Below are 141,341 nucleotides of genomic sequence, written 5' to 3'. Positions count from 1 at the left end.
CCCTGGAGACCAGACCTGAGACCCCGCCCAGAGCCCCGGAGCCGGGGCCTCTCCCTCCCAGAGACAGAGCTCCTGGGTCTCCTTCCGCACCCCGCTGTCGACTCTGTGTGAACCCGCGCCGCCCCCCCAGTCAGCGCCAGGCGATCGGGGCAGAGGCGGCGGCCGTGGACGGGGAGCCGCTGGGCGTCCGTGCCCGCCCGCAGGACCCAGCGACGAGGGCCTCCGATGGCGGTCCGCGTGCTTCCCAGAGGGGCGCAGAGCTGTGTCCGGGAAAAGAGGCCGGGCTGGTGTTGGAGGAGAGGGCGTGCGCGTTACAGGGGCTGTGCCCTTTTCCTGGCATACGGGACGGCCCCGGGGCCACGCTCTGGCCTGTGGTCCCCGGCTGGCCAAGGCTAGGCCCTCGCCGGGCAGCACGCGCATAGCAGAGCGCACCGCAGGGCCTCGGGAGCGGTGGGGCGGCATCCCCGGACACCCGCGGCCCCGCCAGGCCCTCCAGGCTGGGCTGGCTGCTGAGCACACAGCCCCCGGGTTTTCCCCAGACCCCCGCTCCTCGCGGTTCCCGGAGACGACATTCCGTCACCATCGAGTAGGGTTTGCGCACTGCGCCCTCCCACCGCCCACTTGGGAAACCCAGCCAAGGACTGGGTGGTGCCACGCCCGGCCAGGTCCGGAGCCTCCCGGGGTTGGCGGGGTGGTGCTCAGGGAGCCCCGGCGAGCAGAAGGCACCTCTTGAGGGGCTGCGGCCAGGTGGGGCTGCCCCGGGGCGCGGTTTCACGCCGGGCGTTTTTAATGATGTGGTTGCATCTGGTCCCCCACCCACCCCCTTCTTCCCTCTCCTTGCCTTGTGACCCAGACTGCGGCTGCGACTGAGAATATTTCCAGATAAATACGCGCCTTTGAGGTTAAAAGGATTGCCTAACGGTTAAACGCCAGACGGAGACACCCACCGGCCGGGAGAGGGCTCTGCCCCTTCCTGGCTGCTGTTCCCTTTGGACTCTGAGCAGACCCTCCACGGTGAGAAGCCGCTTCCCCGGTGATCGCCCCGCCCCTGGGCACGGGCACCTGGACCTTCCTCCCCACAGCCCTGGCTGGCATCCTTGCCCCACTTACCGAGCAACCAGCTGAGGCCAGAAGTGCTGACTGACTTGCCTGAGGCCTGTCGCTGGTTGAGGCCAGAGCAGGGGACAGAACTGTGGCCAGGCAGCTCCCAAAGCCATGTGTCCCTGGCCCGTGCCCATGGCCCCAGTGAATGCAGGGGTGTCTGCAGAGCAGGGCTGGATCCATTGCCTGGGGAGCTTTAGCCTCCTGGCCAGGAGGAAACCCCCAGCCTCCTAGATGCTAGAACTTCCTGGGGGCTTTCGGACTCACACCTCTATGGGCAGTGACCCTCGGGCCCTGGTGCACCTCTGGCCCCTTCCCTGGGGAGTGGACATTTACCCTGCGTGCCACCTCCCAGCTGCAAGCTTGGAGGAGGACAGGAGAGCAGGCAGCCAGGGCCTGGCACAGACTTCCGGGCATGGGAGACCTTGACCTAGGGCACAAGGGCGTCTGTCTCGGGGAGGCTGGGCAGGAAGGGCACCAACGAGATAGCCCCCTGGCTCCCTGAAGAGAAAGGCAGGCGTTCCAGCGTCTGTGGGCGCCCCTTCCCCACCTGCATGGCACCACTGGGCTGTATACGGGGCCGTTCGAAGAGCCGGGGTCAGAAGGCCGGCTTCCAGGTCTAGTTTTTGTTCCCGTGTCCCCTCCCCGCCCGGGGTAATCTTGGGGCATTGAAGCTACCACGCCCTGCAAGCAGCTGAGCTCAAGCAGAAGTCAGTAAGGCTCCGCTCTGCCATAAGTTTGTCTTTCTTATGCCAGAGGCCTTTTTTGCATTTAAAAAAATTTTACATGGCAACTTTTGATTCATGAGTTTGGCTGCCCCTTTCAAGTGTGTGCCCGGTCCTGCCCAGCCTCTGCCCAGCCGCAGCCGGCCTCTGCCGGGTGCACGTCTCGTTAACTTTATGGGCCATGTTTGTAGGGAGACCTGGCCCCCAGATGCCACCCCCCATGCCTGTTTCCCAGACTCCATTGTTGGCACGGCTTGCCGAGCAGAAACACTGGCTGCTTTATGGGGAGAAACCTAATCGGGGTGGCGGTTGGGGGGTGGGGGCCGCCATGGGGGGGGGGGGGGTCCCGGCTCCCGGCGGCCCCAAGCCAAGCCCGAGGTGACTGCGGGGTGACACCGTCTGTCTGCCTTGCTCGCTCCAGACATCCGCCCGGCCCTGAAAGGGCCACCTGCCCACCGAGGCCTCCCACACACCTGTCCCCGGTTGGCCTGTCTGCTCCCTGCCCGGCGCCCTGCCCACGGGCGGACGCTGGGGCCTGGGGCTGGGCCGGCGGTGGCAGATGGCAGGGCAACTGCTGACCACTCGCTCCCGCAGCCCTGCCCAGGGAGCCCCTTTCATGGCACAGTGCCTGCTCCTGCCGCCACCCCCGCTCCAGGCTGACCAGGAAGGGTCCCTTAGGAGGTCTCAGACCCCTGCCACCCCACTGGAAGAGGGGAGGTGTCTGCTGACTCTCCCTGGGCCGGACCCACGGTTACTTTTAGGGCTGTGGGGCAGTGGGCCGAGCAAAGTGTGCCTCCTGACACCCAGAATTGGCGCCTCCCCCCCAGCTCTGAAATGTCTCCACAATTGGGTCTCAGACCTGGGTCAGCCCTCCTCCTTCCCGCCAATCCTGGGTCGTTGGCTAAAGAAAGAGCCAGGTTGTGTGGCAGCGGTTCCCTGGTGGGCAGGCAGAGCCCGAGTTGGGGAACCCTGCTGGGGGTACACCTGCCTCCTGCCCACCTGGAAAGCCGTTAGCTGGGCTGACCTGCGGGAGCCCAACCGGTGCTCGTGGAAAGAGGAAGTCCCCCTGTCTGCGGGCATCTTCACGGGCACCGCTTGAGTCAGCTGCACGCCTACTGCATGTCTGGGTGTCCAGACGTGAGACCTGGGGCCCAGGAGGGCAAGGCCAGGTTCCAGAGCCAGGACAGAATGAAAATTCACTGGGGAGCACCCCCCCCCCAGCCTTCCGACGAGGGAGGGGAACGTGTGTGGGGAGCACAGAGTCTTTACGGGCAACGGGGCAATCACTCCTGGCTCAGGAGAGGCCCGGGCAAAGGCCAGGAGGCCCGTGGCAGGGTGGGGAGAGCTGCCCAGGGCACTCTGCTGCTCTGGAGGCTGGAGGGGGAAGTGACGGGAGCCGGGCCGGGCGGGGCACAGAGATGTGCGCCCAGGTGACTGATGGGCGTCGGGCCTCTGGGAGCACGGAGGGACAGGGGGCAGGACAGCACCCCCGCGGCCCGGTGGGCCGCCCTCCGTCCCTGTTAGTGGCCGGGGACACCGAGGCTCCGTGGTTGGCACATGCCAGGGCTGGACACACCCCAGTGGGTCTGGCTCCAGGTCCAGTGGCCCAGGCTGAGACTCAGAGGCCCTCCAGCTGGCTGAGCGGGCTGGAGCCAGGTGGGGCCGCGAGTCGCTGAGTGGGCCACGGCTGCGGCCTCAGACTGGGTCCCGGGTGCCCCTTCCCGGTGTTTCCACTCTCGGGACGGTCTGAGGCTTCAGGTCTGAGGCTTCACTTTGCAACTTCGTTGTCGGGAGCCTCCTCTGTGAATTGCGGAGTTTGGCTCCTCCTCCTGACTCCCACAAACGGCCTGACACATGGGAGCAGCACCCATCCCTTCTCCCCTGGCCGGCCCCCCACAAATGTCCAGGCCCTAGAGTGGGCGTGGAAGGTCTGGCCACCCAGCATGGGGACGCCAGCAGCCCTGGCCACTCAGGGATGAAGCCTGGGTCTTGTTCATTCCCCACAAGGGGTCGTCGGGCAGCCAGAGCAGCCGCACTCTCCAGGCCTTCCCACGGGGCGTGTCCCCAGGCGAGGGACTGTAGTGAGACAGGCTGGGCTGAGATGCAGGATGCAAAGGAGGTGGATGGGTGAGTCCAGGGAGGAGGCGGGGAGCAGCGGCCAGAGCTCAGGCTTGGCTGCACCTCTTGCGCAACGTCTGATGCTTGTGACTTTTTTTCTAAACCCCAACAGGCCAAGAAGTAACGCTGAGATGGGAGTGTTTGCGTGAGGCCAGCGTTCCTCGTGGTGAGCCCAGCCAGGACCCCCAGGAGGCCCCTGTGCTGCGGGACACCGGTCCACCCTGGCCTCGGTGCGGTGACTGTCCCCCACAGCTGATTGTGCATGCCCCTCCGGCCATCCTGGTGCTGGGAAGTAAGGAGCCACAGCGGGAGGATTGTAACGGGGAGGGATGTGGACAGAGCTGTGTCTGTGATGCCCTGTGACCTCAGCCGTCAGGGAGGACCCTTGGTCACCCTCTCCTCAACTCCTGTCCTCAGAGGCGGGCTGGCTCTGTCCTCGGGGACTCCCTGGTCCTGACTGCTGGCGGGGAGTTCAGGCAGAGACAGTGGGACGGGACCCTGAGGCCCTCTCACACAGAGTCCCTTCTGGGGCTTCGAGGAGAGACAGGACAGCCACGTGTTGGGGTTTTCCCGGCTTCATGCCCCAGTGGCTGCACCTCAGTCTCATCCTCTGGGTGGACAGCCCGGAGTGGGCGCTGGAGTCCTCATCCCTGGCTGAGGGCCCTGGCACTGACTTCATACCCCTCGGGGTTGTTTGGGGAGCAGCCGCTGTGCTGTTTATTGGGCCTGGGCATGAGACCCCCGCTGCTGTAGTGAGCGAGGCCAAGCCGGGGTGAGCCAGGGGGCGGGCCCTTCCCCTGCCCGGGGCCCACTGGCGTCAGTGATCCTGGCTTCACCATGGCACAGAGCAGCCCGGTGCCTGCCTGGAGGAGGCAGCCTGCTCGGAAGGGGCATGGGGGGAGGTGAGGGGCGTCTGACGGCTCGGCGCCCTTGTACAGCAGTACCAGTTACGAGGTGGAGGTGTCACCAGGCAGGAAGCAGAATGACCTGTCCTCTGCCCTGTCACCTCGGTGGTGTGACCTCGAGACGGTCACATGACCTGTGTGGGCCTCAGGCTCGGGCGCCGGGGCCTGTGTCTGCGGCTCCAGCCCAGACACCCTTCCCTGAGAGCCAGGTTCGCTTCTGGAAGGAGGGAACATTCTAGAGCCTTTCCCCAGGGGGAAAGCCCGGGTTACCCTGATGGCAGGACCAGGCTTCTGGGGAGGGAGTGCCCCCACCCAGGTCCAGTGGGTGGAGGCGGGATCGGGGGTGGCGGTGCTGTGAGATGGGGGCGCGGTGGGCACTGTGGCCGCTTTGGGCACAGGTTGATCTCTAACAGACGCCAGCCTTCCTCCCAGCGTCTCCAGCGCAGGTTGCCTGGGGACACCACGGCCTCTCCTGTCCAGATGGGAGCGGCCCTGCCGCCTGTGAGCCTCTCCTGAGAGCCCCGCGGCCCTCTTGGTTGCACCCGTGTCCCCGCTCCCTCTCCTCCCTCCTTCCCTCCCCGTCCTGGTCAGCGGTCTCGGGCAGGGCAGCTCCCTGGGCGCACAGGCCCCTGCTGACCTGCCTGCCAGGGCCCCGGGCCCTCAGCCTGCAGCGCCACCCCAAGCTCCTGCCCCCACCGCCGCCTCCAGGAAGCACCTCCGGGAGTCACCAGGCACCAAGACTGACTGACGGCCCTTTGGGGTGAGGTAGTAGGTTGTATAGTTTGGGGCTCTGCCCTGCTATGGGATAACTATACAATCTACTGTCTTTCCTGAAGTGGCTGTAATACCGACAGCAGCCAGCACCCAGGACCCTGGCTTGGGGGGTGGGGGGGCAGGGGGGCGGCCTCTGCAGGGTGGGGCGGTGCTGTGTGGCCTGGGGCAGGTCCCGGGGCGGCTTTGATCCACCCGTTTCTCGAGTCGCCAGCCTGTCCAGCTCAGGGCCAGGCCACTGGTCGGAGGAGGGAGGGGGGCTGGGGCTCCGCTGTCGCGGGCAGGAAGCGAGAGGCGCGTTCTCCAGCCCGCGGCGGCCCCGTGGGGCCCGTGCCCACTCCCCGCGCCCGCAGGCGGGCCGGCCGCCGTGGGGGAGCCGTGGTGCAGTCGGCGTGGCCCTCCACGGCTCCGGGGGCCGCGGGCTGGGCAGGCGGCGGACGGCGGACCCTCCCACAGCCGGGTGCCGGCGGGGTGAGGTAGTAGGTTGTGTGGTTTCAGGGTAGTGATGTTGCCCCGTCGGAAGATAACTATACAACCTACTGCCTTCCTTGAGGGGCCCAGTGACGTCCCACGGAGGGTCCGTCCCCGCGCGCAGCAGGCCACTGGGTGGCTGCAGCCCTGGGTGGGCGGGCGGGAGGCTGCGGCGTACACACCTGGAGCTCAATAAAGCTGTTCAACGTGGAGATGGAGTTGGCCCTGTTCCTTCTGGGAGCCTGGGGGCTGGGTGCTGGAGGGAATGCGCATTGGGGTTGGGAGAGTGGCTCTGGCCTGACGGGGGGCCACCTCTGGGCTGCTGGGGGGTCAGCACACCCTCGTCTGCCATCCCGGCCACCTTCAGGCCCTCCTGGCGGGTGCAGTCCTGGACCCCAGCCCCCACCCCTCTCACACCCCGTTTGAGAACAAGCTGTGGGACCCAGGCTCCAGAGGCATCCCTGGGCCCCCACCTTGGTGGAGAGGCCCTCTCAGGCCCCCTTGCAGGTGGTGTGGACCCCCGTCAGCTGCTCAGAGCACAGTCCAGGCCCGGCCCCCGACGTCCCCTCAGACCTGGTGCCTGACTGGAGCCTGGAGGTTCCCAGCGCCCTCAGGACAGTTTCCGGAGTAGCCCTTAACGTCAGGGGTCCATCTCCGGGCTGACTGCCTTCCCAGTGTTCACCCAGCTTCTGCTGGAGGTCTCAGGCTGTCTGCCAGTGGCTGCTGCAGGCCTGTCTCCAAGACCCCAGCCCAGGTGTTGAAGAGACCAATCGCCCTGACCCAGAGTACCCTTGGGGGGTGGGCTGCCATGACCGGGTCCACTCCCCGCCCTACGATCAGAGCTCATGGCCTGATAGGGAGCAGGCCAGACACACAACAGCCACTTGCTGTGGTCAGCGCCAAGATGACGGTAGCCCAGGGGCTTGGAGAGCCCTGAAGAGCCCTGGGCCCAGCACTGCAATCGGAGGTGGCTTCCTGGAGGAGGTGACACCTGGCTCACCCTGCAACTTTCTCTACCTTCCAGTCAACCGACTTCCAGCCTCTCCTCTGACACCAACTGGCTGACCCCAGAGACCAACAGGGCCCCAGATGCGGGCCCGAGGGGCATGAGGGACAGGGGTACCTATCACCTGGTCAGCAGTAATGTGTGGAAGCAGCTGAATCTCAAAACAAACTGGATGAAGTCAGGGTGGGCAAAGCAGCTACTTTGTCTGTGAGACCCTGGGAGGTGGCAGAAAGGGCCCAGCTTCAGGAGCAGAGGCCTGGGCAGCTACTCTGCTCACCAAGCCTGTTTCCTTATTCAATTTCATAGGGGCTGTTGGATGGATGGAAGGAGCTAGCAGTTGAAACTGCTCAGCTGGGGTGGTGGAGCGGGGTGTGGGAGGGAAGGAGCTGGGGGCCAGCCCTGAGCGCTGGTCTGAAGCTGGGCGCCTGCTGCCACCTGCTGCCTAACCAGGGAGTGGCTCCTGGCCCGTCGTGAGCCCTGGGTCTGGCCAGCAGATGAGCAGGGTGGAGAGTAGGCTGGGGGCCCCCAGACCGTCAGCACCCCCTGGATAGGCCAGGACCAGGCTCAGATGTGGGTGAGTGCTGGTGGAGAGTTAGAGACCATGACCCTGGAGGTGATCCCCTGTCCCCAGGCGTGCAGAAGCCAGGCCTCCCTCGGACCTCTGCCGGCTGAGACAGGCCACGGAGTGCAACTGTGTCCCGCCGGGGAGAGGTCTGCGCATTCCTGCCCTTCCTGGGAGGCGCCTCATCAGAGGGACTCGAGGGACTTCTGGGTTGTCCAAGGTGAGGGGCCTTTGAGAGACCAGGGGCCTTAAGGTTCACAGGGACCACTGCTGACCTTGAACCCCCTGGGAGGGATGACGGCAGAGCCAGTCCAGCGTTTAGATCCTACAGACCACGACTGAGCCAGGGCACGCCTGGCCAAGTGGGCACAGAGTGACCAGGCCGCCCTCAAGGCTGAGGTGACTCGGGCGAGACGACAAGGGTCCAATGTCTCAGGGGACACTCAGGGTCACGGGGCACAGCTAACCTGTCCATCGGCAGGGTGGGCACAGCGCCAAGGCCCACATAAACTGTTCGTGAACAACGGAAAGTCTCACTTCAATTCTGTTTAAAACTCGAAGGAAAAATGAATACAATGATACTGACTATATATTACATGTAATATACGATATATGTAGTGACTGTGTATAATAATACATACTATTTAACACATGGCATCCATAGCAATGAAACCAGCTTGGAGTTCCTTGGTCTTTATGCCACCGGGTCCTAAGACATGTTCTGTAATCATGTTTATGGAGGAAGCACCCCTCCCCCGACACCCCCCCGCCCCCCCCCCAGCCAACCTGGGCCCTGCCTGTGAGCACTGCCTCCTTCAGCTCCGTGGCCCGGCCGCCTCCCTGGCCCTGGGCCCAGCCCTGCTCTCATCCCCCTCGGTCCCCCTTTCCCCGGCCAGCTGGAGGGCGGGCTGGGCAGGGCCCCGGGGCGGCCCCTGCCATGGCACTGAGCATCCTCGACAGCGACACCGTGTGGCCCAAGGCTGTGGAAGGGGCTGACCCCACCAGGGGCCAAAAGCCTGGGGTTCAAGGTCAGCCTGGCGGGGAGGGCCCCAGATCTCCCTGCGGACGAATGACTGGGCAGCATTCACTGCCCCCCCCACGCCCTGGTCAGGGTGCACCCCTGCATGGCCCCAGGTGACCCAGCTGGCAGCGCCCTGCCCCCCCATTGGCGCCCTGCCTCATGGCCACACCCGCAGCACCCCTGTGAGGGGCAGGGCTCCCTGCCACATCTGTCACCCTGTCTCCAGGCACCACCTGCAGTCCTGAGGCCACGCTTTCTGCAGGAAGGGAGACAGTCCCCGTGCCTGGGAGGACGGAGACCCTATGATGGGGGCAGCCCCGGCTGAGGGGCCTGACGTGGAAGCCTCAGATGCCAGGCTGAGACGGGAGGGCAGGGTCTGGCTCTTGCCGTAGGACCAGGGCCGCCTGGAGAAACTTCATGCCCATCGGTGTCATTTAGCAGAGATGGGTTTCCACCGTGTTGTCCCTTCTGGATCAGGCAGGGTCTGAGGGTCCAGGGTGGGCTGGGGGGTGGGGCGGGGGTCCTAGGGGCATCCCTGGGTCAGGTGGGTGAAGAGGCTGAGCTCAGCTAGTCTCTCTAGAAGAGGAGGGGGTGGCACCAGCTACAGTTAGGTTTGGCAGAGCCTGGACATCTGGAGGTCTGAGATGGGCCAGGAGGAGAGGGCTTTCAGGCCTGGTCTGCTCAAAGGCTCCAATCCCACCGTGGCCTCAGCTGTTCTTGAACCCAAGGCTGCCGCCTTCCCAGTTTCCTGCTTGGTGGCCCAAGTTCATCATCCGCCCTGGGAGCAGCAAGTGCCTCTGGCCCCAAGGCTCCCATGACCTCTTAGATCGCCTGCTGCAAAAATGGCCCCAGCGCCTGCACATCTCCATGGTGACCAGGTCTCCGTGGCAGGGGTGAGTCTCCCAGGGATGGGAGCGGAAGGCTCCAGCCACTGGCGTAAATACTCCCGAGTCAGCCCCCGCTGGGGATGCCACGTGCCAGGGCCATGTCTCTGGCCCTTAGGCAGGGGGCTGCAGTCCTGAGCCCGTTTCATGGGTGTGGACACTGATGCTCAGAGAAGCTCAGTGACCGTCCCCGGGCCACACAGGGGCCAGGGCAGAGCTGGAACCGCAACCAGGCCTGTGTACCCCAGGCGGTCCTGCAGCTGTCGCTACCCTGGGGTGTCGGTCTGCCCATGGTGAGGGGATGGGGGTGCAGAGAAGGGGCGGGTGGAGTTCTGGACTCCCTTCCCTGTGGCCGGGGAAGCAGACCCAGCCCAGGGCCTGCCCAAGGTCCTCTGCCATCTGCCTCGCACACGAGGGTCCACTTTAACAAGAACAAAGTGGCTGCCCACACTCCAGACACCTGGCCCCTCAGAAGGAAGTGACTCCCTCTCCCTGCGGGCTTGACCAGGGCTTAAAGGTGGTGGGGCCTGGGCCCCAGCGCTCCGCCTTCTTCCCAAATCCTGGGTGTCAATCCCACAGCCAAGCCGCAGGTGGGCAGGGCAGCGCAGCGTGGTGACCGCTGAGGTCTCCAGGGAGCCAACACGAAAGGGCAGCCCATCCTGGAGAGGACCTCGCCCCCTCCTTGAGCCCCCTCCTTCCCCTCCTCCCCTCCCTGCCCCCCACATCATGGGGTCTCCCCCAGCACCCCCCTCCCACACCTCTCCTGGGGCAGTAGAGAAGTCCATGGCCCCTGGCTTGTGGGGATGTTCCATCCCCCATGCACCGCAGGGAGGCCCGAGCAGCTGGCCTGTGGCCTGAAGGCATCGGGGCCCAGGCAGCAGCTGGTGGAGAGAGGTGAAGGCCTAGGGGGATCGGAGAGGCAGGATGAGGGGACAGAGGACAGGGAGGAAGGGGGTGTGTGAAGGCACCTCTATGGGGGGGTTTGGGGTGGGGGGCTGGGAGGGAGGTTTCAGGGTGTGGGGTTGGAGAGGGGCTCTGGGTGTGGGGCTGGAAGGGGGGTGTTAGGGGGTGTTCCAGGGTGGGGGGCTGGGAGGGGGCTTTCGGGGTGTGGGGCTGGGAGGGGGCTTTCGGGGTGTGGGGCTGAGAAGCGGGGTTCAGGGTGTGGGGCTGGGAGGGGGGTTTCAGGGTGTGGGGCTGGGAGGGGGCTTTCGGGGTGTGGGGCTGGGAGGGAGGAGGACAGGCGCCCCCCGAAGGGCAGGTGCGGAAGAGGAAGGGCGGTGGAACCAGTCCAGGGGGTGGGGGTCCTTTCGGGAGAAGGAGGCACCTGTAGGAGGCTGCCACGCAGGTCAGAGTGGGCACAGCCCCCCGGAGCATGGGGGCAGGTGGGGGCAGGACCGTTCCAGGAGGGAGAAAGTCCTCTGGGGGTCGCCAGTGGCCCAGGAACCCAGCACCCGAGGGCCCAGCCAGATGTCCCACCACCCAGTGTTTGGGGCTGAGGCTGGGGCAGAGCCCAGCAGGAGCCCTGGTGGGGCTGGGGATGGGGGAGGCACCCTCCAGGTTGTCTGCGGTCACCCCCAGATGGAGGCACCCCAGGTACAGGCAGAGCATGGCACCAGGGAGTCAGCCAGCCACCTGCCAGCCCTCTGACCCACAGGCATTCAGCCCAGCAGCCCCTGCTGCCAGGGAGGGGGCCCAGGGTGTGGCAGAAGGGACACAGGCTCAGGAGACCACCCCGCAGAGAGGCCTCGCCCTCCGCCTCTCAGCCACACCCCAGCTGTGTGACCCAGGCCCTCTCTGAACCCATCTCCTCATCCAGACTGAGGACAAGCAGAGCGGCACTTGCAGGAACTGCGGGGTCCCTGGACCACAGACACCGGCCAGGTGGGCGGAGAAGGCGGACCCCGCAGGATGAGGCAGTGAGGGTCCAGCGCTGCTCGGGGCACGGGGTGCCCCACTGCCTCCCTCCCCCAGACATCCCAGGCCTTCCCCGACAGCCACCCGGGCCAAGAGCGCCCGCACTCGTTCCCTGTGTCCCCGTTTTCTCTCCCCACTACCCACTCTTGTCTTGCTTGCTGTCAAAGCAAATCGGGGCTCCCCCGTGGTGGGCCAAGATGTTCACTGGTCTCAGCTACAAGGCGACGTCGCGGGGCTTCTCAACACCAGGTGCCTGGGTTGCTGGGCGGGGCCTGAGGAGGCCAGCTCGCTTCCAATTGGCTGCTGTCAGGAAGGGGCGTGACCATGACAGCAGGGGGCGGGACTGTGATTCACCCCCCGGAAGCAGCGGCCACTCCCGCAGCTGGGAGTGGGGAGCCGCAGTGGGGAGGTCCGAACATTTCTGTGGCCTGGACGAGGTCCACGCTGCTCTCTGTGTTCCGTGATCACCCTGGGGGTGTTGGTGTTCCGTGAAACTGTTCGTGTCCATGGGAGGACTGCCAGACCCAGCTGACGTCCGGGGCTGCTCCCTGCAGCTCCAAGCCCCACCTGCCCCTACCCCATGTTCCTTATCGACCTGCGTGTGGCCGCCCCCCGCCCCCCCGAGGCTGAGCTCCAGGGACCTGTGTCATCTTGTCGCTGCCTTATCCCCAGCACCTGGTCTAGTGCCGGGTGCACACGTGTGCTTAGTCTCTGGGTCACGTCCAACTCCTTGCAACCCCTTGGACTGTAGCCCGCCAGGCTCTTCTATCCATGGGATTCTCCAGGCTAGAGTACTGGAGTGGGTTGCCATTTCCTTCTCCAGGGGATCTTCCCAACCCAGGGATCGAACCTGTGTGTCTCCTGTATTGCAGGCGGATTCTTTACCACTGAGCCGCCAGGGAAGCCCGCCTGGTGGTGCACCGTGGGTGTGTAATAAATGCCCACTGAAAGGACAGACAAACTGGAGTGAGCACAGAGTCTGGTGGGGTGGAGCCCAGCGCCATGAGGGAAACTGGCAGGAGAGGCGGTGGGGCAGATGGGCAGGCCCTGGGGGTCCTGAGGACCTAGGCTGAGAGAGGCGGGCTGGCTGTCCCTTGTAAAGAGCTTGAGATGCTCTTGGACTGAGCTGCGGCTCTCTTGGAGTCACACTGAGGTGAGCCCATTAAAGGCTCTGACAAGGCCTACAGAGAGGAGACAGACCTCTTGGATTTGGTTTACCTCACCGTTTCCCAGACAGGCCTGACCGCAGCAGCCTCGCTGGTCAAGTCATACCAGTGGCTATTCCACAGGACAGGAGCGTGGCCAGGCAGCTCTGCATTTGCCAGAGGTCCCTCGCTGAGGGGAGAGGACCCCTTGGAGGCAGAACTCTGAGTGGTGGTGGCCCCTGGGCTCAGGCTGAAGCAGCTGTGCCCGGCCTGTGGTGGTGACCAGGAGAGCACTGAAGTGGCAGGTTTGACTGGGGCAGAGACACGGAGGCGGGGTGGGCGGTGGGCTGCGGGGGAGGACCAGGCTTCTCCAGCTTGATGGGTGAACACCTACTGAAACAGAAAAGCCAGGCCCAACCCGAACCTGAACCCTGTTAGGACCTGGAGCAGGTGAGGTTTTGGATATGCTCCAGGGACTGACCTTGGGGACCCCATGTGGCTGGAGGTCTGCCCTGCAGGAAGACAGGCCTGTGCTGTCAGCCCAGCCCCTGTGCCCCACCCGCCCTACACACCCTGCCCAGGGGCACCCGAGAGAGACTCCTGGGCCCCCTCGGGGTCAGGGAGTGCGCCTCACGCTCTGCTCCTGCGAGAACAGTGCGGGGCGGGGTGTGGGGCAGAGGAGGGTCCCAGAACAGGATTGAGCTGAGCAGTGAGCCCTGAGAAGGCCCCCAAAGCAGAACAGGAACTGATGATCCTGGTGCTCTGTTCTCAGGGAGGGACCCAGTCCTGGTGGAGTCCAGGTGACAGGCAGGCAGGCAACCAGGCCAGGTGGGCCTCAGGACCAGGCCGAGCCAGTCCCATCTATCGGTGGCCACGAGCTAGGGAGTGTGGCCACGAGCTAGGGGTGTGGCCACGAGCTGGGGGTGTGGCCACGAGGTAGGGGATGTTCCCCCAAGATCTCAGCCAGCAATGGGGTCTGAGAAGGGTGAGGAGCACAGCAGGGCAGGTTCTTGCTTGGCCAGGGCAGACAGACCTGACCCCCTGGCAGGGGTTGCACAAGGCCAGCCGTGACTTGAGTCTCTGCCGCCCTGGGCCTAGGTCCCCATGTGTCTAAAGCCACTTTAGCCCTGAGCACAACCGGGGCTTCCCTGGTGGCTCAGCTGTAAAAAATCCGCCTTCAGTGTGGGAGACCTGGGTTCGATCCCTGGGTTGGGAAGATCCCCTGGAGAAGGGAATGGCTACCCACTCCAGTATTCTGGCCTGGAGAATCCCATGGACAGAGGCCTGGTGGGCTACAGTCCATGGGGTCACACAGAGTCAGACACGACTGAGCGACTTTTGTAAACACATAGCCCTGAGCACAACCAGAGAGAAATGACCTCTGGACCCGTGTCCGGAGCTCTGCCTCCCTGAGGGACCCACAGAGCTCCTGGCCCCCTGTGAGCCCCTGTTCCCCCATGTGCATGATATTGTTGTTGTTCAGTCAGTCGTGTCCGACTCTTTGCGACCCCATGGACTGCAGCACACCAGGCTTCCCTGTCCATCACCATTCCCCGGAGTTCACTCAAACCCATGTCCACTGAGTTGATGATGCCATCCAACCATCTAATCCTCTGTCACCCCCTTCTCCTCCTGCCCTCAGTCTTTCCCAGCATCAGGGTCTTTTCCAGCGAGTAGGTTCTTGCATGAGGAGGCATGAACTTGAAGGTCCCAGCTGTTTTTTCAGCTGCATGGGATGGGCTTCCCTCATAGCTCAGTCGGTCAAGAATCCGCCTGGAGTGCAGGAGCCTTGGGTTCGATCCCTGGGTCAGGAAGATCCCCTGGAGGAGGCCATGGTAGCCTACTCCAGTATTCTTGCCTGGAGAATCCCACGGACAGAGGAGCTTGGGGGCTTCCCGAGTGGCCCAGCTGGTAAAGAGTCTGCCTGCAATGCAGGAGACCTGGGTTCGATCCCTGGGTTGGGAAGATCCCCTGGAGAAGGGAATGGCTACCCACTCCAGTATTCTGGCCTGGAGAAACCCATGGACAGAGGAGCCTGGCAGGCCAAAGTCCAGTTCAGTTCAGTCACTCAGTCGTGTCTGACTCTTTGCTACCCCATGAATCGCAGCACGCCAGGCCTCCCTGTCCATCACCAACTCCCGGAGTCTACTCAAACTCATGCCCATCGAGTCGGTGATGCCATCCAGCCATCTTATCCTCTGTCGTCCCCTTCTCCTCCTGCCTCCAATACCTCCCAGCATCAGGGTCTTTTCCAATGAGCCAACTCTTCGCATGAGGTGGCCAAAGTATCGGAGTTTCAGCTTCAACATCAGTCCTTCCAGGGTCACAGAGTCGACACGACTTAGTAACTAGACGACGACGTGGGATGGGCGAGGCCTGAGGTGACCACCAGGTGGCGCCCTGAATCTGGCAAATAGCGCAGTTCTGGCTTGGGAAGGGGGTGGTCCTGCAGACGCTCACCACCCAACCCCCAACACCCCCTTCCTGTTCCCGGCAGCCAGCGGGGTCAAGAGCAAGGGGGAGAAGGGCAGGTGGGTTCCTCGAGCTGGCCGCCCCCACAGGAGGCCAGGCCTCTTCTCCCCTCACGTGCCCGGGGTGAGTGTCTTGCTCCAGAGGCCGTGGGGAGGTGGAAGACAGTCCCCCTTCCTGCCACCGGGAGGACAGCTGCCCTTGCTGTGTCCAAGCCCTGGGCTGGGGTCCGACCTGGCGTCTGTCCGCGCTCGCCCCTAGCTCTGTCACGGGAGCCCACACCTCTGCCTCTCTGAGCCTCAGTTTCCCCATCTGCAAAACAGAAAAGAACCACGGCACCCCTTCCCCTCTGCCCCTGGCCACCCGCTACGGGCCAGCGTCTGCAAGTGGGGGGGTCCCCAGCAGGGCCGCCCTACAAAATGGAGGGTGCTACCTGTGCCAGGCTGCAGAAGGCTGCATGGGTGAGGTCACGAGGTCACACACAGCAGGGGCCTAGGCTACAGAAGACCCAAGACGAAAGCCCTGCTGTCCTCCACTTGCCTGGTGGTGGTGGGGGGTGGTCTCGTCTGATCCCACCACAGGAGTGGAGTCAGGTGTCCCATCCCTGTGCCCTGGGCCCAGAGGTCAGCACCATGTCCGGGGTCACTCAGCGTGTCCCCCGAGGACGGGGGCCTTCCTCAATCCCCTCTGCACCCTGTGAGCCCAGTCAGGGATGGCAGACCGTCAGCGCTGTTTTATCAGCATGGTTCCTGCTCAGTTGGCCCTGCACAGTCACCACCCTCTTAGACCCTCAGGGAGTCCCACCCCCAAGAGAAACCTGGGGGTATCACTCAGCCACAGGGACTTTCCCCGCCTGAAGCTCAGGGCTCACAGGATAGACTCCTGGCCAGGTGGGCAGCGCTGACAAGTAGGCAGGTACCACCCCTGGGCTGTGGGCAGGCGCCACCCCTGGCAGCTGATAGGAGCCGGGCACACGTGGGCATGGGAGCCACGGGCTCTTTAGTCTGGCTGACCCACAGCCCAGTGAGAGGCAGGCAGCCCAGTGGGTGAGATTGCCCCACTGGCAGTGGACGTGGGCAACTGCTGACCTGGCCCCAAGGGAGCAGGCTGGGAGTTGGGCCAGTCCCAGTGGGCTTGGCTGTTCCAGTTGAGACTGGTGCTTAACGGGCAGCCTTGTCTGGGAGGCTATAGGCTGTGCCGTCTCACTGGGTCTGAACAAGCTGGTCTTGAACAGGCGAAGGTCAGGCCACTGTCACACCCAGCACAGGGGCAGCCACCCAGAGACAGCAAACTGCTGGGGCCAGACAGTCCCCAGTCCTCCCGGGCCTGGTTCACAGCCTTGACTTGATCTCCCCCTGCGGTGGAAGGCTCACTCCCGGCGGGAGCAACCCTCCCCCACCAGCCTCCCTCCAGCCGCAGGAGGCCATTGCTCCCCAGAGCGCATGGCACAGCCCTTCTCACGGTAGGCCTCGGCCTGGGACGCCCCTGCTGCTGCCGCTTGTCCCCAGTACCTTCCCTGGGCCTCCATCGTGGCCACCACCCCAGCTTCTGTTAATCACCAACCATGTATACCTGGCACCGTCTTGTCATCTGACCCTCCTGTAGGTGTTATTTTTTTCCATCCGTCTCAGTGAGAAGCCTGCCCGAGACCCCCAGGGTCTGGAGGACACCCATTCAGGAGCACCCCGGGCCCAGGCAGACTTGCACAAACCCCGGCATGCCCAGCCTTGCCTCCACCAGCCAGTCCAGGAGGCAGGAGTCCAGCCTCTTTCCCCTCCAGGGAACCTTCCTGGCAGCCGTCTTTCCCCTATGCTTGAACAAGACATCCCTGAGCAGCTGTGGATGGCTGACGGTGGAGGAGGGAGAGGTTCAGGGGCCAGGGCAGCTTCAGTTGCAGAACAGCCAGGACGGAATGTTCGTCACCTTGAGGGATCCACCTAACGGTGCAGCCCTCCAAACTGTCCTTCATTCAGTCCTTTCCGGCTGGGAGACAGACTCGGAAGAGGGACTCACTGCGCCCAAGGATTAGGGGAACGATGCCGAGGGCCTTGGGGGCCCAGGGGAGGAGGGAGGGCCACAGAGCAGACGTGCGGGGGGAGTTCACTGGGAGCTTCCTGGTTCAGAGAAGTCCTGAGTGGGGTTCTGTGGGGTGAGGAGGAGTTTGCCAGCCACAAAGTAGGGAAAGAAATGAGAAGCCCCCACGTTCGCAGCCTGATTGTGGTCATCCCCGTTCTGAGTCCAGCTGGCTTGAAAGTCCGGCACAGTTAGCTTAGGCACCCGGCTAACACAATAAGGTACACAGGACGGTCCCGCGTGTGTGCCCTCACTCAGTCATGAACGACTCTCTGAGATCCCGTGACCTGTAGCCCGCCAGGCTCCTCTGTCCGTGGGATCATCCCAGCAAGAACGCTGAAGTGAGGTTCCCCTTCCTGCTCCAGAGTACTATACTGCAGCAGGTTTATAATGCTTTTCACACAAATGAGACATAAAAACAAAACAAACCAAAAAACACCTTTAATCTCCTAGGACAGCACCCTGAAAATACAGTAGTTCAGTGCAAGAGCTGGCACACCGAGCCTGGCCTCGAGTGAACAGGCAGAAGGCGTTATTGGCCAGAGCCGCGAGAGGAGGCGGGAGATGGGGGAGCTGAAGGGCCGTCAGCCACAGGAGCCTGAGGGCGAGCTGCTGTCTCCCTCACGCCGGCCGGGACTGGGCACGCAGACACACGTGCACACTTGGAAGGCCCGTAGTCGGGGACTCACTGCGTGTGTGTTGTGGGGGGCTGTGGGAGTTGCCCTGGGATATGCTGCTGGGGTGGAAGGGCCGGGGACTCCCCGTGGGAGCCCGGGCCCCGCATGTGCAAAAGGGCAGGTCCTTCCTAGAGTCGGTCTCAGAATTAATCTGGAAGATTTAGTTGCAGGTGACAGAAACCCACGCCAAACCAGCTTAGGCCCAGAGAGGGACTTACCGCCTTATGTAAGAAAAAAATCTGAGAATTGGACCAGCGTCAGGCAGGGCTGGTTCAAAGGGCACCCCCAGGGCTCGGTCCCCGTTTCTGCAGACTGCTTTCCTCTGTGTACCCCGCTTCTCCAGCCGGCTCCACCGCAAAGGCAGAGAAGGCCAGGCCTTGCCCGCCCCATCCCCGTGCCATGGGAAGCTGTCTCCCCTTCCCCAGCAGTGAGTCACAAAGGCTCAGTGAGTGCCTGGCTGTGTGTGCTCCCTGGCCCAGGTGGAGTGGGGGGCCCCGGGGTGGGGGGCCACAGTGGCTGGGTGGGCAGAGCTGAGCTGCTGCTCCTGGAGCCCAGGCTGAGACCAGTGCCAGGACGCGGGCTTCACGAGGGCCCTTGCAGGGAGTGACCTTGACCTGCGGAGGATGGCGGGGGCCCCGTGGCAGCGTCCACAGCTGTGCCCCTGCGCTGGTCGGAGTACTCAGCCCCGTGCAGTGGCCAGGGGCTGGGGAGCAGTGCCCTGGAGACCGGGCCGGTGTGGCCCTGGCCATAACCTCCAGGAGGTCAGGGGAGGCATGGTGTTGGTCGTCCTGCTTCTTTCTGGCCACTCAGGGCTGCACAGGACCCTCGGGATATTTCCAGCAGCTGCCAGGCGGGCACTGCTCATGTCCGCCCATTCTTCGGCCCAGGAACTGAGAGTCCTGCGGCCCATGGGGGCCTGGCAGCCTGTCTCATCCACAACCTGAGCTGCCCTGCATGACCTGGGCCCTGGGCCCACCGCCCAGCCTGCTCCTGGCCGGGGCGAGCAGTTTGCTGCAGACGGGAACCTTCACCAGTGTCCCCCAGGGACCTAGGGGCAGCGTGGCACAGCCACCCCCCAGGCCACGGCCGAGTGAGTGCCCTGTCTGGGGAGGGGGGCAGGGTGGGCTGCAGAAGGTTCAGCCTTGATGCACAAATCAGGCCGGGCAGAGGCCCAGGGGCGCCCACCTGCTCACCCGCCACGGGGCGCTCACAGCGGCACGGCCTCCATCCTCCTGTGGGGCCGGGTGGGGAAACCAAGGACTGGGAGCGAAGTAACCAGTCCAGGCCCGGCTGCCCCCAGCCACCCACGTGATCCGGCCGTCTTTTCAGCCCGAGCTGGCGCCAGCCCCAAGACTCCTGATCGGGGCTTTCCTGGTGGCTCAGTGGTAACGAATCTGCCAGCCGATGCCAGAGACACGGGTTCGATTTGTGATCTGGGAAGATCCCACATGCTAGAGAGCGACTAAGCCCCTGCCCCACGACTACTGACCCCTGGAGCTGCACCCACTGAAGCCCACGCACCCTAGAGCCTGGAATCCCCAACAGGAGAAGCTCCTGCAACTCGAGAAAGGGCTGCGCATCAACGAAGACCCAGCACAGCCAGAGATGAATGAATAAAATTGAAAAGAAGGAGAACAGACTCCTGAGCAGAGCCTGTCAGAGCTGGAAGGGCTCTTGGCCAGGCTGGGGGCCAGTGGTCAGCAACCGGAGGGGCCCTGGCGGTGGGGAGGTGCCCCCTGGCTCCTCCATCATTGCAGGCAGAGGACAAGGAGGTGCCCGCTCCCCCACCCTGCTTTATACGACTTGGTTCCGGTGCTAAATGCAGAGACACGACTTGGCCAAGCGCCACAGTCAGCCCAGGTCAGCTCCCAAGGCAGTTGGGCGGCCTGGCCATGACCCAGGGCCTGGGAACATAGGCAGGACCCAGGCAAGACGTGGGGCCTCCGAAGGGCGGTCTGCTCGGGAGGCTGGCGACCCTCCCAAGGGCAGACTGCCAGGCGGCGGCCATATCGCCTGACCCCGCATTCCCTCTGTCCCTGGAACCCCTCCTCGGGCCAGGCTTCTGACTGCCCAGCTGAGCTCCTGGGCACTCAGGGCCCCGGACCTTCCTGCAGGTCTGGCTCTAACGTCAGATTCTTCTGTGGTCCCCAGCCTACAGGCAGGAGACAGAGGCTGGGCAAGGTCAACCCAAGGTCACCCGGCTGGGAGTGTCTGCTGGCCCTGCCGACACTCCCATCACTCACACCCCACTGCCCCTACTGGGGGCGCGGGGCCCTGTCTCACAGACCATCCCTGAGGTCATGCCCCCATCGGGAAGGTCAGGTACAGGTCTGCGGGTGCAAAGGCGACATCCCCCACCTACACACCCTCCCACCGGGCTGCAGGGATGTCTCCATAAACCAGTCCACCCCACCTCACAAAGGGGGTTCCTCCATCAAGGGCAGATCAAGAGCAAGGGCTGTGGGAGGCATGCAGTCACCAGCGTTGGGAAGGCTTCTGGGAGGAGGTGATGTGACCGCTAACCCAAGTCTTCAGGGATGAGGAGCCCGTCAAGGGAAGGGGTAGGCGTGGGGCTGGGAAGGGAAGTGTGGTGTTCACAGGGGACGGAGCTGCTAGAGGGAGCAGAACCTGGAGGCAAGAGGTGGGTGGGTGTGCTGTAAAGGGCCTGGGGACCCTTGGGTCCTCGAAGGCCACAGGGAGCGATAGATGGTTTTAGTGGGTGAGTGAGGGAGGTGGGGGAGGTGAGGAAAGTGGGGGAGATGGCGGTGGGGGAGACAGGAGAGAGCTCTCAGGAGCCTTGGCTGGAGCTGGTGATGGGTTGGAGGGGTGGCAGGTCATGTGGTGTGCAGACCAGCCTTGACAGCTGGCTCAGACAGACTGGCTGTCCAGTAGCCCCGTCGGTCAAGACAGGGACCATGGAGGGGGTCAGACTTCAGGGCAATTTGGGGGTTCCTGCGAGGCACCTGGGAGGCAGACCCAGTTGGAGACAGACCAGGAAGCATTGCCTCTTGTGGGGTCCATGGAGCCAGACGGTGGTGGGGGTGGGATGGGGATGGGGTGGAGGGTGATCTACTGGGAGGAGGAGGGGGAGGACTGCATGGGCAGAGCCGGGAGCAGCGGGGGACATGCTTTGGGTGTGAGCAAAGCCAAGGAGGGCTGGAGGGGCCGTGGCATCAGAGAGGGGCAGGAGAGCCCAAGTGTGTCCCCAACACGTTGGTGGGCCATGGGCGGGGCTCCAGGGATGGAACAGACGCCCTGGAGGCACTGGGGGGCCAGTGGGCACCCTGAGTGGCCGGCCACCCACACTGCCTGCCCAGCCTTCTCCCAGAAGCTGCTTCCGAATTCCCAGGCAGCCCGCGGGCCCCCGATAGGGCTCAGATCAGGGAAAGAAAAAATAAATTCTTTGTGCTGCGAAACTGCTGCCCTTTCCCACAGCCGTCACAATTCTGCCTTTGTTCCCCATGAAGCCGATGATCAAGAGACCAACCCTGTTCATACGATGGTGGGGGTCTTAAAAAGCAGCCCCCCAGAGCCCGGGGAGGGGTCCCCAGAGGCTGGCCTGGAGCAGGTGGGCACGTGCCAAAGCAAGGTGATATTCCCTCGGGATGGGCTGCAGCTGGCCCTCGCATTGGGCTTGAAACCAAAATACATGGCAAGATGACTTCAAGTGGGAGTGGTTGAGAAATAAGCAACGCAGCTGGTCGAAGGTGCTGGCAGTTCGGTCCTGGGAGCCTCCTGCCCACACTCTTGGCTTGGCCGAGCCCACGGTGGCTAGGCGTCAGGCAGGGCCGTGCCGGCACCTTCCCCTGGACCTGTCTTGGCGTCCACCTTCACCACTGTGTCGAATTGCCACAGCCATCTGGATTGCCTGAGGTAGAAAATGCAACACTCATGCGTGTGTGCACACAGAGACACGAACACACACAAACGGGCCCCCACACGCCGAAGTGGATGCACACTCGTACACAGATGTGAGCACACATAGAGACATGTATATGTTTGCCCACGCAGGCACACACGCGCATAGGCAAGCATGCACACAGAGACCTGGGTACCCCGATGCACACGTGTACACGCACGAGCGTGTACCCATGTTTGTACACAGGTGTGTGTGCACGCGTGCATTTGTGTACATACGCGTGCATACATGTACATACATGTGCACGTGTACACACACGCAGACATAATTGCAAACCGCTGGTGTGCACACCCATACACAAGCACATACACACATACGCGCACACTTGGTCTTGCACATGTATGTGAGCTCAAGATGGCAGGTGGGTGATTCCACGTCTCCAGTGACTCAGCTGTGCAGAGCCTGGGGATGGGCACACCCTCACCTTTCTCCTCTGCTGGATGATGGGGAGGCGGCGTCCTGGGCTCGGGGAGCTCCCCGGTGTTCCCCTGTGGGCAGAACACGCTCGGCTCAAGGTCGGATTCGCTCTCTCTGTGCAGTTCCCGACTTCCAAGGGTGGCTCCCAGGAGGGGCACAGGGGGCGGACCCTCACCCCAGGCTGGGGGCTGGCTGTGCTCCCCCCAGGCCATGGGGAGGGATTCGCTATCGAGGTCACCATCCCTTTATTGTTCTGAAATAAGTACCCTCTACACTATACGTTCACAGAAAAATGAAGGCTTTGAGCGGGCCAGGGCCGAAATCCTGATTCCATCTCTTCTCTACCCCTCAGCCAATGGGTGACTCATGACCCAACAAGTGTAGGCTCAGCGCCCGTGACTTCCCAGGGGCTTGGGAGGACCTCACACGGAAGGAAGCTCAAGTCCTGTAATCCGGTTAAATGCAGGAAAAAGCTGTGTGTGGCCGTGGCGGCCCCCACCACCACCTCCCTGCCCTCCTGGCCCCTCCCAGGGCATGTCTGGGGGGCTTTCGGGTTGGGGGAGGGGTGCCACCGGAACTGCCCTTCGCAGGGGGCGATGGACAGACAGATGGTGAGATCAGTGAGCAGCACCTCCCCAGCTACCTGGGCCATGGCCAGGGAAGCCTCCGGAAATGTGGCCACTGCCCACAGCCCTCTGCATCTGCCAGAAGGGCTTGTGGAAGTAGCAGTGGGCCTAACGGGGTAGGACTATCACTGTCTTCTCTCTACAGATGTGGAAACTGAGGCATGCAGAGGTGAAATGACTTGTCCGAGGCCCTAGAGCCCCGTGCGGACATAGTAACGCCCCTCTAGGATGGTCACGTCCTGATACCCAGAACCTGTGAACTTCTTCCCTCTGTTTTCTTAAATGTCTTTACTCATGTGTTCGGTTGCTCCGTATCTTAGTTGCGGCGCGAGGGATCTTCAGTCACAGCGTGCGAACTCTCAGTTGAGGCGTGTGGACTCTAGTTCCCTGACCAGGGACTCGAACCTGGGCCCTCTGCACCGGGAGTGCAGAGTCTTAGTCACTGGACCACCAGGGAAGTCCAGATATGCTGCCTTCTTCGGCAAAAGGGACTTTGCAGATGGGATTAGTTAAGAACCTTGAGACGGGGAGATGGTCCTCGATTTTCTCCAAAGGTCCAACATCATCACAAGGGTCATGAGAGGAAGAAGGAGGTCAGCATCACAGAGAGACCAGGAGATGCGGAGCTGCTGGCTTGGATGTGGGGAAAGGGTCCGTGGGCCAAGGCATGTGGACGCCTCTGGAAGCTGGCAAAGGCCAGGAGATGGATTCTCTCTTGGAGCCTCCAGGGGAAGCTGAGCCCTGCCCACACATGTCCTGAGCCCACGTGAGACTCTGACTTCAAGACTTGCCAGATTAAAATCAGGAAGTCAGCACTATCTATGGGAGAGACTTGGGTTGTTTTATTTGTTTATTTAGTTGGATTTATTTGGCTGTATCTGGTCTTCGATGCAGTGTGCAGGCTCTAGTTCCCTAACCAGGGATCGAACCCAGGCCCCCTACATGGGGAGCACAAAGCCCTAATCACTAGGCCTCCTGGAAGTCCCACTGGTGGTTATTCAGCCATTACTCTGGTGGTCACTTGTTTCAGCGGCCTCAGGACACTTGTACGATGGCTGGACTCTTGACCTCCACGGGCTTCTGTTGTCTCACTTAACAGCAGTTCATGAATTCTTCCCCCCTTTCTTAGAGGCTTTGTCTATGCCACTCCTGGTAGACCCAAAATCAGCCCTACCACGCCAGGGGTGGGGAGACTTTCTCTGCCACGGGCAGGGTCAAAGCTGCTGAAACTCCTCGTCCCGTGTGGTCTCCGGCGGGAGACAGGGGAGGACTCAGAGTCCTCTGGACTGCAGTCCGCTGCAGTCTGGAGGGTGCTCCTAGACGCCTCTGTCTTCCTGGCGGCACTCCCCCCCTCCACGCTGTCTTCCTTCAGGTGTGTGCGTGGTGGGGAGGACCCTGATTTTCCCCTGGACTGAGCACACTCCTTCAAATGCCCTCTCGTCCCGGAAGAGCTGGGAGCGAGGAGGCACTAAAGCCGTGAGTGCTGCGCCCCCTAAGGGCGTGGATTTTATGGCGTGTGGATTAGATAGCAGTAAAGCGTGCCTTCGGAAAAGGAGAGAAAGGGAAACATCCGTTTGTTGAATTCTGGGGGCAGTGGCAAAGAATATCCACAGTAACTGTTAAATTACGCTCCTTCTACCTGCTGGATTTTCTTCACGGAGGTCGACAAAAATGACAGATTGCAAGAGACTGGTTGCAGAAGCAGAGTGAGGATAAGCAACAAGGTCATCCCATAGAGCGCAGGGAACTAGATTCAATACTTTGTGATGAACCAAAACGGAAGAGTGATAAGAGGGACATGTGTGTGTATATATATATAGCTGAGTCATCTTGCTGTACAACAGAAATTTATACAACATTATAAATCAACTATACTTAAAGTTAATTTTTTGAAACTAGGGACCATCCAGAAAAACAAAGAAGAAGAAGCAGACGTGAGAATCTAGCTGCTGCCGCCGCTGCTGCTAAGTCACTTCAGTCGGGTCTGACTCTGTGTGATCCCATAGACGGCAGCCCACCAGGCTCCCCCGTCCCGGGTATTCTCCAGGCAAGAACCCTGGAGTGGGTGAGAATCTAGCTACCTTCTATTAAACCAGACATTAAGAAGATTTGAAAAAATGTTTTTCAAAACTGGGGGGTAAGGTTTTGAAACTTAATCATTTCATAATCATTTTGAAACATTTAATCATTTGGGGGTAAGGTTTTGAAACTTTTAATCATTTTCTATATGTTAAGATACAACGGGCTTATTATTGTCATTTTTATATGAATTAATAAATACTTAAAGTTTTTTCAGTTTTATTTTCTAACATCAGAAATATTGACAAATATAGCCCTCAGAGACAAAATGTTTTGGGGCTCTCAATAGCTTTTAAGAAGAAAAAGGAATCATAAAGCCAAAATGTTTAAAAATCACTATCTTACACAACCACCATATAATGATTAAAATCAGGAAGTCAGCACTATCTATGGGACAGACCTCATTCTGATTTCACTAAATGTTCCCCAAATCTCCTTTACAGCAGCTAAAAATCCGGAATGAGAAATGGGGTGTCATAGTTGCACGGGATGAACAAAGTTTCAGTTTTGAAAGATGAAAAAGTTCTGGATGCTGGTCATGGAAGCAAACAGGTGAATGTCCTTTATGCCAGTGAACCATACGCTTAAAAATGGTACATTTTATGTTACGCATGTATTTTTTAATCTTTATTTATTTGGCTGCGCTGGGTGTTAGTCTCGCCATGTGGGATCTAATTTCCTGACCAGGGATTGAACACAGGCCCCCTGCATTGGGAGCTCTGAGTCTTAGCCATTGGACCACCAGGGAATTCCCTGTGTTATGCATTTTATTGTTTAGTTGCTAAGTCATATCTGACTCTTTTGCAACCCCATGGACTGCCAAGCTCCTCTGTCCATGGGATTTCCCAGGTAAGAATATTGGAGTGGGCTGAGCCCCCTGGCAAGCCCATGTAATGTATATTTTATCACAATTAAAAATTACTGTGTTAAAAGGAAGTTGTTTATTTAAGCATAAGGAATATCATATGTGTCATAATAAAAACAAGCAAAATTATAAGACATGTGCCAAACTTCACTATAAAATAACTGCAGTATGAAAAAAAGCATTCACTAGTGAAAATTTTCTGCACAAAGTAGCTGGGTATTGTTAAATCTGAACATGCACGATGTAAAATATTTTTTAAAAGGGACTTTTTAAAAAAGTTTGTCATTTCTGTCTTATTGTTAGTCATAATCTCAGATAAGCTCCTAATCCCCAGGAAGCTTCCAATCCAGTGAGGGAGATGGACTAGTAAAGGGACAAGTACAATAACACAGAGAGCTCAGCAGAGGCGCACAGCCCAGAGACGGGAGACCCGGGAGGTCTTCCTGGAAGAGGTGGTGCCAGGAAAAACAGAAGAGGGAAAAGGAGATGCCCTGCAGGAACAAAAGCGCATGGGATGTGGTGGACTGCAAGCAGAGAGGCTGGAGAAAGAGGTGGGAGTATGACCTTGGCTGACCCTGGGTATCTGTCCCAAGGGCTCTGCCCAGGCCTGTCCAGCTGCCAGCAGGGCAGGAATACGGGCTGGGGAGCGGCGGTGCCGTCAGGGCAGAGCCTGGCGCTGGAGGGTAGGGAAGGTGAGACGTGAGGGCCCTGAGGAAAGGGTGACCTGCAGGATTGGGGGCGGAGTGAGGGGCTGTGAGGCCCTTCGTTAGGCCGACCTTGACAGTGACCTCCAAGGGCAGGCTTAAATCCCCCTACAAGGAAACTGAGGAGCTGAGAGGTGAGGCAACTGGCCAGGTTCACCCAGCAGAGCTGGGATTAGAGCTCAGACTCTCCGCTTGGCTTCGCTCCCTGAATAAAATGGGTGATGGCGACAGGGAGAGCCCCCTCAGGGCTCTCTGAGCCTCCCTTCAGGGCCTGGACCTGGCCCCAGGAGACTCAGCAAGGATTCCATGGGGTCCTGCCCTGAAGGAACCCGCCCCCCAGTCCAGAAACTTCCGAGTGGATCTCTGGTCCTGCCGAGCGGCCCTGCCCCAGCCAGCTTCTGGGGCTCCCTTCCAAAGCGGGGCAGGAGTGATGGGGTGGGGAGGCATGGGTCCCTCTGGGCAGCAGCCTTCTGTTTCCCTAACGTGAGTGGAGGACGCATGGGGCAGCCAGCCCAGGTTCCCGCCGTCCTGGGAATTTACCAAAGTGTGCCCCATCCCATAACTTCTTCCTCTTGTCAACAGGATCTATCACTCCTACTGGGTTGTAACAAGAAGGCAGAGCATATTTTTAGACCGAAGCAGCAGGCAGCAGAGGAGAAGTCCCCGGAAGAGGAAGCAGAAGCCCAGGCCCCGTCCCCTCCCTGATGTGGCCTTGGGACAGGACTTGGCACAGTCTGTCTGCTGGGCATTTGCAGGAGCAGGGGTGCGTGACTTTCAGTGGACCAGCCTTGGTCTGGAAGGTTCCAGCCCAAAGAAGGAGCCGATTTCCCCCAGGCCGCAGACCTGGGAGGCTGGTCCTGATCGCCTTTCCAAAGCACAGAGCACGAGACGCTGATCTTAATTCACGCAAGAGATCAGCTGGAAGAGTCATGTGTCTGCTTTCCCCCCAGTGAGGCAGGAAAAAATGCCTCCCTCGTGGGCCCTGGCAGCTGGCTCCTGGGGTACGTCACAGCCACACCCCCCCGCCCCCCCCCCCCCCCCCGAGCACAACGCAGAGTCTCAAGCTGGCAGGGGACGTCTGAGATCAGCCAGCCCGGCCTCTCAGTTTACGGTTGGGGAACAGACACAGGGCGGTCGTGGCTGCCCAAGGTCACAGAGCCCTGGAGGGGAGGGGTAGGCACAGTGGAAAAAGTGAGCACACGTGAGCCCGACCGACAGGCACCGGGCCCAGGCCTGCAGTTCCCAGGTATGAGGCTCAGAGAGATGGGTGACCTCGCCGACGCCCTCTCCAGGCAGCTGAACCAGGAGGGGACCCTGGGCACCTGACCCTCTGCCCTAGAAGAGGGCAGTTACCCACCAGCTTTCCTTTGGACCAACAGCACCCTTCAGGGACATGTTCAAAAATCCCCGAATGGTTGCCACTTTCCCTGTACCAGGTGGGCTGGGAACACGAGGAGCCCAAGGCCCAGTTTTCAAGCTGCTCAACAGCTGACCCAGAAGATAAGTAAATATCATCGAGGACTGAAACAGTGATTTAAGCCTCTGTGTCTAGTAATGGCAGGCCAGATTCTTTGCACTGACTCTCTCTGGAAGCAAGTAAACATTTTGGATAAAGGAGTTATTTAAAAATTATGTTACAGGCCTGAAAGTGTGGCCGAGGTAGCGGAGAACCACCAGAGGCTAAGTCTGGCGGGGAGGGGGAGTGCAGGGAGCAAGAACAGGGAGATGGCGCTGCAGCCATTTTGTCCTGAGGGCCTTTGCCAATCTGGAAAGGCTGGGCCTTGACCTTGGGGTGGTGGGATGCACATGTAAGGACAGAAGTCAAGATCAGAGGCATCTAACTGAGGGATTCTTCTTTGTTTTAAGCTGGAAGCCGGGGAGTCAGGAACAAGGGGGTCCACCTTGCTTTCCTAGAGGAAGTCAGGGCTGGGGTCCCTGGGTGGTGAAACTGGCATCATTCTTGGAAGGGGCCATCTCGGTCCTTGGCATCTACTTAACGATCACTAGATCTCCCTGCAGGGAGGGACCATTTTGAAATTAAACTCAGCACCAATGCTTGCCTGGAAAGTTGGTTTAATCTAACGTGCTTCAACTTAGAGAAAAGAAATGATGGGTCTACAGTCCCCAGTGTCTCTCCCACCAGCCACCAAAGGACCCCATCTGCCAGGATGCTGGTCCCTCATTCTCTGCTGCATGCCCCCGGCACCTTCTAGAGTGTTCCAGAGTGTAGATTTCAGTTTCCCTCCCGCCTCCCATGAAAGTCCGGCCCTGCACACCTCAGGCTCCCAGGCAGAGTGCTCTTCCCCAGGCCTGGCCCCCACCCGAGGGTAGTGGATGGCATGTGAGCTGGGGCCCCGAGTGGGTGTGATCCCAGCAGACTCCCGAGGCCGCTGCCCACACTGTATCAGAGATCAAAATCAGGCCCTCATGTAGGACTTTATACTCCTAGCTGCAAGTCGCAACACAAGCCGACGTGTTGATGGGAAAATAAATATCAGAAGGTAATCTGGAGGAGAGAGCCGGGGCCAGAAGGCCGGGAGAATCAGGAGGCCTTCGAACGTGCTGTGTGTTTATCGGCAAACAGAGCTCACCGGGGCCAGTGGGGCGCAGACCCTGGGCTCACAGATCCACGTTTGACCCGGTTTGGGGGACGGCCGTGGGTCCGCCGAGTCAGAACACAGCTATTATCAGTTATTATCAGCACCTTTTTAGTAAGAAAAGGCATTTTCGACAAGAAACCAGGGAAATGTCAAGGACACACCCAGGGACAAAGAGGACCCTTCTTTAGATCAACTAGCTTTACAGAGAACTCGCCAAAAGCTCTTTTGTCCATTTTGCCACAGACTGGGAACATTTCATTAAACATGGGCTGTCCCCTCAGGGGCCTGGGGACCACGGGCCGCTTGGTCATGTTAGTGAACACTGAGGCCTGGAGATGCTGCCAGACATGCCGGCCGCTCCCTGTCACGTTATGGGGGCTGGTGGGGTGGATTCCAGGCCCTGAGCACTCGGGGATGAAGACCTGGGTAAGGGCAGCTGGCTGCCGGGGTGGGAACCCGCAGGCCGCCCAGGCTGGAGGTCACGCTGCCTTGACCGGCTGGCAGAACGCTTCTGTAAAAGGTGGGTGCGTGCTCTGTCGAATCCAACTCTTCACGACCCCAGGGACTGTAGTCCGCCAGGCTCCTCTGTCCATGGGACTTTTCAGGCAAGAATACTGGAATGGGTTGCCATTTCCTTCTCCAGGGGATCTTCCCAACCTAGGGATCGAACCGGAGTCTCTTGCATCTCTTGCATGGCAGGAGGATTCTTTATGGTTGAGCTACCCAGAAAGCCCTAAAGGCGGGCCCCGGTGCAGATCTGAGGATCACGAGAGGGAACAAGGAACAGGTACTTCGCCTGGTGTCAGAAAGTTGCAAGGTCTCGATCGTGTCAGCCGTTCCGCGTGGCGAGGCAGGCAGGGGAGAGGCACTGTAAAGACAGTGCTGAACCAGACAAGAGCCATGTGGGGGCGGGTGGCAACACAGGGAAGAGGGCAGCTTTGTGGGTGGGATGGATGCCAGACGGGTTTCCTGGAGGAGGTGGCCCTTGGCAGAGCCCTCAGGCAGGTGGTCACCAGGCCCCAAATGTGACCCACCTATCAGGCCCTGTCCCTGCACTTCCTCTATCCTCCTTCCTAATTCTCACCCCAGGAAAAAGTTCTCTAGGAAAAAGTTCAGATAGGAGTTCAAGCCATTTGTCTAGGAATATGGTATGAGTAAAAGGCAGAGCAAGGTTTTGAATCCAGGTCTGTTTGACTCCAAATCCCAGGTTCTGTTTATTAATTTCATGAGGGAATTGGGGGTGCTCCAGAGACAGGCAGCGATGCCCACATATACATGAATCTATTTTGCATTTGTGGGTCAACACCTGTCTTATCTCTGCATCCCCTACCCCCAGACCTTGCCCACCCACAACAGTGCGCTTCACACTCAGGACCCCCCCAAGTCAGATAACTGAGAACTCCAGCAGGGCAGAATGTCCTTTACTGACCAAATTCATCCATACATCAGGCCTCCCAGGTGGCTCAGTGGTAAAGAATCTGCCTGCCAAAGCAGGAGCTGTGAGTTCAATCCCTGGGTCAGGAAGATCCCCTGGAGAAGGAAATGGTATCCCACTCCAGTATTCTTGCCTGGGAAATCCCATGGACAGAGGAGCCTGGCGGGCTGCAGTCCATGGGGTTGCAAAGAGTCGGACACGACTGAGCACGCACTCATGGCACAACATCTATCAGTCAGTTCAGTCGCTCAGTCGTGTCCGACTCTTTGCGGTCCCATGGACTGCAGCAGGCCAGGCCTCCCTGTCCATCACCAACTCCTGGAGTTTACTCAAACTCATGTCCATTGAGTCAGTGTTGCCATCCAACTATCTCATCCTCTGTTGTCCCCTTCTCCTCCCTCCTTCAATCTTTTCCAGCATCAGGGTCTTTTCCAATGAGTCAGTTCTTCACATCAGGTGGCCAAAGTACTGGAGTTTCAGCTTCAGTATCAGTCTTTCCAGTGAATATTCAGGACTGATTTCCTTTAGGATGGACTGGTTGGATCTCCTTGCAGTCCAAGGGACTCTCAAGGGTCTTCTCCAACACCACAGTTCAGAAGTATCAATTCTTCGGTGCTCAGCTTTCTGTATACATCATACTTCACTGTGCTTTATATGTATGATGATGTATATGATATACCGTGCTTTATATGGATGATGCTTTATACATCATACAGCATCCATCCATCATACTTTGAGATTCTCCCCTTTTGCATCACTCAGGTTCTGAAGCTCCAAGTCCAAGCTCAGAACCCAGCAAATGACATCCGTGACCCAGCCTATCCCAAGGAGCATAAGCCACCTGGGACGGAGGAGTCTGTGATGATGATGAGGGAATCTGACTCTAGGGAGGGATGGTGGGGGCTGGAGGATCACGGCTGTGGGTGGGCTGCCTCGGGGTTCTTAAGAACAACAGAGACAGAGATTGGAGACAGAGGCCCATGCCCAGGTGGAGACTATAGGAAAGCCAGTCTGGGGACTTTGGCTGGGGACAGGTGACTAATCAAAGGGCCTGGCATCTATGATGGAAGACGTTGTTGGACCTGCAGAAGGTTCCAGACCCTGCATCCCTCAAGCGGGTACAGCACTGCACCCACCACCCACCCCCACTTCCATGATAACAACTGGGTGACATGTATCATTTGTAGTTTGTTACTGATGTGATGGAGCCAAGCCGACCTCCCCCTCCCCGCCGGGTCACAGGTCACTGCCCACCTCCGCCTGTACTGTGCCTTGCCCACTGTCCCCTTGAACACGGCCTCTTTCTCCAGCCACAAGCTTGTGCGTGTGCTGTGCCCCTGCTGAAGCACTGGGCCCAGACTGGTCCTTCACACTCGGCTCCTGGGCCCGCCGGAGACAGCCGGGGCGTCGGGCCAGGAGAGTACAGGCTTGGGGACCAGGCAGCTGCACCCTGGGGTTCCTCGAGGCTGGCGCCCTCGTCTGCACCCATGGTAGAGTGGGTTTGGACTCGGAGAGCCAGGTGTCCGCTCATTCTCTCAGACCTTGGCCAAGGGCTGTCACTCCCTTTGTCTCCACCTCTGCAGAATGAGACGAACCCAGCTGTTCTTTGGGACCTTTGTGAGTTCCAGCCTTCGGGTGACAAGACTTGGTTACCTGGACCCCTGAGGTTTCGCCATCACTACCAGGAGAGCAGCCGCACACACACTCAGGGTTGGTCCCCGCTGACCCCAGTCCGGACCATAGGGTGGCTCTGAACCGGCCAACAGTGAACTCGCCCTTTCTCAGCCCATGTCCCTTGCCCCTGCTGACTTCCACCATCTCACTGGAGGTCACGTGTCCAGGAGACCAGAGGCCACTGTCCTGGTTGATGACACCCCAGAAGCACAAACTCCATCTCACTGAGAGGCTTTGCACATCAGCAAAGGGCAAGCAAGTGACCCGCAGAGGCTTGGACAGATCCCAGAAAAGGGCTTCACTTGACTGGACGGCAAACAGACAGACTTCTGTCTGGGGCCTGGACCCAACTCATGGCAGACGCCTCACTCCTGAAGGGGTCAGGGCCAGTTTCTGAAAACAGGTGGTGACCTCACCTGCTTACACATTCAGGGTCTAACCTGCCGCCTGGTATCTGGTGACGGGAGCCTCCGCCAGCTACTCCCTTCCTGTCCTCTGAACGTCCCCAGCTGACTTCTCCCCAGAGGCCATGGGAAACCCTTGTCTGCCCCCGTGGGATTAGGTCCATCCAGGTGTGGGCACCACAGACAGGCTTCCTATCCTGGGCTCTGCGACTGGTCAGTATGACCTAGTGGAGGGGAGGAGGGTGTTGCCTCAGTCCGCCTACTGTAATGTGGGCACAAGAATAATTATTTCTCCAAACGTCTCCACGATTAGAAAATGTGAAACAGGATCTGAAAGAGATCAGCACCAAATAAATGGAAGCTGTGAACGAAGATACACACCCCCCACCGCTCCCGGTATTTACCAAGGCTGCAGAGAGGAACTGGGGCAATGCTCAGAGGCGTATTTAGGAGCACTAACATGCCCCTGAAGTTACAAGGTGCTCCTCTGGCCCAGTGTAGGAGGCTGTCTATGTTGTTGTGTTGCCCAAGCTTTGTCATCAACACAGAAGTTGGGGCGGGGTGGGGGCGGGAGGGAGAGGGATGTCCTTTGTGACAGTATCTCCTATTCTGGCTCTGACGGGTTTTTCATGGCCAACAGAAGTCTGCTCAAGGTAAACAGGAACCCACAGTCCCCTGGGGGCTGCGTGTATGAAAACTGCGTTTGACTACTCCCATGAGAAAAGTCCTGAGCATCCTTCTACTGTTTCCTGGGGAAGGGGAGGCAAGGGGCCGGCTGAGAGCATTTGTTCAAAGGTGATAGCTTTGATTACATTACATGCAGGGAGAACAAGCTTTCTCTCCCGAAAATCTTGGGAGCCCCAAGAGCATCATTTCTGTATGTCTGTGGGTGTACACACGACTCTGTTGAGCCCTAGGCAGCTTCCTTCGCCCTAATTCAGAACAGTTTTTACCAGGTCTCTCTAACTGCCTGGTTTAAGATTTACGGGTGTGTCTGGGGAGAGAAGCTGGCACCCCTCTATTCTGACTCTTCCATTCTTGATCTGCAGTATGTCAGGTGACATCTCCGAGCTGGATGCCCTCAGGAGGACAGGAGCCCAGTTATGGGCCCTCTAGCTCCATAAATAAACAATACTGTTGCCTGCTCAGCCTGTGAGATATCCAGGATGTAATGTACACGGATCACTTCGTAAACTCTGAAACGTAATACAAAAACTGCCCATCGCTATATAGCATGCGCAATAAAAGCTGGGCTTGTTCGTGTGTGTTGGTGTGAAGGTGTTGAGGGTGTCTGCTGGGTGGAGCAAAGTTCGCCACAGGTATGCAGCCAATCAACAAGGGTGAGCCTAATACATCCGTATAAGGGGCCACGTCCGCCGAGTCTCCAGCGTCTGCGTGTCATGCGGGAATTTGCTTGGAGCTGCTTCCCGCCCCAGTAGGTCCTTCTGTGCGCTCGCCGCCACAAATAGAACAGTGGACGGAGTCGCGGGAGGGCAAGGAGCAGGGCCGACAGGGCACACATTTCGTTCCCAAAGGAGGGGCGTCCCGGTGCGCTGGCACCTGGGGCGTCGTGCCTTCCGCGCGGGGAGTTCGGGCGTCACCGCGCAAACAAAGCCGCTTTGCAGCTCGCGCTCTTGCTGCTAGCCATTGGCTCCCGGGCCGCGACCTCCCCCCCACCCCCCCACGCTGGCAGAAGCCCAGCTCCTCGGCTGAGCACAGAGTCAGCCCCTCACCCCCGATTCACATTCACTGGGGGAGGGCAGGCTCATCGGACAGCCGGGGGCCGGCCGGGGGCGGTGGCGGGCGGCTGGTCAGACTCCACAGCGCCTCCGGGCGCCTGGGCCCGGTGCCCTTCACTCGTCTCCGTCCCCCGCCCGCCGCCCCGGGCAACTCTGCCACCTGTTGATGCGCCCTCCCAGCCAGCGTTCCCGTTCCCCCACCCTCTGCAATCCGGGGTCCCCGGGACAAGGTCCCTCCCCGTCCGCCCTTGGCCCTGCGCTCTCCCCAGACTCGAGGGCACCCCGCGCCTCGGTCCCGGGTCTAGACCAAGCTCCTCGCGCGGGCCGGGCAGAGCTGGGCTCCGGGAGGGAAGGCGGGGCCTCGCCAGCGTGGCCCGGGCCGCGGGCGGGAACCTCCACCCGGCCCGCAGCCTCGCTCCCGCCCCTCCTAGGCTTCGGCCCTCCCCCAGTAAGCGGGGCCGGACGCGCGCCCAGGTCCAGCCACACGCGGCGTGCTCTCATGGGCGCTGCGCCCACCCGGGTGACCTTGAACTTCCGCGCACCCCCGCCCCGGCCTCAGTTTCTCCGCCGGCGCCGCCGCCGTGGGACAGGAGGTGGGCAGCCTCCAGCCGAGAGCGGCCCCACCCCCGCCCCCGCGGGCAGCCAATCGGGCCCCGCCGTCCGGGGGCTGTGTCCCCGCGCGGGGTGGGGCCGGGGGCGGGGCTTCCTGGAGGAGCCCCCCTCGCGAGCCGCCCGAGCTGCCCGGCCCGGGGCGCGGGGCAGAGGGGCGGCGCGTGCCGCGGGGGCGCGGCTGGCACGGGAGCCGGGAGGCGGCGCTGGGCAGGGGCAGGGGACGCGACGGCCCCACGGCGGGGGCAGCGGGCGGCAGGGGCGGAGGCGGCCACTAGCGCCCTGCCCGGCGCCGCCTCCCTAGGCGCGCTCGCCCGGCGGACCGGCAGGCGGCGGACCGCGCGGCCCCAGGTGCCAGGCGGCGGGCGGGCGGGCGCGCGCGGGGGTCCGGGGGCCGGGCTCCCCCTCAGAGCGGCGGCGGACGGGGAGGGGCCGGGTGGCGCATGCGCGGGGCCCCGGGGCGCGGGGTGAAGGCTCTCGCAGCTGGCTAGTACTGGGGATCCCGGGGCCAAGGGGGCCTCCCGTTGGTCGGCCTCCCTCCGAGCGCCCGGGGCCTGCCTGGAGCCCCGGTGTCCGCAGCTGTCGGTTGTGACTGGGGCCTGGGCAGGGGTCGAGGTCTGGGATCTCAGAGACACTAGGTGCTCAGGTTGTCCCCAACCCCGGAGAGAAGGCCCTCCAGGCGGGAGCACCAGGCTCGCCCTTCCTTCTACACGGTCGAGTTTGGTTGTCCCCGACTGGGGGCGTTTCCGAGACCTCCGAGGATCCCCTAGGTCAGGTGGCCCGAGGTCTGGCAGACTGACCCTCGTGCGCCCTGCGGCTAAGCTCTGATGGGAGAGACACACGCGGGTTAGTTCAGCTTTGAGGAATTGCCCCCACTTTGCGCCTAAGGGCCATCGGGAGACCTGGACGGGTCGAGCCGGGCGAGCCCAGGGCAGCCTCCGCCGCGGGACGGCCCTCCCAAGCCCGGGGCCCGCGGGTCTGGGACTGGGCGCCCGCGCGCGGGTGTCCCCGGGTTCCCGGCTGCGCGCGGCTGTCCTGGCGGAAGTCCGGAGGGCTGGTTCTGCCCCTACGCGCTCCGCAGTCTAACCGGGAACAACGGCACACCCGTGCTGTCCTGCCTTGTGAAGTTTAAAGGCTGGTGGCTGCGCCGCAAACGTCAAGGTTCTTTCTAAGAAAAGTCCGGGCTTGTATACTGCCTTGGATTTCGCGGAGCGCCCTGGGCAGTTCGCAGCCGCCTGCCCACCCCTAGGCCCCGCCGCCCCTCCCCAAACCCGGGAGTCCCCTCCTCCCCCGGGCTGCTTGGGAAGGGGTGCGTGGGGCAGGGAGGCGGGGCTGGGCTTTTCTGGGACGACCCTGCCACACCATAGCGGTTGAAGACGCAGGGTCACGGTGACTTTCCTCTTTCAAGGTGGTGGAGAGTTGGGGAGAACCTTTACCTTCTTGCCGCCAAGGCCGGAGGAGGAGGGCCCTGCCTCCTCTGGGAAGTAACAGTCTGTAGCCGGAGCAGCCCAGGACCAAGACGTTGTCATCACAGGTAAATAAGAGGTTTGATTTACTCATTTTTTTCCAGACTGAAATATTGAAGTCTTTACTTCTATTGCCCTACAGACTAGCAATTTGAGGGTTAATTATTACCTTGCAATGCCACAGTTATGTCTATGTTCATGTCTCTGAAAGTAAGCTAAATGTGGATAAGGTTCCCTTTTAAGTTCTGAAAAACTTGATTGTGTCAGTGTCCTTTAGGAAATTCCTTTCTTTACTGCAGGCTGGTTCCACGTAATTTAAAACTAGATAATATGACTGTGAGAGATGTTTTCACTTAACAGGCACTTAAGATACAGACGCTGACAAGTCAGGAGTCATGCTACCTCTTAGCTGTTTTAATTCTAATTTGAATATCAAGCAGATGCTCGCCGAGCTGGTAGGCCAGGTCTAGAACTGCCATCAGCCAGGACAGTGATACCCTGGAGGAGATGGTTCAGGTTGAGTGGTTCACTGGTCACTGAGGGACCAGGCGGGGAGCTTGACAAACTTCTATACAACTTGGAAGCAACAGCAAATTAATTGATCACAGAAAGCAACGTTTTCCCTCTCCTCACACCTTGGATGTGTAAAAGTTATTTCGTAATCATAAAGTAATTCTTGTTACTAGCTCTTGTTTGTCCAACTTGTACCCAGATTTTTAAACATGGTGTGTGTGTGGGAGAGAGCATGAGAGAGGGGAGAAAAAAATGTGTTTCGTCTATAAAAACTATTGTATAAGCTTCTTTATTAAGCATTGGGTTATGGAAAATCTTTTCATGTGAATAAATGTGTTTGTGTCTATATCATATATTTCATCATGCTTAGAATAGTTATTAAGCCAATTCTTTAATAGATGTACATTTTGAAATTCATATATTCTATAAATATTTACTGAGTTTTTAGCTGCCCTGGGATATTGTGTTTAGTATAGGGGAAGGCAACTGTGAATCTGCTCATGAAGCTGATTTTTATACCAGAATATAAAAAATGAGCTGAAAGAAGGTGAAATTGCGGTGCAGAAAGGGAATCTATTTTTGCCATACACCTTGTGGTTAAATGATTTTTTTCAGATGTGTTGTCTGTGAGCATCTGTTTTTATAAGGATTAAGTAATCATCTTTAAAAACTTCTATTAAAACATTTCTTTGCTTACTGTAAACAGATTTTAAACATGCCACATTTCCTCTTTCTGTCTGTGTGTGAATGAATATATCCTTAATGGCAGAATGTCTTAACTTCCAAGTGACCGGCGTTTGGGGTGAATGTTTATACTAATTTTGTTCCACTGCAGTTAGAGGATGTGGCTTTTTGGGAATTTGAAGGCCTCTGTTTTTATTTCTGGTTTTGGTGGCTTGGTGTAGGCTTCATAGACACTTCAAGTAATGCCATAGTTTCTGTTTGTAGGATAGACATGTGCTGTGTCTGTTACTTCTGCCTTAGTAATTACATAGAACAGGCTAGCTCACTTCTAAGGCCATGTGGTTGGGGGAAATTAGGCAAAGAATTTTAATTTCCAACTTGGTGTGAAGATAGTTTTAAGGTTAGGAACCAAACAGGGAAAGCCCTTGATGTCCCAGCGGGCCAGATTTCACAGAACCTGTTTTTTCTTCCCAGTATTTCTGTCACTTACACGCAGTGACCTGTCCAGTGGGGAACAGACCTCACCCAGTCTGGGTGGCTTGTTATTTGGAGTGGTGTTCGTTCTTTGCTTCTAGAACATTTAACTGGCATCTTCTTGTAGCAGTATTGGGGAAGGGTTTATGTGCTTCAAAAGATGGAGAGTGTACTCCTTACTAAGTCAGACCTAGTATACGTTATTTTGGTCACTGAGCTGCCTTTGTTTTGTGGTCGCGTCAGAGAAGCAGTCTGACAGAGTGGAGGAGGTGCTAGGTCATCACGAGGTTTGACTTGTGTCCCTTCAGGGACACCCGCTGGGCCAGGGGATCTCTGTCCCCCTCTCTAGACACTGATTTTTCATCACAAAATGGGGCTCCGCTCCGCTCCACCTCTTTGAAGCGTTGGGAGGTTCAAAAGTGGTGGCAAAGAAGTGCAGGTGAAGATTCTTTGTGGCATGTAAGAAGCCACTCTCGCCCAGCCAGGGTCTAAAGAAGCACGCCTGTACCACCTTCCCGGATCTGGTACCTGTGTTATTTTGGCTCTAACCACTGGATGATTTTTCAAAGGCTTTTGGAAAGAAGCACGTCCCCCACCCTGCATATACACTTTTATTAAAACAATTTTTTCTTTACTTATTCTTTTTTGAAACTTTTGTTTATTTATGTATTCATCCCTGGCTGAGCTGGGTCTTAGTTGCTGTGAAGGCTTTTCTCTCAATGCGGAGCATGGAGGCTTCTCCTTCCGGTGCCTTCTCTTGCGCAGCACACTCTGAGGTGCGTTGGCCTCAGCAGTTACGGCACGCGGGCTCAGTAGTTGCCCAACCAGGGATCAAACCTGGGCCCCCTGCACTGGGAGCGTGGGGTCTTAATCACCGGACCACCAGGGAAATCCATGTGCTCAGGTTTTGATGGTGATGTATTTAGCATTTGTCCTTACTCTGGTATCCCCAGACCCTGAAAACAGTTGTTCCTCTTCCTTGGAGGGTCTCCGGAAATGCAGGCTGAATGAAGTCTTCTTCCACTGAGTCTAACTCAATGAGAACAGACAGTTTTGCCCGGCTTGCCCGGTATCCTGAGTAGGACCTCGACATCCACAGATTCTGTATCCCCAGATTCAACCAACCATGGATTGAAAATATTCGAGGGGAAAAAAATTCCAGAAAGTTCCAAAAACCAAGACTTGAATTTGCCACCTGCCAATGGCTATTTACATAGCATTTACATTGTATCCGCAACTGTTTACATGGCATGCATGTGGTATTAGGCATTGCAGGTAATCTCGAGGTGATTTAAAGTCTATGAAGGATGCGTGGGCTGTATGCAAATGGTACAGCGTGCTATTTAAGGCACTTGAGCACGGTTGGCAGGTGTCGGCCCTCTGGGGGGCCTGGGACCATCCTTGAGGACGCCAATGGAGGACTGTGCCTGTTCCCTGGACCGCTAAGACATGAACAGAATTGAATTCAGCGAGTATTTGTTGATTTCTTTACCAGTGCTCAGATGTGGGTGGGAGCCAGTTGGGGGGGACTCAGAAGTCCAGCAGGGGCCTCCCCACCCCTGCTGGAGGACTTCCCCTTGACATTTTGCAACGTCCCTCACACCCAGATGGCCAGAACCCCTCCTTCCACCTGCGCTAGCCGGGCGTGCTCCTGCACGCCTGCTGGGCTCCCACTTGTGGCTCCCGCGGCGTAGGTGTTACAAAGGTGGCGGCCGCCATTCAGACGACTCTGTTTATAACATCACTCCATCTGGGGCGTGCGTGCTGAGCTGCTTCAGTCGAGTCCGACTCTACGACTCTGTGGTCTACAGCCCTCCAGGCTCATCGTCCTTGGGATTCTCAAGGCAAGAGTACTGGAGTGAATTGCCATTTCCTCCTCCAGAGGATCTTCCTGACCCAGGGACTGAATCCCCGGCTCTTATGTCCCCTGCATTGGCAGAAGAGTTCTTTACCACTAGTGCCACCTGGGAAGCCCGGATTTGGGGTATATTAAGCATGAAATACGGTTTCTACGGGATGCCCTGAGCAGCTCTTTCTTTCTGCAAGATCATGCGTTCTCATTCTAAACAACGGACTCAGAAGGAAAGAGTTGTGTTCTAAATCTTTGTGAGTTGGGATATGTGCTATTATTTAACAGGGCAAGGATCCTGTTGGCTCCCCAGTTGTGAAGATAAGACACACAGGAGAAGTTAGACAAAGCGTTGCAGAGGTTTGTCTTCTGTGTTCAGATGCCACACTCATTGCTTGGCTTTTAATTTTTAAAAAATGTTTATTGCAGTAGAGTTCATTTAGTGTTGTGTTAATTTCTGCTGTACCGCAGAGTGACTCAATTTTATATATAAATATATATATATATACACACATATATATACACATACATATATATATATTTTTAAAATATTCTTTTCCATCATGTTTTATCACAGGAGATTGAATATAGTTCCCATCTGACTGCTTTTACTTTGCTTTATTTAAAGAGATTTGTGGAGCTTCCCAGGTGGCACAGTGGTTAAGAATCCATCTGCCAATGCAGGAGACACAAGAGACAGGGGTTTCGTCCCTAGGTGGGAAAGATCCCCTGGAGGAGGCAATGGCAACCCACTCCAGTATTCTTGCCTGGAAAATTCCATGGGCAGTGGAGGCTGGCAGTGTGTAGTCCATGGGGCCACAAGGAGTCGGACACGACTGAGCACACACACACATACACAAAGAGATTTGCAAATAAAAAAGAGTGGTGAGTTCTCTTCTGATCTACTTTCTTTTATACTTTTAATTCAGAGACCACAAGTAAACTTTGAAAAAGGATCCCCTTGAAACAGGAGGAGTTTGGAAAACAAAGACAGAATGAGTTGTCTCAAAGGTTATGAAGCTTCACAGGAAAGGTTGGAAATGATAATACAGTTAAGTAAACAGTATACTAGAGTTCCTCCCCCCACCACACCCCCCAATTTTTAAGAGTGAGTAAGGTACCAAGTCCCCTGAGGCTATTTGCAACTGCGTGCATCTGCGGTCGTGTGATAACCACCCTGAGGTGACAGGTTGCCAAGTTCTAGTAACACAGACCAAGTCATTTAGAGGCTGACACGTGGCCATGGCCCTTTCTGAAATGTTCTAAGAAATTGTTAGCCTGCTGTGTATTTAAGTACATATTTACAGTGAAGCAATGTGGCTAAACAGAGGACTCAAGTGACAATCAGATCTTGATGACCTGAAATCAAGTTTTCTTCTATTACCTGTATGTTAAATGGGATTTTTTTTAACCAAAAAAAAATCTCAGAAGCATTTTCAGGCAGTGTTCCTTCTTGGACAAGTTGACATCTATTAGGCTGCCAGCATGAAGAACGTATGTTCCCTCTGTCAAGGATTGTGAATCAATTTGATAAATTCTAATTGGTAATCTCATTTTGGTTCATTTTTTGGGACAGTTTGACAAGTGGGTTATTGTCTTATTCTCTATCCACTCACTTTATTTCTGATTTTCTATCTGTGTATTGGGGATGGGATTAACAGGAGTGACGTATAAAAGGAAAATGGTTCAGAGCAATTTGAAATTTGGTTTAAATAGAAGCATCTCTTGGTGTACTGAAGTTATTTATAGTCCAAACAAAAAGGTAGTATTAGATGTGTTAACAATATCCTTGGACTTTAGGACTTGTGGGGGGTATATCTTGCCTGAATATTATGATCACCTTTTCTTTCCCACCTTGAAACCTGTTGCAGAATCTATCCCCACCTCTAGGCAAGGGGACTCCAGCCCCATCTCTGCAGTGTCCCCCTGACCGTTAACAGCAATCGGTCCAGAGCACACGCAGGTTCAGGAAACAGCCTCTTTCTTTCTCTCCTTTCCTTCGAATTCTCACTTTTCGAGAGCCGTTTCCAGGAAGAAAGGCACTCCGGAGCAGTGCTTCTCAAGCCACAAAAGTAAAGCTCATCCACCACCTTCAGGCAGGGGTCCCGACAGAGAGGAGCGGTTGGGAAAAAACTCACAAAGTTCAGTTGTGCAAAAACCATGGCAGGAGCTTGTGGGGGGTGACGCTCGACCAAGAAGGCTTCTTACCAAGAAGGCTTCGAAGAAGAACAGGCGTGCAGAGAAAGGCATCAGAGTATCCACATGCCCTGGGGGCAGATGTTGCTTGAGAGAAAAAAAAACCAGCACAAACAGGGTTAAAAGAATGTGTTGGACCAGCGATGACAGAAGGTTGTGGGGGTGGAAATACTGGTGTCTGAGCCAGAGCCGGAAGGTTCTGGACCTGGGCAAGGAGGAAAAGGCAGGGTGCCCGCATGCCTGGGGAGGGGAGAGGAAGGGTGGGTCTAGATGCTGGCTCTGCAATGGTGGGGGGCTCTGCCACCCTCCACCCGTGCAGCCTGGGAACCGAAGATTGTAACCCCCCCAGCCTGGGGGCAGGAAGCCCCCCTCCAGGGCTGGTGTGTTGAACGGAAAGAGGAAGGCCCCCATCCTGGCCGAGGGTGACAGTGGCCGGTGATGAGAGGAAGGGTCCCATGAAGAACGGGACTGATTCTTTCCAAGTCCAGCTTGTGTGTGGATGTCAGGACCTAACAGAACACAGCACTGTCGGTCAATATTTCAGTAAAACAAAAATTTTAAACAAGAGTACCTAGCAGGTTATCAATACAAAAAAAAATAGGGTATTTTCTTTCACTCTGGAAACCAAAAATTATCGACCTTTTTCCTGCTGCTTTCTCTTTACTTAGTTGAAGGCAGCAAAGTTAGCTTTCAGTGTCTAGGTCAGAAGTCTAAGTGAAAGTGAATATTTAACCACATTCAAGGACGGCTGATAATCTTTAATACTAAGAGAGGCGCAGGACTTAAGAGAAAGAAGATTCTAGAAGGGAAAAAAATAGCCAAGAAAGCAGATAAACCCACGACTGGTTTATGGACTGGTGAAAGGGCACAAATCCGAGGAAGGGCTCAGTAACTCTGTGGAACGGATGAGTTCAAATGTGGGCTTCCGTAGTGGGGTAAGTCGTTTTCTAAAAGACGTTTCAGAAAGATCCATGGCCGCTTGTGATGTCAGACCTGGTGCGGTCTCTTTGAGAATGAGACCTCTGAGAGACAAAAACTAGTAAACAAAATTTAGAAAGGAAATCACTTTTAAGAGATGAGAAGATGATATTCCAACCGAAGATATTAACACCTCCATCCAGATGAGGTCTTCATCTTTGTACTCTGTGTGTGTGTATGTGTGTGTGTGTGTGTGTGTGTGTGTGCGTGCTCAGTCATGTCCCACTTTTTCAGACCCCAGGCTACACTCTTTGTAGCCCACCAGGCTCCTCTGTCCATGGGATTCTCCAGGCAAGAATACTGGAGTGGGTTGCCATTTCCTCCTCCAGGGGATCTTCCCGACCCAGGGATCGAACCCACAGCTCCTGCATTGGCAGGCGGGTTCCATAGCACTCAGCCACCTGGGAAGCCCTTGTCTTTGTAGACATGATGTTAGACTGAACCACGGCAGCAGAGGTTCCCCAGAGCGGCACTTTGCCATCGCTGTTGTGACTGGGGGTCCCGCGCGCCCCAGCCTGCCTCCCTGAGACTCAGACTCAGAATGTCGGTTCTGAGCCCCCCACGTTTCCCCTCCCTGACCCTGGTCCTCCTCCTAGTCCAATAAGTGGCCTCCCAGTGGGGCCATGGAGGCAGGCGCAGCACTGACCGCTGAGCGGCTCTTGGCCACCAACACCACCCGTCCACCCGCGCCCCTTGTCTGCAGGTGGGGCCTGCTAGGGCTCTGAGTGGGAGGCTGTCACCTGGCGCAGAGGAAGAAGGCCTTTTATTTTCATTATCACTACTTTTGGCTACTCCTTGAAGCTTGTGGGATTGTAGCTCCCCATCCAGGGTTCAAACTTGGACCCCTTGCGGTGAAAGTGGCGTCCTAAACCCTGGACCACCAGGGAATTCCCAAGAAGGCTTTTTCAAAAAATTTTACTTTATTCAAGAATTTGTTGTTCAGTCGCCAAAGTCGCATCCGACTCTCTGTGACCCCATGGACTGCAGCACACCAGGCTTCCCTGTCCTTCACTATCTTCCTGAGTTTGTGCGGACTCAAGTCCATTGAGTCGGTGACGCCATCCAACCATCTCATCCTCTGTCTCCCTCTTCTGCTCCTGCCCTCAGCCTTTCCCAGCCTCAAGGTCTTTTCCAGTGAGTCTGCTGTTCACATCAGGCATCCAGAGTACTGGAGCTTTAGCATCGGTCCTTCCAATGAATTCAGTCAGGGTTAGCTATGACAAACCTAAGCAGCGTATTAGAAAGCAGAGACATCTCTTTTCCGACACAGGTCCATACACTCAAAGCTTTGACTTTTCCAGTGGTTATTCAAGGATAGTTATTTAGAGTGTTGTGTTAATTTCTGTTGTACAGGACGTAAGACTGTTACACACACACACGTGTAGATTTGTTTTCCTGTTCTTCCCCATTATGGTTTATCATGGGCACTGGGCTACGCAGTAGGACCTTGCTGTTGGGGCTCTGTTGTTTCCTCGCTTGTCACTAGCTCTCTAGCTGTGACATGGACTTACTCGTCCTTGTTTATCGGCTCCGGTGGTGACGGGAGGGCAGGGCCTTGTCGCCCAGAGGCCCACGTGCTTCCTCTGCGGCCAGCTCCTCGTCTGTGCCAGGGAAGCTCGCTCACCCTGCCGCTCACCCTTCCTCCTTCCCTGCCCCTACCCCAGAGTTCTCAGTGCAAATCACTTTCCTGGGGAAACCTTCCCACCCTGCCTGCCCGGGTCAGGTCTGTCTGGCGCAGCGTCCCGTGCTTTTGCCTGCACGCTCGCCCATCACGTGTTCATCGTGGCGGCCTGGTGCAAGTCACCCTCCCCAGCTGGGTCGCAGACCCTCTGGGGCAGGAAACCACATATGCCTCACGCTCTAATCACCAGAACGTGCGCCAGCAGGGGCCTCGGGACAAGCTGTGTGACCTCCAGCTCAGCTACCCGTCCGTTTGAGATTCCTTCCAGGCCTAATCAAATACCGCCTCCTTCAGGAAGCCTTCCTTGATTCCTACCCGAGAGACAGGCAGGAATTTTGTCACTCAGACACTGTACCGCGGTTTGAGTCTCTCTGGTTGGACATGTTCTACCTTCACCTCTGCAGCTGTTTATTGAGTATTGCAGTCATCCATCCCTGAGCTCATTTGTTTATTCAACACACCTTTCCTGAGCCCCTGCTATGGGCCAGGCAGTGTTCCAAGTGCTGGGGGCAGCAGCGGAAGAGGGCAGGCAGCGTTCCCTGCCGTCAGGAAGCACTGCATCACACGGCAAGCAGGACCCCTGGGCTCAGGAGAGAGGCCGGTGCTGCATGCACCCAAGCAAGGCGGTGCTGCATGATGACAGCCAACCCAGGGGACCTGATGGGCAAGGCTGGCCTTCTCCGAGCCTCTAGGATGCCAGGGGGACAGCAGTGATTTAATAGGGGTCTGCACAAGCGCCTCAAGAAATACTTGTCTTTAACACATCCTTTCAACTGGAGCAGCAGCCCCCAGTCTTTCTGACGCAGGGCAAGTTAGAAGACAATTTCTGGTTTCATGGAAGACAATTTTTCCACGGCCCGGGGTGGGGGCTGGGGGATGGTTTGGGGAGAATTCGAGCACGTTCCATTTATTGTGCACTTCATTTCTGTTTTTATTATATTGTGATGTGTCATGAGATAATTACAGAACTCACCATAATGCAAAGTCAGCGGGAACCCTGGGCTTGTTCTCCTGCAACTAGACAGTCCCATCGGGGGGTGATGGGGGGGCCATGGGAAGCAGCTGTGAATATAGATGAAGGCTTCACTTACTTGCCCACTGCTCACCTCCTCCTGTGGGGCTCAGTTCCTAAGAGGCCACAGGGCAGTACGTGTCCATGGCCCAGGGGTTCAGGACCCCTGAGCTAAAGGAGCTGACTTGGGAGAAAGGAAACGAGTGAACATAGGTGATCCAAGCCATTGTCGCACCCGTTTCAGTTCATGCTCAGCTGAAATCCTTCTGCCCCACTTAGGTCAGCCGGATTTAAACCTTAGAGGCATAGAGACTCCCACCCCGCACCTAATGACCTATCTCCAGGAAGCACCGCACTTACACTTGCGGGTCTGGTGTCTCTGCTGATGGTTAAGCATGAGGAGTGGAACAGCCCGCCAAGCAGTGATTCTGTCCTCGTCGTATAAGCGGGGTGGTTGCTTCCTGAAGGAGCAGGAGCATCAGAGATCAGGTATCCATCAGCCTGCCATTGTTTGGTGTCATAGAAGTGAATGAGGTGAACTGTTCCTTAGACACACACAAGCCCCTTTCCTAGGACCATAGACGGCTGATGTCTATGCCTCCAGGGCCCCTGGCTTCTTGCTCCTGTGGCTGGGGTGGTAGGGAGAGAGGGCTGTATCCCGCCCAGGAGGTCAGGAGCTTGGTTACAGCAGGTGGGAGCAGGGCTGCCACCTGGAGATGCTGGAGAACCTCCATGGCCGCCCTGCTCCAAGGGTGTGATGTGTGTTGGGTCAGCTTCTAACACCAGACTCACCTCTTTGTATTGCTCAGTCGCTCAGTTGTGTCCGACTCTTCGAGACCCCATGGACTGTAGCCTGCCAGGCTCCTCTGTCCATGGGATTTCCCAGGCAAGAATACTGGAGTGGGCTGCCATTTCCTCTTCCAGGGGATCTCCCTGACCCAGGGATCGAACCGCCGTCTCTTGCGTCTTCTGCATTGGCAGGCAGATTCTTTACCACTGAGCGACCTGTCTCTAAAATTCAGACAGTGGAAATGGGTTTCAGGTCTTTTTAAAGTCAAGTTTACTGAGGTGTAATTTACATGCAGTAAAGTCCATCCTTTTTGGATGGGCAGTTCTGTGCATTCTGAGCATCCTCCGTGCCGGTTTTCTTCCTGATTGTCAACCAGAGGTGCCCACATTCCTCGGCTCGTGGCCCCGTGTGGTTTTCCAAACCTGCTGTGTGGGTGTGGTCCTTCCATGCCCTGAACCTCTCTCACCTCCCCTTCTGCCTCATTTCAGCCAGAGAAGGTTCTCTGTTTTTTAAAGGCTCAAAAGTGGGGATGTGGACACTGCTGCTATTTAGGACTTTAGAGGGGCAGGCAGAGGAGCTTAGTGAAAGTGATTTATCCACATGCTTGAGGAAAATGGTTGAAAGTGTCACACAGGAAGAGAGCCTAGCCCTTTCCCCAATCACATTAATAGAACTCTCTAAGGTATTTCACAACATTGAAAGTACAAAGGATAAAATGTTGGATGCAGATTCAAACTTAGAAAGGAGGATTTTTCTGAGCTCCAAAATCACTGTAGACCCTGACTGCAACCATGAAATTCGAAGACACTTGCTCCTTGGAAGGAAAGCTATAACAAACCTAGACAGCATATTAAAAAGCAGAGACATCACTTTGCTGACAAAGATCCATCTAGTCAAAGCTACAGTTTTTCCAGTAGTCATGTATGGATGTGAGAGCTGGACCATAAAGAAGGCTGAGCACCGAAGAACTGATGCTTTCCAACTGTGGTGCTAGAGAAGACCCTTGAGAGTCCCTTGGACAGCAAGGAGATCAAACCAGTCCATCCTAAAGGAAATCAACCAACCTTCCTGAATATTCATTGGAAGGACTGGTGCTGAAGCTACTGGAAAAAGCCCTCGCAGCAATGAAGATCTAGCACAACCAAAGATTAATTAATTTTTTAAAATAACCTAGAAAATTTTTTTAAAGTAATCAAGCATCAACAAGCATGAAATGCTTCTGGATAAGATGCGTAAGATCTGAGCAATGAAATCTACCAAACGTGGCTGAGAGGAATTTTGACAGACCTGAATAAAGGACGAGTCACAGCATGCTCCTATGTTATCAGACTCAGTATCATTAAGATGGCAGTTCTTCCCAAATGATCTGCAGGTTCAGTGATCAAAGTCAGATCTCAGCATGCCTGTTTGTAGAAGTTGACAAACTGATTCTAACGTTATATGGAAATGCAATGGACCTGAAGTGGCTAAAACAACTTTGAAAAAGAAGAATGCAGATGAGGGACTTAGACTACCTGATTTCAAGAATGATAGAGCCACAGTAATCAAGACAATATAGTATTGCTATGAAAATAGAAAACTAAAGGAATGGCACAGATTAGCAAGTTCAGAAATAGACCCAACTATGTGGTCAACTGATTTAGAACAGAGTGACAAATTATTTCAGTGGGAAAATATAATTTTTTCAACAACTTGTGCTGGAACGATTGGATAGCTACTTGCAAAAAAACAAATCTCAGCCCCCATATCATGTCATATTAAAAAGGAAGAACTTGAAATGGGCCATAGACCTAACCTTAAGAGTGAAAACTATAGAAACTTCTAGGAGAAACAGAGTACATCTTAGTGATTCAGGGTTGGTAAAGATTATCATTTTAAAAAATACAAAAAAAATAAAAATAAAAATACAAAAAAATACAAAATACAAATAAAAAATTACAGGCTACCAAAGAAATTTAATAAATTAGACTTCATCAAAATTATAAACTTTTGGGTTTCCCTTGTGGCTCAGTGGTAAAGAATCCAATCCCCTTGCCAATCCAAGAGACACAGGTTCGATCCCTGGTCCGGGAAGATCCCACAGGCTGTGGAACAAGTAAGCCCGTGTGCCACAACTCCTGAGCCTGCGCTCCCCAACAAGAGAAGCCGCTGCAGCGAGAAACCCACCCGCCATAACAAGGAGCACCCGCAGCTTGCTACAATAAGAGAAAAACCCACGCAGCAATGAAGACCCACAATGGCCATATATAAATAAATAAAATTTTAAAAAATATAATCTTTTTCTCATCAAAAGGCACTTAAGAAAATAAAAGACAAGCCCCAGACTCGGAGAAAATATTTGCAAAGCATGTTTCTGACCAAGAACTCGTATCTGTAAAGAACTCTCACAGTTCAATAGGAAGATGACAAACAACCCAATTAAGAATGAAAGCAAACGTGGGCAAAATATTTGAACAAATTCTTCAGCAAAAGGTTATTGGATGGCAAAAAAGAATAAGAAAAGGTGTTCAATACCGTTAGTCATTAGGAAAATGTAAATTAATAGTAGCAGATATTGCTATTAGTAGTGAAGTGTTAGTCTCCCAGTTGTGACCGACTCTCTGTGACCCCATGGACTGTAGCCCACCAAGCTCGTCTGTCCATGGAATTCTCCAGATAAGAATACTGGAGTGGGTTGCCATTCTCTTCTCCAGGGGATCTTCCCAACCCAGGAATTGAACCCGGGTCTCCTGCCTTGCAGGCAGATTCTTTCCTGTCTGAGCCAGCAGGGAAGTCTGCTGTTAGTAGTAGAGAGATATTAAACCCCAACCAGAATGGATAAATTAAGAAGACTGAGCCAGTGTCAAGTCTGAGGACGTGGTGTGGCAGGCACTCACACTGATGATGGGAGTGTGAAGTGGTACCGCCTCTTTGTAAAACATTTTGACAAGTGATATCACTGACACTGTTACCAAAAATATCATATACCTGAAGGACCCAAACTGAAAAGTCTACAGACTATATGATTCCAACGCTATGACTTTCTGGAAAAGGCAAAACTACGGAGACAGTAAAAAGATCAGCGGTTGCTCAGGGTTGGGTGGAGGAAAGGATGAGTCAGAGCACAGAGGATTTTTAGGTCAGTGAAGCTACTCTGCGTGATACTGTAACAAGCACGTGTTGTTGTTCAGTTGCTCAGCTGTATCCAGCTCCTCCCATGGACTGCAGCACGCCAGGCTTCCCTGTCCTTCACTATCTCCCGGAGTTTGCTCAGACTCATGTTCATCGAGTCGGTGATGCCATCCAACCATCTCATCCCCTGTTGCCCCCTTCTCCTCCTGCCTTCAGTCTTTCCAGCATCAAGGTCTTTTCCAGTGAGTCAGCTCTTCACATCAGGTGGCTAAAGTATTGGAGCTTCAGCCTCAGCGTCAGTCCTTCCAATGAACATTCAGGGTTGATTTCCTTTAGGATTGACTGGTTGGATCTCCTTGCTGTCCAAGGGACTCTCAAGTGTCTTCTCCAGCACCATAGTTCAAAAGCATTAATGCTTTGGCACTCAGCCTTCTTTATGGTCCAACTCTCACATCTGTACATGACTGTTGGAAAAACCATAGCTTATTTATATCCTTATATGTTTGTTCCACAGAATGTACAACACAAAGAGTGTACCCTGATGTAAACTATGGACTTTAATTAGTACATTGACATTGGCTCTTCAGTGGTAATGACCCTACCAAGATGTTACTAATGGGAGAACACGGGAACTCTTTGTACTTTCTTCTAAGTTTTTCTGTAAACTTTGAACTACACTAAATAGAACATGCTGGTGGTTGCCAAGAGGGAGGGGGTAGGGGGAGGGATGGAGTGGAACATAGTGGTTAACAGATATAAGCTTTTATATATAGGGCGGATAAACAATGAGGTCCTACTGTACATCACACAGACCTATACTCAATATTTTATGATAACCATAATGGAAAAGAATATTAAAAACAGGATTATGTATATGTATAACTGAATCATGAACTGTGCAACAGAAATAAACACAACATTATAAATCAACTATACTTCAATTTAAAAATTGGAAAAAATTACTCTAATAAAATCCATTCTATTAAGGATTAAATTAGACTGAGTATGTCATATACCTAAGAATAAACCTATTAATAAAACAGGTATACAAGACCTCTACTCAGATAATTGATCCCACCGTTGACATTAACATGGATGCATGCTTAGTCGCTCAGTCGTGTCTGACTCTTTGGGACCCCGAGGACTGTAGCCCGCCAGGCTCCTCTGTCCATGGGACTCTCCAGGCGAGAATGCTGGAGTGGGTTGCCATGCCCTTCTCCAGAGGATCTTCCTGACCCAGGGATCAAACCTGAGTGTTTCTATTAAATGTAGCCCAAATAAACAGATGGCCGTAAGGTGTTTCTGGAGGAGACAGCTCAGTTTTGGGAAGGGGTCAGTTCTCTCTAGAAAGGCCTCACGTACCAAACAGGGGAAAGTGACCTCTGAGCTCACCACCAGGTCCACGTGGGCATCTCGACTGTGCTCGGCTGAACGGCGTGGACTCTGGAAACGGGTTGCAGACGGTTTAATCGGCCCCGACAGCCCTGCGTGCACCGCTCCCCAGAATGCCTTCCAACGTGCTTCAGGAGCTTTGCCATCTTTTCTTCCCCTTAAACGGATCATTTCTGTTCCCTTACCTTTCTTGTCACTTGAAGTTGCATAAACCCGTTTCTTCAGAAAAGCACCCGCTCCATGCCCTTTGACCCCTGGTTGTGTTCCCCACGTAAACTTTCTCTGGTTCATTGCTTAAAATGATATGAGCGTTTTTCTAAGAAAGGGATCAATGTCCAGAGTGTAGCACTGATGTTAGATTGAATCAGTCTGTACTTATTGAACACCTGCCTTTTGGGGTGTGAACACTGCCTTAAGGAGTCCCAGGTCAGCTGGGCATTTAGACATCAATCAGTTCAGTTCAGTTGCTCAGTCGTGTCTGACTCTTTGCATCCCCATGAACTGCAGCACGCCAGGCCTCCCTGTCCGCCACCAATTCCCAGAGTTTACTCAAACTCCTGTCCATTGAGTTGGTGATGCCATCCATCTCATCCTCTGTTGTCCCCTTCTCCTCCAGCCTTCAATCTTTCCCAGCATCGGGTCTTTTCCAATGAGTCAGTTCTGTGCATCAGGGGGCCAAACAATAGACATCAATAGATTTCAATCAATTCCTGTGATGTGAGGGTTGGGGTCCTTCCATCTGGATGAATCCAGGGAAGTTTCAGGGAGGAATTGTATTTGAACTTCCCCCAACATGTATGAGAATGGGAGGCATTCCAGGCAGACTACTAGGGTAAAGTATAGAGGCTGGAAATTAGGAGGTGGGTTTGGCAAGACCCTGAATAGTTTATTTTGGAACACAGGGTTGCAAAGGGGAATGAAGAGATTTTGGATCAGTTTAGTATAAAACTTCGGCAGATGTTTATTAAGCTCCTTCTCTGTGCTAGGCATCATTCTTAAGCATCGGTCGGGGGATACATAAAGGAGCAAAAATCCACAAATCTCTTTTCTTGGAGAACTGGCTCTCTGGTGGGGAAAGATGGACGATCAGCCCAGTGGACACGTCTGTGCTCGGCTTGGTGTGTTCAGAGATGCTGTGTGTGGGCAGGCGGGCGGGCGTGCATGCAGGGAAGGACCAGGGCCCTGGAAGGATGGCCAAGCGGCCTCGCCGAGAAAATGACGTCTGAGAAAGGACTGGAAGGTGAGAGGCTGCACAGATTGCAGGGGGGAGCGTCCCTGGGTCAAGGGCAGCCGGGGCCAGGCTCACCGGAGGAGCATGCGGAGGACACGGGGCCCCGGCAGGGAGGTGGCAGCAGGTCCCCTGGAGGGCCGTGGGGGGCTGTGAGTGCTCTGGCTGTGCGCTCTGTGAACGCAGCGCCCCCGGGAGCAGGGTCTGAGTCGGGGACTGCCGCACACCGCTCTTCAGCTGGTCCAGGCTCCCTCTGCTGACGTCTGGGGCTAGGGACGGAAGCCACAGGCCGGCCGTGAGGCTCTCGGGGCTCACCGAGGGCCCGGCAAAGAGCAGCTTGGGCCGCCAGGTGATGTGGACGCAGCCCCGCGTGGGGCAGACACTGGCGGATGAGCGGCCGTGTGACCCTGGGTGATGCTTTCCCTCGGTCTGCTCATGCTCAGGTGCTCAGTCGTGTCCAACTCTTTGCAACACCACGAACTGTAGCCTGGAGGCTCCTGTGTGTGGAGGGCTTCCCAGGCAAGAATGCTGGAGTGGGTTGTCATGTCCTTCCTTACCTGTAAGTCCAGAGATTTGGAAGCCATGCTCCTCAGAGGGATGCGTAAAGCAGGGGTGAGGCCATCAGGGCGGGACTTCAGGATGCACCTGGCAGCAGGAGACCCTCGGAGAGGGGAGCGGCTGGCTAGCCGGCCAGTTAGGAGGGTGTAGCCGAAGTCCAGGGAGGGGAGGGGAGTGATGCCATGGGCTGGGCGGAGACAGAACAGAGGCAAGTAATTAGAAAGAAAGCAATCTATCAAAACGAATAAGAAGCAAGCAAACCAGATTATCCAAAAGACTCTAGGCTGCAACTCTGTCAGCCCTAAGACCAAGGTCACGGCAGGGCATGCTGCTTATGAGGCGTGTGGGCAGCTGTTCCCGCCCCAGACCTGCTCTCCCCTGGCAGCCTTGCTGAGCGGAGCCTCCTGCGCGTCAGATGTTGGTGCTTTAATCGACACCTGAGCCCGCTCCCCTCCCAGATTTGGTCCAGTGGATGCGAATAGCCAGTTACCGCAGATATAGGACCATCTCCTCCTCGTAAGCCCTGGCACTGGGTCTTATGAATAAACCCTGCGTAGAGTTCCCGGTTCTCTTATTTCCATGCAGAGTTTGACTTGATAGCAGTGGGTTCAGTTTCCCTTAAACAGATTTTGCTTCTGTTCCTGTCGTGTCCTTGTCACTTTAAGTCGCATTCATCCTGGTTTCTTTAGAAAAGCAATTGATCTACAGCCCGCTACAGAAGAGGGCCCTTGGTTGCTTGTTACCAGCATTCGCTAAATGTTGGAATTATAGAGCTGCTGAAAATCAGCGTCAGGTCATCCTCTTCTTATTTGGGAATTTACAGAATAATCGTGTCTTCAGTTTTGCTTTATTCATCATGGTGAATAGGAATGGAAGCTATGTGGCTCTGGGAACCTCTAGTTCCACATAGGAAGGCCTGGCAAACATTTCCAGCTGGCACACGGACAAAAGTTGCTAGAGAGGCTACGAGGCAGCTGAAGCACCCAGCTCCGGAAGGGACCCTGTGATATCTCAAGTTAGAGGCTCTGCAGAAGTGCTGGCTCTTCTCCCTGGACACCTACCGAAACACAAGCCACTATGTGCGTGATGCTCGCTCAGTCATGCCTGACTCTGCAGCCCCGTGGGTGGTAGCCCACCAGGCTCCTCTGTCAATGAAGTTCTTCAGGCAAGAATACTGGAGTGGGTTGCCATTCCCCTAAAGCAGTGTCTACATTCTATTTAAAAACAGGAGTAGAAATGGTGAGCCTTTGAAAAGTCACTTTCATGAAAAGACAAAAGCAGCGGAAGCATTTCACATTAAAAGAGAAGTGACAACGAAATGCCGTAGGTGACCCCCACGCTAGATCCTGTACTGGAGGGAATAATGTCAAGGATATTATTGGATCAACTGATGAAAATCTGACCTTGAATCTTAAAGTCTTGTATCTCCATTCAGTTTCCTGAAATTGATAAGTGTCCTGTAGATAAACATACTCTAGTGTATAAGAGAATATCCTGATTCTTAGAAAATAGGTACTTTGTTATTGAGGGAGATAGAGTCATGCTTCAAATACACACACACAGTATGGCTACCTGCCTACAAAGACAGAGCAAGTGGGGAGAATGTTAATCATCAGTGAATATGATAAAGAGTACAGAGTTCACAGTGTTCTTTATACTATTCTGCATGCGTGTGCAATTTTTCTGTAAGTGAAATTACTTCCAAGTGGAAAAAAAAAAAGTGAACAAACAAAAATGGACAAGTTCTCCCATCTGGATTGTAGCTACGTTCATTACCATGTTTATTTACCAAGCTGCAGATCAGAAATGTGAGTCTGAGCTCACCTGTTCTGAAAATATCACTCCTAATTTATCTCCCTTTTAGTACTTTTTTAAAATGAAAAAAACCTTTGAAATTTGACCTGATTGTAGATTCACATGCAGTTGTAGGAAATAATTCAGAGAGATCCCCATACTGTTTACACTGATTCCCCCGTGGAAACATCTTATAAGACCACAGTGCTGCTTCATAGCCAGGATATAGTCTTGTGTCCAGAACATTCTCGTTGCCTTCAGAGCCACATCGATCTCTCAAACCCAGCCTCCTCCTTACCCTGGTGGTCTATTCTCCATTTCTATCACTGTGTCATTTCGAGAGTGGTACATAATGCGTCCAATAGAAGGCTGAGCGCCGAAGAATTGATGCTTTTGAAATGTGGTGCTGGAGAAGACTCTTGAGAATCCCTCGGACAGCAAGATCCAACCAGTCCATCCTAAAGGACATCAGCCCTGAATATTCATTAGAAGGACTGATGCTAAAGCTCCAATATTTTGGCCACCTGAGGCGAAGAGCCGACTCATTGGAAAAGACGCTGATACCGGGAAAGATTGAGGGAAGGAGGAGAAGGGGGTGACAGAGGATGAGACGGTTGGATGGCATCACCGACTCGATGGACGTGAGTTTGAGTAAACTCTGGGAGATAATGGAGGACTGCAGTCCATGGGATCACAAAAAGTCAGACAGGACTTAATGACTGAACAACAAACAAAAAATGGCATGTAACCTTTTGGTGCTAGCTTTTTCATATAGCGTAACTCTCATGAGATTCATACAGGTTATTGGATATATTAATAGTTCATTCCTTTTTTTGCTGAATCGTATTCCGTGGAACAGATGTACCAAGTTTGTGGAACCATTCACCATCAGAAGACACATGGATTCTTTCCAGTTATGAGTTATTATGAATAAAGGTGCTGTGCAGGTTTTAAATAGCTCCATTGAGATGTAGTTTACATACCATACACTGGTATGTAACTGGTATGTTTAAACAATGGTTTAAAGTACACAATTCCATGGTTTCCATTATACTTATGGGGTTGTGCAACCATTGCCACAATCTAATTTTAGAACATCTTCATCACCCCCGGAAGAAACCACATACCCACTAACAATCATGCTTCATTCCCTGCACACCCCACCCCCAACCCTCGACAACCACTAACCTACTTTGTCTCTACAACTGGCCTATCATGGACAGTTTCATATCAATGGATTTACCCAATACACGGTCTTTTGTGACTGGCTTCTTTCACTTAGCATAATGTTTTCAAGGGTCATCCATGTTGTATCACGAATCAATACTTCTTTTCGTCACCAAGAATATTGTATAGATATAGTACATTTTGGGACTTCCCAGGTGGCGGTAGTAGTAAAGAACCTGCCTGCCAATTCAGGAGATGTGAGTTTGACCCCTGGGTCGGGAAGATCCCCTGAAGGAGGGCATGGCCACCCGCTCCAGTATTCTTGCCTGGAGAATCCCCTCGGACAGAGCAGCCTGACGGGCTATAGTCCGTGGGTTCGCAAAGAGTCGGACTCAGCTGAAGTAGCAGCACATGTGCTTGCTGGCCTAGTATGTTTTATTTATCCAGTAATCAGTTGGTGGACTTGTGAGAAATTTCCACTTTTTGGCAGTGATGAATAATGCTACTATGAACGTTTCAGGTACAAGTTTTTGTGGAGATGTATGTTTTCGTTTCTCTAGAAGTGGAATTTCTGTGTCATGTGGTTGCTCTATGTCTAACCTTTTTGAAGAACTATGATTAACAGTGTTCCAAATGGCTCCATCATTTTACAATCTCAGCAGCAATGTGTGAGGGTTCCAGGTTCCTCACATCTTCACCAATACTTGTTATTGTCTGTCTTTTGTATCATAGTCATTCTAGTGGATGTGAAGTGGTATCTCACTGTGGTTTTGATTTGCTTTTCCCAGACCAAAGATGATGAGCATCTTTTCATGCATCTGTTGGCCATTTGTATATCTCTCTTGGAGAAATGTCTACTTAAATCCTTTGCCCATTTTTAAATTGGGTATCTGCCTTTTTGTTGTTGAGTTGTAAGAGTGCTTTATATGTTCTGGATAGAAGTCTTGTGTCAGATATTTGATTTTCACATTTTTCTCCCATTTTGTGAGTTGTCTTCACTTTCTTGATGATAATGTTTATAGCACACTTTTAAAAAAAACTTCAACATCCAATTTGTTTTTTCCTTTTGGAACTTGTGCCCTTGGTATGTGTTTAGGTTTCTTTGTGAACATAAATTTTCATGTCACTGGTGTAAATACCCCAGTGCCATTGATGGGTCATATAACTTTATGTTAACAGTTTCATATTTCACGTTAAAAAGATTGAGAGAAAGTGGTTGTGACCTTGTAACCAACTTATTCTGTGTGTGTAAAAATGATTGGCTCCATTGTCTAAGATGGAATGGAGCTGATTTACTCTTCTGCCAGAGACAACCAGAAATCCAGACAAATATTTGAAACAGTGTTTTTCAAGACGTTGGACGTCAGACAATGAATGGCGCTGAAGACAAACAAGGTGAGAGGTATGATGTAAGTGAGTCCCCAGGCCGTGGTGCCAGAGGAGGAGCCTGGGCAGAGCTTGGCAGGGTCTTCAAGTTGAGGAGATGGAGCTGAGAGTCTGGAGAGACTGAAGTGTCAGTGTTCCCAGGGCAGAGGACCAGAGGAGAAAGCTATGGATGCCTGCTAAGTGCTGCTTGATGCAGGCGTGTGAGGAAAACTGCTTGAGGCCAGTAAAAGAACTGTCTGGGCGGGTTAGAAGGATCAGTGCCCAGCAGTCAAGCTGGGCCAGGAATAGTGCCTGGCACGCACATGGGGCTGGGAACAGTGCCTGTCTCCACTTGCCAGTCTGGAAAACCTCATACTTCAAGAGGAATTGGACAGAGTACTCAGAAAGATCTTGCCCCAGTAGGGGGAGAGTGGCACTGGATTACATGCTGCTGTGATCCTATCTGACGATTCTCAAAATTAATATACAAAAGGATCTTTTCTGAGTAATTTAACTACATCCTAGAAGAAAGCTCAAGAATCTTTATAGGAATACAGAATTACTCAGCACTGAACAAGGTAAAAAATAAATTACAATGTCTGACATCTAATCAAGGATTGCTAGATAAGCAAAAAAGCCAGAAAAGAGGATCCATAATTGGGGGGTGGGGATCAATGAGTTGAAACTTACCCAGGACTGATATATACTGATGTGTATATATGTTAGATTAAGCTGCTGCTAAGTCGCTTCATAGCCGGCAGCCCACCAGGCTCCTCCGTCCCTGGGATTCTCCAGGCAGGAGCACTGGGGTGGTTGCCATTTCCTTCTCCAAGTACCACTATAGCAGTACTTAGATGCAAATTTATAACATTAAGCACTTTACTGGAAAAGACGAAAGAAAGAACTCCTTAAGAAACTAGAAAAAAAAAGAGCAAATTTAACCCGATTTAAGTAGAAAAAAGGACATAATAAAGATCAGGGTGAAATCAATGACTAGAAAGCCAAATATAAGCAGTAAAATAGTTATTATGATTTTTAAAAATGAAAAGAGCCATCTCTATCGTTGAACAGCAGCTGCCTAATATATGCATAATTGGAGACCCTAGGGAAAAACGGGGACAGAAAGAAAGCATTTGAAGAAATAATGGGGTCAGTTCTTTGGGAAGATTTATAGTTCTTTAAGTTTATGTATCTAATAACAGAGCTTTAAAATACATGAAGCAAAAATTGATAGAACTGCAAGGAGAAACAGAAAAATATGAAATTATAGTCAGATAATTTATTAAATATAGGGAATATCAACAAGGATATGGAAGACTTGAACAATATTATCAAACAATTTGATCTGACATTTTTGTATAGAACAATCTACCAAACAACAGCAGAATATGCATCCTTTTCAAGTGCATGCAGAACATTTACCAGATACATTGTATTCTGGGCCATAAAACATATCCCAATAAACTTTAAAAGGTTTAAGTCATATAAAGTAGATTCTCTGACATAATGGAATTAAATTAGAAGTCACTAACAAAAACATGAGTGAAAAATCACCAAATATTTGGAAATTACATTGCATGCTTCCAAATAAGCCATGTATCAAAAAAGAAATAAAAGAAGAAATTAGAAAGTATTTTGAAATGAATGAAAATTAAAAACAACATGTTGAAATTTGTGGAATCTGCTATAGCAGTACTTAGATGCAAATTTAACTAAAGAAGAAAGAACTCCTTAAGAAACTAGAAAAAGAAGAGCAAATTAAACCTGATGTAAATAGAAAAAGGGACATAATAAAGATCAGGGTAAAATCAATGAATAGAAAGCCAAATATAACTGAGAAGACCAATGAAATATTCATACAAAGCTGGTTCTTTTGAAAAGATAAATAGTATTGATAAACTTCTAGCTTGTTTTATTCAGAAAAAGAAGAAAAGATACAAGCTACTAATATCTGCAATGAGAGAGGTGACATCACTACAGGTTCTACAGCTATCAAAAGGATAATAAGAAAACATTATGAACTTTATGTCAACAAATTTGACAACTCAGATAAAAAGACAAGTTACTTGAAATATGCGTATTTCCAAAACTAAACTCAAGAATAAATTGATCACCTATCTAGCCCTACATCTATTAAATAAATAGAATTTGTAGTTAAAAATCTTTCTACAAAGAAACCTCAGGCTTAAATGGCTTCACTGGTAGATTCTATCGAATACCTAAAGAATAAATAATACCATTCTATACAAAATCTTCCAAAAAAGTACATTCCAATTCATTCTAGGAGGCTAGCATTAATCTGATACCAAAACTAGGCAAAGGCATTACAAGTAAAGAAAACTAAATACCAAAATCCCTTCTGGACACAGATACAAAAATTCCAATTTATAGTTTAGGTCATTGAATCTATGATGTATAAAAAAATGTTATATCATAGCCAAATGGGTTCAGCCCAGGAATGTAAGGATGGTTTAACCATCAAAAATTAGCCTAATTCACCAAATTAACAGAATGAAAAAAAAAACTACATGTTCATTTCAATAGATGTAGAAGAAGCTTTTGATGAAATTCCATATTTGCTACTAAGAGAAATCACTGTTTTTTTTACAGAGGTACAATGGCAGTTCAGTGGAGAAAGGACAATCTTTTCATGTTTATCCATGTGCCCAAAATGAACTTTGATCCATTCCTCACACCATATACAAAAATGAACTCAAAATGGATCGTAGATCTAAATGTAAAATCTAGAACTATAAAACTTCTAGGAGAAAGCAAGAATTAAGAATATCTACGTGACCTTGGGTTAGGCAACAATTTCATAGTTATGACACCAATAACACAATCCACAAAAGGAAAAAACTGATGAATTGGACTTAATCAAAATGAACTTTTGCTCTTCAAAAGTCAGTGTTGGGAAAATGAAAATGGTACAGACTGAAAATAAGTTTTCATAAAGCGTAAGCCTCATAAAGGACTTATAGCCAGAACACAGGGGAAAAACTTAGGAAATTCACTCATTAAGAAAATAACCCAGTTTTTAAATGGGCAAGAGATTTGAACTGACACATCACCAAAGAAGATACGTGGGTAGCCAATGAGCGTGAGACAAATGCCCCACTTCATTAGTTGCCAGGGCAATGCAAATTAAACCTACAATCCCTGTACTAGGATTTCACAGTTTTCACAGAGCTGATGAGGTGCTATTACAGACCCATTAGAAGAGCTAAGATTCAAAAGAGTGACCATACCAAATGTTGGCCATACCATGGAGGAACTGGACCTCTCATACACTGCTAGTAGAGATGAAAAACAATGCAAATGCTTTGGAAAACAGCTTGGCAATCTCTTAAAAACTTAAATACCTACCATTTGAACTAGCAATCCCACACCCAGGTATTTAGCCAAGAGGAAAAAAAGCATCTGTCCATATAGAGACTGATACATGAATGTTTATAGCTGCTTTGTTTGTAATAACTCAAACTTGGAAACAGTCCAAATGTCCATCCACAGGTGAATGGAATATTACTCTGCAATGAAAAGGAATGAACTCTGGATGTGTACAACAACATGAATGAATCTCAAAGGAGTACGCTGAGTGAAAGGAAACAGACAAAAAGAGTATACGCTGAATGATTCTATTTATGTAGAACTCGAGGAAATGCAGATAATTTGTAGTGACAGAAAGCAGATCAGTAGGGTGGGGGTCCAGAGGTGTGAGAGAGAGAGAGAGGTTACAGATGGGCAGGAAGAAATTCTGGGGGCAACAGATGTTTTTACTATCCTGATAGCGATGGTGGTTTCACAGGTGTGTGCATATATCAAAACTTCTCCAACCGTATACTATAAACACATACAGGGACTTCCCTGGTGGTCCAGTGGTTAAGCTTCTGCCTTCCAATGTAGGGGACACGGATTCGATTCCCTGGTCAGCAATCTAAGGTCCCATGTGCTGTAGGGTAACTGAGCCTGTGTGCTTTGACTAATGAGCTCCTTGGAGCCTGCGGGCAGCAACTCAGACTCGACACAGAAAAATAATTACATTAAAAAAAAATAATACAAATTGAAAAAATTAATATGTACAGTTTATTGTATGCCAATTATACATCAGTAAAGCCGACACTAAAAAACAAACAAAAAATGATTTACTCATAATTGGCATTAAAACTGTAGGCTTGGCCCTGAAGTCATGGCATAAGACTCACATGGCCCAACGTAAAGACACTTGCAAAAATGACTCCACTGGCAAAGCTGAGTAGACAATTTTCCACTTAACATCCAAACAGCAGCATGAGAAATGGGAATTCCATTAATGATCTATGTTTCACTTTGCCATGACTTTAAACCTCCAATGTCCACTTAATAAACAAATTGAAATGATGCTGTTTTTTTTCTCAGCTCTAAACTTTACTAGACAGTCTAGTTAAGAATAACATTCCTACAACAGAGTGTCTGCTCTTAACATAGATTAAACTGGGAAGGAAAAACAGCTTGCGGGTAATTCAGAAACTAGACGATAAATCTCAAAAATCATAGTAGTTGACCAGAAGGCTGTGAGACATGAGCCCTGGAAGATGTTACACCATAAACTCTGCCGAGGATAACAGTGTGGTGGGTTAGGAGCGGACACTGGAGGCTGGCTGGCAAGGATCAAACCCCAGCCCCACTCGTGCTGAGACCCTGGGCCCGGGACTGTAACCTCCCTGTACTGCAGTTACCTTACCTCTGAAGGAAGCATGTTCACACGACCTTCCTCATGGGGTTGCTGCGAGGATGGAGCGAGTTAACGCACGCTTGACACGTGATCAAGATTCAAGGAGCATTAGCCTCCATCATCCACGGCAACAAAATCTCTAATTTAGGGCAGCACAGTGTCTGCATGGTGGCCGAAGATGATGTCAAGTTGACGCATAAGAGCCTATAAAACCACAGCAGCTGAGATAGGAGCAACTTTCAACATTTTACCACAGGTTAGATGGCTAGAAGAGATGCTTGAGCTGAATTTTATAACTCCATTTAAAAAACACATTCCCCCATCGTTGCCTGTGAGATGAAATAAGTACCGGGTTATCAGGGGAGGGAGAGACTCCAAAGTCTCAGAGAGAGGCACAGTTACCGCGCTAAAAGAATACACCGGAGCTTTCCTACCTTCCCACCTCATGGCCCGTTCACCTGGATGTTGAGTTACGATTGGGAGCCCCTTCCTTTCCCCACTGTAGACGTGCTGTCCTGCTGTCTTCTGCTTCCAGTGCTGCTGTTGAGAAATTCAAATGCATTCTGAAGCAGTAAGTCAGGTCGCCTACATATGAGCCTTCAGGTTGCACACTTTCCAAGATTTGAACGTGCGTTGACGTGTCCAGTCGTGTCAGCTGGTTCAGGTATCTGGTGTACATGGTTGTGTGCGTGCGTCCTCTGCAAGTGGTTGTGCTTGTGAGTACCGTCGTACAGTGTCTCTATTTCAAGTCGCGGATGTCCAGAAGCAAGTGTAAAAGCGGCGGTGATGTAGCTGGTGCTGCTCGAGCCAGCTGCTCTTCTGTTGTTGCTCTTCAGTCGCTCAGTCGTGTCCACCTCTTTGCGACCCCGCGGACTGCAGCACGTCAGGCCTCCCTGTCCTTCACCATCTCCCAGAGCTTGCTCAAATTCGTGTCCATTGTTTCTGATGCCATCCAACCATCTCATTCTCTGTCATCCCCTTCTCTTCCCGCCTTCAATCTTTCCCAGCCTCAGGGGCTTTTCCAAGGAGTCAGTTCTTCGTATCAGGTGGCCAAAGTATTGGGGTTTCAGCTTCAGCATCAGTCCTTCCAATGAACATTCAGGACTGCTTCCCTTTAGGATGGACTGGTTGGATCTCCTTGCAGTCCAAGGGATTCTCTAGAGTCTTCTCCAACACCACAGTTCAAAAGCATCAATTCTTTGGCCCTCAGCTTTCTTTATAGTCCAACTCTCATGTCCATACATGACTACAGGAAAAACCATAGCTTTGACTAGATGGACCTTTGTCGGCAAAGTGATGCCTCTGCTTTTTAATACGCTGTCTAGGTTTGGCATAGCTTTCCTTCCAAGGAGCAAGCGTCTTTTAATTTCATTACTGCAGTCACTACTGCACTTTTCAAGGTACTGTACTGTAAGGTTAAAAGTGTTTTCCTTACTTTTTGTATTTATTTGTGTTTAGGTGTTAGTTGTGTGAAAGTGTTACAAGCCTATTGCAGTGCAGTACTATATAGCCCAGGCTTCCCTAGGGGCTCAGTGGTAAAGAGTCTGCCTGCCAGTGCAGGAGGTGTAAGAGACATGGGTTCAGTCTCTGGTTTGGGAAGATCTGATGGAGAAGGAAGTGGCAACCCACTCCAGTGTTTTTCCCTGGTAAAGTCTATGGGCAGGAGCTTGGTAGGCTACAATCCATGGGGTCGCAAAGAGTTGGACACAACTTCGAGACTAAAACGACCACTATATAGCCTGTTGTGCTGGTTGGGTATCTCGGCTAACCTTGTTGGACTTACAGATGTGCTGTGGGGATGGAGTTCATCCCTATGTAGAGGACTTACTGCATTTGACGCTTTGCATGGGGCACGTGTTCTCCCTCTGAAAGCTTGAAGGGTCTGCTGGCCTCTCTTGGTCCCAATGTGTTCCAGCATTTCCCCGTGCTCTGCCTTGATGTAGGTCTGCATTCACCCATTGTACCGGGGACCTGAGAACACTCAGCCTTCAGTTCTGAGAGCGGTTCTTGCGGACCGTTTCCTCCGCCCAGATCGTTTCTTCTGCCCCGCCTCCCCGCCTCCCTCCCTCTGGGACATCTTTGCTTGGATGAGTCTCGCCCCTGGACTGCTCCGCTCACGCTCTCCTCTGTCTTCTCCCATTTCCATCTGCCGTTTCGCTTTGCTTTCTGGGAGATGATGGCCTGTATCCTCCTGCCCTCAGGGACTTGGTAAGTCAGCTCCAGAGTCACACAACTCCTGCGCGGCTGTGGCGGTTCTGGTGACTCCAGAACTCACACTTCCTACTCTCTGGGCTAAGATTAAAGCTTGAATTTAAAGAAAGAAGTCCTGCAATTATCGTGTATGAAGGCGTGTGTATGGAATCTAGGAAGACGGTACTGATGAACCTGTTCCCAGGGCAGCAATGGAAATGCAGACACGAACAGACTTGTGGACACGGTGGGATGGAGAGGGTGGGACCAGCTGAGAGAGTAGCGTGGAAACGTACGCATTACGTTATGGAAACTAGACAGCCAGTGGGAATCTGCTCTAGATGCAGGGAGCTCAAACCGGTGCTCCGTGACAGCCTAGAGCGGGGGAGGTTCAAGAGGGAGGGGACATGTGCGTACCTATGGCTGAGTCGTGTTGATGTTTGGCAGACCCCAACACAATATTGTAAAGCAATTATCCTCCAATTAAACATAAATGAATTTTTTAAAAAGTAGTTTTGGGACTTCCCTGGTGGTTTAGTGGTTAAGACTCCACACTTCCGCTCCTAGGGGACAGGTTTGGTCCCTGGTCAGGGAGCTAAGATTCCACAGGCTGAACAGCACCCTGAAAAAAAAAAATCACAAAAAATAAAAACAATAAAGAAATTAAAAAAATTTTGAAGTTCTGCAAAGATAAGCTCCTGTTTAAGTTTTGAGTGTGCTAACTGGGTTTTTCTCCTGAAGCTCTCTGTCTACAATACCCAGTGCCATCTTGTTTTCTGTTTTCTGGGGTGATTACTGGTGAGCATGTTTTATCTTCCACCCCTCCCAGTTACTTGGAACTCAAGAGTGAGAATGATGTCTTAGTCGGTGGTCTCCCCAATATGCCTATCACAGACGCTCACAGACCCATAAAGCTGAAGATAAACCATCCCTCGGTGACCGTAGAAACAAAATTGTAATATTGTGTGTCAGATGTCTAAATAGAACTGCTGAAGAGACGAAGTGGATTTTTCCCCGATCTCTTTATCCTTATGGAGGAGGATGAAGCCAGTGAAAACATTATATTACTGTCCCCGATTTTGGCTTTTTTCCTACTGTTGTCTCCTTTGCTGCAGAGCAGAACACACGGAGTGAGCACGCGTCACGGTCCAGTCAAGTCAGAGAAGCAGAAGGCAGGCCGCTCTGAACGCTGGACACACTGACTCGTTTTGTACCTTAGCGTGGTTTATGAAAACGTCCGGAAGTGGTGCTCATCTCCCAGAAAGTGGGACCATGTCCATGAAGTTGCTCCTCCGAGTGTGTTTACGGAAGGGCTGATGCTGAATTCCCAGACGGTTCTGCGGGCCGAGCTGGCTCTGGGCATTCAGAGCATTACTGGCGGGGGCTTGTCTCTCCAGAAACTTCTAGTACTTCCCGCCTCTCCTAACGTTATCACTAGAGGGAGGGCCGCTTTACTCTGAGGTCCCCGTGTCTGACCCTCTGCTGCTCCGTGTCAGACCGGAAAAATGGGAGGACGCTCAGACCTTGCCCGATGCGGCCCGGTGTTGAATGCGATGCCTCTGACCTCATTCAGAACAAAGTGAAGTGAAGTGAAGTCAAGTCGCTCAGTCGCGTCCCACTCTTTGCGACCCCATGGCAAGAATACTGGAGTGGGTTGCCATTTCCTTCTCTAGGGGATCTTCCCAATCCAGAGATCGAACCCAGATCTCCTGAATCGCAGGCAGACGCTTTAACCTCTGAGCCACCAGGGAAGCCCACAAAGGGGGAGCTGAAGGAGAGCGGTTTGGACCAGCCGCGTCTCTGCCATTTGCAGCGGCAGGCTCGGACCTCGAGGTGATCACATAAAGTCAAGCGAGTCAGACAAAGACTTGGATTGTGTGCTATCATGGACCTGTGGAAGCTAAAAAGTGATATCCGTGAATTTGCTAATGAATCAGAGACAGACTCACAGACATAGAAAACAGATTTATGGTTTCCCGAGGGGATGGTCCTGGGGAGGGATAAATTAGCAGGGATTAACAGATATGTGGGCTTCCCAGGTGGCTCAGTAGGTAAAGAATTTGCCTGTGTATATGTATACACTGTGGAATATTACTCAGCCATCAAAAAGAATTCATTTGAATCAGTTCTAATGAGATGGATGAAACTGGAGCCCATTATACAGAGTGAAGTAAGCCAGAAAGATAAAGACCAATACAGTATACTAACGCATATATATGGAATTTAGAAAGATGGTAACAATAACCCTATATGCAAAATAGAAAAAGAGACACAGACGTACAGAACAGACTTTTGGACTCTGTGGGAGAAGGCGAGGGTGGGAGGTTCTGAGAGAACAGCATTGAAACAAGTATAGTATCAAGTGTGAAACAGATCACCAGCCCAGGTTGGATGCATGAGACAAGTGCTCAGGGCTGCTGCACTGGGAAGACCCAGAGGGATCAGATGGGGAGGGAGGTGGGAGGGGGGATCGGGATGGGGAACACATGCAAATCCATGGCTGATTCATGTCACTGTATGGCAAAAACCACTACAATATTGTAAAGTAATTAATTAGCCTCCAACTAATAAAAATAAATGAAAAAGAAAAAAAGAATTTGCCTGCAATGCAGGAGACACCGACAGATGTGGACTCGATCCCTGGGTAGGGAAGATCCCCTGGAGGAGGAAATGGCAACCCACTCCAGTATTCTTGCCCGGAGAATTCCATGGACAGAGAAGCCTGGTGGGCTACAGCCCACGGGGTCGCAAAGAGTCAGACATGATTGAAGTGACTGAGGACGCATGCACAACAGATACATGCTACTATGTATAAAAGAGATAAACAACAATGACCTACTGTATAGCATAGGAAACTATATATAGTATCTTGTAATAACCTGTAATAGAAAAGAATCTGAAAAGGAACATATATATGTATATTTGTGTACAACTGAAACACCCTGCTATACACTGAAACTAACACAACATTGCAAATTAACTATACTTTGATTTTTTTTAACAGTTTTTAAAAAAAAGAAAATAATGGGCACATCTGTTATCAAGTTTCTGAAATCATAAAGCCAAAATTAGCCTCCAGGATATACAACTACCGGAAGTAATTGTCTTTCTACTTGATTTCTCGTGGTTTAGAACAAACTTAGATTTCATTGAGTTGGCCCGGAGAAGTTAAAGATAAAGGGACTTTTCTCTTTCCCATGAAACCTTTGTGTAGGCTCTCAGCACCGCAGGGCAGGAAGTGGAAATGCATTCACGGGCTGACGCCATCAGTCAGCCTTGAGTAATCTGCTTCCTACTGTCTCACTTTGTTTCAGCAACAGGAAGGCCTCATAGGTCTCCAGCATTTCTTCCCGGTACTTGTAGAATCTAATACAAATGCTGCCTCGTCTCCCCTTCCTCCTGGTGTTCAGCTCCGCACACCTGAGGGGTATTTTTCTCTGTATGTTTCCATCAGCTTGCTCTTGCCTTTGTTGTTGTTCAGTCGCTCAGTCGTGTCCGACTCTTTGCGACCCCATGGACTGCAGCACGCCAGGCCTCTCTGTCCATCACCAGCTCCCAGAGCTTACTCAAACTCATGTCCATTGAGTAGGTGATGCCACCCAACCATCTCATCCTCTGTCGCCCCCTTCTCCTCCTGCCTTCAATCTTTCCCAGAATCAGGGTCACGTCAGGTGGCCAAAGTATCGGAGCTTCAGCTTCAGCACCAGTCCTTCCAGTGAATATTCAGGACTGATTTCCTTTAGGATTGACTGGTTTGATCTCCTTGCAGTTCAAGGGATTCTCAAGAGCCTTCTCCAGCACCACAGTTCAAAAGCATCAATTCTTCGGCCCTCAGCCTTCTTTAAAGTCCACCCAGGCAGGAGGAAGGTCGTGATTAAGGGATAAAGGTGGAGGTGGGGCGGGGGGACCTGAGGAAGGAGGAGGGACAGTCACCACGGGCCCGTCGATCCACACATGCTTGGGCCAACCAGCATGTGGATGTTAGTAACCCCATCACAGCTGTTGAGACTGCGTTTCAGGTATCTAAGGTCACCCAGAGGAGGATGGGGCTTCATCTGCCCGCCCGATGCTGCTGCTGCTAGGAGCTGTAGGAGGTGAACGCTGGTAACATCCTCAGAGCTTTCCGGAAGAGGAGGCATTGACAGAGCCTGAGCCTGTGTGTCCTGCAGACACCGTCACCGCAGCCCACCCCTGAATTCACCACCTTCCCCCTCCACGACTCTCTCGGCTCTGGGAACCGGCTCTTCTCTTCACGTTCCCGGTTTCATGGTGTCTCCCAGTTACCTGAGCCGGAGAGGAGGTGTACCCCAGGCTCTGTCCCAGTTCGCTGCTCCATCCCTGCCCGCTGGCCATGTTAGGTCTTCGTCCTCTTACCTCAGGCCTCCCCAGATCAGCCCTGGGGGCGTGTCCCCTCTTACGGGGGGCACTTACCACCTCCTCTGGAGGAGTCCTGGGGCTTCTCACTTTGCCTGCTTTCCTTTAACCCTGGATTCCACCTGCTGCCAGGACAAGCCCGATGCGGTTCCTCCCATGTCACTGTCCTGCCCGCATGCCTCTGTGGCTGCTTCCTGCTTGCAAGGTGGAGACCACAGGCTGAGTCCTGAGCCGTGAGCGGTGATGCACCCTGACTGCACTGCCGGCCTCTCCCCCTGGGGAAGGCCCCCACCCCCAACCCCAACCCTGCACCAATAAAGGGTCCCAGGTTCTCTGGGGTGCCCTCTTGGAGACCGGGCTCATTTCCCCACTGCTTGGATCTCAGCTCACCTCTGACTCGCTTTGACCTGCAGAAGTTGGCAGAAGTGATGCAGTATTTACGAGTGAGGTCGCCAAGCTCCCACACTCCCTCTTGGAAGACGAAGGCACCTGCAGGAGCCCGGGCTGGCCTCCTAGGATAGAGGCCACGTGGTCAGAAGGGCCCAGCCCGCACCCAGCGTCCGTCCCCAATGACCCCCCAACCACGGCGACCTGCTGACCAAGGAAGACCCAGCCAACCCAACCCGAGTTGCTGACCCGCAGAACTGTGAACAAATACAGTGGATGGAGTTCAAGCCGCTGAGCTGTGGGGTTGTTTGCGGTGCAGCCACGGGTCACGGGCCCAGCGCCCTCCGCGTGGATGACCCCAACCTTCTCAGCTACTCAGGGATGTTTCAGGTCATCTCTGCACACGGGCTATGCCCTTTCCTTAGAAACTCCTCCTCACCCTTTTTCTCCTGCTGCGTTTCTTTCTGGCCACCTCTTAGGATTCAGCATGGACATCCCCTCCTTGGTGGAGGCTCCCTGGCCCTCAGGGTGTCCCCAGATGGCCCTCGTCACACTGCCTCTGCCGTCACTCATTTATTTCTCTCTCTTCATGTCCGGGCAGCACAAGGCATGTCCCTCTCTGAGCCTCTGGTCCCCGATGTCAGTGGGACCAGGGCTGCCTCCCCTGCCCCAGTGTGGACCCATAGTAACTGTTACCCATAGCACTGCAGTAAACTGTTACGGAGGGCCTGGTTCCCAGAGTGCTCCTTGCACCCCCTCCCCGCCCTGTCTCAGCTCCCACACCCCTGCCCTGGAGCTGTGTGCGGGGAGCTGTGGGTCCCCCTCTAAGATGTCTCCAGGAGAAGCATGGTTGTCAGCTCAGGGGAACTCACATGGTCCACCAAGTTCACAAAACACGGCTCCCATCCCAGCGGTGAGCCCCAGCTTGACTCGCGTCCTGCCATCTGTGGGATGTCCCTACCAACACCCATTAGGCCCTCCTTGCCTGGAGCATCACCGCTCAGCTTTGTGACCATCCAGGTCCTTGGTTCTCTGCTGCTTGTCTGTCGTCTGAGTGGTGAAGTTCAGTGTCCTCCCCACTACCCATGGTTCCATTTTCATTGGGTCAAAGTGTTCATGTCGTAAATGTGAGTTTCATTTCTGTGGACTTTCACTCACAACTTTTAAAATTTATTTTTTAATTGAAGTCGAGTTGATTTACAATGTTGTGTTCATTTCTGCTGCAAAGTGATTCCATTATATATATATATGTATACACATATGGTGATGGCTTATTTGCTCAGTCATGTCCGACTCTGTGACCCCGTGGATTATAGCCTGCCAGGGTCCTCTGTCCATGGGATTTCCCAGGCAAGAATACTGAAGTAGGTTGCTGTTTACTTCTCCAGGGGATCTTCCCAACCCAGGAATCAAACCTGGCTCTCCTGCATTGCAGGCAGATTCTTTACTGACTGAGCTACATAGTAGCCATATATATATATATATATATATTCTTTTTCATGTTCTTTGCCATTATGGCTTGTCACAGGGTATTGAATATAGTTCCTTTACTATGCAGTAAGACCTTGTTGTCCATCCGTTCTATGTGTAATAGTTTTCATCTGCTAACCTCAGACTCCCAGACCATTGCTCTCCAGCCCCCCACCCCCTTGGCAACCAGAAATCTGTTCTGTCTGTGAGTCTGCTTCTGTCTCCCAAATAGGTTCTGTTGTGTCGTATTTTAGACCCCACATGTAAGCAATATCGTACAGTATTTGTCTCTCTCTCTCTGACCTACTTCACTCAGTATGATAATCTCAAAGGCCCTCCGTGCTGCTGCCGTTGGCTTTATTCCTTTTTATGGCTGAGTAGTATGCATGTGTATATCTTTACCACTTCTCTTTACCCATTCATCTGTCCATGGACAGTTAGGGTGTGTCCATGTCTCTGCTGTAAATCGTGCTGCTGTGAACACGGGGATGCACGTATCTTTTTGCATTATGGTTTTGTCTGGATATGTGTCCAGGAGTGGGATTGCTGGATCACATGGCAACTCTATTTTTGGTTTTTTGAGGGACTCCATACTGTTTTTCCCTGGTGGCTCAGAGGTTAAAGTCTCTGAGTTGCAGTCAGAGACTGCAATGTCTCCCGGGAGACCTGGGTTCGATTCCTGGGTTGGGAAGATCCCCTGGAGAAGGAGATGGCAACCCACTCCAGTATTCTTGCCTGGAGAATCCCATGGACGGAGGAGCCTGGTGGGCTACAGTCCACGGGGTCACAAAGAGTTGGACACGACTGAGTGACTTCACTTCGCTTCACTTCACTTCATACTGTTTTCCATAGTGGCTGCAGCCATTGACTTTGGTTCCTGTGCCAAGCTTCTCACTCAAATTCCATTGTAGCTGACACCAACGCGTGTCCAAAGTTGCCACTTTCCTGCAATTATTTTGGTATCACCATCCACAAAAGTAAGATTATATTTAAGAAAGTTAACTCCATTTTCAGAAATATGGGAAGGAGTTGGGTTTGAAGTGCTGGAACACCTACATGATAGAGTGTGACCTTTGTATAAAACTGGAGGGAGATTTCTTGGAAATGATCGGAAACATTCTCTTTGCACCTTTAAAGACAGAGATATAGAGGCTCACAACTATCCTTTTGTCTCCCGTTTCTGCCTGCCAGACTCTTGATTACAAAATTTCACGCCTTAGGCATTGTTGGGAAAGATCTAGAAAGCTCTAGTCAAACCTATTGTGCAAACTACTCCTGGTATGTTTGATTTAATTCGTTAAAATACACAGTCCTTTGTTTTCTTCTTATTATACTCTGGTACTTTTCTGTTTTAAATGTGTTTCCTAGGCCTTTTCTACACTTACTTTGTTAATCATTATGCAGGCACTAATGATTAATCTATTTCAGTGAACTTCAGGTGCAAGGTAAAGGTGCAGAGGGCTTTTTAGCATTATTTTGTTTATTTTGAAATGTTGTTTCCAGTCCTAACCCAACAAGTTAAGCCAAAAGCCATCTCAATAGTTGTGTAATCTCCATAAAGTATACAGGAAAGTATAAAGAATCTGACAAGGTAGTAAATTAGAGTTGATGAAAAGTGGAAAAATTCTTTGTCTGAAAGCTGCTTGTCTGCTCCACAAATGGTACTCTTTTGACAAAAATTCCCTCTTTTACCTTTAACCACTGAATGAAGTCTAGCCAGACTTAACTGAGTGAAGACAGTGGTCAGCAGGTCGCTCAAAGGCGGCATGATCAGTCCTGAGAAGGGATCACCTACAAAGGCTTTATGGTACGGTCAGAGCTGAACAGAGGGAGGTAAAGAGCAGCAAAGTAAAAGGCTGACACTTGCTCAGCTATTTAGCTGGACCCTTTTGAGTCAAACATAGGTTCTGAGAGAGAACTCCAGCCTAATTCCACTTGCTCTTTTTCTTTAGTATCTGATGTCACAGCATAGAAATATGTTTAGATGGTGAACTTTTATTTAGTACTTTATTTCAGAGAACATTTACAAAAGGCCTTCTAGGTCCAAGAAACTCTGTTAATAATGTGTGTGGGGGTGTGGAGACTTCCCTGGTGTTCCCGGGGCTAAGACTCCACGCTCCCAACGCAGGGGGCCTGGGTTCGCTTCCTGGTCAGGGAACTAGATCCCGAATGCTACCACTAAGCCAAAGAATTTAATAAGCCAAATTAATTAATTAAATAAATGGATTCTTTTAAAAAAAAACTTTAAAAAGTAACGTGAGAGGGCAAAAATGGGTGAGACACAGCAACACCCTTGGGAGACAACAGCCAAGTGAGTCCCCGCTTCGTTATTCCAATCAGATAATGAGACTTCCCGACTCTCTTCAAAGCACTGGTTTGCAACCCAACGTTCTGCACGTTCTCTGCGTGCTCCTTCCCCAGTAGAGTCAGACTGGCGCTCTGTCCACGCCTTTCCTGAGGGGTCGGTGATGTGTGCCAGGCGGCTGCCTAGGCCGTGGGCACGGTCCCGTCCTCAGGATAAAGGTGTGCCCACCCGCCCACCTCCCCTGTGAAGCCTGCCTCTTCCTGCCACTCGGACTCTGTCGTTCACTATGTTCACCATGACGCAAAGAGTTGGACATGACTTAGCGGCTGAACGACAACAAACAATGGTGCTTAGATTTTTGTTTGTTTCGTCTCTCAGGCTTAGTTTAATGATTATGATTCACTCTGTTAATTTCTCTCTCTTTTTTTTTCATTTAATTTTGTTTTAAATCCTTTTTTCACTGCACTGCTCGGCATGTGGGGTTATATAATTGTTCCCTGACCAGGGATCAAACCCACACCCCCTGTGTTGGCAAGGCTGAGTCTTAACCACTGGACCATCAATATTTTGACAGATCAATGTTCTACTAAAAGTAGAACTTTAGCAGTTTACATTCGAGTTTCTCATATACAGGATACAGTTCTAACACTTAAGTTGGATGAGAAAGGGGGAAAAATGCATTTAGAAGCCAGCGAGTCTCAGAACGGATTGTCCAGGAAGGGGGATGGAGTATGCATCCCCCACGTCTCTGTTGGAACTCGGCTTTATCACCTATCCTCAGCACCCGCCGCTCCTTCCCTAGCTTCTCCCTGCCCAGAAACCGAGGCCTGTTTGACTTCCATCCGCATCATCTCCTGATGTCTTGCCTCTCGGCTACACTGGGAGCTGCTGAGAGATCATTGGTGATGTCTTTTTCTCCCTCCTGAAGCCCCAGAGGACCTAGGACCCCGGGGACAGGGCATGGTAATTGGCGCCTGTTGCCCATCTTGATGGACCAGGCGGCGGCCGTGTTCTGTGGGCTCCAGAGGCAGGGACTTGCCGTGACCTTCCTGATCCCAGAGGTGACAGTGATGTGGAGACAACATGTGCAGAGGCTACCAGGAACCGCCGGCCAGCGGGGTAGGCCGTGTGCCACGCGGCCTCGACTTTACCTTTAGAAACGTCCAAAGGGCAGTGTCCCTTATCTGCTCAGGCTGGAAGCAGGCAGGGCCAGTGTGTCCAGTGATGTGTGGCGGCCGGTCCTCTGGCCAGAGGTCATGGTGTTGCCTCACTTCCAGGGATCTCATTTCAGTTCAGTTCAGTCGCTCAGTTGTGTCCGACTCTTTGCGACCCCATGGACTGCAGCACACCAGGCCTCCCTGTCCATCACCAACTCCTGGAACTTGCTCAAACTCATGTCCATGGAGTCGGTGATGCCATCCAACCATCTCATCCTCTGTCGTCCCCTTCTCCTCCTGCCTTCAATCTTTCTTTCCCAGCATCAGGGTCTTTTCCAATGAGTCAGTTCTTCATACTAAGTGGCCAAAGTATTGGAGTTTCAGCTTCAGCATCAGTCCTTCCAATGAACACCCAGGACTGATCTCCTTTAGGATGGACTGGTTGGATCTCCTTGCAGTCCAAGGGACTCTCAAGAGTCTTCTCCAACACCACAGTTCAAAAGCATACATTCTTTGGCGCTCAGCTTTCCTTATAGTCCAACTCTCACATCCTTTAGCTCTTCATTAACAGAAACACTGATGTTTCTCTCCATAAATCTCAGGTACCCTTGGAAAGCAACTGAAAGGTAAAACGAAAAGATGGCAGAGCATTCCAACGCCCTGTTGGAACGCCGGGGAGACTGACATTGTTTGTAGTCGGAGTTGAGTTCGTCTGGATCTGGGCGCGCCTGGTTGAAACATAGGATGTTTGCAGGAACACAAGGCTGCTTCCACGTGTGTTTTCCTTGCAGCTCTGAGAATACGACGTCGCAGAGGAGGAGGTGGTCACGGCCCCATTGATAACATGGCCTGTGCCTGGCTGTCGTATATTTTTGAGGTTGAACTTTATGGTGGAGGTAGTAAGTTAATGACTGCACTTTGGAACCTTTTGTTCATGGTGGAAAATACCTTTTTTAAAAAAATCTATTTTAGATGTGGACCATTTTTAAAGTCTTTATTGAGTTTGTAATATTGCTTCTCTTTCATATTTTGGTTTTTTGGCCACAAGACACGTGGGATTTTAGCTCCCCAACCAGGGATGGAATCTGCACCCCCCATATTGGAGGGTGAAGTCATAGTCACTGGACCACCAGGGACCTCCCAGATAATATCTTAAGGAATCCCTTTATCTCACTTGCCACTTGAAGAAATTCAAATATGATGCAATATAAAATATAATAAAAAAAGTGCAGATTCCCAGTCTGATTTACCCTAAAAGATGATAACATCTTCTTAATCTTATGGAAGTTCAATGATTCCCTTTTCTTTTCTGTTGTGGCATTATCGTTGACTATGATCATTCATTGTCAGAATCCTGGCATGAGATGTGAATCTCACAAAAGCATGTGGACTGGACCCATTTTTCATCTCTAAAGGAAGCAAACCATCCCTTCATCTTTGCACTTGAAGCTGCTGTTGGCGCAGCTGGGCTGAGATGTGAGGTGCTTTGACAAGTGCATCCCACGGGTCTGCTTTTGGCAGGGTCCTCTCCCTTGGTCCCAAGAGCCCAGCCGTCCACGGTCGTGGTGGCTCAGAGGGTAAAGCATCTGCCTGGAACACGGGAGACCCGGGTTCGATCCCTGGGTTGGGAAGATCCCCTGGAGAGGGAAATGGCAACCCGCTCCAGTGTTCTTGCCTGGGAAATCCCATGGACAGAGGACCCTGGTAAGCTACAGTCCGTGGGGTCACAAAGAGTTGGATACAACTGAGCGACTTCCCTTTCTTTCATTTCTTTTCTTCCTCGGTCCCAAGAGCCCAGCCTTCCGAGGTCGTGGAGGGACCACAGCCCCTCGCCCCGCTGAGCCCCGGCCAGGACTGGCGGCACGCACCCCCGGGGTCCCATTCTCGATGTGTGCGTGGGCTTCCCTGAGACCATTTCAGAAGCTGAATGTTGCCTCATCGGCCTCGCTGGCGAGGAGGGACCGGGCCGGGCTCGGGGGTGAACTTGGAGGGGCCTCGGGAGGGCGGGGAGGGGAGGGCGGTTCAGGCAGGGGGCCGGGATAGGCACTGGGGGTCTAGACGGGGCGATGACCCGTGCCGCTGGTCTCGGGGGCGTGGGGGCGGGTGACCAGGGTGAGGTGGGGAGGGTGTGTCACCAGGGCCCACATTGTGCAGGAGGCCGGGCCCTGGTCTGAAGGTCGCAGGAAGTGGTTTCCGAGGTTTGGGCAGCAGCGTGAAGCCAGCCTGCACGGAAGGACCTGAGCTTTGACTTTGTACCCCCGGGGCGGGTCATGGGCTGTGGCCCTCGACAATGTTTGCTTCTCACCGTCTGGGAGGCCCGGAGTCCAAGATCGAAGTGTGGGCGGCTTTGGTTCTTCTCAAGGCCCCTCTGCTCGGGTCACAGGGCCACTGTCCGCTGTGTCCTCAGGGGCTGCCCCCCCCCACCCCCCGTGTACACCCCCATCTCTCTTTCCACCAGCCAGATTGGATTAGGGCCCCCTCTGAAGACCTCATCTTAATGTAATCACCCCTTTCTCATGTCCAAATGTAACCCCACTCTAGGGCCCTAGGGCTTCCCAGGTGGCTCAGTGGCAGAGAACCCGCCTACCAGTGCAGGAGACACAGGAGACGCGGGTTCGATCCCTGGGTGGGCAAGATCCCTGGAGGAGGGCATGGCTACCCACTCCAGTATTCTTGCCTGGAGAGTCCCATGGACAGAGGAGCCAGGCGGGCTACCATCCACTGGGTTGCAAAGAGTCAGACACGACTGAGCAGGCACGCACAGACGTCAGGACTCCCACACCGGAATCTGGGGGGCACGCTGCAGCCTGAAAGTGCCCACGTAGAGAGCGTTCTTCTGTGTGTGAGTTGAAACAGCCTAGCACTCTCCGGGACTGACCTGTTTAGATTTTTGTAACACTAGATGTATTTGTCACTGCGTAGTCACTTTAGGAACACCTACCTGCATGACGCATCCCATGTGCACAGAGAACATATAATATTGTGCCCAGCATGCCTGCCAGCTGCCTGCCCCTCCCGCTCCCCCCGGGACCCCAGCCAAGCCACACTGACCTGCTTGTGCCTACAAGTACCCCCGCAGGCATCCATCCTGGGGGCTTCACACTTGCCACTCCTTTCGCCGGAACATTCTCCCCAAGGCGTCTGCACAGCTCTCTCCCTGGTTCCTGCATGGGTCTGCGCCCTTTTAAGCGAAGCCCCCCTGGCAGCCGTGCCCTCCCCATCCCCCCCCACGTCCTTGCATGCCCATCAGACAGTCCAGGCATGTCCCCACCGGAAGGGCTGCCCTGGGGCAGCTGGAACTAAGCTTGTGTCCGTCTTCCTGCCATTTCCGTCTTCCTCCGACACACAGAGGGCGCGCAGCAACGCAGAGGGATTCCTGGCCGGGTCAGCTCTAGTTCCTGAGACGAGCTCTTGTTTAGATTTTCTCATTTTTGGGGCAGTTCCCTGGTGGTGCACTGGTGGCTCAGATGGTAGAGCGTCTGCCTACGATGCGGGAGACCAGGGTTCAATCCCTGGGTTGGGAAGATCCCCTGGAGAAGGAAATGGCAACCCACTCCAGTATTCTTGCCTGGAAAATCCCACGGACGGAGGAACCTGTAGGCTACAGTCCACGGGGGAGCAAAGAGTTGGACACGACTGAGCGACCTTGCTTTTCCTTGGTGGTGCAGTGGTTAGGATTCGGTTCTGTCACTGTCAAGGACCTGGGTTCAGTCCCTGGTCGGGGAATTGAGATCCTGCAAGCCGCTTGACCAAAATAAAAAATAAAAATAATAAAATTGTTCCTTTTCTTACTGAGCTTATCAAGAGTCAAGCGGAGGAAGGATGGCTGACAAAGATACTCTTTCGATTGTGAGTTCAGGTGTGTCTCCACTGGCCAGTGATGCTTCCACTCGAGGAAAGCCAGTGGTCCTCCGGGTCTTCAGTGTTTTCACCGATGGCTTCTCTCTCCTCCCAGGAGATCGGAGCTAGGCAGTGGGACCAGCTCCTCCCGATGGAGATGGTGGACACAGAGAGCCCCATCGGTCCCCTCTCCCCACTGGAGGCTGATGATCTGGAAAGCCCGCTCTCGGCAGACTTCCTACAAGAGATGGGAACCATTCAAGAGATTTCTCAGTCTATTGGGGAGGACAGTTCCGGAAGCTTCAGTTTTACAGAATACCAGTACTTAGGAAGTGGTCCAGGATCAGATGGCTCTGTTATTACAGGTAAGCGTACCACTTCCTGGAAAGCTTTACTCAGAAATGTTTTTTCCGCAGAGAACAGTGTTCTCTTCACCTGGAGGAGAAGTCACGTCTTTCTGCCTTGAAATCTTCAGCCGTGAGAGCGTGGCATGCAGCACCACTGGGCTTTCGCAGCATCTCACGGTGTGTCCTCTTTATAAAAGCTGGACATAAGCCACATAATGCTTGAAATTCAGCTGGCAGCTGCTTTTTTTTATATATAATGCTGTGAGTTTATGTTTCTTTAAAGCAGAGATGCCTATTGTAATAAAAATCACTCTCTTGTCTGGAAATGGATATGAACCATCTCCTTACTCTTTAGTAAACTTTTATGTTTAGGATGGAAAAACAACAAAGTCCTACTGCAGAGCGTGGAGAAGTGTATTAAATTTGTCATTGTTGTTCAGTCATTCAGTTGTGTCCGACTCTTGGCCTACTCTACGCCTGGGTCCTCTATCCTCCACTGTCTCCCGGAGTTTGCTCAAATCCACGTCCATTGAGTTGATGATGTCATCTAACTATCTCATTCTCTGCCACCCTCTTCTCCTTTTGCCTTCAGTCTTTCCCAGCATCAGGGTCTTTTCCATATGGTAAACCGTAATGGAAAGGAATATTTTAAAAAAGAACGTATGTATGTATATGTGTACAACTGAATCTCTTTGCTGAATAGCGGAAATTAACACAAAGTGGCATATCAACTATGCTTCAGTAAAAAAAAAATATTAAAACTGTAAAAAAAAAAAGGGATTTTAAGATGGTTATGGTAGAAAAAAACAAAGAACTACATCAGGCATCAGGCAAGGCAGATACAAAGCAGTAAAATGTGGGATCTAGTCTGGTAACCTCGCTGGGAAAGAGGGGGTCACGGCACAGTCCATCTCTCTGGGCAACATGTAAGCCACCCCGGGGACTTCTCTGGTGGCCCAGTGGCTAGGACTCCACGCCTCCACTGCAGGGGACATGGGTTCAGTCCCTGGTTGCAGAGCTAAGGCTCTTCAAGCTTTGCAGCATGGCCCCTCCCAAAAAAAGCTGGGCTGGGATAATGTGGTGTCAGCTGCACCCCTGATTTAAAGGAGGCTCCTTTGGGGAGGACTTGACCCCACGGTCCTTCTTGGCAGGAGTGGGTGTTGAGTTGGGACTGGAGGAGTCAGGATTGAACTGGCCAGGAGGTGTGTTTGCAGTTTACCCCTCTGATCGAGGATGAGCCCGGCTCTCTTGGGAGAACCGAGTAGTTTCTCCCGGCAGCGTCTGGTGGGACTTCTCTGTGTTCCCTCACCCCCACGACTCCCCTTGTGTCCAGGGCTTGCTCCCCCACCGTCTTCTCCCATGTCCCCACCCCAGGAAGATGTTCCCGAGACCATGCGCTGACCTTCGGTGATGGTGGGAGAGGGAGGCTGGCGGTGCTGGCAGCCGTGCTCACGGATAAACCCGTGTCACAGAGAGCGCGGTTGAGCGTGCACGACCCAGCGAGCCTGCTTCACCTCACGCACGGGGGTCTGCACTGCGGTGGCGTTTGTGACGGGGTGTGCACCGTGGCAGAAAGGAAGAAAGGGGAGCTTACAGAAAGTGACCAGACACACGTCCTTGACTCTCGGCCACTGGCCGCTAAGGTGGTGGGTGTGTGCTCATCCATTTTTACTTCACTCCAGTTCTCCTTGTCATGGTTAATTAACCCTTTTGATCGTTTAGAATCATCTCGTAATCTGTAAAATCTGTATCTCCTTGCTAGATTTTTCACTGCTATTGTTACCACTTCATTTGAGAGAGAAAATGATTTCTCATTCGTAAATTCGGTTTTTCATTCTTGTCTCTAACGGTGATATTTCTAAGTTATGTAAACTGCAGATACAGGAGGGCCCTCTATAAAATGTGTTCACGGTAAACTGTGCACCTAGGAGATTGGACGGGTGAGACTGCTCTGCTAGTCTGTATTTCCCGCCCTACCCACAATATTTCTTAGCCAGCTTTATTGACATAAAAACTTCACATATTCAAACAGTGCAATCAGATGCACACACACGCACACGCGGAGACTTGTGAAACCGTCAGCACAATCAAACGGCAGCCCCGTCACCCCAAAGTTTACCTGTCCCCCCACACCTCCCTCCCTCCCAAAGTAACCACAGGTCTGCTTTCTATCATCAGCCAGTTTGTGTTTCCTAGAATTTTATATAAATGAAATCATGCAGCATGCTCTCTTTTTAGTCTAACTCCTTTCACTCAGCCAAATTATCTTTAGATTCATCTGCATTGACAGCATGTATCAACAGTTCATCTTCTAAAATTCCCTGTCTGGGTTTACCGCAGTTTGTTTGTCCACGTTGTTGATAAACGTCTGGTTGTCTCCGGGTCTTGGCTGTTACAGATACAGCTGCTGGGAAGGTTCACGTCCACACCTCTGTGTGAACAGTGCTTCCACTTCTCTTGGGTAAATAGGAGTGGAATGGATCCTGTTCTTCTGCTTCTTTGCATGTTTTTTTTACAGTTTATTTTTAGATACCATACATTGTGGATTTTGTTGGTGATGGATATTTTGTATTTACATAAATATTCTTAAATCCTGTTCTGGGAGGCAGTTAAGTTTTAACATGGAAAATGCTGATCCTTTCAGATCCTGTGGTTAATCTTTGTTAGACGGGACCAGAGCAGTGCTGATCTAGAGGTAATTTGCCCCAGTTCTGAGGCAAAACCCTTTCGAGTGTTTTACCCAGGGTCCTAACAACTCTGAGATACTCCGCACTGTTCCCTCCAAGCATTTGAGGCTGCTCTTGGAGTATCTTTTCTTTACCTTCCTTTTTTTTTTTGGCCACACTCCACAGCTTGCGAAATCTTAGTTTTCCCAACCAAAGATTGAACCTGAGCCCTTGGCAGTAAAAGCCTGGGGTCCTAACCACTGGACCACCAGGAAATTCCCTGGAGTATCTTTCCTCTTAGGCTCTCTCAGCTGATGGAGCAGACATGTATGTGTACATACAAACCCACATATGTACACATGTCTGTATTTCTATATACAGCTGTCTGTCTCTATGTTAAGGTAATATGAGTTCAAACAAATGTCTGCACCTCTAATCCACCACCTCATGGATCACTCTAGCCTCTTCTTATCTGTGAGCTCACACTCCAACAGTATCCACCATCCATCTAACCAACCATCCATCCATCCATCCACCATCCAATTATCCATCCATCATCCATCCATCCATCTACTATCTGTCCACCTACCATCCACCCATCATCCATCCATCCATCTACTATCTGTCCATCTACGATCCACCCATCATCCATCCATCCACCATCATTAAGTGAACATTTAGTTTTTCATTTCCAATGGAGTGCCTTCTACTTCTGCTTCACTGACGACGCCAAAGACTTTGACTGTGTGGATCACAACAAACTGTGGAAAATTCTTCAAGAGATGGGAATATCAGACCACCTTACCTTCCTCCTGAGAAACCTGCATGCAGATCAAGAAGCAACAGTTAGAACTGGACATGGAACAACAGATTGGTTCCAGATTGGTAAAGGAGTAGGTCAAGGCTGCTGTATATTGTCACCCTGCTTATTTAACTTATATGCAGAGTACATCATGTGAAATGCGGGCTGGATGAAGCACAAGCTGGAATCAAGATGGCTGGGAGAAATATCAATAATCTCAGATACGCAGATGATACCACCCTTACGGCAGAAAGCAAAGAGGAACTAAAGAACCTCTTGATGAAGGTGAAAGAGGAGAGTGAAAAAGCTGACTTAAAACTCAACATTCAAAAAACTAAGACCATAACATCTGGTCCCATTGCTTCATGGCAAATAGATGGGGAAACAGTGGAAACAGTGACAGACTATTTTCTTGGGCTCCAAAATCACTGCAGATGGTGACTGCAGCCATGAAATTGAAACATGCTTGCTCCTTGGAAGAAAAGCTCTGACAGAATTAGATAGTGTATTCAAAAGCAGAGACATTGCTTTGCCTACGTCAAAGTTATGTTTTTTTCCAAGAGTCATGTACGGATATGAGAGCTGGACAATAAAAAAGGCTGAGCACTGAAGAATCGATGCCTTCGAACTGTGGTGTTGGAGAAGACTCTTGAGAGTCCCTTGGACTGCAAGGAGATACAGCCAGTCCATCCTAAAGGAAATCAGTCCTGACTATTCATTGGAAGGACTGATGCTGAAGCTGAAGCTCCAATACTTTGGCCACCTGATGCAAAGAACTGACTGCTTGGAAAACACCCTGATGCTGGGAAAGATTGAAGGCGGGAGGAGAAGGGGACGACAGAGGATGACATGGTTGGATGGCATCACCGACTCGCTGGACATGAGTTTGAGCAAGCTCCAGGTATTGGTGATGGACAGAGAAGCCTGTTGTGCTGCAGTCCATGGGGTCACAAAGAGTCGGACATGACGGAATGACAGAACAGCAAGTACAGTGACATCAGAATTGCTCACCCAGAGCCCTGTCGGAAACAACCCTATCAGTGAGGACAGTGACCAGGTGCGGTTCCCCTTTCCTCTGGACTCACAGACTCCATGCATTTCCAAGATCATGCAGGCAAACATCTTCATCTAGGTTTCCTACAGATGTTCCCCACGTTTGTGATATACTTAGGTTGTATAATTGCATTCTCTGTGCCATTCTGGGGCCCCTGGACCTCCTCAATTATTTTTGTTTATTTGCACACCTTGAAATTCACTCTGAACTGTCGAACTCTGTGGATTTTGACAAATAAATTATGTTGTGTATTCACCATTACAATTTCACATGAATAGTTTCACCACCTCGAAAAAGCCACTGTGCTTCACCTATTCAACCCTGCCTCCCCCATCCCCACTCCAGCTGCTGAACTTTTTACCACCTATAGCTCTGCCTTTCTCCAAATGTCAGATATTAAGAACCACATATTTAGCCTTTTGGAACTGACTTTACCTATTGAGGGGCCTCTTGGCCTCTTAATTTTTGGCAATTAAGTGTAAAACTGCTAAAGCACTGTCCGCAATAGCCAAGGCATGGAAACCTCCTAAACATCCATCGACAGAGGAATGGATAAGGAAGATGTGGTACATATGTACGTACAATGGAATATCACTCGGACATTTAAAAAAACCAAAGTAATTTTTTCATTTTTCTCAGCCATTTGGAGCAACATGGATGCAACTGGAGATTATCATACTAAGTAAGTCGTGAAGAGAGAGACCAATATCATATGACATCACCTATGTGTGGGATCTAAAACATGACAAGAAATGAGCATATTTACAAAACAGAGACACACAGACGTAGAGAGCAGACTTGTGGTTACCAAGGGAGAGGAGGGGGAGGGAGGGGAGGATTGGGGGTTGGAATTAGCAGATGCAAACTAAGTAAAGACGGGTGGATAAACGACGAGGTCCTACTGTATAGCACAGGAACCACGTTCAATATCCTGTGATGAACCATGATGAAACAAACATGTGTATAACTGAGTCACTTTTCTGTACAGTAGTTATTAAACACAACGTTGTAAATCAACTATACTTCAGTAAAATGTTTTAAAAAGAATAAAGCTGCTGAAAACATTCACATGTAGGTTTTTGTGTGGACACACGTTTTCAGATAACTTTTGTCAACATTATTATTGTTGTTCAGTTGCGAAGTCTGGTCCAACTCTTTGCGACCCCATGGATTGCAGCACACCAGGCCTCCCTGTCCATCACCAAGTCCCAGAGTTCACTCAAACTCGTGTCCATTGAGTCAGTGATGCCATCCAACCATCTCATCCTCTGTCGTCCCCTTCTCTTGCCTTCTGTCTTTCCCAGCATCAGGGTCTTTTCCAAGGAGTCAGTTTTTTGCATCAGGTGCCCAATGTATTGGAGTTTCAGCTTCAGCATCAGTCCTTCCAATGAATGTTCATGACTGATCTCCTTTAGGAAGGACTGGTTGGGTCTCCTTGATGTTCAAGGGGCTCTCAAGAGTCTCCTCCATCACCGTGTGTCAATATCTAGCAGTGTGATTCTTTAAGACTGTTTTGCTTCATAAGAAGCTGCCAAACTGTCTTTCAAAGTGGCTGCACCAATCTGCTTCCCTAGAATGAGAGTGTCTTTTCCTCCACCTCCTCACCATCATTTGATGGTGTCAGTTTTTTTTTTATTTTAGCCATTCTAATAGCTGCACAGTGATGTCTTGTTTTAATTCACAGTTTCCCAGTGACCATTGATGGGAAGCATGTTTTCATGTTCTTGCTTGCTATCTGTGTGTCTTCTTCAGCCAGATATCTATTCAGATCCTTTGCCTGTTTTTAATTGAGGTTTTTAGTTTCATTACTGCCAAGTTGTAAGACTCGTTCATGTATTTTGGGTGCAAGTCTATCACTGGGTATGTGTTTTGCAAATAGCTTCCCCCGGTCTGTGCCTTGTCTTTTCATTTTCTTAACAGTGTCTTCTGCAGAGCAGGAGTTTTTAATTTTAAGAAAACCCAACTTCTTTTTCTCTTGGGTTGTGCTTCTGGGTTGCCCACATGGATTTTTATTGTCTTTCTGGTGCAATTTACTGAGTTAACAAGTACGAAATGGCTGGAAGGGAGGATGCAAAAAAAAAGCAAGTCTGTGTGGGACACTTCAGTTTCTGGTAATGAAGAATAAAACTGTTGTGAGCATTCGTATGTATAGGCTGCTCATGAAGCGGCCTTTTCTATAGAGCCAAGATTTGGTCCATTTTGTTTTGATTTTTATGGAGTAAAGAGTACAGTTTTTTTTTTTTTTTTAGTTGGGGAGTCCCTGGCTGGGGGAGCTTCCAGATGTCCCTGCCCGGGTCGCTGTGGGAGGGCTGGGCCAGGACTGACACAGGAAGGGAGCCCTACCCACCCGCTGAAGCCTCCGCAGCGACAGCCCAGGGCGGTGGAGTGGGGGAGCTGGGGGAGTGGGTGGGCGGGGGTCAGATCCTCAGAAAGCTGGCCTGGATGGTGGATGGTGAGGGCACGGAAGTTCACCAACCCCCCCTTCTTTCCCTAGACACCCTGTCCCCGGCCTCGAGCCCCTCGTCCGTCTCCTGCCCCACGGTCCCTGGCAGCGCTGAGGAGTCATCCAGTATCGCCCTGAACATCGAGTGTAGGATCTGTGGGGACAAAGCCTCCGGCTACCACTACGGCGTCCACGCGTGCGAGGGCTGCAAGGTACGGGGCCCTGGGTGCGGAGAAAAGTGGCCTTCAGGGACCACGTGTGCTTCCCTTTATTTTATATGCAAATGTTTGTTGTTAGTGAGAAAGATCTGCCAAAGGGCGTCCCTGGTGGCTCAGTGGTAGAGAATCCGCCCGCAATGCAGGAGCCGCAGGAGACGCGGGCTCAGTCCCTGGGTGGGGAAGGTCCCCGGAGAAGGAATACCCGCTCCAGTATTCTTGCTTGGAAAATGCCATGGACAACAAGAGCCTGGCAGGCTACAGTCCACGGGGTGGCCCAGAGTCGGACACGACGGAAGTGGCTCGGTACAAGCACGTGAAAGCCGTCGATCAGAAACTGATCCCAGGAGCAGGCTCGTTTTGCTCTGTGGAGAGCCTGTGGCGTATTGCTGGGCTGCTCCTTATACGTGATGAGGCAAGTGTGCTATTTGAAAGAGAATGAGCCACGGCGAGGCTGCTGCCTTCACGGTGACGCGAGGTCAGAGAGCTTTGGCGCACATTCTCTCTCCATCGTCCTCAGAAGGCCGCAGAGGGCGGTGGTCCTCCCGAGAATCGGCCACGTCAGGACCCCACAGCGCATGCCGGCCCACGGCCAGACCCTGGGCCGAGCCCTCCGCAGCCTCTGCGGCTCGCCCTGCAGTGTGCCCTTGGGGCCAGGGGCCCGTCCACCTGAACCGCGGGCTCCACAGCATGTATTTTGCTCCTTGCAAAGCTGTCTTTCCACTGGGCCATGATTTAGTCACCTTTGTTTACTTTGGGTTTTTTTAAAGTTGTTTCTCACTGGGTAAAGTTTAAGATGCTTTTATAAAGTAAGAAAGTTATTTACAACCAGCTGGCCTCCCTTTATTATATAATCTTTATCTTTTAGACAGTTTATGTTCTCCCACAAAAATGCTTAGAACATTTTCATCACCCATATGGACCTGTTCTCTGAGAAGAGAAAGTCACATTTGTAGAAATCTTAGCTGGGTGGAGTCACTCTTTGGGGGACTGTGTGTTTGCCTAGGTGAGGATGTATTGGTATTACTTTGAATTTTGCCTCATTTTCTTACTTTTCCTTTTCCATGTAATGAAATTTCAAATTTTCAACTTGCCTCAATTATATCAGACTTTTTTAAAAAAATTAAGAACTTTATTTATTTATTTGCCCATGCTGTGCTGCACGTGGGATCTCGTTCCCCAGCCAGGGATCAAACCCGTGCCCCCTGCACTGGGAGCGCAGAGTCTTAACCACGGGGCCACCGGGGAAGTCCCTACATTGGACTTTTTAGATGAACCATTTCTCTACATTTAGTTCATCTTAAAAGAGACAATAAATGAACAACAAGAAGCATGAATAAAGGAATGACATTGATTCATCAGTGGTCCCACTCTTTAACAAACTGTATGTTAATCCGCAGGGTTTCTTTAGGCGAACGATTCGGCTGAAGCTGGTGTATGACAAATGTGACCGTAGTTGCAAGATTCAGAAGAAGAATCGGAATAAGTGCCAATACTGTCGTTTCCACAAGTGCCTTTCGGTTGGGATGTCCCATAATGGTAGGTAAGGTTGTCTCTCAAGCTTTACCCACCCATGCCTCGTCTGCCTCCCTCATGGGCTCGGAATGTGCTGTACTTTGATGAATGTGCTGCAGCATTTAATACTCAGGTCTTTTTGTAACACAAGAGCCTAAGAAAGTAAGTCTCAAAGAGCAGAGGTCCAGTAGAGCCCTTGGAATTATGGTTAAAAACTTCAAATGGTGAAACCTGCAAATAAGATTTTGCAACCAACTGGAAATCACAGAGATAATGTTCATATCTTATATATGAAGTGTGTGCCATTTCAAACATTTTACCATATTATAGGTTTAATTACATTCAATCATACTCTTATTTTAATATCTTTTATTTGGCCATGTGGTATGTGGGATCCTTTTCCAACCAGGGATCAGACCCACGCTCCCTGCATTGGAAGTGTGGAGTCCGAACCACTGGACCACCAGGGAAGGCCCCCTACTCTTATTTTAAAACATGCCAACTACTACGTCAAAGTTTAAAATGATGTTCATGAGAGTTGCATGTCTGCCTTCTGAAGGAGAAAAAGGTAACAGTTAACTCCTTCTAAGCTCGCTTTCATCTCCTTGATTGGAAGGGTCAATTATATACTTAATGACATGAAGTGACCTTGAGCCCATCCTATTGGTGAAGTGAGTAATGGTGCTAATTTTTATTTTAACCTTTTGGTTTTAAAAGTCTGGGATATATGGAGTTTGAGTAGTACGTTCACCTCTCCGAGGGAGAAAGCTGAGTCGTGGAGAAGTGCGTTCTGACTTCCTGGTAATGTTCGGCCACAGTTTAACCCGTGGTGTGAACTTTCCCTGTAGCTGTTAGTCATCACTCCCCGTTATGTCCTTCATTTCTCTGTTTTCCATGATTCTGTATCTCCCCTCCGACCCCCAGCAATTCGGTTTGGACGAATGCCAAGATCTGAAAAAGCAAAATTGAAAGCAGAAATCCTCACGTGTGAACATGACCTAGAAGATTCCGAAACCGCAGATCTCAAGTCTCTGGCCAAGAGGATTTATGAGGCCTACTTGAAGAACTTCAACATGAACAAGGTCAAGGCCCGGGTCATCCTTGCCGGGAAGACCAACAACAATCCGGTAGGTGGCTCTGCTCTGCTTGTTACAGTCTGACGGCTCCCTGGGCCACCCGTCAGCACGCGTCATAGCAGAGGGTGGAGGAAGTATGTTCTGAATGTTGAGAAAATAATATTTATCCCCAAGGCAAACGACAGACAATGCAATGGAAACATTTTCGTTCAGAGACTATGAAACTCAGCCTGACAGCAATTCCTATCCATTTGATCCACCTCAAAGCTCCCAGCAACCAAGTTAGTATACTGACTGGTAATTAATGTGCCCAAAAACTCTGTTTAATAGTTTACCAGATTCTAGAGCTGTGTAAGTGATTTTTTTTTAATCTCAGAAAATGAAACCATTCCCTTCTGACTCAAAATGTGCCCTTGTATCCTTGCTCCTAAAAAAATACTCTCTCCTCTCCAGTGTTCCCCCTTCCTACCCACCCCTCATCTGCTTTTTCTCCAGGGAGAAGCAAATGACAGCTCCAGGCTTAGAAGGGGTCCTCTTGTTTTCATTAACTTTATTTTTCCTGTCTTTTGGACGGTTCTGGACCTTCTTGGGAGCAACTAAGAATGTCCCTGGTGTACCTGGCCCCCACCCCACAGTGAGCCAAGCCTCTGTCTCCGTTACAGGACTGATCTCAGAGTGGCCTTCAAAGCAGGGCATGGCCCGAGGTTGGCAAATCAAGACGTTCTGCCTCTTCCCTATGAGCGTGGTGCAACAGGTTTAATTTGTACTAATGAGTAGCTTGAAGCCATCCCTGTTGGGAATTACAAGCTGCAACTTTTAGTCACAGGAAAGTAAAGCATTTCACAAGCTGCTTACTTTCATGAACACACCCAGCCTCTTCTTTACTGAGTCTTTTCATTCTTCGGTGATTTCTCCAATGAAATAGGCTGAGGTACTTTAGAAGGGTTTGAGCAAACTCTCGTTAAATTGGTAAAGCTGCACCCACGCTGGGCCAGCACAGACTCAGTCCTTTCCACATCACAGGGGTGAAAGCAAAGTAACCTTTCACCTTTGAATTTCTTTCCTGGAAATGACTGGTATAGCCCCAAGTTGTTGCTGTTGTTCAGTTGCTAAGTCATGTCTGACTCTTCGCGACCCCATGGACCGCAGCACACCAGGCTTCCCTGTCCTTCACCATCTCCCAGAGTTTGCTCACTCATGTGCATTGAGTCGGTGATGCCATCCAACCATCTCATCCTCTGTCGTCCCCTTCTCCTCCCACCTTCAATCTTTCCCAGCATCAGGGTCTTTTCCAGTGAGTCAGCTCTTCCCATCTGGTGGCCAAAGTATTTTAACTTCAGCCTCAGCATCAGTCCTTCCAATGAACAGTCAGGGTTGATTTCCTTTAGGATTGACTGGTTTGATCTTGTAGTCCAAATTTTTTATCTCTTTGAATCTTTTGAGATGTTGCTGAGATCTTCTACTTCTCCCTTGGGTTTTCAGAATGTAAAGCAAACTTAAAAGTCATCTTTACTCTGAGCCAAACACTTTTGTTTAATATTAACTTGATTTCTGTACAGTATCTTTCCCATACGTCACTGAGGTCCACGTACTCCAAGGAGGAGCCCGTCACCCAAGGCCAGAGTGGAAACCTGGACAGTTGAGGACTATCACACAGTGACTTGGGGAGAGGAATCTGTGTTTTGGCCTTAAGGAAATAAATAATAGACAAGCAGTCTAGGACTGGGCTTCACTGGATAGCAAAAGTGGAGTTCAGGGTACCGCTAAGGGTCCGTCTCTAGCTTCTGCCCCCACCTCCAAACCACCGCATCACGGATACCAGTTGGAAAGGGGGTGTCCAGGGGACAGTCACTGCCTTTGATGACCCTGTTTGCTCCCAGGTGGGCTCACTTCCCACCCCATGCCCTGCATACATGGAGATGTGGCCCTTCTCCTGTCTATCTGGCCTGCCCAGGGCACGCCAGAGCTTGGAGCATCCAACTTGGGGCCACAGTCTCGGCTGCTCCCTCTGTGCTCAGACGGAGGCAGACCTGCCCACGCATGGTGGGTCTTGGACTGGCACCCCCTCCCACCACGCCCTGGGGTATCACACCTATAACTTCAGTTGTCAGTAGGCTGAAAAGCATGCTGTTTTATACTGTGTCGAGAAATGTGTAGTAAAACCTCATCAAGAGCTTGTTAGATAATGTCATCCAAAGCAATTCTACCAAATAACTCACAATTAAATTTCCCCTAAAAGATGGCGCTGCCTAAGTTTTCACAGAAAATGCTCTTTGAATGTGTTTCGGAAATGAACTCTTATAGGGAACACCGTTAATACACATAAAACACTTCAGGTGTGAGCAAAAAAAAAATGTCATCAGTGAGGGGAGCCTTCTGGACTCGGCCTGGAGTGATTTGGGGTGGGTGCTCCCCAGGTGGCACTGGTGGTAAAGAAGCCACCTGCCCATGCCGGAGACCTGAAGAGGTGAGGGTGTGGTCCCTGGGTCAGGAAGGTCTCCCGGAGGAGGGCATGTCAACCCACTCCAGTGTTCTTGCCTGAGGAATTCAACAGAGGAGCCTGGAGGGCGACAGTCCATAGGATCACAAAGAGGGTGACTAAAGGGACTTAGCATGCGTGCACGCACAATTCTGAGGGGAAAGTGGACAGCTTTCTGCCTTGTACTGTTTAAACTTTTTATGATGTGCTTCACTGATTTGAAATGACCACCTGTAACATCAGATATATTCATATTCAGGCTTGAGTAGAAAAGGCTCATTCCGAAGTTAAATGAAAGCTTCTAGGACTTCTAAAATAGTCTAATGGATAATACTTCTCAATAAAGTTTGGCAAACTTTCAAGGGTCTTACTCTACAATTTCTTTTTGGCTGTAACAAACATGATTTTAAATGTTCACACTTGTTTTGAATCCAAATGGTTTCTAATTTTGCCTGTTAATGAGGCCTGCCTTCCAAAACCCAACTGATAATTTTATAAAACTGAAATACTCGTTATGATCGAAGTCTTCATTTATGAGAGAATGTTTCACGTAAAACTAGTCCAGGGCCGGCATCCTGGGTGTGTGTGTGCTGTCTCACACCGCCCCCCCCATAGCGGGCCCTGCACTGGGGTTTCATGCTCTCTGTCACTGTCTTGAAAGTCTTAATCGCTTCTGAGTAAGTGACTGGCATGTTGCACTAGGCCCTGAAAATTATGTAGCCAGTCTGTGCTAGTCCTATGAAATGTCCTACCAATAATAAAAATAATAATAATAAATAGGCATTCTGTAGTCAAACACTGGAAACCGCTGCTTATGCTAACCCAGTTCTATTTTTTTAATAAATTTTTTTAGCAGGTGATTTCTTTTTTAAAAAATATTTATTTGGTTGCATCAGGTCTTAGTTGAGGCGTGAGATCTTTCATTGTGGCGCACAGACTCTCTAGTTTGGGCTCAGCAGCATGCGATGTGGGATCTTAGTTCCCGACCAGGGATTGAACTGGCATCCCCTGCATTACAAGGCCTTAACCATTGGACCACCAGGGAAGTCCCTAACTCCATTCTTAAAGATTGACGATGTACACTCATTATGTTAAAGACGCTGGCAGGCCATAACTTCGTTTAGCTCAGTATTTTTCCAGTGCCTTTTTTTTTTTAACAGCAAAATTCATTTTTTAAAAAATTCATGGAACATTTTTATTTCTGCTGAATGTGCTTTTAAAAACTCAGTGATCTGTATAAAGTCAAGGTGGCCTTATATTGTATTTTCTGCAATTGAGGGAATACTGCCATCTATCCCTTAAATCCAAGCTCCAATTTCATAGAAACTGCCCCCAAACTTTCCCCCCAAAAGGTCAACCTGTCCTGCTTTTAAAGTCTTTGGAAAAAGATAGTTTTAGTCTTTCTCCATCAAACCTGAGATTGTTTGAAATTTGGCTTTAACTTTTGTATTCAGGATGTTTGCAGTCCTTCACAGATAATTTAAAAAATACTCCCTTGCCTCAGATGCGAAATCAGATCCTTTTTTTTTTTTTGGTTCAAGACTATCTTGCGAATTCTAATTCTGTTTAGACATTTCAAAGACAGTGAGTCAGATTATCCCAGCACCTCCGCCTCTGTGCCAGGTACCCACAGGTGCCCTGCAGGTGGCTCATCCCGATGCTCGTGAGCCCAGAAAGGGCACACGTCATGCTGTGGGGCCCGGAGGCACTGTCAGTGATGTGATCTGCCCACTTGCAGAGTGGTTCTTAAAATCACTGGGCTGCCCGTCCACTCAGTGTTTGTCCAGCGGGGGCTGAACATAATGCCTCAGCCCGCGTCCTCACCGGCCTGTAGAAGAGTCAGAGTGCTGCCTCGGAGACGGCCGTTTCTTCTGCTCCGCATAAAGCCCTGGCTGCATCTTGGCTGCAGTGTTTATCTGTGCCCGTTTTCCCAAGCCCCACCAGACACACCGTCTCTCCTGAGCACACTGGCTCCAAATCCATGGCCCGCCATCTTATCTGTCCTCCACTGCGTTAGTCGCTCAGTCATGTCTGACTCTTTGCAACCCCATGGACTGTAGCCCCTCAGCCTCCTCTGTCTATGGGATTCTCCAGGGAAGACTACTGGAGTGGGTTGCCATCCCTTTTCCAGGGGATCTTCCCGGCCCAGGGATCGAACCCAGGTGTCCCGCATTCAAGGCAGATTCTTTCCCACCTGAGCTACCGGGGCAGCCCATTAGATCTTTATAAAATGATAGGACTGGTGGGTTTAGATGCACATGGTAAGGCCATGTTTCGGGAGCTGCCACAAGCATTTGGAGATTGTGGAGACTGTCTCAGAATGTGGAGCAGTGGTGGGGAGATTTCAGTCTCCTGCATCAGGAAAGGGGGTCCTGCAAGGCTTTCTGGTTTATCCCCAGAGAGCAAGAGTTTAACAGTACGTGTTTGTTTAGTTCTACACAGATGCCAACTTTCTGAGTTACATTTATTTACATGCGAAATTTATTCATTCAATAGTCAGTGTTGGGTAAGTTATCTCTAACGTTCATAAAATGGAAAAACTAAAAATTATGGTATGAATAATTTTCCTGGAGGAGGGCATGGCAACCCACTCCAGTATTCTTGCCTGGAGAATCCCATGGACAAGAGGAGCCTGGCAGGGATATGGTCCATGGGGTCGCAAAGAGTCTGATACGACTGAAGCGACTTAGTATGCATGCACGTATGAACAATTTACCAAGTGAAAGTGAAGTTGCTCAGTCGTGTTCAACTCTTTGCAACCCTATGGACTGTAGCCCTTCAGGTTCCTCCATCCATGGGATTTTACAGGCACGAATACTGGAGTGGGTTGCCATTTCCTTCTCCAGGGGATCTTCCTGACCCAGGCATCAAACCTGGGTTTCCTGCATTGCAAGCAGATTCTTTACTGTCTGAACCACCAGGAAATCCCAACTTACCAGAAGTTCATAGTTAAAATAGCACATATTCCCCAATGATCAGTGACTATGATCATTTCATTTGTTTTATCACTTTTCATTGAGTTAAATATGACTTTGCCAAAATAAACACTAGGATTTGGTTTTTTAGAGTCTCTGGAATAAATGAACCATTATTGTTTATAGCTCAAGGCTTGAAGCCCTTGTAGCTCAGGGCTTCCCTTTTAGCTAAGTCGGTAAAGAATCTGCCGCAATGCAGGAGACGTGGGTTCGATTCCTGGGTGGGAAGATCCCCTGGAGAAGGAAATGACTACCCACTCCAGTATTCTCGCCTGGAGGATCCCATGGACAGAGGAGCCTGGCGGGCTACAGTCCATGGGGTCACAAGAGTCGGGCACAACTTAGCAACTAAACCACTAAACCCCCAAACCACCACCACCATTGTTTATAGAAAAAAAGACATTGTAATGACTGGCTATTGCAGTGGCATTTGGGAATCCAGAGAAAATTATCAAATATTTAGAGTGGTTAGCTAATATTCTCTTTCTTGTGAGCTTTATTGCCAAAATCAGTACTTCACTTTGTTGCTGTTGGCCGTGCTGGGATCTTAGTTCCCTGACCAGGGACTGAACCCAGGCCCAAAGCAGTGGAATCACGGAATCCTAACGACTGGACTGCCAGGGAAGTCCTTCACTTCCTTAGCAATGAAATTCCCACCCAGTTTCAGGCGATGATGATGACCATCTTTTTTGGTGTGTGTTGTCCTCTATTAAAAGTCTTTTTGTCCCCAACTAATTTTGAGGTTGTTTAAGAATGAGGACTGTGTTTTGTACATACTTTGATTCTCAGGTGGCTGAAATACAGTTTCATGATAATTAAGAGGACAGCTTGTTGCCAATCAGCCAACTGATCGCAGTGTCTCTGTCCCCAGCCTTTCGTCATCCACGACATGGAGACGCTGTGTCTGGCCGAGAAGACCCTGGTGGCCAAGCTGGTGGCCAACGGCATCCAGAACAAGGAGGCGGAGGTCCGCATTTTCCACTGCTGCCAGTGCACGTCCGTGGAGACCGTCACTGAGCTCACGGAGTTCGCCAAGTCCATCCCGGGGTTTGCAAACTTGGACTTGAATGACCAGGTCACGCTGCTGAAGTATGGTGTTTACGAAGCCATATTTGCCATGCTGTCTTCTGTGATGAATAAAGACGGGATGTTGGTAGCCTATGGGAATGGCTTCATAACCCGTGAATTCCTTAAAAGCCTAAGAAAACCCTTCTGCGATATCATGGAGCCCAAGTTCGACTTCGCGATGAAGTTCAATGCACTGGAGCTGGACGACAGTGATATCTCCCTCTTTGTGGCCGCTATCATTTGCTGTGGAGGTAGGTTGCTGATCTCCCGTCGGGGCCAGGGTGCTTCCGGCCTCCCGTCTCCAGGGCCTGGCAGCGCTAAATCCGATGTGAGTGGGATGGAGCCGCCACTGGGGGGAGGTGAGGAGGGCGTCCGAGCTCCCACAGTTAAACTAACCGGGATTCAGTGAGAAGGAGGTCCGTGTCGGATCATATTGTAGCAAAGGTAACTTTTCCTGTTTCAGAGCATTCACTTTTTATTTTTAACCATTCTTATTTTATACTGGAGTATAGTTGGTTTACAGTTTTGTTAGTTTCAGGTGTACGGCGAAGTGAATCAGATACACATACACGGACGTCTCTTCTTTTTCAGATTATTTTCCCATTTAGGTTGTTACAGCGCAGTAGGTCCCTGTGGCACATAGTAGGTCTCTGCTGATTATTTTATGTACGGCAGTGTGTCTATGTCAATCCCAAACTTCGTGTTACTTTATATAAAACACATTATCCGCCTACCGAACAGGATATGTGGGTTCAGTCCCTGGGTCAGGAAGGCTCCACAGAGAAGGAAATGGCAACCCAGAGGAGCCTCCTGGGCTGCAGCTCACAGGGTCGCAGAAGAGTCGGCACGGCTGCGTGACTGAGTGACAAGACAGCAATGCATTTCTGAAGTAGGAATATGCCCCTGTGGATCCACACGAATATATATTTTATTTGTAACAGGATGTACTATATCAGGGCTTTCTCGGTGGCTCAGACAGTAAAGAATCTGCCTGTAATGCAGGAGACCTGGGTTTGATCCCTGGGTCAGGAAGATCCCCTGGAGAAGGGAACGGCAACCCACTCCAGTAATAAAATATATTAGGTGGCATTTTCCTGGTGGTTCAGCAATAAAGAATCCATTTGTCAATGCAGGAGATGCAGGTTTGATCCCTCGGTTGGGAAGATCCCCTTGAGAAGGAAATGGCAACCCACTCCAGTATTCGTGCCTGGGAAATCCCAAGGACAGAGGAGCCTGGCGGGCTACAGTCCATGAGGTCGCAAAGAGTTGGGCATGACTGAAGGATTAAACGACAACAAAATATATTAAGTATCATTAATAATTAAAATTTACGGATATGTATTATTATCATGGGCTTCCCTTGTGGCTCAGCTGGTAAAGAATCCGCCTGCAATGCGGGACACCTAGGTTTTATCCCTGGGTTCAGAAGATCCCCTGGAGAAGGGAAAGGCTGCCCACTCCAGGATTCTGGCCTGGAGAGTCCCGCGGACCGTATGGCCCCTGGGGTCGCAGAGTCAGACACGACTGAGTGAGAAGGTCCCCTGGAGAAGGGAAAGGCTGCCCACTCCAGGATTCTGGCCTGGAGAGTCCCATGGACCGTATGGCCCCTGGGGTCGCAGAGTCAGACACGACTGAGTGAGAAGGTCCCCTGGAGAAGGGAAAGGCTGCCCACTCCAGGATTCTGGCCTCGACAGTCCCATGGACCGTATGGCCCCTGGGGTCGCAAGGAGTCAGACACGACTGAGTGAGAAGGTCCCCTGGAGAAGGGAAAGGCTGCCCACTCCAGGATTCTGGCCTGGAGAGTCCCACGGACCGTATGGCCCCTGGGGTCGCAGAGTCAGACACGACTGAGTGAGAAGATCCCCTGGAGAAGGGAAAGGCTGCCCACTCCAGGATTCTGGCCTGGAGAGTCCCGCGGACCGTATGGCCCCTGGGGTCGCAGAGTCAGACACGACTGAGTGAGAAGATCCCCTGGAGAAGGGAAAGGCTGCCCACTCCAGGATTCTGGCCTGGAGAGTCCACGGACCGTATGGCCCCTGGGGTCGCAGAGTCAGACACGACTGAGTGAGAAGGTCCCCTGGAGAAGGGAAAGGCTGCCCACTCCAGGATTCTGGCCTGGAGAGTCCACGGACCGTATGGCCCCTGGGGTCGCAGAGTCAGACACGACTGAGTGAGAAGGTCCCCTGGAGAAGGGAAAGGCTGCCCACTCCAGGATTCTGGCCTGGAGAGTCGCACGGACTGTATGGCCCCTGGGGTCGCAGAGTCAGACACGACTGAGTGAGAAGATCCCCTGGAGAAGGGAAAGGCTGCCCAGTCCAGGATTCTTGCCTAGAGAGTCCCGCGGACCATATGGCCCCAGGGGTCGCAGAGTCAGACACGACTGAGTGAGAAGATCCCCTGGAGAAGGGAAAGGCTGCCCACTCCAGGATTCTGGCCTGGAGAGTCCGTCGGACCGTATGGCCCCTGGGGTCGCAGAGTCAGACACGACTGAGTGAGAAGGTCCCCTGGAGAAGGGAAAGGCTGCCCACTCCAGGATTCTGGCCTGGAGAGTCCCATGGACCGTATGGCCCCTGGGGTCGCAGAGTCAGACACGACTGAGTGAGAAGGTCCCCTGGAGAAGGGAAAGGCTGCCCACTCCAGGATTCTGGCCTGGAGAGTCCCAAGGACAATATAGCCCCTGGGGTCGCAGAGTCAGACACGACTGAGTGAGAAGGTCCCCTGAAGAAGGGAAAGGCTGCCCACTCCAGGATTCTGGCCTGGAGAGTCCCACGGACCGTATGGCCCCTGGGGTCGCAATGTCAGACACGACTGAGTGAGAAGATCCCCTGGAGAAGGGAAAGGCTGCCCAACCAGGATTCTGGCCTGGAGAGTCCCATGGACCATATGGCCCCTGGGGTCGCAGAGTCAGACACGACTGAGTGAGAAGATCCCCTGGAGAAGGGAAAGGCTGCCCACTCCAGGATTCTGGCCTGGAGAGTCCCGCGGACCGTATGGCCCCTGGGGTCGCAGAGTCAGACACGACTGAGTGAGAAGGTCCCCTGGAGAAGGGAAAGGCTGCCCACTCCAGGATTCTGGCCTGGAGAGTCCCACGGACCGTATGGCCCCTGGGGTCGCAGAGTCAGACACGACTGAGTGAGAAGGTCCCGTGGAGAAGGGAAAGGCTGCCCACTCCAGGATTCTGGCCTGGAGAGTGCCGCGGACCGTATGGCCCCTGGGGTCACAAGGAGTGAGACACGACTGAGTGAGAAGGTCCCCTGGAGAAGGGAAAGACTGCCCACTCCAGGATTCTGGCCTGGAGAGTCCCGCGGACCGTATGGCCCCTGGGGTCGCAAGGAGTGAGACACGACTGAGTGAGAAGATCCCCTGGAGAAGGGAAAGGCTGCCCACTCCAGGATTCTGGGTGGAGAGTCCCGCGGACCGTATGGCCCCTGGGGTCGCAGAGTCAGACACGACTGAGTGAGAAGGTCCCCTGGAGAAGGGAAAGGCTGCCCACTCCAGGATTCTGGCCTGGAGTGTCCCACGGACCGTATGGCCCCTGGGGTCGCAGAGTCAGACAGGACTGAATGAGAAGATCCCCTGAGGAAGGGAAAGGCTGCCCACTCCAGGATTCTGGCCTGGAGAGTCCCATGGACCATATGGCCCCTGGGGTCGCAGAGTCAGACACGACTGATTGAGAAGATCCCCTGGAGAAGGGAAAGGCTGCCCACTCCAGGATTCTGGCCTGGAGAGTCCCGCGGACCGTATGGCCCCTGGGGTCGCAGAGTCAGACACGACTGAGTGAGAAGGTCCCCTGGAGAAGGGAAAGGCTGCCCACTCCAGGATTCTGGCCTGGAGAGTCCCGCGGACCGTATGGCCCCTGGGGTCGCAGAGTCAGACACGACTGAGTGAGAAGGTCCCCTGGAGAAGGGAAAGGCTGCCCACTCCAGGATTCTGGCCTGGAGAGTCCCGCGGACCGTATGGCCCCTGGGGTCACAAGGAGTGAGACACGACTGAGTGAGAAGGTCCCCTGGAGAAGGGAAAGGCTGCCCACTCCAGGATTCTGGCCTGGAGAGTCCCGCGGAACGTATGGCCCCTGGGGTCGCAAGGAGTGAGACACGACTGAGTGAGAAGATCCCCTGGAGAAGGGAAAGGCTGCCCACTCCAGGATTCTGGCCTGGAGAGTCCCGCGGACTGTATGGCCCCTGCGGTCACAAGGAGTGAGACACGACTGAGTGAGAAGATCCCCTGGAGAAGGGAAAGGCTGCCCACTCCAGGATTCTGGCCTGGAGAGTCCCGCGGACCGTATGGCCCCTGGGGTCGCAGAGTCAGACACGACTGAGTGAGAAGGTCCCCTGGAGAAGGGAAAGGCTGCCCACTCCAGGATTCTGGCCTGGAGTGTCCCACGGACCGTATGGCCCCTGGGGTCGCAGAGTCAGGCACGACTGAGTGAGAAGGTCCCCTGTAGAAGGGAAAGGCTGCCCACTCCAGGATTCTGGCCTGGAGAGTCCCACGGACCGTATGGCCCCTGGGGTCGCAGAGTCAGACACGACTGAGTGAGAAGGTCCCCTGGAGAAGGGAAAGGCTGCCCACTCCAGGATTCTGGCCTGGAGAGTCGCACGGACTGTATGGCCCCTGGGGTCGCAGAGTCAGACACGACTGAGTGAGAAGGTCCCCTGGAGAAGGGAAAGGCTGCCCACTCCAGGATTCTGGCCTGGAGAGTCCCACGGACCGTATGGCCCCTGGGGTCGCAGAGTCAGACACGACTGAGTGAGAAGGTCCCCTGGAGAAGGGAAAGGCTGCCCACTCCAGGATTCTGGCCTGGAGAGTCGCACGGACTGTATGGCCCCTGGGGTCGCAGAGTCAGACACGACTGAGTGAGAAGATCCCCTGGAGAAGGGAAAGGCTGCCCAGTCCAGGATTCTTGCCTGGAGAGTCCCGCGGACCGTATGGCCCCTGGGGTCGCAGAGTCAGACACGACTGAGTGAGAAGATCCCCTGGAGAAGGGAAAGGCTGCCCACTCCAGGATTCTGGCCTGGAGAGTCCCGCGGACCGTATGGCCCCTGGGGTCGCAGAGTCAGACACGACTGAGTGAGAAGATCCCCTGGAGAAGGGAAAGGCTGCCCAACCAGGATTCTGGCCTGGAGAGTCCGTCGGACCGTATGGCCCCTGGGGTCGCAGAGTCAGACACGACTGAGTGAGAAGGTCCCCTGGAGAAGGGAAAGGCTGCCCACTCCAGGATTCTGGCCTGGAGAGTCCCATGGACCGTATGGCCCCTGGGGTCGCAGAGTCAGACACGACTGAGTCAGAAGGTCCCCTGGAGAAGGAAAAGGCTGCCCACTCCAGGATTCTGGCCTGGAGAGTCCCATGGACCGTATGGCCCCAGGGGTCGCAGAGTCAGACACGACTGAGTGAGAAGGTCCCCTGGAGAAGGGAAAGGCTGCCCACTCCAGGATTCTGGCCTGGAGAGTCCCAAGGACAATATAGCCCCTGGGGTCGCAGAGTCAGACACGAGTGAGTGAGAAGGTCCCCTGGAGAAGGGAAAGGCTGCCCACTCCAGGATTCTGGCCTGGAGAGTCCCACGGACCGTATGGCCCCTGGGGTCGCAGAGTCAGACACGACTGAGTGAGAAGGTCCCCTGGAGAAGGGAAAGGCTGCCCAGTCCAGGATTCTGGCCTGGAGAGTCCCACGGACCGTATGGCCCTTGGGGTCGCAGAGTCAGACACGACTGAGTGAGAAGGTCCCCTGGAGAAGGGAAAGGCTGCCCACTCCAGGATTCTGGCCTGGAGAGTCGCACGGACCGTATGGCCCCTGGGGTCGCAGAGTCAGACACGACTGAGTGAGAAGGTCCCCTGGAGAAGGGAAAGGCTGCCCACTCCAGGATTCTGGCCTGGAGAGTCCCGCGGACCGTATGGCCCCTGGGGTCACAAGGAGTGAGACACGACTGAGTGAGAAGGTCCCCTGGAGAAGGGAAAGGCTGCCCACTCCAGGATTCTGGCCTGGAGAGTCCCGCGGACCGTATGGCCCCTGGGGTCACAAGGAGTGAGACACGACTGAGTGAGAAGGTCCCCTGGAGAAGGGAAAGGCTGCCCACTCCAGGATTCTGGCCTGGAGAGTCCGGCGGACCGTATGGCCCCTGGGGTCGCAGAGTCAGACACGACTGAGTCAGAAGGTCCCCTGGAGAAGGGAAAGGCTGCCCACTCCAGGATTCTGGCCTGGAGAGTCCCACGGACCGTATGGCTCCTGGGGTCGCAGAGTCAGACACGACTGAGTGAGAAGGTCCCCTGGAGAAGGGAAAGGCTGCCCACTCCAGGATTCTGGCCTGGAGAGTCCGGCGGACCGTATGGCCCCTGGGGTCGCAGAGTCAGACACGACTGAGTCAGAAGGTCCCTTGGAGAAGGGAAAGGCTGACCACTCCAGGATTCTGGCCTGGAGTGTCCCCCGGACCGTATGGCCCCTGGGGTCGCAGAGTCAGACACGACTGATTGAGAAGGTCCCCTGGAGAAGGGAAAGGCTGCCCACTCCAGGATTCTGGCCTGGAGAATCCCACGGACCGTATGGCCCCTGGGGTCGCAGAGTCAGACACGACTGAGTGAGAAGATCCCCTGGAGAAGGGAAAGGCTGCCCACTCCAGGATTCTGGCCTGGAGGGTCCCGCGGACCGTATGGCCCCTGGGGTCGCAGAGTCAGACACGACTGAGTGAGAAGGTCCCCTGGAGAAGGGAAAGGCTGCCCACTCCAGGATTCTGGCCTGGAGAGTCCCGCGGACCGTATGGCCCCTGGGGTCGCAAGGAGTCAGACACGACTGAGTGAGAAGATCCCCTGGAGAAGGGAAAGGCTGCCCACTCCAGGATTCTGGCCTGGAGAGTCCCTCGGACCGTATGGCCCCTGGGGTCGCAAGGAGTCAGACACGACTGATTGAGAAGATCCCCTGGAGAAGGGAAAGGCTGCCCACTCCAGGATTCTGGCCTGGAGTGTCCCACGCACCGTATGGCCCCTGGGGTCGCAGAGTCAGACACGACTGATTGAGAAGGTCCCCTGGAGAAGGGAAAGGCTGCCCACTCCAGGATTCTGGCCTGGAGAGTCCCACGGACCGTATGGCCCCTGGGGTCGCAGAGTCAGACACGACTGATTGAGAAGGTCCCCTGGAGAAGGGAAAGGCTGCCCACTCCAGGATTCTGGCCTGGAGAGTCCCACGGACCGTATGGCCCCTGGGGTCGCAGAGTCAGACACGACTGATTGAGAAGGTCCCCTGGAGAAGGGAAAGGCTGCCCACTCCAGGATTCTGGCCTGGAGAGTCCCGCGGACCGTATGGCCCCTGGGGTCGCAGAGTCAGACACGACTGAGTGAGAAGGTCCCCTGGAGAAGGGAAAGGCTGCCCACTCCAGGATTCTGGCCTGGAGAGTCCCACGGACCGTATGGCCCCTGGGGTCGCAGAGTCAGACACGACTGAGTGAGAAGGTCCCCTGGAGAAGGGAAAGGCTGCCCACTCCAGGATTCTGGCCTGGAGAGTCCCGCGGACCGTATGGCCCCTGGGGTCACAAGGAGTGAGACACGACTGAGTGAGAAGGTCCCGTGGAGAAGGGGAAGGCTGCCCAGTCCAGGATTCTTGCCTAGAGAGTCCCGCGGACCGTATGGCCCCTGGGGTCGCAAGGAGTGAGACACGACTGAGTGAGAAGATCCCCTGGAGAAGGGAAAGGCTGCCCACTCCAGGATTCTGGCCTGGAGAGTCCCGCGGACTGTATGGCCCCTGGGGTCACAAGGAGTGAGACACGACTGAGTGAGAAGGTCCCCTGGAGAAGGGAAAGGCTGCCCACTCCAGGATTCTGGCCTGGAGTGTCCCACGGACCGTATGGCCCCTGGGGTCGCAGAGTCAGACACGACTGAGTGAGAAGGTCCCCTGGAGAAGGGAAAGGCTGCCCACTCCAGGATTCTGGCCTGGAGAGTCCCACGGACCGTATGGCCCCTGGGGTCGCAGAGTCAGACACGACTGAATGAGAAGGTCCCCTGGAGAAGGGAAAGGCTGCCCACTCCAGGATTCTGGCCTGGAGAGTCCCACGGACCGTATGGCCCCTGGGGTCACAGAGTCAGACACGACTGAGTGAGAAGGTCCCCTGGAGAAGGGAAAGGCTGCCCACTCCAGGATTCTGGCCTGGAGTGTCCCACGGACCGTATGGCCCCTGGGGTCGCAGAGTCAGACACGACTGTTTCAGAAGGTCCCCTGGAGAAGGGAAAGGCTGCCCACTCCAGGATTCTGGCCTGGAGAGTCCCACGGACCGTATGGCCCCTGGGGTCGCAGAGTCAGACACGACTGAGTGAGAAGGTCCCCTGGAGAAGGGAAAGGCTGCCCACTCCAGGATTCTGGCCTGGAGAGTCCCACGGACCGTATGGCCCCTGGGGTCGCAAAGTCAGACACGACTGAGTGAGAAGATCCCCTGGAGAAGGGAAAGGCTGCCCAGTCCAGGATTCTTGCCTAGAGAGTCCCGCGGACCGTATGGCCCCTGGGGTCGCAAGGAGTGAGACACGACTGAGTGAGAAGGTCCCCTGGAGAAGGGAAAGGCTGCCCACTCCAGGATTCTGGCCTGGAGAGTCCCACGGACCGTATGGCCCCTGGGGTCGCAGAGTCAGACACGACTGAGTGAGAAGGTCCCCTGGAGAAGGGAAAGGCTGCCCACTCCAGGATTCTGGCCTGGAGAGTCCCGCGGACCGTATGGCCCCTGGGGTCACAAGGAGTGAGACACGACTGAGTGAGAAGGTCCCCTGGAGAAGGGAAAGGCTGCCCACTCCAGGATTCTGGCCTGGAGAGTCCGGCGGACCGTATGGCCCCTGGGGTCGCAGAGTCAGACACGACTGAGTCAGAAGGTCCCCTGGAGAAGGGAAAGGCTGACCACTCCAGGATTCTGGCCTGGAGAGTCCCACGGACCGTATGGCTCCTGGGGTCGCAGAGTCAGACACGACTGAGTGAGAAGGTCCCCTGGAGAAGGGAAAGGCTGCCCACTCCAGGATTCTGGCCTGGAGAGTCCGGCGGACCGTATGGCCCCTGGGGTCGCAGAGTCAGACACGACTGAGTCAGAAGGTCCCTTGGAGAAGGGAAAGGCTGACCACTCCAGGATTCTGGCCTGGAGTGTCCCACGGACCGTATGGCCCCTGGGGTCGCAGAGTCAGACACGACTGATTGAGAAGGTCCCCTGGAGAAGGGAAAGGCTGCCCACTCCAGGATTCTGGCCTGGAGAGTCCCACGGACCGTATGGCCCCTGGGGTCGCAGAGTCAGACACGACTGAGTGAGAAGATCCCCTGGAGAAGGGAAAGGCTGCCCACTCCAGGATTCTGGCCTGGAGAGTCCCGCGGACCGTATGGCCCCTGGGGTCGCAGAGTCAGACACGACTGAGTGAGAAGGTCCCCTGGAGAAGGGAAAGGCTGCCCACTCCAGGATTCTGGCCTGGAGAGTCCCGCGGACCGTATGGCCCCTGGGGTCGCAAGGAGTCAGACACGACTGAGTGAGAAGATCCCCTGGAGAAGGGAAAGGCTGCCCACTCCAGGATTCTGGCCTGGAGAGTCCCTCGGACCGTATGGCCCCTGGGGTCGCAAGGAGTCAGACACGACTGATTGAGAAGATCCCCTGGAGAAGGGAAAGGCTGCCCACTCCAGGATTCTGGCCTGGAGTGTCCCACGCACCGTATGGCCCCTGGGGTCGCAGAGTCAGACACGACTGATTGAGAAGGTCCCCTGGAGAAGGGAAAGGCTGCCCACTCCAGGATTCTGGCCTGGAGAGTCCCTCGGACCGTATGGCCCCTGGGGTCGCAGAGTCAGACACGACTGAGTGAGAAGGTCCCCTGGAGAAGGGAAAGGCTGCCCACTCCAGGATTCTGGCCTGGAGAGTCCCACGGACCGTATGGCCCCTGGGGTCGCAGAGTAAGACACGACTGAGTGACTTTCACTTTCATTACTATCATGCCCACTGTTATATATCAGCTATAATTGTGGTAATATTACAATGTATATGTGTTATGATAACACCATCATATTCAGTCAGCCTCCATACTCGTTGGTTCTGCAGCTGAAGAGTCAACTGTGGATGGAAAACATGCAGAAAAAAAATTCCAGAAGCTTCCAAAAAACAGTACTTCAATTTGCCACACACTGGCAACTGTTCACATACTCTTTACACTGACTGAGGCATTACAGGTGGTCGAGAAGTGATGTAATATGTTTGAGAGGATGTGCACGGGTTATGGGCCGTTTTATGTATGGGGCTTGAGCTTTCACGGATTTAGGTGTTTCAGTTCAGTTCAGTTCAGTCACTCAGTTGTGTCCGACTCTTTGCAACCCTATGAACCACAGCACGCCAGGCCTCCCTGTCCATCACCAACTCCCAGAATTTACTCAAACTCATGGCCATTGTGTCGGTGATGCCATCCAACCATCTCATCCTCTGTCGTCCCCTTCTCCTCCTGCCCTCAACCTTTCCCAGCATCAGAGTCTTTTCCAATGAGTCAGTTCTTCGCCTCAGGTGGCCAAAGTATTGGAGTTTCAGCTTCAGCATCAGTCCTTCCAATGAACACTCAGGGCTGATCTCCTTTAGGATGGACTGGTTGGATCTCCCAGCAGTCCAAGGGACTCTCAAGGGGTCCTGGAACAATCCCCACAGATACCATGGGACGACCGTGTTATAACTGTTACTATAGTCTTGTGTCCATGTTGCAGACAGTATTCTATAACGTGCCACACGGGTGTTAGCCCAGTTGCTGTCTGTACTGGTGTACTTATGCAATTTCAAAATGAAAACATCAGTAGTCAGCTAACAGGTATGACTGCACAGTATGCTTTGCCAGAGGAAATGGATTCCAGTGAAGGAAAACCTGGGCCTCTGTGCGGGGAGCTAGCTCTGCAGAGTTTTGGCTCAGCCTCCCGTTCCTTTAAATAGCCCTGTCCTGGGTCTAAGAAGGTCATCCCTCTACTGTAAACTCGGCTGACCCAACCCAGCCACGAGGGAGACCCACGGGGCCATGCTGCCTGAAGCTGTAGCGCCCCCTGTGAGTCCCTCACTCGCGGAATTGAGGCCGGCTGCAGTGGCCCCAACTCTGGACACAGAGCTGGGTGAGGGTGGCCCAGCTCCGCGAGGTCTGTCCCTCTGACCATCCAGCTGGGCACAGTCAGGTGGAGGTAAAAAGCAGAGTGGCAAGGCAGTCGTACATAATCTGTCACTGTCCTTTGCGTGCTCAAGATGCAGTGTGGTGGGGAAAGTGATGCATGACTGTTTATATAAGTAGTGTGACCTCAGTTTTATAAAAGAAATTATAATCAGATCAGAAAAATATCTGGTGAGACATACATGAAATCTGTATGATGGGGCTACAATTATGAAGTGGGATTCACTTATTATTTTTTTAAAACTTCTCTCTTTAAAAACCTAATATTTATTTTACACCCCCCGCCAAAAATGACAAGCCCATATTTTGCACAACACTTTTGAAAACCCTACTGATGTGTGGGATTCCAAAGAGAGCGCTGCCTGTTGAATATGGATGGCGGGGGCTGATCTTTCTGGATCTTTCAGGATGAGCGGTCTGAGCTGTCTCAGGTGCCGGGTGCCCGTGTCTGAGCCACCCTGGGGAGGTCACCTGGTGTCCACCTCGCTTTTCCTGCTCCAAGCCTCACATGTCCCCTCTCCAGGTGTCCTCAGCCCCCTCTCCAGCCTGTATCCATCCCCTCATTCCTTTCTGGCTCCACCTACTTTCTGGCTGATTTTTATTAGGTGTGCTTCCCAGATGGCACAGCAGTAAAGAATTTTCCTGCCAATGCAAGAAACATAAGAGAAATGAGTTCAACCCCTGGGTCAGGAAGATTCCCTGGAGAAGGAAATGGCAACCCACTCCAGTATTCTTGCCTGGGAAATCCCATGGACGGAAGAGCCTGGGGGGTCGCAGAGAGTCGGACACGACTGAAGCGACGGAGCACACATATTCACACACATCAGAAGGCGCCTGGGACGGCGCTTTATACCACAAAACCTACGTTGCACATAATCACACTCCTCACACATTGTAGAAGTGGAGTACCTAAGAAGATGCAGGAAGAAGGATGTCATTTTCCATATTAGGCACAAGTAGGTTGTATGTATAGCTGCTACTCCTAATGTTTTGGGGGTTTTCCCCTGACAGGTGGCCATCAGATAAACTCTAAATGAAGCAGTCACCCTGTAAGCTAGCTAGTGGTTTTAAGGTCATAGAAATACTGAGAGGGACTTCCCTTGTGGTCCAGCCGCTGAGGTTCCTCGAGGCCAGTGGAGAGGGCCCAGGTTCGATCCCTGATCAGGGAACTAGATCCCACATGCCCCAGTGAAGATAGAAGATCCCGTGAGTTGCAGCCATGACCTGTTGCAACCAAATAAATAAAATACATTTTTTTAAAAAAGAAAAGAAATATTTAGGAACGAGTATTCCTCCTGTTTATCCCAGGCCCAGCGATTTGGGGAAAATGCAGTTCTGTCTTCTAGGCAAGTGGACTGTGTGTAAAGGCGGCTGAGTCCGGTCAGGATGTTTGGTTTCTCAGACTGGAAGCCTGTTACTAGGCATTAACGTGCTGGTCACGCCACTCAAACCTCTCTCCTCTCTCCTGAGGGTAGATCGGCCCGGCCTCCTAAACGTAGGACACATTGAAAAAATGCAGGAGGGCATTGTGCACGTGCTCAAACTCCACCTACAGAACAACCATCCTGACGACGTCTTCCTCTTCCCAAAACTCCTGCAAAAGATGGCAGACCTGCGGCAGCTGGTCACGGAGCATGCGCAGCTGGTGCAGGTGATCAAGAAGACGGAGTCGGACGCCGCCCTGCACCCGCTGCTGCAGGAGATCTACAGGGACATGTACTGACGTCCCGGCCGCGCGTGCGGAAAGGGGGCTTCTCGCGGGTTTTCAGAGGCGACGGCACCACAGAGGAGAGATGGGAGCAACGCAGCTTTGCACAAATGTCCACCATGGAAACCTTGGAACCACGGGAAGTATACTCGCTAGGTAACCGGAACGCTATTCCACGTTTCTTTTTTGTAACCACTTCTGAGAGCAGTGCAGTTTTGAGATGCTGGTGAGAAGCAGCTACTAGTCAGGACTTGGGAAATGATGGGGAATGGTGTTCAGCGGTCTGATTTTTAATGTGCCTGATGTGAATCAATGCAGATTTCTTTATATCGTGTTAGGAATTTATCAGTGAATTAACCTCAAAATACGTGGTCTGTCTTCCCTTTTTACCGCTTTTTGACTGTTGTGCTCTTTTATAATTTTGAAAACTAATCAGCACTTTTAAATTTTTATAATCCTGTAAACATAGACGTCTCCAAAGGTTAAGTATTTTAAAAGCAGTGAAATATTTATTTGGAAGACTTCGGTTCTGTTTCCTGAATTCGAAGAAAGACAACGTGCTATTTTTGAATCACAGGATTTAGAATGTCAAAGAATGATTTCAATAAGCTTATCGAAATGCATCGGTTGTTTCGTTTCAGTTTGCTGTTTTTGTGGTTGTAAGTAGTATGTGGAAAAGCCTGTTCCCAGGCGTGTGTAGAAGATTCCAGAAAGCCATGTCTCAAGGCCCCTCTGGACTCGATCCCCTCCCTGTTTTAAGCTAGCACCTGTGGTCAACAGGAACAAGAGGGACTCTGAAGTGTAGTCCGCTTCCCATTCCTCTCGGCTCGATTCCCTTTCAAATCTGAATCCACCGAGCCGAGCTGTTTGGGGGCCAGGGTCGTGTCTCCAGGGGCAAACTGACAAGTTATTTGTAAATCTTGCTCCAGGCCCCCTCTGTCAAGGCAGCTCCTTGGTCTGTTTCTACGTTGCTTTGCTAAATATGCAGCTTTCTTTCTTTCTAACCGCTGTTTGTGGTAGCTGCTCCCTGGGGTGGAGAGGATGAGGCATCTGTGACTTCATAGCGTGGGGGTGGGGCACGGGGGTGGGGACAGGGGTCTTATCTGGAGAATGGGCCAGGGTTGGGGGCAGGGTTGGGGGGTGGAAATGAAATGGTTTTATTTGGTCTCAGGATTCACAACAGGCCGGTGGTCTTTGCAAGGATTTCAAGAGTTGTCTCCTTTTCCAGCTACATATATAAGGTGGTTTTACCAAAATCTAATATGTCTGATTCAGCCTTAAAGGTCAAGTTTTCAACCTCAGTCCAGTTTGGAGGCAGTGTGGATTATGGTTTGTGTCTAGAGCACATGGTCCTGTCCACCACTCGGATTAACTGTCCCGTCAGAGAGCTGCCAGAGTGCCTCCCCACCCCCCAGCCGGTTCAGCCCCTGGACGCCTCCTGGGCCAGCAGCATTTTTGACCCTTGATGCCCCTCCCCCTCTGTCTTTAGGACATTTGGTTCTAGAAGGTCATTATTATCTGCTGTTAAAGAACGGCTAGGGTTGAATTTGAAAAAGTCCCCAAGATCAGCATTATCATACAAAAAAACTAAGACTTCAGCTTAAAAAAGAGCAAGCCTTACAATTAGGACATCTCTGTACACGTTATACATTCGGTGATGCTTTTATCTTTTATTTTTTTTAAGATGCAATCAAAGGACCTGCTGGAAACAAATGAAAGCATTTCCTCTTTAGAATGACGCTAGTCAGGGGTCACCCTAAGTCAGGAAGGAGGTGAGCTTTGAGTCACAGGTGCACCCGTGTCCCCATTCTTCCCTGAGATGGGAACTCCCTGGGCTGACTCCCACAGCCTGGAGGCCTGTGGCTCGTGTGAGTCTTAGGGTCGCGGGCTGGATCCTGTGTGTGTACCGCCTCTTGCTCTGGTGTTTCGGGACAGGTCTACACACAGAGACACGGCTTTGGAAAGTGAGGCTCAAGACTCAGGCTTTCGGAAGACTTGTTGGTTCTGTTTAGCTTTTCGTAGGACCTATCTGAAACCGCTCCCAACTCACATTTGCCACTGAACAAGCTGACTGCCGGCCCAGCCTCTGCATCCATGGTGTCAGCAAGCATTTGGTCCTCTTGGGGTCCGGCCAGACCACCAGGGAAGCCCATGGTGAAGCCACAGAGGACCTTGGCCTGAAAGCAACCTGACATTGTTCACTTGTTAATAGGAAGAAATTCACGAAATAACAGAGCCACTCATTGCCACTCAGAATATCTGGGGTCACACAATCAGAGATTTCTCCGAGCATTGATAGTCAAATTATGGATGAATTATTCACCAGCTTAGTATATGGTAGTGTTTCAAACAGGAGCTATCGAAGGAGCACGCTTCTTGCTTGTGAGGTTTTAGCAGACATCAGCATAAGGTCCAGTGGAAGCAGGTTCCAGAAACTTCAGACGACCAGTGTAGAGCCAGCCGCCCGCGGTGCTGGATGCAGGTCATGGTGGGACCCCCCTTTCACCACCTTGATCTGCTCTTAAGCCACTGTTTAAACCTGGTTCTTCGTTTCCTCACTTAACACCAAGTGCCAAACTCCCCAGAGGCCACAGACTTCCGGCGGCCTTTGTCTGGACAGGTGGACCATGGGGCCTCCGGGCCGCCCTGCTGCCCACAGTGGCCCTCCTCTCTGCCTCCTGGGCATTTCCGGTGGGGGGGTCCCACAGGCTCACTTCTGCCCCCGCCACACGGCGAGAAGCCTGAGGGCTGCTGCATGCGCAGGACGCCGCCTCCCTGACGTCCAGTGTCAGAGGAGCAGTTTGACGGCAGCCCTGCCCGCTGCCCGCCTGGCCTCCGGGAGCCCTGTGACCTCTACACAGCTTTCTGGGGAGAGGGGCTCAAAGCATCTTCCCAAAGAGGGTTCACGCACAGGTGTCAACAGTGACTGTGAATCGAAGGGAAAGAATTCCAGAATGCCCGAGAGCCGGCCCTGTTGAGCCCTTCCTTCCTATTTAAGAGCACAGAACGCGGCAGCCTACGATCTGACCAGAAGCTCCAGGCACAGGTAGGGCCCTTGTTTGGATGATTGATGATGAGAAAGCTATTAATTGAGCAGCTACTATTTCCCCAAATCTGCAGCTGGACAGCCACGTCAATAGGGCTGTCACGAGCCTCTGTTAAATCTAAGGTCCATGGAACACTGGGGCCTTCGGTGCATCCCTAGTCAGACCGTCTGTGATCAGGGCTCAGAGACTGTGTGCTTACCTCTGCTGTGTACACCCTGAGACACGGAAGCCTACGTGGATTTTTAAAGGAAATTTTATCATTTAAAGGGAGCCTTGGAAATTCCCCACTGGTCCAGGGGTTAGGACTCCGCGCCTTCGCTGCCGAGGGCCTAGGTGACTGGCCCACCCAGGGCCTGCCTCCTCTGCAGATTCGCCTGCTGGCCAAGGGGGAGCCTGTTCACAGGGAGATGCTGGCAGGTGAGGGCAGAGAGAGATGTCTCTATGCAAGCCTTCGGCAGCCGTGGCTCCCCGCGCCTCCACCCCCAAGTCACACCTGAGCCCCTCTCTGCCTGACTCCTTTTCAAGCCACTGTGACACCAGACATGTTTTGACGGCTCGCGGCCGGATGCATGACAGAGAGCTTCTTTTGTCTTGACCCAATGACCACACTCGTCTCTGGAATGTCTTTAAAAGTCCTGTTTAAATATAAGTCCACTGTTTCAACCAGGGAGTCAGGTGCTTCCAGCTAAGACCAACTTGGCCACTGGCCTGGCCTTTAGTAGGGGCTTCCGGGGACCCTGGAAAACCAGTCACCTGAAAGTGCCTCTTCAACCTGCACGGCCTTTCAAAACGCGGATCCTTCGAGGAAGACACGCAGGTGCTCCCAGCATCGTCAGCGCAGGCTCTGGTGTCACCTCCAGGCCTCAGACCCTCGAGGGGGTCAGTCTGTGTCATCCCACCTTCAGGTGAAAACACTGGGCTCGGAAGGTCTGCCTGGTCGTGCGGGTTGGACCCGGGGGTGGCTTGCTTCCCCGCTCCCACCCCTGCATTTAAGGCGGGTGAGGGTGCTTCAGAGTGATCCCTGTAGTTGAGTCTGGTCCCCTGGCCACACGTGTTCCTGGGGGGGGTCGCTTGCTCTCTAAGTTCACAACAGCGGTGTCGATTTAAGGGAGGCAAAGAAATTGTACTGTCCCTAGATGTCACAAACTAAGACCAATGCCACCCAGAGGGCTTCACTATCAAGACGTGTCCAGGGAGGGTTTTCGTGGTGCTGTTGCTGCAGGCACTGAACTATATCTGTATTTGATCTTAAGTCTTGGTCCAAGCGGACCAAGATCCCACGCGGATCCTGCAAGGAAGACACGCAGGTGCTCCCGGCTCGGAAGGTCTGCCTGGTTCCCTGGGGTGACAGATCCTCGGCAACGAAATCTCTTCCTGGAGTGATCAGCTAAGGGGACTCCTGCCTTGGCTCTCCAGATGGCATGGCCCGCCTGCAGCAGGGAGGCCCCGTGGACAGCCCCGCGGGGAGGAGCGGACGGAGGGCCGTGGCGGCGAGTGCTGACCAGCCGGCCTGAATGCTGCCAATTGTGCCCCTCTACCTGCGCATGTTCCCCCTTCCCAGGGCTAGGACTTTTCTGGGGGCATGCTTTCCTCTGGGGAACTTCTCTCCAGGAAGATCCAAGATTAGGCTCCAAAGGTTGAAGTCTGAGTGTTGGCTGAGATTTACATCTATTTTTAGGCACCATTTTTTAGCACAATTAGGAAAATGGCTATCAACCCTCAGCCAGAGACACACCAGACTGAAAGCAAGGGCAGCAGCTCGGTCTGACTGGGGACACAGGAGGCCCTCCTCCTTCTCTGGGAACTGCCGGACAAACTAAACTGGTACTGGAAGTGCTCTACGGGAAAAAAAGACCACACGTCTTCAAAGTCACTCGAAGAGTTACATAACGCTTTCCATGATGCTGTTTCTGTGGGGTGCGGCAGGTTCCTACTTTATTCCCATAGAGTGGGCTGCTATGGGCGTGGCCCACTCATTAGAACAGAGAGGCTGCTGCCCGAGGCTGACTTCCACACGCCTTTTCCTGGCTTGAGGCGCCCAGACTCCTCAGATCTAGTCTGCTTCTCAGAATTTCAGTTTGAGGCAGGAGAAGTATAACCCCCCTGAGGAAGAGGGGGCCACGTGATGTGGTTCAGCTGGAACCCTCTGCACAGAACAGACCACACTGCATCCACGCCAAGGTCACATCTTGACTGAGCAACTCATAACATCGAGGACCTCGGGGCCCCCGTGGCTGTTAAAAGCATTATTTGAGGGAAAAAAAAAATCGAATACCAATTTTTTACATCGCAAAACAGCAAACTGAGACCTGGGTCCGTTTTTTTCATTTAAAAATGTGTTTGCTAGTTTGGGTCGAATGTGAACAGCATCCCCGTTTCCCCCAGAGAAGGTAACGCAGCAGCCTCCTCTTCCCTTGCCTTCCCCGCCCCGGCCCCCAGCGGCGTGGTGACCAGTGCAGCATCGTGCCCGCCGGAGCGCAGACAAGACCCCACCACCAGCCCTGCCTCCTGGGACAGAAGGTGGGGGCCACGCGGTGAGAGGCCCTGAAGAGGAGTAGCTGCTCTTTTCCAGGAAAAATCATTCGCTTTGGGGAAGTTTCTTTTTAAAGGCACAGATGGTCTGGTCCTTTTTTCAGGCCTAAAAAACAACGTACCTCACACGAGATGGATACCACTCAGTGCCCTATAGTTACAGTATTTGTGTTCGAGTATCACTTTTCTTTTTTCCTACACTGTATGGTAAAAGGAATTATGTTAATAGCTGTATCTTAAATACTGTGATTTGAGGGTTTTTTTTAAATCCTAATATTTTACTAACCTACAATCATGCATCTAACAACAAACATTGGGATTTTTCTGAAATCAGTGTGAACTGATGTATACTGTTTAGTAGCCTGGCTCTTGGACCTGTTGGAAACACAAAAAAACCTGAAACGTCACAACAGAAATACAACTGCATGCGCACACAGGCCCGCCCCTTCCCGGACACCTCCCTCCCCCCGCCCCACATGCACACACACACACACACACACACACACACACGTACACACGTCTGAGCTTTCCTTCTCTTCTGAGCCACCTGGAATTTATTTCCCTGTAAATCTGTTCTCTTCGTCATTTCGCACGTGAGCAGCACAGGCAAGCCTGTCTGTCAGCAAGGCAGACCCAGGGTCCCGCTGGAGACCAGGAACTTCTGTGTAGTAAGCAGCTGTCTGCTCTTCAGGTAATTACTACCTGGGGTTGTGACCAAAGAGCTCTGCAATCTGAGAGATGCCAAGACAGGGACTCTCATCAGCTGCTCTGGCAGCTTCCAGCGGAAGCCACAGACCCCGTGCATCTCCCAGGCGACCTGTTCCAAACCTGGGTGGGCTTCTTCCTGACACGTGTCTGTGCCTGGGGCACATGGAGCACAGAAGCAGCCTTTGCCAGATGTCCGGCAGAGCCATGCAGTTTCCAAAGCCAGGACTGAGCGTGATTCCTTGGTGTGTGTTGGTCCATTACTGTTCTTGGTGCCTTAATGCTCTCAAAGCACTTAGGGGCTGACAGACCCCTTGTTATTTCATACTAAACAGAAGCAATTCCAAAGCAGAGCTTTTCTGGGTAGGCTCCAAATGACCTCTGAGGCTCAGCCCCCTGGGTGTGATCAGTGGGGCACCTGGGGTCAGGGAAGCCAGGGTATGCAAAGGACAGCGAGTGGGATCTCCTTGGTCACTTTCCTGGTGGTAGTGCCAGGCAATTAGAAAATGGCTATAAAATAACGTTAATTTAAATTTAAAAAAAAAGGATCTTATTCATTTCCCTTTAGGAGATTGAACTGATCATATATATTAATTTCTATCCTAAATTGATGGGAACTTATATGTTTGGAATGTCCTACTGTAAGACTGATGAATGTAAAGAGTTAATTTCAGGGTACAGTATTGCCTTAATGGTTTTAAAAAATAAACTATTTTTAAAAATTATTTGAGGAGTTTTGAGTGATGCTGTGAGATGAACTGCTTGTGTGGAAAAACAAGTCCCAACTATAGGGTCTGCCCTGAACCCAAGCCTGACGTTGTCTCCACCTGTCAGGGTTCAGTAACAGAGTGGGCCTGGGACAGTGTGGCCCCAGAAGACAAAACTCAGCACCAACATCGGTCAGTAAAAGCTCTTTATTCGTCCCCTCATCAGACATGTCTCTATCACCCCCAGGCAGTGTGCGCTGGCCCTGCAGAACTTACAGACTAGGACAGGAGCAGCTCTGCCCTCTAAGGACTGGGGGCACAGGGCGAGCCCATGGTCAGCGTCTCACCAGCTGTTAAGCTGGGGGCTGTGAGGGTGGGCGGCTGCGGTCCCTGAGCGCTGGCATCTGGGGTCTGGCTATGGGCGCCGTCTCTGCCAGCTCCTGACCCTGGTGCTGCTGCAGGCAGACCCCAGCCCCTCCGGGCTGCAGACACGGCTCCCAGTGGCCCAGGAAGAAGGCCGGCACAGCGGCTCCATCTCGGCCCCGTCTCTGACGTGGGCCATGGAAGCCCACGTGGGCACGAGCCCCAGGTGGGCATCGCTGCGGACCTGGTACCCGACTGCACTCATGGTCGAGAACTGCGCTGGCTGGCAGGCCTCGTGGAGGGGACTTTCTTTTTCTCCAAGTCTTGCTGGATTTCCTGAGGGAAAGCATCCATGTTGTCCTGGACACAGGGGAGGCAAAATCTCTTGGAGTAGAATAAACTGCATTCCTAAAAGAAGCAGGGGGGAGTTCTGAGTGCCACAAGAAACCCAGTGCAGCATCTCCCAGAGGGCAGCCCTTCACTGCAGGCAAGGCAGGGGGGTAAGGCGAGGCCCCCAGATACACAGCAGCAGAGAGGAGCTGGGGGTGTGGCCAGAGCCAGACAGCAAGAGGGAGAGGGGGGCGCAGGGGCCTGGCTGCCCACCTCCAGGAGGGTGGTCCTCATGTAAGAGAAGAAGAGCCAGTGGGCCTCCAGGAGGGCAGTGGGGGCAAATGAGCCAGGGCCGGAGCCCGCAGGCCGTGGGACTGGTTGGGTGAGACCTGCAAAGGCGGCCAGGAGAGACGGTGCAGCCTGGCTTCCGCAGGGCGGGGCTCCACCGTGGGCAGAGGATGAGCACAGGCCAGGCCCAACGGGCTGGAAACCCGAGGTCCCTCCCTCTCCCGGCTATCACAGTGGTGGGACAGGGGCTCGGTGACACCGGCGCTGGGAGCAGCCGGGGACGGGAGGGACAGCCCACAGAGCCGGAGGCCACGGCCGAGTGGCTGGTCCGGGCAGGAGGTCAGAACTGCTCCAGCACGTACAGTGGCGATCGTGGCATCCCTAAGACTGCACTGATTTCCATCTGGCGCAGGGCCCAGACCTGCCTCCCAGCCACCCTGCAGCCAGGTGTGGCCACGTGGCTGAGTCTGCTCAGCGGCGTCACCGCAGCTGTGTGCCGCCTCCTGGTCACGCCCTCTGAAGGGACAGGCGTGTGTGCTCCGGTCCCTTCCCATCAACGGGGGTGCATACATGACGGTGGAGCGGCGACGTCCCCAGGGGCCCTGACGGGTCCTGTGCTGAGGACCACCTGGGCCGGGCTCTGTTCGCCTCATCTGTCCTTTCCTCCCAGGAGCTTAGGCTGTGCCTCAACCAAGACAACCGTGGAGATCTGATGCCATACGGGGCCCCGCCCCGTCACCAAGCGCGGCCCGAGCTCCCGGGGCGGCAGTCCTGGCTGTCCCCCGCCTGGCCCCGCTCCCCTGACTCCAGCTGCTTCCCGTCCACACAGGGCCTCAGCCGCACCAGCTGCCCAGCTCCTCACACCCCCACGGTGGTGTGGCTCCCTCCGGGCCTTTGCCTGAGCTGAGGCTTCCTCCCACCTGCCAGTCTCATCACCTTGACTTCTGATGGATGGAGACTGGCTGTTCCAATCTGCTCTGTGACACAGCCCCCCGCCCCTCCATTGCTGGCCCTTGGCCCGCAGGCAGGGGATGCTTGGGCTTCAGAGTCAGGGTAAGGGTCTACACAGCTGCACTTCCATCCGTCCTCGGGCTTTCAAACAACAGGCTCAGCTAGCCCAGTGAACTGGGCCAACTCCACCTCTCCAAATCTCAGTTTCCTCACCTATAGAATGGGTGCAGCACTGCTCTGCCTAACCAGGCGGGGACAGGATTGAAGAAGGCGTTGCTGGCAACACACGTCCCAAGCACACAACAAACGCTCCAGAAAGCGCGCCCCTTCCTCTGGAAGGGCCCTGGAGGATGACTGGAAAGGCCATGACCCCACGGAGGGAAGAGCACAACGCCAGCTGCACCTGGTGGGGGAGGGGAGGCAACTTGGGGCTAAGGGGCGTGGGGGGTGGTGGTGCAGAGCCTCCAAGAATCTCTCTCCTCAACCCCCAGAGACCCTCACACTGACCCCAGCCTCCCTGTCCCCAAGCCCTCTGTTGACTGCAGGGACCCACCCATGATGAGGCAGAGCAGCTGCCCCCCAAGGGACCGTGAGGGGGCCCAGGAACACCAAGGCCAGGAAAGGGTGCCGCTCACACTGCCCCTGGGAACGGCACGAAGGTCACCTCTCCCGAGACCTTCAAACGGGGGAGAGAGGGAAGGCGTCCCCAGGCACACGCGGCTTACCCACCGGGCCCACACACACCAGCCTGCTGCACATGCTGCACCTCGAGCCGACGACCAGGAACCTGCCCTTGTCGGGGGTGAAGGGGTCCCTCAGCACGTAGCTCTCCTCCAGGAGGCTGCAGGACAGGAAGTGGGGGCGGGAAGGCCCGGACCTCTGCTGACAGGGACTCAGCAGCTGCACAGACCTCCCTGGGGGCCGCCCACTGTGGGTGCTCATCACGGGGAGGGGCCGGGCCCCCCGTGTCACCAAGCAGGAGCAGAGAGGAGTGAAGGGGCCAGGCTGGGACTGAAATGAGACCTGCTCCAGGCTCCGCGACAGCCGCCGCCGAGACAGAGAGCCGCTCCTCCTCAGCCCAGAGAAGAGCTGTGGCAACTCCACCCCAGACCCCATCTGACTCAACAGGACGGGGCTAGGGGCAGGCATGATGCCTCTCCTTGCCCCCAGGAAGACACCCACTCCCAAACGGCCTGCTTCCATGCAGGGAGCACGTGAAGCCTGCCGGTGGGTGCCCTGCTGGCCTCCATGCACCTCAGAAAGGAGACCAAGAGAGTCCTGAGGCGACACCCCCAGGATCCCCGCAGCTGGAGGGAAGAGGCCTGGCCTCCACCACCTGTCCCATGTAATGGACTGGTCAGATCCTCACAAGGTGGCGCCTAATGAAGGACGAGCTGAAGGTCAAGAATCAAGGCCTGGGACCCACTGGCTCTATTGCAGGCCTTCCCTGGGCAGATGCTGGCCCTCAGGGCTCACTCCCACCAGAACAGGAGCCATGGGCAGGCAAGTCCACCCGAGGCTGGCCCCTGGGCCTAACATGGAGGGAGGGACTGGGAGGTTCCAGCAGAGCCAGATGGCCCTTGAACCCTTCAGGTGTGGGTCACACCTGAAGCACCCAGAGCCCGGGCAGGGTGGGCCCAGACACGACACCCAAGCTCTGTGTCAGATTCAGGCTGGCGAGCTCTGGGGGTGCTCCTGGGCTGGGACACTGGTACTCACACGACAGACTGGCTGTCAGGGGGCTGCTGCCCCTTGTAGCTGTATGGAGCTGTTAAGGCACAGAGCTGGCACTTGAACACACCCAGGGGGTTTCGCTCTGTCTCACACGCCATCTGCAAGGTCAAGAGATGGGGCATGTCACCTGCAGAACCAAGAACCACCCACATCTCAAAGCTCCCCACTGCCTGCTTCTTACCCACAGAGAAGACGCGACCCTTACAGACAAGGGATCCCCAGTTCAGGGCAACTACGAGACCTGCTCAAGGTCACACGTTCTTGTCAAGTGTACATGAGGTAATCACCAAGACAAGACTATATGCTGGGCCAAAAAATGAGCCTCAAACTTTAAAAGCCTGAAATCATAAAGTACATTCTCTAAACCCTGAAATAATTCAATTAAAATCAGTAACAAAGAGATACATGGAAAATCCCCAAATATTTGGAAATTAAGTGATATATTTCTGTATAAATCATGATTCACAAAAGAAATCCCAAGAGAAATTAGAAAATAGCTTGAACTAAATGAAAACTAAAATATCAAAATATACACAATGCAGTTTAAGCTGATTTTAGAGAAATTCACAGCTTTAAATGCCTAAACTGGAAATGAAGGTTTAAAGTTAAGTCATCTTTCTACCTTAAGAAGCTAGAAAAAGGCAAATTAAACCCAAAATACACAGAAAAAAGGAAATAATAAAGAACAGAAATGAAAGAAATAGAAAATGGACAAACAGGGAAAAAAATCAATAAAACCAAAGGTGGTTACTTCAAAACATCAATAAAGTTGATAACCTCTAGTTAGACTGATCAAGAAAAATAGAAAATTTATACAAATTACCACAATGAGGAACAAAATAGGGGACATAACTGAGACTACAGACATTAAAAGGATAAGGGAATGCAATGACCTTTTTTACTAAATGAACTTGGCAGTTTAGATGAAACAAACACATTTCTTGAAAAAAACACCAATTATCAAAAATGACTCAAAATGGAAAACCTGAAAAGACCTATATTTATTAAGAAAAGTGAATCTGTAATTTTAAACTTTGCTTTAAAATGAAATAGAGCACCAGCAAAACTTCATGCCCAGATGGCTGTAAATTGTCAAGCATTAACAGAAGTAACACCAACCTACAGAAACATTCTGAATACAGAGCAGGGGGGCTTTCCTGGTGGCTCAGTGGTAAGGAATCCACCCACCAGTGCAGGATACAAAGGACGGATCCCTGATACCAGGAAGAGCCCCCATGTGGAGGAGCAACTAAGCCCATGCACCAGAGCACGGGAGCCGCAACTGTCGATGCACACGCACCACAGAGCCTGTGCTCTGTAGCACGAAAACCACCGCAGTGAGAAGCCCGCACACCACAACCAGAGGACAGCCCCTGAACCCCGCAACCAGAGAAGGCCTGCTCGCAGCACAGACCCGGTGCAACCAGAAGCAAATAAACAAATCACAGGAAACAAGAAAATACAGAGAAACAAAACTTTCAAAGAAATTCTGAGCCTATCACATGAACAACCAAACTGCCAGTACTACCTTGATACCATTAACTGGACTAGACTATCAGCTGAAACCTTATACCTGATTAACTGATTCCTGACAGCATTAACTGGAAAGACCAGAGATCTCTTCAAAGAATTAGAGATACCAAGGAAACGTTTCATGCAAAGATGGGCACAATAAAGGACAAAAATGGTATGGACCTAACAGCAGCAGAAGATATTAAGAAGAGGTGGCAAGATTACACAGAAAAACTATACAAAAAAGAACTTCATGACCCAGATAATCACGATGGTGTGATCACTTACCTAGAGTCAGACATTCTGGCAAAGTCAAGTGGGCCTTAGGAAGGAAGCATCACTACGAACAAAGCTAGTGGAGGTGACATAATTCCAGCTGAGCTATTTCAAATCCTAAAAGATGATGCTGTGAAAGTGCTGCACTCAACATGCCAGGAAATTTGGAAAACTCAGCACTGGTCACAGGATTGGAAAAGGTTGGTTCTCACTCCAATTCCAAAGATGGGTGATGCCAAAGAATATTCAAACTACCGCACAACTGCACTCATCTCACACACTAGCAAAGTCATGCTCAAAATTCTCCAAACCAGACTTCAACAGTACGTAAAGTGTGAACTTCCAGAATTCACGCTGGATTTAGAAAAGGCAGAAGAACCAGAGACCAAATGGCCAACATCTGTTGGATCACAGAAAAAGGAAGAGAGTTCCAAAAAAAAATATCTACTTCTGCTTTATTGATTATGCCAAAGCCTTTGACTATGTGGATCACAACAAACTGTAGAAAATTCTTCAAGAGATGGGAATACCACACTATCTCACCTGCTTCCTGAGAAATCTATATGTAGGTCAAGAAGCCAACAGTTAGAACTAGACAGGGAACAATGGACTGGTTCCAAATTGGGAAAGGAGTGTGTCAAGGCTGTATATTGCATATATTTAACTTATATGCAGAGTATATCAGGTGAAACGTGGGCTGGATGAAGCACAGGTGGAATCAAGATTGTGGAATCAAGAAATATCAATAACCTCAGATACACAGATGACACCACCCTTATGGCAGACAGTGAAGAAGAACTAAAGAGCCTCTTGATGAAAGTGAAAGAGGAGAGTGAAAAAGCTGGCTTAAAACTCAACATTCAAAAAATTAAGGTCATGGCATCCAGTCCCATCACTTCATGGCAAATAGATGGGGAAACAATGCAAACAGTGACAGCCTTTATTTTCTTGGGCTCCAGAATCACTGCAGAAGGTGACTGCAGCCATGAAATTAAAAGACGCTTGCTCCTTGGAAAAAAAGTTATGACCAACCTAGACAGCATATTAAAAAGCAGAGACATTACTTTGCTGACAAAGGTCCATCTAGTCAAAGCTATGGTTTTTCCAGTGGTCATGTATGCATGTGAGAGTTAGACTATAAAGAATGCTGAGTGCTTTTGAACTATAAAGAATGCTGATGCTTTTGAACTATGGTGTTGGAGGACTTGAGAGTCCCTGGGACTGCAAGGGGATCCAACCAGTCCATCCTAAAGGAAATCAGTCCTGAATATTCATTGGAAGGACTGATGCTGAGGCTAAGATGCCAATATTTCGGCCACCTGATGCGAAGAACTGACTCCTTGGAAAAGACCCTGATGTTCGGAAAGATTGAAGGCAGGAGGAGAAGGGGACAACAAAGGATGAGATGGTTGGACGGCATCACCAACTCGATGGACATGAGCTTGAGCAAGTTCCAGGAGTTGGTGATGGACTGGGAAGCCTGGCATGCGGCAGTCCACAGGGTTGCAAAGAGTTGGACACAACTCAGAGACTGAACTGAACTGATTATAGGAAAACTACAAAGCTATGACAAACCTAGACAGTGTATTAAAGAAGCAGAGACGTCACTTTGCCGACAAAGCTCTGTATAGTCAAAGCTATGGTCTTTCCAGTAGTCATGTAGGGATGTGAGAGTTGGACCATAAAGAAGACTAAGCGCCAAAGAATTGATGCGCTCAAACTGTGGTGCTGGAGAAGACTCTTGAGAGTCCCTTGGACTGCAAGGAGATCAAACCAGTCAATCCAAAAGGAAAGCAACCCTGAATGTTCATTGGAAGGACTGATGCTGAAGCTGAAGATCCAATACTTTAGCCTGATGTGAAGAGCCAACTCCCTGGAAAAGACCCTGATGCTGGGAAAGATTGAGGGCAGGAGGAGAAGGGGGTGACAGAAGATGAAATGGTTGGATGGCACCACCAACTCAATGGACATGAGTTTGAGCAAACTCCCAGAGATAATGAAGGTCAGGGAAGCCTGGCGTGCTGCAGTCCATGGGGTCACAAAGAGATGGACACGACTAAGCGACTGAACAACACAACAGAGCAATATCCTTCACAAACAAAATTCTTCAGCAAAATATTAGCAAACTGAATCCAGTAATACATAAGAGGCCTAGAGCATCAGGGCAGACTGGATTCCACCCAGGAACGCAAACCTGGTTCAACATTCGAAAACCAGGGAATGCAACTCAGGAGAGTAACAATACAGGAACAAACAGGGCACCATCATTTCAGGAGATGCATAAATTATAAGCATGAGAGAATTCAGCAGTTATTTTACAAAATTCAAGGCTCTGAGTGGTGTTTCAAACCTTCCTGGGCATGTGAGGCCTCTTTAACTCAGGAATTATCTTTTCCCAAAGACTCCACCCTCCACTGTCCATACAGCAGGCTGAGCTGCGGTGAAGGTTCGGCATCCTTCACGCGTTCCCTGCGCTCTCCCACCTCCCGGCCTCGTTCCTGGCCTTCTCGCCGCCTGGAGGGTCTCCCTCGTGTCTCCACCTAGGGGACTTCCCTCTGGCTTCCCTGCTTTCCGCTGTTTGAATATATATCTACTTTCCCGCCACCCCCACCCCCGCCCCACCCTTTAAACCTACTTATCTTGCTTGTGCTGCACTAAGCAGTTTGATCTGTGGCTTAGTATCTGTAGTTTAGGAAAATCCTTAACCATTATCACTTCATACATTTCTTCTTCAGCCCCCTTCTCTCTCGTCTTCCACGGACATCTCAAATACAAGTACGTTGAGCTCAGGCAGTGTCCCCGCGGTTCTCGGAACCTATGTTGTCACTCTCTTTGAGTTTCAGTTCGCGTCGTGTTTACCGCCCTGCCGTCAAGTTCACTGACTCTTTCCCTCGGTTCTGTCCAGTCAGCCAACCGGCCCTCGGACGGCTCCCGGGCCCGCAGCGCCGCGCAGCGCGGGAACAAGCCGGGCGCAAGTTCCGCGGCCTGGCCCCAAGGCGCCTGCCTCCCCTCTCAGAATCCCCGAGTCCTCCGCGGAGGAACCCAGGCCCGGCCAGGAGCGGGACGCCGATGAGGTGACCGGCGCGCGGCCGCACACGTCCCCTCACGGTCCCTCCAGGCCGCCAGGCCGCGCCACTCACCTCCGCTGCCTCTGAGGCGGCGAGGCCCGACCCTGGGCGCGTGCGCGGACCTGCCCCCACGGCCGCCCGCCTGCCCTGGGCGCCTGCGCGACGGAGGCGGGGCTGCGCGGCGGGGGCGGGGCTTCGTGGCGGACTTCCTCTTCGCCTTCCGCTTGGCTTCTGCGTTGGCTCGGAAGGTGAAGACTGCGCCTGCGATGCGGGACACCCGCGGTCGATCCCTGGGTTGGGAAGATTCCCGTGGAGGAGGGCATAGCAACCCACTCCGGTATTCTTGCCTGGAGAATCCCCATGGACAGAGGAGCCTGGTGGGGCTACAGTCCTTGGGGTCGCAAAGAGTCAGACACGACTGAATGCCTTTCATTTTCGCTTCCGCGTTGGCGGCGGCATCCCACACCCGAGATCTGCTGTCTGGCAGGGGCTGGGCAGCCCTTGGCGCGCCTTGACTAGTTCACGCCGACTTGGCCTGCCGTCCTGGCTGCTCGGAGGCTCTCAGCTTCCTTCTCGGTTTCCTTCGAGCTCCGCAGAGTCGGTGCTGCCTGTGTGCAGCCCCACAGACCGCCCACGCCCTGGGGTTTGTAGCCCCAGGCGGTTTCGCTCACCCTGTGCTTCTGAGAGAAATGCTCTGGTCTTAGTTCTCATGTTACCTGTCCCCTCACTAGGACGGAAGCCCAGGTTCTGTGGCGAGCGCTACAGGCAGTGGTTACTGTGTCCCCTGAGACAACAGATAAAATGGGTTCAAAATCGGTCCTGTCCCTTCCTGCTATCCTTGAAAACTGTGTGCACCTGGGGCTTGTCACTGTGCTCCTCCAAAGACTTGAAGTGATCTAAGTGGCCTGCAATGCCCTTCGTCATCTGGACAGATTCAAAAATAAAAACCAATACTATATAATCTTTGAATTGACCCAAAAAAATGCGCCTGTCCAGAGTCTCAGGAATTAGCAATCACTTTTATTATACTACTAGAACATGACCTCGACGTGTGCTTACGGCAATGGCATTTTTGGGGTCAATTCAACGATTATATACTGTTGGTTTTTATTTCTGAGTCTGGCCATAGATGGACCATCTTGATGAAGCATTGCCAATTTGACCTAAATCCACTCTCAGATATATGACAGCTTATCCCATGAATGCTGTCAAAGCCATTAGTTTGGACAAGTTCCTAGCTGCACTGAAAGAGCTAAGTGAAATAATATTCAAAGAGCAAATCATGTGGTCTTAGGCAGAAAATAATGTTAATTTTGATTTGAGCTGTCCACAGTTATTTGATTGCACTCATTTCACATGCTAGCAAGTAATGCTCAAAATCCTTCAAGCTAGGCTCCAACAGTACATGAACTGAGAACTTCCACATGTTCAGGCTGGATTTAGAAAAGGCAGAAGAACCAGAGATCAAATTGCCAACATCTGTTGGATCATAGAAAAAGCAAGGGAATTCCAGATAAACAGCTACTTCTGCTTCATTGACTATGTTAAAGCCTTTGACTGTGTGAACCACAACAAACTGTGGAAAATTCTTCAAGAGTTGGGAATACCAGACTACCTTAGCTGCCTCCTGAGAAACCTGTATGCCAGTCAAGAAGCATCAGATGGGACAATGGACTGGTTCCAAATTAGGAAAAGAGTACATCAAGGCTGTATATTGTCACCCTGCCTATTTAACTTACATGCAGAGTACATCATGTGAAATGTCAGGCTGGATGAAGCACAAGCTGGAATCAACATTGCTGGGAGAAATATTAATAACCTCAGATATGCAGATGACACCATCCTTATGGCAGAAAGTGAAGAGGAACTAAAAGAGCCACTTGAGGAAAATGAAAGGAGGGTAAAAACCTGGCTTAAAACGCAACATTCAAGAAACTAAGATCATGGCATCCGGTCCCATCACTTCATGGCAAATAGATGGGGAAACAATGGAAACAGTGACAGACTTTAATTTCTTGGGCTCCAAAATCACTGCAGATGGTGACTACAGCCATGAAATTAAAAGATGCTTGCTCCTTGGAAGAAAAGTTATGACAAACTTAGTGTATTAAAAAGCAGAGGCATCAGTTTGCTAACAAAGGTCTGTATAGTCAAAGCTATGGTTTTTCCATAATCATGTATGGATGTGAGAGCTGGAGGCTGAGCACCAAAGAATTGATGCATTCAAACTGTGGTGCTGGAGAAGACTACTGAGAGTCCCTTGGACAGCAGAGACATCAAACCATTCAATCCTAAAGAAATCAACCCTGAATATTCATTGGAAGGACTGATGCAGAAGCTAAAACGCCAGTACTTAGGTCACCTAATGTGAACAGCCAACTCATTGGCAAAAACCCTGATGCTGGGAAAGACTGAGGGCAGGAGGAGAAGAGGGCAACAGAGAATTAGATGACTGGGTGGCATCATTGACTCGATGGTCGTGAGTTTGAGCAATCTCCAGAAGATAGTGAAGGACAGGGAGGCCTGGTGTGCTGCAGTCCACGGGGTCGCAAAGTGTCAGACTGAACAACAACAGTTACTGATAAAAGGAAAAGTTTACAAAAATTCCAAAAGGATTTAAAATATCTAATAAAGCTTTAGAAAAAAATTGTTTCCCAAAAGAAACTGCATGTGAAATAGGCATTAAATCAAGAGAATGAAAAGACAAGCCATGTATGTACCCTGAGAAAACCATATTTCAAAAGGACACGTGTGCCCTAACATTCATTGCAGCACCATTTACAACAGCTAGGACATGGAAGCAACCTAGATGTCCATCAACAGAGGAATGGATAAAGAAGTTGTGGTACATATATACAATGGAATATTACTCGGGTATAAAAAGGAATGAACTTGACTCAGTTTTAGTGAGGTGGGTGAACTTAGAACCTGTTACACAGAGTGAAGTAAGTCAGAAAGATAAAAACAAATGTTGTATATTAATGTATATACACGAAATCTAGAAAAATGGTACTGAGGAACCTATTTGCAAGGCAAGAATAGAGACACAGACATAGAGAACAGTCTTGTGGGCACAGCAAGGGAAGGAGAGGGTGGGAGGAACTGAGAAAGTAGCACTGAAAAATATACATTACCGTATATAAAATGGTGAGTGGGAAGTTCCCGTATAGGACAGGGAGCTCAACCCAGTGCTGGCTGACAACCTAGAGGGGTGGGGTGGGGTGGAAGGTGGGAGGGGGGTTCAGTAGGGAGGGGACATATGTGTACTTACAGCTGATTGACGTTGTATGGCAGAAACCAATACGACATTGTAAAGCAATTAGCCTCCAATTAAAAAATAATAAAGGCAAGCCATAGAATGGGAGAAAGTATTTGCAAAAGACATATATGATAAAGGACTGTTATCTGAAATATACAAAGAACTCTTAAAGCTCAACAACAGTAATAAAAACAACCCAGTGAAGGATGGGCCAAAGACTTTAAATAGATGCCTCACCAAAGAAGGTACACAATGGCAAGTAAGCATATGAAAAGATGTTCCACATCCTGTATCATCATTGAAATGCAAATTAAAACAATAATAAGATATCACTGCACAGCTATGAGAGTGGCCAAAATCTGGAACACTGACAACACTAGATGCTGCTGCAGGTGCAGAAAGCAGGAACTCCCATTCATGGCTGGCAGGGATGCAGAATGGTGCTGCCACTTTGGAAGTCAGTTTTTCAGTTTCTTACAAAAATAAACATACTCTTACCATATCATCCATCAGGTGTGCTCCTTGGTATTCAACAAAGGAATTGAACTTCTGTCCATATAAAAACCTGAACACAGATGTTTATTACAGCTTTATTCCTAATCATAATTGCCAAAACTTGGAATCAACCAACATGTCCTTCAGTAGGTCAATAGATAAATAAACTACAGACAAAGGAATATTATTCAGCACTTAAAAGAAATGAGCTATCAAGCCATGATAAGACATGGAGGACATGCAAGTGTATATAACTAAGTGAAAGAACCCAATATGTAAAGGATACATAGTGTATGGTTCCAATTCTATGACATTCTGGGAAAAGGCAGAACATTGGAAATACTATTCATTTTATATATTTTTAGTTAAGTGAAGACTGAGAAAGATTTGAAAATTGAAAAATAAGAAATTGGCTGCAGATTAGAATCTAAAGCAAAGCATTGCTACTAGCAACAAAAGGGGGTACTCTGGAGGATTCGTTCTTTATGCACTTCATCTCACTTAAGTACAACCTTACTCTTCCCTTCTCCATTTCTTCCAGTAAAATTAAGCTCCAAAGACTGGCATTTTGCTTTTAGTGCTGAATGAAATGCTAGAAGCAGGGCTTAGTTTTTAAGTAAACTCTTAAAAGTATAACATACATACAGAAAAATACATACTTCTTAAATGTGCAGCAAGGTGAAATCTCACAAAGTAAATACGACAGTGTATCCAGCAGCCAGGTGAAGTCTTCCACAATGCGAGACACTAGAGGTTTCTTCTGGCTCAAAGGAAAGGTTGGCCCTCTGTAGGGTGATGGAGGGAGCATGCATTTAGAGAACTGAATTTATGGCCAAGAGACAAAATGCCTTTAACTGTTGTATATTTTTAAAGTAAATATTTAAGAGTATGAAAAGGACATCTTTTGGGGGGGTGTTAGTCCTAGAAGGTCTTGTAGGTCTTCATAGAACTGTTCAGCTTCTTCAGCGTTACTGGTCAGGGCATAGACTTGGATTACCATGATATTAAATGGTTTGCCTTGGAAACGAACAGAGATCATTCTGTCGTTTTTGAGATTGCATCCAAGTACTGTATTTCGGACTCTTTTGTTGACTATGATGGCTACTCCATTTCTTCTAAGGGATTCCTGCCGATAGTAGTAGATATAATGGTCATCTGAGTTAAATTCACTCATTCTGGTCCATCTTAGTTCACTGATTCCTAGAATGTCAATGTTCACTCTTGTCTGCTCCTGTTTGGCCACTTCCAATTTGCCTTGATTCATGGACCTAACATTCCAGGTTCCTATGCAATATTGCTCTTTACAGCATCGAACCTTGCTTCTATCACCAGTCTCATCCACAACTGGGTATTGTTTTTGCTTTGGCTCTATCCCTTCATTCGTTCTTGAGTTATTTCTCCACTGATCTCCAGGAGCATATTGGGCACCTACTGACCTGGGGAGTTCAACAGAGTACAGCATGAGAAATGCTGGGCTGGAGGAAGCACAGGCTGGAATCAAGATTGCTGGGAGAAATATCAATAACCTCAGATACGCAGATGACACCATCCTTATGGCAGAAAGTGAAGAACTGAAGAGCCTCTTGATGAAGGTGAAAGAGGAGAGTGAAAAAGTTGGCTTAAAGCTCAACATTCAGAAAACTAAGATCATGGCATCCGGTCCCATCATTTCATGGCAAATAGATGGGGAAACAGTGGAAACAGTGGCTGACTTTATTTTTATGGGCTCCAAAATCATTGCAGATGTTGACTGCAGCCATGAAATTAAAAGACGCTTACTCCTTGGAAGAAAAGTTATGACCAACCTAGACAGCATATTGAAAACCAGAGACATTACTTTGTCAACAAAGGTCCATCTAGTCAAGGCTATGGTTTTTCCAGTGGTCATGTATGGATGTGAGAGTTGGACTATAAAGAAAGCTGAGTGCCGAAGGACTGCTGCTTTTGAAGTGTGTTGTTGGAGAAGACTCTTGAGAGTCCCTTGGACTGCAAGGAGATCCAACCAGTCCATCCTAAAGGAAATCAGTCCTGAATATTCATTGGAAGGACTGATGCTAAAGCTGAAACTCCAATACTTTGGCCACCTGAGGCGAAGAGCTGACTCATTTGAAAAGACCCTGATGCTGCAAAAGATTGAGGGCAGGAGGAGGAGGGGACAACAGGGAATGAGTTGGCTGGATGGCATCACCAACTCAATGGACATGGGTTTGGGTGAACTCCAGGAGTTGGTGATGGACAGGGAGGCCTGGCGTGCTGCGGTTCATGGGGTCGCAAAGAGTTGGACACGCCTGGGTGACTGAACTGAACTGAACTTAAAGAGTATAATATACACACAGAAGCAGGCTTTACAAATACAAGTCTTCTTAATTAACACAACAGTTTGAGGTAGATGAAAGACATGTAGATTCAGACGGTGTCATCTCTCTGCATACAAAGCTTGTTCCACTCCTCTGAGTGAAAAACAAATCCAAGAACGTCTATCTCATTTTCCTGGGCAATGCACACTCAGGAGGCATGAATAACTATTTCCAACTTGTTCTGAAAAATACCTGTCCTGTGCCTGGAAACGTGGTAAGAACAAAAGCATCTTAAAAGACTCCTTTAGAAACTGATGCCATGTTCCAGGAAAATGACCTTCTAAAGAAACCTGAATTTATAGTTTTCTCATTACTTTGTTTTCCTGATATTAACTTAATAAAACAGCCAGTTATTTTTACCAGAAAAATGGATTCATTCAGGAGCAGCAATGAACTGCAGTTTCAGACATGTAAGTCTGGTAGAACACAGAAAAGAGAAGTCTTTAATAGAGAAAGGGTAGCTGGAGGGGCTTTTCACTGGCTGAGCTATGACAGCGTCTCATTGGCTATGCAGTTGCCAGGCAAGGAGAAAATCTTTCTTCCTCCTGCATCACTTCCTGCCAGTACCTCTCTTCCAGTTGGGACCTGTGTTGACCTGAGTGGGACATGCATGAGACCCTGCATCTGGCCTCCCGACTCCATTTTCATGAGGTTTCCCTTTATTCATTTCCATACTGACGATGTTATAATTGGCATCTCTGAGATTTCGAAACTATAAGAATACGTGTCATTGCTTACACTGGAAGGCCCCTGGCACTCCCTTCGTTCCCAGTACACATGGGAACAGCCCTGCGAATCTGCTAGACTTCTCCCTGTAGCCCCAAGTGAAGAGTCGTGTCTCCCCGGGGCATTCAGCTGCCATCCCTGATCCTGTCTCAGGGGCTCCCCAGCCCCAGCCTTGTTCTTGGACTGCCAAGTTGGCCACTGCTTGCTGACTCTGTCACGCCTCCAAATCATGAGATTCTGTGCTGACGTGGGGGCTTATTTCCAGGGAAGGGAGCCCAAATAGTGTGACCCTGGGCCTCCCACAGCATCAGAAGGGGTGGAGACTTAGGAGGATGCCTGAATTTGGGAAGAATGTCTGGGCTCTCCCCACCCTCCCCCAAAGAGCACCTGAGACCCCCTCACCTGCCGTGGGTCTTCCCCGCCGCTAACAGGGGCCTGGCCCACAGTTCCTGCACGTTGCCCGGGCTTACACTGCTCAGCTCTGTGTTCCATGGGTGAGTGCACCTGACCAGAACCCAGTATGAAGAGTTAGCCCCAGTTTTCCACGCTCTCAACCAGTTCAGAAGTCGTGTGCTAATGGGAGGTGTTAACCATGAACATGAACTTCACTCAGAACAGTGGGCCAGAACCTGGGCACACCTGGGACTTCCCGCCAGGGTAGAGAGAAAACCCAGAACTGAGCTTCTGACTCTTAACTGTTTGGGTGGCCTTGGGCAAGTCACAAAGCTTTTTCATTTACTCACCTGATGAAGAAGACTGCCCCCACAACAGGGAGGAAGGGATGGAAAGCCTATACCTGTGCATGCGCCCATACCTGCCAAGGTGTGAAGTGCCATGGCCATGCACTGCAGATCAGCACCTCCGGGGTGCCAAGTGAAATTGAAAATGTTAGTCAGTCGTGTGCAACTCTGCGACCCCATGGACTGTAGCCTGCCAGGCTCCTCTGTCCATGGAATTCTCCAGGCCCAAATACTGGAGTGAAGCCATTCTGCTCTCCAGGGGTGATGAGTGACAAACACCTGGGAGAAAGCGGCCACGACCTGTGGGTTGTTCCGCTTTGCTGACACTGGATTTGGAGGGCAGGCACCATCTGTGTACCCACCCTATCACAGAAATCACTGCAGGCCTCATAGAAAACATCATACATTTAATTCACATCAAGCTTAAAGTGGCATCTATGTAAAGGAACATGCTTTAGGGTGAAAATACAGGAGCTGTTACACCATTTTCTTAACTAACGTGTTATAAACAAGCCACCAGGCCATCAATAACCAAAAGCTCAAATCCTAGAAGTATATATGGCAACACACATTACATGGAATATTTAATATCTTTCAGTGTGAACCCCTCAACACAAACACATGACTTGTTCTCTCAGAAAAGGCATGTTTCATAGACAGAAACATGTTACTAAATTGTATATCCATAACTTGCAGTAGCCTTAAGCAGCAGATGAGAAGCTTCACATTGATGTGCCCTGGTCCACATCCCTCCATTTCCAGGCAAAAGGGCCACTCCTGGGACCCCTCATGAGGCCCCTCCAGCCCTGCCCAGCTGGAGTGTGGAGAGGGGAGTAAGGAGGCGGGGAGGCGCTGCAGCCCCATCTGCAAGGGAAGGGCCAGCAGGACTGAGGGACCTGGGCTCTGCCCGGAACCACGAGCCCTGGCAGCCCAGCCTCGGGGAGAGGGGGACCACAACAGCAGGAGCATTCACCTGCTGCTTCTGACAAGCTGAGATGAGGCTGGGGGCCCTTAAAGCTCCCTCCCCCAAATCTAGGTCTCTAACCCTCTAAACTGCAGTCGGTGCCAAAAACAGCAACTTCTAAGAAAAAGGGAGATGAACCCAGGACTCACAGATGGTCGCCCTCCTCTCTCCGCAGAGGCCACACTGCCCTTGACCCTCCTTTCAAGTCCCAAGAGTGGAGGCCACCACGGCAGACGTGTCCAGACGTGGGGGTGTGCACTGTGAAGGATGTGGAGAGAAAACACAACTGAGCCACTAAACATTCCTTGATCCCAGAAACTGAGCCTTGGGGAGAAACCTGCCTGTGGGTCTTGACACGGTCCTGGATCACACGACGAGGTAAACCATTTTCTTCCCATTAATGTTCCTGGTCTTCAGCCCCAGGTAGCGGCGGCTGTTCTTCTCTGGCTGCCCATACACCATGTTGATGAAGAACTTGGGTTCGTCTTCTGCCCTGGGTTTGAAGCACAGGCAGCAAAAAGCAGATCGTAGCCGGCGACACAGGTAAGTCATGGCTTCCGCCTCTTCTGAGGGCTCCTCATATACGGGCTGCTTCATTTCCTCGTAGGCAGACAAAATCACAGCACGAAATAAGTTGATCAATATGCAGATCATCACCAGTATGAAAGATGAGAGGAAGAGGATCCCGAGAACCCGGTTATTGAAAAATTCAGTGTTCTGAAAAGCTGAGACACAGTAGGAAACTGCCGTCTGGGTGGCGTGGATCATGTCACTGTAGTTCCACTCGTCCTGCCCGAACACCAAGTAGCCGAATGCCATGAAGACAAAGAAATACACAGACAGCATCAATGCCATGTGGCAGATGCCAGGAAGGGCAATCTGGATGGCCCTCTGAGCCAGACGCACATCGTAAAAGACCCTGGAATACCGGAGCGTCTTCAGGACCGTCAGAAATACCAGGAAACCCAAAATCATCTTCATGGTGTGATCCACTTGAGCCACTGCATGAAAGGGAATGAAATCCTCGGGATTTGACAGGTAAGCCCGAACTACACCGATGGCCAAGAAGTACTTCCTGAAAAAGAACACGATCAACAAGGCAAGGAAGAATTTAAGAGCAAAGCTGACCCAATTATATACACTTTTCACGTAGGCGGTCCATTCATCCGTGATGACATTGACCTCATCGGCAATATAGGCAAGAAAGAAAAGGTAGATAGCCACATACAAGTAGATTTCTTCTGAGTATTTTCTGTTGAAATGAGTGAGCGAGAAGGAGTGAGCATTCAGGCTAGTGTTCACAACACCTAACTGAGAGACCTCGAAGATGACCGAGATGCTACAGAGGAGACTGATGTCTGGATTGAAGGTGGTCAGTTCCACAATCACAGACCAGGTCTTCTCATCCAGCCAGTGGCTTTTCTGGAGTTCGCTGAGCCTCAGTGTGGAATTAAACTGCTGCTCTGCCGGAAAAAAGTAGAAGGTGTACCCTCCTGAGCCGTAGGTATGCAGCAGCCCATGGGAAGCGTACGCCCATCTCTTCTCTGGAGGCTTATAAGTAAACCCTTTGGTCGTCTTGTCAGTGTCCCGCTTGCTAACTTTATTCCATGACCCAGAGTAGTTTTTTGTGTCTTCTGGGTCCATCCCATATTCGGGGTGACAGCGAATCTCTCCTTTGAGGCTGCCCTCCACAAATTTCTTGGCCGGCAGACACGTTATCTCTCCAGGTTGCGCCCTCACCTGCCTCATCAGCGGCAGGCCAAGGATTTTAGAGGAGCTGTCAGGGAGAAACGTGGGATTTGGGTCATTGTGGAGCAGAGGCAACAGCACCCCATTCAGCCACTGATAGATGCCTTCCAGCCTGGTCACGCCTGCCAGATCCACAGAGAACTGGTCACGAATAAACTGATTGTAGTAAAAGCTGTCAGTGGGGCGTAGGATTGTGACTAGGCTCAGCAAGAGAGCCAGAAAGATGAAGTGAGTGAGGATGTAAATAAGGAACAGGAAAGCTCTTCTCTTGATCCTCTTCTTTCTTTTGAATATTGTGATTTCATCTTGGGTCAGAGGCTGGTACATCCTTGAGTTTCGAAGCTCCATGACGAACTGGTGGCGTCTGTCCATTTCTTCTGGGTCCTTCCAGAGGTTTTGCAGCTTGATCTCAGTGAAGTGATAGTTGCTGATCCACGAAAGGTTCTTCGAATACTTGGCTGCACTTGTCCTGTAGCTTGACAAAAGCATGATTTTAGATGGCTGCACTAGAAAGACTGACAAGGTGAATGCACAGAACGATGCAAACAGCCATGCTATTGACTTTTCGAGGCCGTAAGTCAGTCCATAAAATATGATGAAGTAGGAGGATACTGCACAGGTGAGAAAAACTAGGAGCCAGGCCACACTAACGCAGCACCGTGGCAGGACCATCCTGGGCTTCTCTTTGAGGGCTCGCGAACCTGGCTGGGGAGGCAGATCCTCGGAAGAAACGCTTTGATTGTCTTCAACATTTGGGTTATTGGTGTTTTTGTTCTTCTCCTGGGCCCTAGAGATCTTTCTTTGGGTGCCAGAGGCCTTTCCTGGGGTGTCGGAGACCTTTCTCAGGGTGCCGGAGACCTTTCTTTGTGTCCTGGAGACATCTTTTTGGGGCCTGGAGACCTTGCTTTGGGTGCCTGATATCTTCTTTTGGGTGCCAGAGACCTTGCTTTCTGCTTGCTTGGGCGGGGGCTGTCCTTTAGAGGTGACCTCGACAGAAGACTTGGGTTTTGCAGGATGGCTGTTAGACTTCTCAGGCTCCTGGGAGTGTGTCTTGTTAATTTCGTATGCATGCCACTTTCCCAGCCGTTCTTCCCAGTGTTCATTTGCAGCTGGCTTCAAAGGATGCTTCCGAGGAGTGACCTCATTTAGAGATACAAGAGGTCTCCTCTGGGAATAGATGAACAAAGATGTGATCACTAGTTGCACAGGGAGGGTAATAAAGGCACTTTCCAATCCGATCACCATCGACCTGATGTACCTCTGCTCCTGTGGCTCTGCTTCGATCTCCTTGTCTAGATGAAAGAACATAATATTACACAGAAGTGTGGACAACAACATGGCTAAACAACAGGACAGCCTCTGGAGCCTATTGAACGGTGCAGAAATGACACCAGAAAAAACAGAGAACCACAAGTGGTTTCTCCCCAGGTTATAATTTAAATCAATGAGGAAAAAGTCCATTTTCTTCAGAGGCTTATCTGGGGGGATTACTTGAAAGGTTCGGTCCAAAGAGGATTCGATAGAAAACCATTCTCGGCACATGAAGAGCCAGATGTGTCTGCTGAACAGATTCTCCACTTTGATTCTACTTAAATACCATTCAGGGGACCTGCCCTCATTGTTGTGCCACACACGGAGGGAATGGATGTCCCCCAAGTCCTTTGTCGTCGCTAGGAGGAAAGTGCAGATGCTTCCTCGGTAGAGAGTTGTAAATTGTGGGTGGCTTAAACAGTGCACATCACTGCTACCTTCGGTTCCATGCAGTTGGATAAAGACATTGGCCCTGGTCCCAGAACCACAACGGCTTCCTGTAAAAACAGTGACTAGGTAACACACATTATCATAAGGATCATTATCAAGCAGAACTATCATATGCTCCCTAAGATACTGGTCCATTTCATCTCTGTGCAAGGCCCAGAAGGCAAGGACCAAGTACAACAGCAAAATGAGAAGTACAGTGAAGAGGGTCACGGGGTTTTGGGTGATCTTCTTGATGACCTCCAAGTGTAAATCCACAGGGTTAGGGACCACGATCACCTTGGCCGTCAAATAGTGGGTACGCAGGTGAAGGTTGGCCTGTTTGATTATATCCAGCTGCCGCTTGGCCCGCCGCGGGTTCTTGCAGACACAGTGCACTCTTTGCCAAGTGGTCCTCTCTCCAACAATGCAGGTGTCTTCTCTCCAATCGCTCTGGATCCCAAACATATTCAGGCATGTAATGCTGAAAACAGAAATTCTCACCAACTTGTTATTGCGCTTTAGGACGAAGCGAGGTGCCTGTAGAAGCACGCCGACGGTGCACTCGGAGGAAGCGGTTCGCTGAGCTATGAGCTGCAGCAGGGCCGCGGGGAGACAGACCACTCGGGCCTCCTTCACCGGACACTCCGGGTCAAACAGGTCACTCTCGTTGGCAATTGGAGGGATTTTATGGGGCACCAGGTAGCTGGTCATAAAAGAGTTGGGTGTGATCTCACGGCCCGCGTACACAGACACCGTGAACAACACGGACACTTCTGCCATGATGTGGATCAACACGTCCCTCCCTGCTGTACAGTCCACAACAAAGCTAAACGCCCCTGTCGTCTTTCTCAATGATTCATCCACTGCATAAGGCTCTGAGCTGGGCCCCACCGTGAGATTAAAAGTTCCAAAGCTCAGGTTTTTCCTGATGAGATACACTTCCACTGCATCAGGTGGGATCTCAATCCCGTCACCCGTGGCCTCGACTCCTGTCATTCGGAATCCAACCACCTGGGTCAAACTGTTTTCCCCATAATTTAGCCAAGGGAAAGGGTCATCCACAAATTCACAAAACATCGTGGAAATCGGAGCGTTGGCAGGCAGACTAGGAATGCTGTTCACGTTTAGGGTGGGATAAAAGCAATTCTGACAGTGCTTCTGGGTGCTGAAGAACTTGGTAACATTCCACTTTTCTGTTTTCTTGACATACATTCTAAAGTTGGAGGTCCTCAAGGCAGTGGTCTCGTTCTCTGGCACTTTCACAGCCAATACCGTGTCTGCTAGAGATTCAACCACGTGGAAAGGCTCTTCGAACACTTCATAATGAACCAGCAGTTTCAGTATGTTAGACAAGGTTGTTAATATTCCAGTGCACACACTTTCTATTTGCTCAGAAGAAATGCGCTTATCTCTCTGATGACTATCTTGGAGGGCTTGGCTTGCTTGCCAAGTCCTCACTGTGGCCAGTTTCTGAGAGAATGCATTGATCTCAGAGGTTTTCTCTGTTAATTTAGTAACAGCCATGACCACCTGGCTAATATTCACCAAAGTGTTTATAGGAAGAATGAGTGTCTGATTGAAAAGGTGTTCTCGGAGTTTAATTTTCTCAGCTTGAAGACGTACGTCAGTTTTCATGCTATTCAAGACAGATGCTATTACATATATTAAATAACTTGCATTTAGAAAATCCTGCTGTTGAAGCAAAGCAGACAGGGAGGAATTTGGTCCCATGGTGAAGTTGGATAACTCCTCCAGCACAGTCATTGATGACTTTACGTCAGTGGGAGGCCGCACAGTGGCGTAAAAGTTCACCTGAGAAAAAGCTCCCAGAGAGGTATTATATGCCTGAGCTATTATTTTCAAGGCATAATGACTGTCCAACACACCAACAGGGAGAAAGGAAGGGGGTGATGTGCAATTCTTCCCCAAATATAGGACGGACCCAAAGTTATTCTCTTTCAAAGAACTGATTTCACCAAAACCATGTACATCAGGAACTATTATTTTATACGTAAGAACAATGTTCTTATCCTTGAAACAAGTACAAATGACAACAAACTTTGTAATGAAGGAAATTCCTTTCTCTGGAACAATTTTGCAGTCTGTGGTTACTGGCACATGGCGAATAATGAAGGGATACCTTAAGGCCAAGGTGACTCCACTCCAAGTTGCTGCATTTAGAGAAATCCAAAACTTATCTTCCCTGAAATTCCAGAAAGCAAAAGGCTTTATAGACACGTAGGCACCATTCCGTCCTGTTGACGTTTGCCCCGTCCAGTCAAAAGGCACCTCCTGACCTGACGACGTCAGAATGGACCACCAATAGACATCTCGGCCTGCCGTACAACCTGTGCAATCCAGAGACAACGAGAATCTCTCTGATAAAACCAAAACCTGGTCACAGTTTTCAATACATGAGATGCTTGCTACCAGGGCTCCTTGAAGCACGTGCAGTGTTGCATCAGCAAATGCTGACCTGCCGGTCTTCTGGATCACCAGTCTGAAAAAATATACACGGCCACCTTGAAGTGTTCCTGGAGAAAGTGTGAGAATAGGACCAGAGGCCAATGTCCACTTGAGATCAACCTGCTCCGGGAGACAAACTTCCTTGCTTATCACTGTAATTTTTTTTCCATCATAGTTTCTTGGGTTTGTGGTACAGTACCAGAGAAACTTAAGTCTCTCTCTCTCTAGAGGGTCTGTTTCCTCTGGATCAGAAGACATATTTCCATTGAGAGTCACCCCATCTGTGAAATTAATTGTGATGTTGGAAGGCCCTGAAATAACAGCATTCAGGGGACGTCTATAAATGACGACATAGATGCCATCTGATCTGCTCTGCCCTTCAACCTGGGGATGCCGCGATCTGAGAACCGCCGAAAAATTAAACAGATATATTCCCCAAGGTAAAGAATATGGGGGTATAATCAACACTGTTACAGATCTACCTAACCTGACTGGTGGGTTTCTCAGAGGTTTACTCCAGTCGGGCACGGCTCCTACATAGGGCACGGGAAATATAGACCAGATCCGCTCATAGTACTCTTGGGTTGGACAGAAGAGGATGACTGTTGCATTGAAGGTGTCTCCCATGTCCCTGGTCAGTCGCACCGGTTTATCGTCGTTCCTATTTATCCGCACGCGGTCCAAATGACAGGCCGACGGTCGGGTTACCTGACAGGACACCGAGGACTCAGCGGGTTCCGAGCTGTTCGGGCTGACAGCTTCTAGGACGACCGGGGTGGGCCCGTCCGTGGGACACTCGGTTCGGGCCACGAATCCCGGGTAGGAGCGCCGGGCGCGGTGCAGAGCCCGACGGGGCAACGCGTGGTGCTCGGCGGCCGCAGGCCCGAGCAGCCCGAGGCGGAAGGTCCACTCCAGAGGCCCGAGCGAGCGCGGCAGGTGGGACAGCCAGCGCAGGGAGAGCCGGCCGCCAGGCGCGGACAGCTGCAGGTCCACCGGCGCGGGCGCGGGCGCGGTGGCGGCGGCGCGGCGGGCGCGCAGCTGGACGTGCGCGCGGAGGCAGCGCGGCGCGAGGCCCGCGGGACGCCCGGCCGGCAGGCAGAGGCCGCGGCGGCCGCTCAGGAAGATGCCGCCACCCGGGGCCGCGCGGGCCCGGAGGCTGACGCGGGCGCGGCCGGCTCCAAGGCCGCCAAAGCCTGCGCCCCGCTCCCCAGGGTCCCGGGAGGCCCTCACCGAGCGGAGCGCGGCCTCCGGGCCCCGCGCCTGGACGAGGGCCTGGGTCTCGGAAGGGGAACGCCGGGCCGAGGCGGGCGTCGGGACGGGGAGGTCTCGGGACGGCGAGCCGGGCGCCTGCGGGGGAGCCGGGGGCGGAGGCTGGCGGCCAGGCCCACAGCCCAGGCCCAGGCCCAGGCCCAGGAGCAGGAGAGCCGGCCCGGGCCCCATGGCAGCGCCCGGTGCGAGCTGCGTCGGAGGCGCAGGGCGGAGGGCCAACGGACAAGGCGTGTGCGGCGCGGGCCGGCCGGGGCGCGGGCCGGGGTCACGGCGGGCGTGGGGTTCGGGGGCTACGGTGGCCGTGGTCAGTGGGCTTCCTGCGGCCCAGGAAATCAGTCGTTCAGTTTCCTCTCCTTGGGTCTGACCTGTGAATTCAGCTTACACTTTCACTTACAGATACTTAGAGTTTCTGTAAAAATCCCCACAGTTATTGATTTGTAATTCAGTTTTGTTATGGTCACAGAATATTCTGTGCGATTCTTTACCGTTTCGAACGAGTTGAGACTCGTGTGAGTCCACCGTGTGGTCTGTCTTAGGTCCATCTGTGTGTCCCATGTCACCTGAATAGAATGTGTCTTCCACTGTTGTTGGGTGTACTGTCCTCTGTTTGGGAGTCAAGTCAAGAAGGGTGGTGCTGTTCCTTAGATCTATGTATTGTCTGCAGTGTTTTCTAGTTCTAGCAATTGCTGAGTGAAGATGATAATATCCTACTGCAACTGTGATATTGTGTATTTCATACTTTAATTCTGTTAACTTGCATTTCCTATATTTTGGAGCTCTATTTATTAGGTAGATACACAATTGTCATTATGTCTTCCTGCTGAACTGTCCCTATTATCATTGTGAAATGTCTTTATCTCTGGTCAGAATCTTTGTTTTACAATCTCCTTTACCTGATATGAAAATAACCACATTAGTCATCAATTATATATCAATAAAACAGGGCGGTGCGTGGTGGTGGTGGGGATGAAGTCCAATAAGATGACCACACTTGCCTTCTCATGCTTATTTTCTAGGTGGCATGTATTTTTTTCATTTATTTGCTTTCAAATTATTTATGACTTTATTTTATAGTGTTCTTTTACAAGCAACATTTAATAGAGTTTTACAGTTTTATCCACTCATTCAATCTGTTCCTTTTAACTGAGTTATCTAGACCATCAACCATTAATATTCATTGGAAGGACTAATGCTGAAGCTCCAATATTTGGTCACCTGATGGAAAGAGCCAGCTCCTTGGTAAAGACCCGGATGCTGGGAAAGATTGAAACAAATGGAAAAGGGAGGGCAGAGGATGAGATGTTAGATAGTATCACCGACTCAATGGATGGGAGTTTGAGCAAGCTCTGAGAGACAGTGAATGACAGAGAAACCTCGCGAGGTTCAGTCTATAGGCTGGCAAAGAATCAGACAGGACTTAGTGACTGAACAACAAGAAATGGCCATCAGCATTTAATGTAAGTACGCTCAGCATCTCATGTGATTATTGATATGTTTGGATTAGATCTGTCACTTCAATTATTTGTTTTCTTACTTTCTCCGATTATCCATTGTTATGTCTGATTGTTTTCCTTTTTGTTCCCCATTAATTCATTTAACATCGGTCATTTTAGACAGCTTTCAAGCACCTACTATACACCAGGCATTTTTCTAGGCATTAGCCCTAGGCCTAGTTCCCATGGAGCTTCCATTATAAAGGGGTTTGTTGCAGGAAGGGGGACCCCTTCCAGGGCCCGAAACTGGGCTCTTGTCTAACACTCAGAAATGAATTGCCCCGAGGAGACACATGTGCTGACAAAGCAAGAGATTTTATTGGGAAAGGGCACCCGGGTGGAGATAAGGAGGGTAAGGGAACCCAGGAGAACGGCTCTGTCACATGGCTCACAGTCTCGGGTTTTATGGTGATGGGATTAGTTTATGGGTTGTCCTTAGCCAATCATTCTGAGTCAAGAGTCCTTCCTGGTGGTGCACGCTTTGTTCAGCCAAGATGGATGCCAGAGAGAAGGATTCTGGGAGGTGGTTGGACAGGTGGTGTCTCCTTTTTACCTTTCCTGAGCTCTCTGGTTGCTGGAGGCTTATTAGTTCCCTGTTCCTTACCAGGACCTCCTGTCATAAAACAACTCATTCAAATGGTTACTGTGGTGCCTGGCCAGGGTGGGCGGTTTCAATCAGTGTGCTTCCCGTAACAGGTTGAGCGACAATCAAAACTAACCTAAGCGTGAGGGATTTTGAGTATAACTGTGAGATGTGATATGAAGACAAATAAGGCAGGTAGAGATATGAATGACAGTGAGATGGGGAATCAAGGAAGGCCTCTTCAAGGAGGTGCCCTCTGAGCCCACAGATCACCATGAAATGAGGGCGCATGCCTCACAAAGAGCTAGGGAAGGGCATAACTAGGACAGGGACCTGTAAGTACAAATGCAGGGAGGCAGGAAAGAGAGAGAAGGTTAGTAGTGGGGCTTGAGTAAGCAGAGAGGAGAGGAAGTGGTAGACGATGTCATTGGAGAGACAGCCAGTGACCAGAGCAAGCTGGGCCTCAGAGACCATGGTCGTGTATTTGAATTTTATGTCAAGTGGCTTGGGAAGTGTTTGAGGGTTTTGAGCAGGGAAGGGCCTGATCTGATTTCCAGGTTGGAAGAATCCTCCTGCTGTGAGGGAGATAGACTGTAGGTGGACAGGGTTGAAGGATCAGGGGCCTCTTAGGCGGGGTCAAGGGAAACCAAAGGCACAGGCCTGCCTGCTGCAAGAACGCTCGGTATGTGAGTGAGCTGGTCCTGACTCAGTTTGGGGTTAGTGGCCATGGAGGTGGTGTGCTGTGGGGAATTCAGAAAAGATGCACGTGCTAATGCATTGGCTGTCAGAGGCCCGACTACATGATTTTCAGGGCCCTGTGCAAAATCAAAATGTAGGAACCTTGTTCAAAGATGGTCAAGAATTTCAAGATGACCAGAGCAGAGGTTTAAAGCGAGCATGGGGTCCTT

The 141,341-nt window shown here is 52.0% G+C and overlaps 3 protein-coding genes across 6 annotated transcripts; 1 reads left to right on the top strand and 2 right to left on the bottom strand.

The window, feature by feature from the left end:
• Nucleotides 1-35,172: 35,172 nt before the first annotated feature.
• On the top strand, nucleotides 35,173-114,088 carry PPARA (peroxisome proliferator activated receptor alpha). 3 transcript variants are annotated; one of them, XM_061124337.1, is made up of 8 exons: nucleotides 35,173-35,264; nucleotides 36,322-36,447; nucleotides 77,721-77,970; nucleotides 84,969-85,129; nucleotides 86,533-86,671; nucleotides 87,572-87,774; nucleotides 94,049-94,496; nucleotides 106,847-114,088. In XM_061124337.1, the coding sequence occupies exons 3-8, from the start codon at nucleotides 77,757-77,759 to the stop codon at nucleotides 107,092-107,094; spliced, it is 1,413 nt and encodes a 470-aa protein (XP_060980320.1). In that variant the 5' UTR covers nucleotides 35,173-35,264; nucleotides 36,322-36,447; nucleotides 77,721-77,756; the 3' UTR covers nucleotides 107,095-114,088. The 3 variants fall into 3 exon arrangements, with proteins under 3 accessions (XP_060980320.1, XP_060980321.1, XP_060980322.1); XM_061124338.1 differs by lacking the exon at nucleotides 35,173-35,264 and adding an exon at nucleotides 35,387-35,759; XM_061124339.1 differs by lacking the exon at nucleotides 35,173-35,264 and adding an exon at nucleotides 35,949-36,074.
• A 174-nt stretch (nucleotides 114,089-114,262) lies between these two features.
• Nucleotides 114,263-122,658, bottom strand: CDPF1 (cysteine rich DPF motif domain containing 1). 2 transcript variants are annotated; one of them, XM_061124335.1, is made up of 5 exons: nucleotides 122,160-122,658; nucleotides 117,722-117,834; nucleotides 116,728-116,843; nucleotides 115,037-115,152; nucleotides 114,263-114,841 (listed from the first exon to the last, which is right to left on the bottom strand). In XM_061124335.1, the coding sequence occupies exons 2-5, from the start codon at nucleotides 117,832-117,834 to the stop codon at nucleotides 114,695-114,697; spliced, it is 492 nt and encodes a 163-aa protein (XP_060980318.1). In that variant the 5' UTR covers nucleotides 122,160-122,658; the 3' UTR covers nucleotides 114,263-114,694. The 2 variants fall into 2 exon arrangements, with proteins under 2 accessions (XP_060980318.1, XP_060980319.1); XM_061124336.1 differs by lacking the exon at nucleotides 115,037-115,152 and having other exon boundaries at nucleotides 116,732-116,843.
• An 8,841-nt stretch (nucleotides 122,659-131,499) lies between these two features.
• LOC133043025 (polycystin family receptor for egg jelly-like) lies at nucleotides 131,500-135,618 on the bottom strand. The gene is made up of 2 exons (XM_061123918.1): nucleotides 134,839-135,618; nucleotides 131,500-134,169 (listed from the first exon to the last, which is right to left on the bottom strand). Exons 1-2 carry the CDS (start codon nucleotides 135,616-135,618, stop codon nucleotides 131,500-131,502), a joined length of 3,450 nt encoding a protein of 1,149 aa, XP_060979901.1.
• Between the last annotated feature and the right edge of the window lie 5,723 nt (nucleotides 135,619-141,341).

This window comes from Dama dama, chromosome 22, assembly GCF_033118175.1.
Source record: "Dama dama isolate Ldn47 chromosome 22, ASM3311817v1, whole genome shotgun sequence".
NCBI classification, from domain to species: domain Eukaryota; kingdom Metazoa; phylum Chordata; class Mammalia; order Artiodactyla; family Cervidae; genus Dama; species Dama dama.
Note: the sequence above shows the minus strand (reverse complement) of the source record. Positions and strands in the feature narration are given on the sequence as shown.

Excerpts from the sequence above, each read along its gene's own strand:
- PPARA (XM_061124337.1), top strand. The coding sequence starts at position 77,757 with ATGGAGATGGTGGACACAGAGAGCCCCATCGGTCCCCTCTCCCCACTG. Across the intron at positions 85,130-86,532 it reads ACGCGTGCGAGGGCTGCAAG|GGTTTCTTTAGGCGAACGAT; the intron begins GTACGGGGCCCT and ends GTTAATCCGCAG. Across the intron at positions 86,672-87,571 it reads GGTTGGGATGTCCCATAATG|CAATTCGGTTTGGACGAATG; the intron begins GTAGGTAAGGTT and ends TCCGACCCCCAG.
- CDPF1 (XM_061124335.1), bottom strand. The coding sequence starts at position 117,834 with ATGGCGTGTGAGACAGAGCGAAACCCCCTGGGTGTGTTCAAGTGCCAG. Across the intron at positions 116,844-117,721 it reads CCTGACAGCCAGTCTGTCGT|CCTCCTGGAGGAGAGCTACG; the intron begins GTGAGTACCAGT and ends CCTGTCCTGCAG. Across the intron at positions 115,153-116,727 it reads GGTGTGTGTGGGCCCGGTGG|GTCTCACCCAACCAGTCCCA; the intron begins GTAAGCCGCGTG and ends CCGCCTTTGCAG.
- LOC133043025 (XM_061123918.1), bottom strand. The coding sequence starts at position 135,618 with ATGACAGGAGTCGAGGCCACGGGTGACGGGATTGAGATCCCACCTGAT. Across the intron at positions 134,170-134,838 it reads ACCCCGTGACCCTCTTCACT|GAGATCGAAGCAGAGCCACA; the intron begins GTACTTCTCATT and ends CATCTAGACAAG.